A 127,321-nucleotide genomic window follows, 5' to 3' on the forward strand; every position below is an offset into this window, starting at 1 on the left:
TTGTATTTATTCACCACTTCACCCACTAGTGTGTAGGCCTGAACCAAGAACCCTTGATTTTTGTCCAATCATCAGGTCAAAGTAGGATTGTCGCTTCAGTTTTTCCCAAGCCCACAGGACTGGGAGGACTGGTTGATGCAAATGTTGACAAGCGGACAACTCTATTCCTGCAAGTTGGCTCGACTCACAGGCTCTCATATGGAGGTAGTTTATGATGTAGAAGCATAATAAAGGACACTAATGTCCCATATATATAAAAAAATCACACCCGTGTGAAGTGAGGGGCATCAAATACAACATAATGTTTGTTTAAGCAACGGGTGCTAATGTTTGTTTTAGTCCTCAACGCAAACATTACATTTCTCTTTATTGTCTATGGCGTTTTCTTAAACAAGCATCGATGAAAAACAAACATTAAAGCTGTATATAGGAGGGGCTAGCCGCTAGCACCCCTCAAAAATAGAGAACAGATGTTATTGACTATATGTTATAGGCATGTCCCGTATGGGTGTGTCACATATATTGTTATATTATCTGATTTACTGTATACCCTGAAATCTTGAATAAACAAAACTTTGGGGAAAAAAATGTATAGGCCTATTTCCTATACTACAGACTCGACTACAGCAATAACCTCCTTTACGGTGCCACCTCCAAAGTTCTCAAGAAACTTCAATATGTGCAAAACTCTGCTGCCTGCCTCCTCACCAGAACCCGATCCAGAGACCACATCATCACTCCAGTCCTCCGTGACCTTCACTGGCTCACAGTAAAAACACAGAATAGATTTCCAAGTACTGATCACCACGGTACAAGGCCTCCTCCTCCAACACCATACCTTCTCCCGCTCCCTCAGGTCTGGTGATGCCAACCTCCTAGACGCCCCCAAAACTAAAAGAAAGGGCACCTGTCCTGAGGTGACAGCTGGGCTTTCTCAGTTGCAGCCCCCTCCATCTGGAACTTACTCTCACTTTGTTTTGTAAAGGAACTTTGGGTACCATTAAAGCGCTATACATAAGTCTGTTGTATTATTATTATTCCAGAAATATATAAATATACTACTCCAATGCGAAGCTGTTGGTGATATTTAATTTTACCCCCTAGACTATAATGATGCATTTGGAAGGTCTTCATGCTACTGTAATTTAATTATGAGCTACCCAAATTACAATTCATACCCAATTGCCCACAGAAGGTGAACTGAAATACTATTTTTTTCCCCCCCTTTTTTTTCCTTTATTGCAATTTGTCATGTACCTGTGGAGATACAACATGGCCATGTCTATTTCTCATTACTATCCAGCTGGTGTACCCCCCCCCCCCCCCCCCCTCCCCTCTTTCTCTCTCTATGCTTCTTAAAATGCTGTAAATTTAAAGTTTAATCACTTGTCTTAAACCCTATAGTGTCCCTGGACATAATACAGTACGTGAACATTCCAACGTAAATTCCCCATTCATATTGTCAATGGAAATGTAATGTTTGTGTAAGACGAAGATCTATACACTAATAGCTGAATATAGGAGGGGCTAGCGTCCCTCAAAAATGAGGGTGCCAAGCTGCTAGGATGGATCCCTGGGGGACCCCGGTCAACAAAGTATATACTGTAGGGTTTAAGTGGTTAATAAAATGCACTGGATTTATAGCAGCAGGTGAAATACGAGGAGCAGCAGGCGAGGAGACACGCCAGTATTGTGTTTTATTAGGAAGTGGATCTAATAGTACTCATTCCTATAATCCCTATAAACCAGGGGTACCCAAAAGGTAGATCGCGATCTACCAGTAGATCACAAAGGCTGTGCAGATAGATCACATGACATGCCCCTAAAGAGTATTTCATTTAAATATATTGAAGAAAAAAAACGATTAAAAAAAAAAGAAAACATTTCTCCCCCTCTATTTCCCATTCCAAGTGCATTTGTCTATACTGTACAGAATGTACGAACTCTACTATTCCGAAGCCCCCTCAGGTACATATTTAAACTATTTTCAGCAATGATATAAAGTATAATAATTGATTTGGTGGGTTGATCTTGCCGAGCTGGTCATTTTGAAAGTAGCTCTCAAGTCAAAAAGTGTGGGCACCCCTGCTATAAACTAATGATAGATTTGGAAAGGAAGACTGTGCTTCATTTCTGGGCATCTGCTCTCATCTCTGTCCCGGCAGCTCATTAAAATAAATATCCCAAATCAACATTCATATTGGCTGCGGTCTCATGCACTATTAACTGGTGATGATCTCATCCCACCCTGTATAGCCTGTAGGTGAACTCAGAAATGAAAGTCTGCCTGGCTGCTTATGGAGTTACAGTTATTACGATTCTATGTCTATTTCCGTTTTATTTTTATGTCGTTTATGCAATATTATTCATAGTTCTATTTCTTATGTACCCAATATAATATACCCAAGAAGCAATGTACTCAAATGTGTAGCAGTGACGGTGGTTCAAATTTTTGGCTGGGATGGGGGAGGACAGAGAGAGAGAGAGAGAGAGAGAGAGAGAGAGAGAGAGAGAAAGAGAGAAAGAGAGGGAGGGAGAAGGCAAGAAGTGGAGGCAAAAAAAGAATGGAAACAGAGAAATATAATGAAATAAATAGAATACCAAATGTTCCTCAGGCTAGAAAGAAAGAAAGAAAGAAAGAAAGAAAGAAAGAAAGAAAGAAAGAAAGAAAGAAAGAAAGAAAGAAAGAAAGAAATAAGAGGTCTGATTGGAGCCCTGAGGATGATGTGAAAGTTATGATAGTGAGAAGAAAAAGCAAGAAGTGCTTTCATTTCTTCTGTCCTGTGTCCTCCAGTGAGACATTTTCCCGATGGGTTTTGGCTCTCCGCCAGTCCAGCAGCGCATGCATCCCCCCTCTCCTCCAGGACTCTTCTATTCTGTGGCATGGGGAGATGGAGGAAGAACCTTCTCTCTTAACAATCAATACCGTTTAGAGGGGAGCCGCTGTTCAGCCCCGTCAACCCAGCATCACCGGATGCAGCCCTCTGTGTCTCCATAGGCGCTCAACAAACATTCAGGTCCGATGGGGGTGTTGGTGAACTTTTGAACCAGATAGCCTGTTTTAATTCCAAAGCAGCTCATTCAGAATTGAACAGTCCCAAGGGATGGATGGGACAGATTCATTCCGCTGCATGGAGTGTGTGAGATGAAATCCTCAATGTAAATTAACACTATGAGTGTCTTTACTGTATAGCCTACAAGGCCTCCAGGAAGACAGACAGCGAGCAAATTAGAGAAAATGAGAATTGAGCCTGAAGTGATGTGTAGTGCTGAACAAGTGAGACTGTGTATTAAAGGAGGGTGACTGCGATATGAAAAAGAAAGAAAAAAAACCCCTGTCACAGCACTTTGGACTCTTGAGGTGTGGAGCTGACGGTGCTTTCTGTACGCTGTCTGGAATCTCACTACTAATATTTGTCAGTCTGAGACTCTGAGTCATAGGTCTACAGGTTATTGCTGCCTTGCAGGATGCTAGTTCTGCTTAACAGCATCATCAATCTTTAAGTGTTGACATATTTTGTCCTATAGTTAATGGGTTAGAACTGGTGCCCATAGCCATGGGCCTGTGGTGGTTCTTAGCAGTCTCTCGAATGTGTTCTTTATATATACACAGGCCACAATGTTTTAGAAAAAGCAAAATTGATGAATTGTTGTTTACTTGAAAAAAACACTTTAACAAGGGCAACTCAGGCAACTCATTTGTCTTGTAATTGTTAGTTGACAACTAAATACTACATGTACTCAGATTTGAACCAGTTTGATGTGAGATTAGAGCTGGGCCAACCTAAAAAGCAGAATCAGAGGGATTAGAGAACAAACCAGGAGGATAGGACTGTGTGAGATGTTTGGCAAAATGTTTAGGATTAATATAAACATGTTTTTGAGGCATTTTGTTCCAAAAATGTGTTTTGCAAAAATCAACCTGTTGGTGGCGCTATAACAGGCCAATGTGAAAAGGGTGGGATATATTCCTCAGCCTAGTAAGAAAATGTGTGAAAGATTTCACGTAAATTGCATGCTGCGTTCATGATTTGAGGCTTTTGTTCAAAACGGGGCAATCTTGCAAACTGTGAAAGCAAATTATAGCCAATTAGGATGGAATATGAAATATCGGACAGATCCGACTTGAGCACATGACCATAGAGATAGTGTGTAACGATTTGTGAGATTTTTGGACAGAATCTGGAGGAGTAATATCAAAAAATGTGTTTTACAAAAGGCGGCCTCCTGGTGGCGCTATAAAAGGCAGATGCGGAAAATGCAGGTCAACGGTTTGTCCTTGGCCTCTAGGGAGTATGCATGCAACGTTTCACGCAGATCGGTGCAGTTTCAGGTAAAAATGTGAAAAGCTGCCTCATGGTGGCGCTATAACAGGCGGTTCTGGAAAATGTGGGGCAGAGGTTCATCGTTGGCATCCAGGGAGTGTGTGTGCAAAGTTTGGCATCGACCGGGTTAACGGTGCCGGAGATTAGCTGGTAACAGACGGACGGAAGGAAGGACGGAAGGAAGGACGGACGCACACGCACACACACACACACACACACACGGACGGAGTGCAAAACATACTCTCTCCCCATGCCTTCGGCCTGGTGGAGACAAATATTCTTGATTGGCTATTTGGCTCAGAGGTGAGTGAGTAGCACTAGATTAGAACAGTGGAAGACACAGTGGACTTGTGTTCCTGTTTCTTACCACTAGATGGCAGCAGTGCCACACAAACGATGGGTCCCCTTCTCATCGGAAACAGAGGAGCACACGTTTGTTTGACCGGAAGTAAATAAAGCGCTTCACTGTATTCCCGCGCAGTTATTATAGAAGCAACTGTTCTCCTGCTGTCAATAAGGAAACGCAATGGACGAACTTTATTTAGATAATATCGACGAGTTTGTGAACGACCACAACAAGATAGTAAGTGGAATCTGACACACGCCCTAATTTTCTTCTAAAGCTATTGTTTACATGTTATAATTAATTTACTGATGCTGCTCTGCATGCTAAGTAATGTCAACATTTCAGCTTAATTATCGCCCTCGTTATTCAAGAAACTGAATAATTTCGTTTACATTGGATTGTACGATTTTTAAATACTGTGATACGTGTGATTTGGCTTGTGTTCTGTATTTATAAGCTAACTTGGTGTAAATAATCCAGCTAACTAAGAGTAGCTAATGCTGTATGGCTTGGACCTAACAGGTGACCTACAAATGGCTGAGTCTCACTCTTGGGGTCCATGTCAACACAGCTAAACAGTGAGTGACACCCCTGATATACATGATGTGTGAATACCAACAGTCAACAGATACAGATTAATACTAAAACAAATAACTATAGGTGTGTGTGTGTGTGTGTGTGTGTGTGTGTGTGTGTGTGTGTGTGTGTGTGTGTGTGTGTGTGTGTGTGTGTGTGTGTGTGTGTGCGCGCGTGCGTGTGCACGTGTGAATGTGTGCTGACTGGAATCTTTTAACTTCAAGGTATATAATATTCTCTAATAACCGACACCTATGTTACATAGCCTCAAAGGCACAGTAGCCCTGAAACATGACATGACAACATGTCATAATCTACAAGCGTCATGTGAACCATGGCTAAGTGCACAGATACTGAAGACATAAGCGAGTGTGATTGACTTTAATGATCCTACACCTCGTAGACAGACCAGACGACCCTCTCGTAGACCCCCATAACTCTGAGTGTATACATGGGTCTGGGGTCCATTTGTGCACTCTTAAGAGTTACAGACCTTTAAGGGTCCATTTGGAACAGCCTCAAGGAACCCTGAGGGTCCTTGGACCACACTTTACGGTCTTCATTGAGAGGTTCTCAGATAGTCTACTAGTACTACAACTACTTGTGGATCTGCTGTTTTTAGTTAGTGTTTACAAATGTATGACCATTTTTCAACATGGAAATGATTATGCAAAATGATTGCGATTATTATATAATTATTGTGACAGGCCTAACCACAGCACAGACATTTCAGTGGAATTGAGTTGCTAGGGAACAGCTTGGGTCCAAGTGTATTTACTGGCAGCTACTGATATTCACCAACACTACAACAGGAAATAAACTTAGACCATTTAAAAATGTGTTCAAGTTTTAAAGGGAATCAAGGGATGTACCGAATATTCGGCCAAATAGTGGCAAAAATGCGTATTCGGTTCTGTTTATTTTAGAGCCGAAACCGAATAGTCAAGAACTTGGGTTACCTTTCGTAGCCTACTGTTTTGTTGTGATGACGTGATCAAAATGTAATCATGTCTTTTGCCATTATCATGTAACTCTACAACAAAGGTACAGCCATACCAAAACTGGTATTCGATTTTCGGCCAACTGTTTCCTATATTCGGTTTCGGCCAAGAATTTCCCATTCGGTGCATCCCTAGAAAAGGTCCACATGATTATAATAAAATATAATATTTATACTGATACTGCAGAATGTATCTCACCACTTATGGAGTAAACAACATTAGCGTTAAACAAATTACCATTGTATTTTCCTCAGCTAGTTCTGACTCCGCATTGTGCTTGGCTGGTTTTGCGCCAATGTCTCATCAGCACTTCCTTGTCTGAACATACACACTTTCTTATAATTTACTAATTAAGAAATAAACTTGCTGATCTAGTAATGATTGCTTTCTAATCATAAATATTAATAATAAACTCTGTACTGTATATTATCAGTCATATTTCTATTGCTTTAATATTCCAGAATAAATGTTGAAAATCTTTGTATTTATTCCAGAATGCTTTACCATTACCTGGATCACAAGAGAAAAGAAAGCTCTGAACCACTTCATGCTACATATCTTGTGTCCGGGAAACTGGTTGAAAATGGCCTCACGGTAAGGAATGGCATAAAGGAACTCCTAATGATTCCTTCTGATCTAGTTTTCATCCTGCTTTGACATGTCAGTGATCCACCCTCAAATGTGGAGTGATCATATTGTGTCTCCTGGTCGCGGTTTGTCTTTGTTTTGTCAGTGTCACAAGGTGTCAGTGGTACGAGAAGACCAGCTGGAAGGTGAGTTGAGGATGCTCCTATAGGTGGCCGCCCGGCGCCCGTGCCACGTTTTGTTTCGTAGATTTGTTTTTCTATTGCGACAAATTCTTAGAATGAAATATGTATATAGCATTTTAGACTTACAAGTGTCATCTTTTGCAGATGTCAAGTCGAAGATGAGCATGACTGTTAGTGTCCATGTGTACAGTGTCCAGAAAGCTGTCCTGAAGGACAGTGGTCCTCTGTACAGTGTTGACTATGATGCTGTGAAAGACAATATGAAGAACTGCAGCAAGTATGCCTATATTCTGTCTGGCAGTATATCCCCATATTTAATTATTTAGTTTTTTTCCACAAATGATTAATGAATGCCATATTTTATCACTAAAGTAGAGAAAATAGTCGACCTGTGAGCTCACAATGTATTGCAATGTTGTGAGTTTGTAGATCTTATTTTCCTTTTTTTATATACAATTTTTATTTTTGCAATTTCTCCCCATTTATAACGCCCAAAATAGTGACACCGGTGGATAAGCTTGTGACTAAATAATAACTACATTGGAATACAGGTTATTTTTTAAATTTCTTGAAAAGTAAAAACAAATCAAAAAGTACATAAGCAGCGATATGCTTTTGTACATACAGTACACATAGATGAAAAATATTACTGATTACTTTTTTTAAGTGATTTTGTTTTCCCTTTGTAAAAAACCCTATTCCTATTTGGTGAATTCTGTGACACTGTATGTGCTTCCAGGTACAGTGCTATCCAGTGTGCCAGTGCGGTGCCCATGTCTAGAGCAGAGGTGCAGCAGACTCAGGATGTGATGCAAGCTTCTACTATAGAGCCTCAACGTGTCAAACCCACTGTGAATGGCCATGCTAGCTTGACCTCCAAACCTACCACAAAGCCACCTAAAGGCATCATGGGAATGTTTGCCACTAAGCCTGCCACCAAGAAGCAGGAAGCTAGCAAAGAGATCAAGCCAGAGCCCAAAGAAGAGGCACCTGTGGTATGTTTTCATTAGTGATGGGCATTCTGGGAGCTGAATCCTTTGACTCGGGTTACCTTGATTAATTTGATCCTTTGTTATGAAGAATTCGATGTAATGCTTTCACTTGTTTATTCTAGGATGAGGCCCCCAAAAGCAAACCAGCGGGAAAGACCAATTCTATAAGCAACTTCTTTGGGAACCAAGCAGCAAGTGAGTGTTCAAAACTGCAGTCCTTCACACTAACCTGACCTCACTGTCTTTAAGGGTCGTCCAAACCAAGAAAGATGACAATAAGTGTATATCATTCAAAAAAACATTGTCAAATGGATGGTGGAGTCCACACCACAACTATAACGGCAACGACCAATGTTATTTGGATCACTTTCAGAAAGATTTGATGAGTTTCATTGTTGGGCTGAATGGCCCTTTACTCTCAACCTGCACTAAACTGCTTTAGTCGTACAATATTAACTGTTAGTAATTGCCACTTGGTTTAACCTTTTCTTTATTTTCATAGATGTTTATTTGCTTTTCGTCATCAGTGAAATCTTACAGAATAAACCTTTGTCAGCAAATAAATCAATATCAAAACGAACTACTGCAGCAACAACAACAATAAAATAACTATCAGTTGTTTTAACTTGAATGTGTCCTGGCCCGGCAGAGAGACCTGAGAAGACTGAGAAGAAGGAAGAGAAAAAGGAAGACGAGGTCCAGGCAGCGTCTTCAGAGGAGCCGAGACCTTCCCCAGTACGGCCCGAGGACAAACAGATCGATGTGCCACAGGAACAAACCAAGGACACCAAGAAAGAGATTAGGAGGTGTGTGTGTGTGTGTGTGTGTGTGTGCGTGTGCGCGTGTGTGTGTCATGTGATTTTAATGCAAAGTGTCTGAGTATTAAGTTATGAAGCACTATACAGATACATCGTTTTAGAATTGTGTGTAATAACTCCAGTGAAATATTTTGCTCAAATTTGGGTAAATTAAAATTGTATTCCTTATTTTGATCCTCTGAAGTAAAACCAAACGCATACAGGAATCTGACAGCGAAGAAGACAAAATGGATAAGAAGAGACGACGCAGAATTAAAAGGCCTGTGTCAGACAGTAGTGATGAGGAGGAGGAAGGTGAGTCTTCTGGATCCTTTGTTCTTTATATCTTCTAGTCTAGACAGTCAACATGTTGGGTGAAAATGGACAAAGAATTTATTACAAATAGCAAAAAATAGCTAATCTGCTATTTTTGCTATTTGTCATACAACAAAGTGTACCTGTCCTGTATAGGGCCTAAGTGGTTACTGTTAAATAATGGTAACTGTTCGCTACCCCAGTGATTCCAGATTCTCCACAGCCACAGAAAAGGAGAGAGCCATCACCATGTCCTGAAAATGACGTGAAGGAGGAATCACTTTCACATGCAAATGTAAGCAGACTACTGTTTTGACCATGTTCTGGCGTAAACCATTTTGCTCTTGCGTCACGTTTGCAGTTCGCACTGGGTTTGTGTCGTTTTCGACTATGGTCAATGACAGCATGTAGATTTACTTAGTATCATGATATTTTACCAAAATGTCTCTCCTTCAGCATGTTTATATTTGCATTTCCACAGCAGCAGCATTCCGATGGGAAAAGGAGGAAGAGGAGGCGAGTCTTGAAATCTCGTAATTTTGTGGATGAAGATGGGTGCATGGGTAGGTGCATCAGCCTCCATAAAAGCAACATACGCAATTGTGATATTTAATTTTAATATACCAGTTCTCTCAAATTCAAAACCGTATAGGATCTATTCATCTCTACTAGTTCCTGTGACTGCAGCCATGAAATACAGTAAAGAACAAGCCTAACGGAATTCAATTCTTGTACTGTACATGGTCACATAAAAGATCTTTAACAGATGTTAATGAGGCAATAACAGGTTTCATAGGTCATACATGCTTATGTTTTTGTTGATAAAAGTAAAGAAACAAGTAAAAGTTTGGTGCTGAATATTGAATCCAGATGTGTTCTGCTGCCCATAGTAACAGAGAAAGGCTACGAGAGTGAGTCGTACTCTGAGACTGAAGAGGAGGCTCCTTCCAGCAAAGTGGCATCAAAGCATCCCATCCAGGCTAAACTACCAACGAGCAAGAAAGACGATGACAAGAAAAAGAAAGAAAAGAAAAGTGCTGCGACTGCAAGCAAAGCAACTAAGCAAGCTTCAATTATGGGATTCTTCCAAAAGAAATGATGGAATATGGAGTGTGGAGGATGGAGAAATAACAAATACTTAAGCCTGAAAATCCACAGTTCCATACATTTATTGGATGGCTTCAATACACTTGAAAGTTCTGCTGGTTTATTTGTTGTGTGACTTTAGTAATAACCTTTTCATCTTGGACTCCAGTTTGAATATCCACAGTTTCATTTTGGGGATACACCATTTTCATTTGACAACAGCACAGAGCAGACTTTTTGTCTCCTAATTACTAAAGGTATTGTTTCAGCCTAATGAATACCTTTGCTATTATTGACTGTTTGTCGTGTCAAGCCGACAGACAGATGTCTTGGCAATGCTTATTCAAAAGATGGTTGTAAACTCCTTAACAATTAGTTAATTTTAAAACTAATAGGATTAATCCTATAACTACTTTGAGGTATAAAGAATGTGAGGACATCAGATGTGCTACTTCAGGGAGTTTAGGTCTTGAGTCTTGTATCTGCCCACCTCTTGTCTTTTTGTGAAAACACTGCTCAGATTAAATACATTAAAGTTTATTTTTCTCACTAAAGGGCTTCTAACTTATTCTATGGTTTCCATAGAGCCTTACACAGCTAGACCTGTGAATAGAGCCTTACACAGCTAGACCTGTTCCATAGAGCCTTACACAGCTAGACCTGTTCCATAGAGCCTTACACAGCTAGACCTGTGAATTACTAGCAATGAATAGAATGTGTTTGTGATGTGGTAAAGGACCTAATTATGTGTGACCAGATAACTGAAACTACTGGCTTTTATAACCTAATTTTATATAATGTATCAGAAACTGCTAAATGTGAGGGCAGCTACAGTGGCATGCAAAAACCCTAAAGTTGTAGGGTATGCAGGTCAAGAAATCATCCGTAGATATTTTATTCAGGATAACCTACAGTATTTAAAAAATCACACCTGTGTGAACTGAGTGGTGCACGGTCTTGTATAGCCTGATCAGCTGTGGTCTGACGTAATGTCAGTGACCATAGTAACCATGCTCATTTTTTTGGGTCCCACGTACAGGTACACACACGTACAGGTACATACAGACAAAGCTGGTTGTTGGAGTGGTTTGCACCACTCAAAAAGGAGGCCCTATCTTGCCACCCCTTATCCCTAAATTTATATGCTGTTTTTTAATATTTAGAAAAAAACCTTTTAAAATACTTCAACTAGCCGATCTTGTAGATTGGCTATTTTAAAAGGTTTTTCAATATAGTCAAAATGGCAAATAAGTTTAGGGGTAAGGGGTGGTGCTTTTAGTCAAACAGCTGCAGCATTTAAATATTTATATTTAAGTACATTCTAGATGGGCCTAGACATACTGTAGTACTGGTACTACAGGCTTTCTCTCTTTGCTTCAGGCAGTTTGAATGTTTGTCAATGTGCAACAATTAAAAAGAAACTCGCACATATTCTGTAATCACAACCAACAGCTACGAGGGACACTATGAGTAGAGAAAGAAGACAAGAGATAAAGGAAACGATTATTGAAGGCAGAGGACAGTGGGCGAGTAAAACCGAGTATATTCTGGTTGTTGCAGGAAATGTGGTTGGACTGGGAAATGTGTGGAGATTCCCATACCTTTGTTACAAGAATGGTGGAGGTGAATATGATTAATTCATAATCTATATTTCATGTATATGAAATTCTGGGCTGAACTCATGACAAGAATTGCATTGTGAGTTGAGATCCATGGGATTTTTCTTTTGAATTATAAATACTATTATAGCTATATATTTTGATGGTTTTGGAAATGTATGTGTGGATTATGTGTGTGTCATTTACCATTTTCTACATAGGAGCCTTTCTGTTGCCATACGGTCTGTTAGCAGTGGTTTATGGGATCCCTCTCTTCCTGCTGGAGAATGTGATTGGTCAGTACACCCAAGAAGGAATGGTCACCTGCTGGACAAAGATTTGTCCATTGGCAAAGGGTAAGAATTTTAAGGCAAACCCCCCCCCCACACACTGTCAATTATCTAATTTAATCCTGGGCGCTACACTTCCTCTGCCAAACGGGGGGGGCAGCGGACTGACCTCATGCTACCATATATGCATGAGGAGTCTAAGCTGCTTCCTTTCACATGACAGGGGAGAGTTTCCCCGGCCGGACATAGCGCGTGGAAGGAACACGTTATTCTGACCAGTTCCTTTCCCCTCCATCAGGCGCCCCGGCTGACCAGGGGGAGGTAGTTTAGAGACCAGGGGAAATAATGTTTTATTACCGTATTACCACACGTCTAACACTCACTTCATGGCTTGAATAAATTCTGCTCATCATTTCATTTTGTGAAGCAATGTGTATTTGGAAATGATAACTTTTGAATCTGCACCCTGCACCAGGAATTGGATATGGACATCTGCTGATAAAACTTCATCTATATTGTAATCCAGGCCTGGGCTCTCCTCTATCTGATATTCTCCTTCAAATCCCAGCTCCCCTGGAACACAGGTAAAGGCTTAAAGGTTACATTGTGGACTTCATTTTAATGAGTGCCGCACCTGTAGCTCAACTGAGCTGTGTGTGCGCGTGCGTACGCGTGCTTGCGTCCGTGTGTGTGTGTGTGTGAGAGAGAGAGAGAGAGAGAGAGAGAGAGAGAGAGAGAGAGAGCGAGAGCGAGACTGGTGGTTTCCTGTAATTCTTCATCTAGACACTAGATGGTGTTAAATGACTCCCACCTTTTGCACATAAATCATATTTGAGTATTTTAATGGTTTACAGTTGTTCTTGTTTGTTTAAATTAAAATAATACATTACAGTTTTAGCATCAGACATTTTTTTGTCCTTTATCTGTCTTGTGTTATAAAGGACTAGAGCTGTACCCGTTGGGCACTGGCCTACTTGGACCGATGCAAGTTGGAAATGCATGCCCCACCCAGTTATTTAAAATGAAAACAATGAATATACACCATGAACCCCTGTTACCATACAAAATGAATACATATAACTGTCTATCAATATATAAACTAAGGACTCACCAAAGACACAAACTGCTACAGCTGATGCCAATGAACACAGATGTGGGTTCTCGAACAGCATGTTGCTCACTAGAAATAACCACATTTAAATGACCGTTTAGTTGCATTTGGAATTAATCATACACATCCCAAAATTGCAAATAATAATTTTATTTTATTTTCTCTAATAATCCACACAGCTAACTGTGTAGATGATCAGATTTGGCATTCCCAGTCTAAATCTGACAACAAACTCAACCTTGTTAACCAATGCCACCTCTGCTGCCAGTGAATTTTGGGAGTAAGTCTCCTGTATATTTGCTATCACAAAAATACAAAATTGCACAGGTACATTTTTGTTTAAAATGTTTAATAGAATAAGAGCGTTACAAAACCAAAACACATAATCCATTACAATTTGTATCATCCATAACTAAGCCGAGTAAGCTCACATTTGGTCTCCATATAAACTCGTTATTTGTCCTTACATCAGACATCGAGTGTTGTCCATCTCTGGAGGTATTGGGGAGCTGGGCAGCATCAGATGGGATCTGACCCTGTGTCTTCATGGCTTGCTGGGTGTTTTGCTACTTCAGTATCTGGAAAGGTGTCAAATCCTCAGGAAAGGTCCTGTGATAATAATTGATCAGCAAAAACCTGTGCACACTGCACAGATGAGATGTTAATACATGATAAAGGCATACCGGTATTATATAATTATTTTCCATCATAGGTTTCATCGGATACTTCATCTCATATATTCTCTCTATTTGTTCTGATTAGGTAGTGTATTTCACAGCTACTTTCCCCTATATAATGCTCCTAGTCCTGCTAGTCAGGGGTTTAACACTTCCTGGCGCTTGGGACGGGGTTAAGTTCTACCTGTATCCAGACCTGAGCCGCCTATGCACAGCTGTGTGTGTGTGTGTGTGTGTGTGTGTGTGTGTGTGTGTGTGTGTGTGTGTGTGTGTGTGTGTGTGTGTGTGTGTGTGTGTGAGAGCATTAGTTAGTTACAGAAATGTAACTTGTCAAATACTGTAATTCAAAGTATGCAATAATATGCAAATGTTAACTAAACATATTGCTTAGTTGCTGTTTTTCCACTGCAGGTCTGGGTCGAGGCTGGATCTCAAATACTCTTCTCTTGTAGTTTGGCTGCTGGAACTCTCATTGTTTTGGGCATTTATAATGACCCTAACAACAACTGTTACAAGTAAGCATGACTCACTCATCACTTATTTAAAATTCTCCCTACAAGGTTGTCTTGTTGAAAAGACATTTAAACAGTAAAATAACAATGTCTAAAAAAAAAAACAACCTCAATGTGGATGCTCACCTAAGAATAATTATAGTTATAGTAGTCGTGCTTGGTGTGAAAATGCCTTAAAAAGAAGGGAAGTGTAGTGAATTTTGATCACTCTGACAATTAATTCCAGGGACTGCTTTTGGCGGTGTCTGCTGAACAGCGGAACCAGTTTTGTTGCTGGATTTGTTGTCTTCTCTGTGCTTGGCTTCATGGCTCTGAAACAGGCGGTTCCTGTTGACATGGTGGCTGATTCAGGTATTGTATATCTAAAGACAACACCAACTTGAACTCATCACTGCCTAAAGAAGAGCATTGAGCTTAAAACACATTGCATGCTGTATGTCATGCTTTATATGTGGCTTTATATACAGGCAGTGATGTAAATAGGTTTTGAATGTAATGAGTCCCGAGATGCAGGGATGGTCTTTTAGATGAGTCCCTGGGACATTTTATGAGTCCCACTTCAACGACGTTAGGAGTCATATTTTGCCATTTTTACAAATTGCAGCATTTAACTCCCATTTCATTTTCTATGGTTATAATGTGGTTATATTCATGTAGAAAACAGAAAAGGAAATGATTATTATAACTAAAGCTAGCAAAAATAAACTAGAATAAAAAACAGTACAGTAGTACAGTAGTGCATCCTGTGGATGCAGAGGTTGTTGTTTTATTGCGTCCCTTAACTATAAACTGCATTTTGGGATGCAAAATGCACCCTATTTTAATCTCTGTACAGGCTTTATATAACTTCATTACCTGTTTATATGATGTTAAACCTAATAAACCTAATAATATTGGTTACTGAAACTTTTTCCCCAATCCTTCTCATCCTTCTCGTATACTTAACACAGGACCTGGTCTGGCGTTCATTGCTTACCCTCAGGCAGCAGCCATGATGCCGTTACCTCAGTTCTGGAACATCTGCTTTTTCCTAATGCTACTTTCATCAAGACAAAACAACAACACCAGTACTCAACATTCATGTATAAAATATAAAAGTCTGAAATACAAGACACACATGTAAGTATAACGGACTATGAAGTATAACGGACTATGAATCAGTCCATTACCAATCAGGCTGGCATACAGTATATTGTAATGCCTGATTTATACTTGGTTGTGCATGTGTCATGCTCCAAAAATAGCAGATCTACAAACTCACACATCCTAGCTTGAGCCTGTAGATCGGCTATACTTTAGGTGTGACACCATGCGCAACTAGGTATTAATGAGCCTTAAAAGCTGAACTATTCCTCTGTTTCATTTGGCCCACAGTTTGTGATCGTGGAGTGCTTGGTCACCTCAGTGAGTGACATGTTCCCTACACTGTTTTGCAAGCCAGGAAGACGGGAGAGCTTTGTCCTCATCATCTGTTCCTTCAGCTTCTTCATACAACTGACCTTGGTTACTGAGGTAAATAGTATACTGACTAGAGCCCGGCCAAGGACAGATTTTTGGTCAATCAGGAATCCTTTTTGGAGAGACCTAGACCACAGATGTTTTGACTGATATTGTCAAAATATCTAATTATTTTTGAAAAACTTAAAATTGTGATTATGATTGAGAACATTTAATTTAACATTTAACTAATAATCAAAGAAATAATTTAATTAAATGGGGAGGTTGAAAATGTATACAAAATGGTCTGTATAATTGCAGAAACTGATGGCATCAAAAATGTCAAATACATAGGCTATACAGAAAAATAAAACCATACCGATATACTGGCTCTAATAGTGACACTTAATAGCATTTGATTACTGTATCTGTTCTTGTGAAAGGATGAGTGGTATTCATTAGTGAAATGTTTTCTCCTTCACAGGGCGGGATGTATATATTTCTGCTCATTGATTATTATGGCTGCAATAGAGCTTGCCTGGATGTCATGGCTGCGTTTGAATGTCTGGTGGTTGGCTGGATTTTTGGTAATCAAATATTTTTGTTATTTCAACTAATGCCACTCAGTTGCACTCTTGATTTTGGTCTTCGTCAGACCAAATGGCCAATGGCCAGAGTTTGTGTTTTTTATGTTTTTCCGAGGGAAGATAAGAGGATAGAGGTGGGGTAGAGCAGATAGGGTCTGTGAGCAGCTTATCTCAGGCACCACTGGAGCGATTGGCGTGAAACTTTCCACACACGAGTCCCAGTGGGCCAAGATAGAACCTCCACCTCATAACAGCCTGCTTCATCTTGAATCATAGGTTGTACATTACAATAAAAAACACAATGTCCTTGGAATCCTTGGATTATGATGCAACTCCATAGCATAGTAGGCGATGCCTGTTTCCCTTTGTGTTTTCTTGACCATATATATTTGTTAGATGCTTCAATGACTCTAATGTGCTGGGTTGATTAGAGGGTGTTTATCACAGTGACAAATGTATGTGGTGTTTTACTCAGACATACGTATGATAATTACACACTTGAGTATTAGAACTGACAGACCATTTTATTTCTTCACAGGGGTTAATAATTGTAATGATATTATTCAAAAAAATGACCAGTCAACAAGCATGTACTTTTTTCAACGTGTGCTGAGGGTATTTAATTCCTCTGCTGTCTCTGGTGAGTTGATCAGGTTTATATCCTGTTCAGATTTAAACCAAAATTATTTGTTGTCCAACAACTCCTCTCCCCCAACAACATTTTCGATTGTCAGAAACTATCTCTTATCTATTATAACAAATGCCATGTATCATAAATTACTTTTACAGAATTTCTTCAATTAAATTAATGGTGCATTTAATTATAAATAAATACATTTATTTCCGTTATTTTAAAAATGTCAATACATTCACGACAAAATATAGTTTTGAATTATTATAATTATTTCCCTTATTTACCAACTGTTGGAATGGACAGTTGACTCGCATGTTTGACTGACAAATAATACTTTAGTTTACACATTATTTTAAAGAACCTTGTTTTTCCATACATTTCCAGTGTTCCTTTCTCCTGTATATGTTAGATGGCAACCAGCTCAAGATGAACCACTACATTTACCCTGACTGGGCTTATGGACTGGGCTGGGCCATGGTACTCTCATCTGTTATCATGGTGCCCCTGTGGGGAATTGGACAGATTTGTCTTGGGACAGGCTCTTTAAGACAGGTCAGATTCCTGTTTCCGAGGCCTAAAATACGACTTGTGTTGAATAATATGATTTCATAGCTAGATGATTGTGTATTCCATTTTAAGAATGTGCTGTATAGGAAAAAGGAATGCCATGGTCTTATGTCAGCTGGGATTTGAGCCTATGCAGACTAAGGTATATAGAAAGTCAGTACACTAAATGGTGCATTTATATAGCGCTTTACATAACATTCACACACACACACACACACACATATACACACACACAACCTGCAAATCAGAAGCAATTAGGGATTCAGCATCTTGCTCAAGGACACTTCGACACTAAGGAGCCCAGGATCGAACTGGGAACCTCACGATTCCCATCTGGCAGTTCTACCAGCCACTCTACCCCTGAGTCACTGACGCCCACCCACTGTACCATTCCACTAGCTAGCCACGCCAGAATTATTCTTTGTTGCCCTTCAAAATATTCAGCCTGGCAGAAAAAGAAAACAGAAGAACCTCAGACAAACCTGGAGTTGACATCATCTATATAAAAGTTTGTTACTGGCACCAGAATCAACTTAGCAACACAGTTAGAATAGCAGCATTACAGTCCACTATTCTTATGAGGCCTGGATTGTGGACAGGGACTTTTTCATATACATATTTTAAAATGCAAAATGAAGACTACTGTTAAAGCATGCAGGTGTATACAGAAATCTTGCTAATTAAAACAAAAAATAACAAGTTTTATGTCCATGGTCTCCCTCTCCCAACAGAGAGAGGTAACTGCAAGAATATCTGATCTACGATAAAGATTGTGGCGCATCTAATCGGTGCAACCGTGTCGTGTGCTTCAAATAAATAAGTAACTATTGATATTGTCAACCAGTGTGTGTCCTACCCGACATCAGGGACTACATTTCTCCACTGCCAAACACTGCGGATGTACTAGTTATACTCTACCATACAGACTAGTTAAATTCATGTTTTATTCATTCATTGCTATGCTAATTCCTAGCCAATTCCCAGATTGTATACTGGAAGGGGAAAAAAATCAACTCTGAAGTTAACACTGAATACAAAGAATACCTACTGTTCACATTTTCTGTTGAAATTCTTTGAATTGCAGGCATTTCTCTGAGCTCTAAGCTTGGACAGCAGTTCATCCACATATAGCCTTCCTTCAAAAGCACAGTTCTAGTCTTTGATCGATTTACTTTATTCGTTAATTGTATTAGTTAGTTCAAATGTAAACAGCACGGGAGTACAGTAAAGGAGTACAGTAAACTGGGGGCTATCCATTGTGGTCCTAACATTCGTCTAACATTTTAGATAATGTGGCAAAATACAAAAGTGGGAAAAGACTTTCACATCATTTTCCTCCCTTTTCATTATTGTGTTATGTACAGTAACTAAAAGTTACTGACTGAACTTTACAAGCTGTACTGTAAATATATTATTGCTATTATTCACAATGTTATTTGTCATCACTCATCACCATGTCCATTGACAATAAAATAGCAGCTACACACCACATTCCATGGAACAACAAATGAGATTAATTGATCAAAGTGACAGCTGGACCCCATGGTGCCTGAACCCCTCCTAAGAGAGGCTTAATTTGATAAATTGCTGTCATAGCCTGTTAACTCACATGTAAAAATAAAAACATTTGCTCATAATCCAAAGCAGAAAAAATACATTTTGGTTTACCCAACAGTAACTAAATATTTTTAATCTAACTTGCTTGTCATCCATGTATGCATGACACCAATGGTGGATGAAGTAATCACATTTTGTACTTAGTAAGAGTACCTATACTACAAAGTCAAAATACTAAAATAAATAAGTCCATAAGTCTATGTTTGCAGAATGTCCAAATGTATAAACATGCTTTGAAAATAGCAAATCTACAAGCTTTGTGAGTTTGTAGATCAGCTATTTTAACTAGCCTAAGTATGCATAGGGCTGACGTGGTTAATGCATGTTTTATAATAATAATCTAAATCTACAAAGTAACTAAAGTTGTCAAATAATTATAGTGGAGTAAAAAGTACAATATTTGCCTCTGAGATGTAGTGGAGTAGAAGTAAAAGTATTTAAATTTGGAAACGTAAAACAATCCTCAAAAGTGTACTTGAGTAGAGTACTTGGGTAAATGTACTCAGTTACTTTTACACCACTGCATACCACCAGCCCTGTATGCCCAGTGAACAAGTAAATAGACACAGTGTGGTGTCTTGTGGGACATGTATGTTGCTCATTGACAGGCTAGCCAGACAGCCTACACAGCAGTGCCACACCCATCCACTCCCAGAGAAAACACAAGTAGGCCAGTCAAACTGGTATTTGGATGAACTAAGTAAGAAGCAATGGAAAAAGGATATCCCTTGTTTCAGGGAGTGGCCAATCTGTTCTGCCACTTGTGTTTTAGTCTGGCATTACTTCATTTGTATTCAGTGAGGTCATGCACTATTAATTGTCCTCTAGGAATAAGTTGCATGGCTGAAAACAACAAGTATTCTTAAGATTGTAGGACTATACTGTTAAGTATAAGGGGATTATATTCTTCATGACAGCAGAACAATATATTATGATTATATAAACAAACAAGTCAATCAAGTGGATTAACACTGATGTATTATTCTATTATATCCACTTCTATGCCATTATTTTAATATAATGATTTTAATATAATAAAAAAGTAAAAACAACATTCAGTCATAATTACAATAAATTCTAGTCCATTCAAAATATTTTGATCTGGTGGATCTTAGAAAATAATGCAAAAATGTATTCTGATATTTCTAATAGAAATAAACCTTTATTGATTACAATGAATCAGTCCGTGGCAGTGCTGAGGGGGTGACGTCATTGTGATCCACATACACACAGCAGGAGGGGTGAGGTGGCCAGCAGCAGCACTGATCCACCGGCATCATGGCTCCCATACAGGAGAGGAAGTGATTTAGGGCGAAATAGGTTATTTTTTTGTTGTACAACAGACATATTATTGCACTTTCCAGACGTCGAGAGCGGGACAGAGGGGCTCGGCCTCCCTTCCCCCCCACAGGCCGCCCCTAGATCCAGGATCTAATTTTATTTTTTATTGTGTGAATTATTTCCATCCCGACAACCGTGGTGGAAGATGGCCGACGTCCCGGCGGAGTGCACCATCAAAGTGATGTGCCGTTTTCGGCCCATGAACAGTTCAGAGGTGACAAGAGGGGACAGATACACTCCCAAGTTTCAAGGGGAAGAGAGTGTGGTCATCGCGGTGAGTTATTTTGTCTCGGTCGTTGATATTTACCTGTTTGTCGGCGGGTGACCGTCATCGGGTAGACGGGTACGCCATTTGTGATTGTCTTGGGGCGGTTAGCATGTTAGCTCGTCGGCTAACGTTAAGATAGCCCTGACTGACTGACTGACCTGTCCGTCGCTGCGTTGTGGTCCCGCTGACCCTGCTCTCATCGGCTGCAAACCCAAATGAGCCCCTCTAAACGTACATGGGTGCGGGGGGTTCATTTAGACGTGGCATTATGTGTCACAAATGAAGGCAAGAGCGACATGACAGGTTGTGTGGTTGAGCTGTCATTCAACAAAGCCACAGCGGATCCCTGCCTGCCCTGGAGGAGCCGGTTGCTCGCCTGTATTGCGACCTTTTTTTTGGGGGGGGGGACCCTCTGATTTCATGGTGTTTAACGTTACTGTCATTACCAAGATATACATTCTGACAACGAATGGCCCCAATATAGGGTGCAGTGTGTGTGCAATGTGTGTGTGTGTGTGTGTGAATGTGTCTAGGTTGCAGCAAGCTTGGCTAGTCCCCACTGGGCTGGTCAGCTAGCTATAGCTTGCTCATGGCTAGCTGTAGCCAAGGCCAGCTAATCTGTCAGCTGGCCTAGCTATATAGCATGATAGCTGACAGTTTACTTAAGCAGCTGTTATTCAATCCAAGCCTAGTTTCAGAATTATACAGTGTTTTGTGCTGATGTACTCTATTCATAATTCATAGTTATTTTTTTTTTACAAGCGGGTATAATATCTAGGTTGACTAATATTCAATGCACAGCGCAATATATTATCTTTCGGCAGATAGAGCGACCTGAAGGCAAAAAAAAAATCAATGACGTATATTCAACTGAAAGCGTCGACAAAAATGACGTAGATAGGTGCTACTGCAAAGTGTCGACATTTTTGTCGAGTGTCATTGGTCCTCTTTGGTTGATTTTCATTACGGGTTGAAAGTGCCATTTAGCTATTTTAGTTCACCTTAACCAGGTCCTTCTAATCTAGGTAGAGCTCAATGGTGGAGATTTGATTTCAGTGCATTATTTTTTGTTTCCATCCAGCTGGACACTGGCCAGTTCAAGATCAATTTCCTGACAACATTGCACACCCGAGCCATTACTGATCCTATCCGTTTACTGTTTGTTTTCTTTTGGCCTAATTAGTCCTCTTGTGATTGTGAAACAGACCTCAACACTTGATCATGCTAATGCCTACACCGACTACACTATGACAAAAGAAGGAAATGCCTTTTAGTTGTGCATGTGTACAGCATCGGTTTAGGTCGTTGTCCAGATCATTCTGGGTTATCATCATTACACTTGCCTGGGTGTGTTTTTCAAGGATCCCTTGTATAGAAGTTAGTCTCATGACATTTCATGCCACTTGAGCATAGAGACAGACAGGTGACAAATTAAACGAACAACTATCAAGTGTTGGGCCACCACAAGCCAGCAGAACGGCTTCAATTTGCCTTGGCATAGATTGTACAAGTTTCTAGAACTGTACTAGAAGCATCATGGAACACCATTGACCATTCCAACTAAAATAGTCTAATCTAACATGACCAAATGATTCCATAGGTGTACTACAATTGTGGTGCGATCTGGTGTCTGCGGTGGCCACGCCATAGCATATGATTAGCATAATACTCCAAGTCTCCAACCATTCGGTGACCCCTCATGCCCTTTGGATGGGAGGCTTGATAATAGGATAAAAGGACAAGTGAACCCAAACCATGCCAGTCAGGAGCCCCCCCCCCCCCCCCCCCCCCCACACACACACACACAGTAAACCAGAGTAGGTGCTGGACCGCCTCACTGTGGGTGTCAAGCATTCAGGCCTGTGCCGTTATCTTGGTGTGTGTCACACCGACTATATGGTGTATCTAGTCTGACCATATATATATTTTTTTCTTCAAATGTGCAACACTACTATAAAATCCCTCACTATGTAGTAACCTGTTGTTCTCACTGACAGTCCGATCACGTCCTGCACCTGAGGAAGAGCTGCTCCTTATCTCATGTCTCACTAATGCACAAGCATCACTGTAAAGTGTAAACCAGTGGTTCCCAAACTGGGGTCCGGGGTCCTTGAGGGAGTTCCATGGGGTCCCCAGCTAAATGATAGTTAGTAACCAAATGGACCCTTATGGGTCTGTAACTCAGAGAGTGTACAAATGGGTCTATTTGGTTCCATTTGTACACTCTGAGTTAAATTAACAGTGATTTTACAATATTAATTGGGGTTTCCGAGATAGAAATGCCATTAAATGCATATGCGTAATGCATATCAAACTGGCGGTCCTTGGAATTAAACGGGTTGAGAATCACTGCTAGAGCCGTACAAAACTTCTCTTATGAGGGTCCCTGGCATATCTTTTCTAATGGGGGTCCGTGGGCCAAATAGTGTCAATTTGGGGGTCCTTGACATGAAAAAGTTTGGGAACCACTGCTGTAAAATGAATGTGCACCTTTTTTTTTGTACCTTAATTATAAAGTTTGAAATAGGCTGGGTTTTTTTTTTTTTTTTAGTTGAATCACTAGTGATTTTAGCAATGAAGCATACTGCAGCAGCTGTGCAAACACCTTTTGTCTGACTTTACATGAAAATATAGTTAAACATTGTTTCTGTAACAGTCCTGTCTTTCATGGACTGTCTACCTACACACAGTTGACACACCTCAGGAAGTGAGGAGAAGGAATGAAATGGTATAAACCGCTGTCTAGCTCCATTTGTGTTTGAAATTTCATTTTGATTCAGGTCTTTTCATAGTTGACCGTCTGGTGTATATGGCATCCAATAGACATATTCATTCTACACCATACAAAACGGATAAGCAAGGCCATTTTAAATATGGTGATTTGAGTAGTTTTGGTGATGCAGAGTTGCAGACATTAGACCTGTATGACTCCATCTCCATTAGAAAGCTCACTGTTTCCTACGTGCCAGCCAAGCACGATGCTCCCTGGCCCAAATCAAAGTGCCAGTCATGATGCCCAGCCCCTTTCGTCCAAGTGCCAGTCATGGTGCCCAGCCCGTTTTGACGTGCCAGTCATGGTGCCAGAATGCCAGCGCACATTGTGAAAGACGCAAGTGTTATGGGGCTTAGTAGATTCTAGCAGTGCAGCTGCTGTTCTATGAACTCCTACAACACTGACGGTACTCATATAAGCAGCAGAGGCAGCAGTACAAACCTCTTGGGTAATCCCCCTGTGTCCTCTCTCCTGGCAACCAGCTGTTCTACCAATCAGAGCAGGAAACGGGCCTGGTGACTGGGTGATTATGCGTGTTATTTTGCAGATGCTCTTATCCTGGATGCTTCATATTTATTTGTGTCTCATTTTGAAACAATCTAGGCCAGGGTGTGGGCCTTGTATTAAGGCTTAAGCCCAAGCAGTCGTGATTTTACGTCTAGGCCTGTGATGACGCCAACCAGCTTGCCTTTAAAAAAAGGCCCTGGCTTGCAGCTAGAGCAGCTTGGGCCTCTGTTAGCTACATGTACTATAATGTTTGGATGTTTTTTGTTGTGAAGGGATGCTGAGTCTTTGGTATTGTTGGCTTTTTCCTCACTCTGTTCCAACTTCCTGCAGTGCCTGTTCTCTTAGCTTTAAATGCCTGCTTGGCCAGGCCTGTGCCAGGGATGGAGATAGGGGAAGAAGTGAACAAGGGAATGAGATGAGGTTTCCAGATGAGGTGGTACAAGTGTGTTTTCCGGCTAGGTTTTGCCGGCAGAGCAAGTGTGTGTGTGTGTGTGTGTGTGTGCTGTGCTGTGGGTGAATTATTCATGCATCCATTTCTTGCCCTGTCAGTCATGTACAGAAAAAGACTCACGAGCACATCATCCTCCCAGGCTATACTTTCTCATCACATATTAGCATTCCGATGCCTTGCCAGGACACAGCTGTGCTACTTTTAGGTTGGTCTAACCACAGAGTAAGCTGAATAGAGTGATGACTTTAATGAGAGCGCTATCTGGTTAAAGACCCAAATCTAGTTCTGTACTACTTTTGCTCCTGTAGCTTCTAATATTAGCAAGGTAAACATCAATACCAGATTGGTTAAAGTTTGGAACAGTGGCCTAATTTTGCCTTGTAACACAAATTTAATTGGAAGTTAGTCAAGTCATGCACTGCTTTATTGGGATCATGTGGATGATGGGGTAGAACTATGTTGGACTTTGCTTTACACTAGTAATTGAATTGCCTTGTCTGAGCAATTTCATGACGTGGCCGTTGTGGGCCAGGAAACTGAGAATAATAATAAGCACATATTTTGTATACTACAACAATGCTTTTCACTGTGCAATATACAGTTAAATTTAGTAATCCCATGACATTGAATAGTAGGTATTAATGCGACCAATGGCACCAGCAGTGACAGTGAGTACTTTGAACTTTGGCTAGACAGGGGTGGATACTGGCTCAGCACTCAACACTCTGTTGGGTTGTGGCTTAGCAATATTGCAACTGTAATAGATTTGTGATGTTAATGGACACCAGTGGTCCCTAGTTGCTTTGGGCAGTGATAAGTGGACAAATTAAACCCCTCTCAGCTATTGTAGTTAACTACTACGATCCATCACAATCATGTGTTTTCACGATTAATGATTGAAGCTCCAGTTGATTGAAGCTCCTGTTCAGGATTTGTGCACAAACCAAGAAGTCATGACCAATATGTGGTGGTGTCCATGGTGACCTAAGAAGAGAGCGGTGTCAACATTCTGCGCCCTGGGCTTGGCTTTACTAATTCATATGGTGTTGTCAGCCAACCTGACAATTACCCCCCCTGTGCTACTAAGGCATGTATATTTTGAAACATTGAGGAGGGCCCCCGCTGGGAAGAGCTATCCCTTTGTACTTGATTACACACCACACACAACAGAAGACACGATGAGTCAGATAAGTCTCTAACTCTATGCAGACAGCACGCCATGTCAGTCAAATCGCTTCAATGTTCTGACCCTGCAGTTGGCTCCCTTTGAATATACCCATTGATAGCTTTCTCATTATAACTCATTATTTGATATTTCACTATAACATTATATGGCTGCCAAATAAGTGTGTGTGTGTGTGTGTGTGTGTGTGTGTGTGTGTGTGTGTGTGTGTGTGTGTGTGTGTGTGTGTGTGTGTGTGTGTGTGTGTGTGTGTGTGTGTGTGTGTGTGTGTGTGTGTGTGTGTGTGTGTGTGTGTGTGTGTGTGTGTGTGTGTGTGTGTGTGTGTGTGTGTGTGTTATACAGTATGCATATTTTTTCGTGTGTAATGTAACGTTTCAGTTCACTTGGCCTTATAGCATATTAGTGTAAATTATAGGTTATTATGAGCAGGTACTGTAGTACTCTCTTCTTTGTTTTGCATTAGCCTAACTCCTCGGCCAGGGGTGAAAATTCAGAGTCTGGTGGAACAGTTGATTTCATTATCAGACTATGCAGAGACTGTTTAAGAGACTGAGATAAACTGTATAGGACTACCTGGTTTCAGTGGTTCATTAAGTTGGGAGCATCAGTAGATTGTGGAAGATTGCTTATCAGTGGAACATGCTGTCATTTTGGTAATCAGGCTTTATTGGGGAAGATGTAGGGCAGATATTCTCCTAATACTGTGCAATACACCTACGACTATAGGCCATTTTAACAGGACTTTGAAAAGATGAGTATCATAATGGCATTATAAATAATTCTTTCATCTTTCTCACTATTTCAGGGGAAACCGTACGCGTTTGACAGAGTGTTCCAGTCTAATACAACACAAGAGCAGGTGTACAATGCCTGTGCCCAGAGAATTGTCAAAGGTGAGGTCTCTGTTGTGTTTTGTCCAACCATAAAAACATCTTAAGAGATATATGTACGTTCATGTGTGTCCGTCATTCAAGTCACAGCAATACACATTATAGTTGTGTGAATCTTAATTGCCCTTGTTATTGCAAATGGCAATACAAGCAGTCAACTACATATTAATTATACTATGTACATATTCATTATAATTATTACGCCTGAGAAGCGTGCACGCATCCGCCTGCCCTGGGTGACAGCAGACTGTTGGGCGAGCGCTGGTGCTTTGCCATGGGGGGTCAGATAAACATATGGAATGAATTCTGTATTGGCCATATATGGAGCGTGTGTTGAGTGTACAGTGATTGATGAGATCAGATGATGAAATGAAATGAAATGATTACTATATTTACCCAGGGTATCTGGGCTAAGCTCAAGAACTTGTTTCCAGCCAGGCCCTGCTCATAGAACACATTTCATCGTAGTGGTTCAATGCCTTGTTCAAGGGCACTTCAGCGGTGGTAATTTTAACGTGTCGGACCGCTGATTCGAACTGGCGACCTTCCGGTATCAAGACTGCTCCGCTATCCGTTCGGCCACCGCTGCCACTATCATAATATGGAATGTCAGAACAGGTCAGCTCCATATATGGAGATCTAAGGGTGGCAGCGGGGCAGTGTCTTACTATGGAGATCTAAGGGTGGCAGCGGGGCAGTGTCTTACTATGGAGATCTAAGGGTGGCAGCGGGGCAGTGTCTTACTATGGAGATCTAAGGGTGGCAGCGGGGCAGTGTCTTACTATGGAGATCTAAGGGTGGCAGCGGGGCAGTGTCTTACTATGGAGATCTAAGGGTGGCAGCGGGGCAGTGTCTTACTATGGAGATCTAAGGGTGGCAGCGGGGCAGTGTCTTACTATGGAGATCTAAGGGTGGCAGCGGGGCAGTGTCTTACTATGGAGATCTAAGGGTGGCAGCGGGGCAGTGTCTTACTATAGAGATCTAAGGGTGGCAGCGGGGCAGTGTCTTACGGCCGGGCCTTAGTTTTCGGGCTTGTTGATAACTCTAGTTTTCTCCAGCTGCCGGGTGCGGCTGCCTGCACTAATAACTTTGGGACAAGCCTGTCTAGAGTTTAACCCATTCAGGCCTGACGTCGAAATAAAAAAAACGTTCGCTCTGAAAGAATATATATTCAAAGATTTGTGCCGCATTTTTACGATTTTTCAAAAATAGCAGACCTACAAGTTCATAGCGCGCCACTCGGTGGCGCGCTATGAGCTTGTAGATCTGCTATTTTTCAATAGCTAAAGTATAACATAATGCTTAGTTAAAACACCAAAAGGGGTTCCCGCCCAAAATTGGTTTAAAGCTATAATATGACACACATGCGTCTAAATGGGTTAAATGGACAGGTATCAGTCAAAAGGGAGACATCGATGTAGAGTTGCTGGCCAATATTGATGACATCAGAGATCTCCATCCTGGGCTTAATATTTATGACATCAGGGATCTCCATACATGATGTCACGTGATGTCATCTGGGGTGACCAACCAACCAACAATGCACGATTAACTGCGACCTTCGTTCGCAATAATGACACTGCATTGCTCGATGCCGAATCCAAATATGGCAAATATGTAGGAAATTGGTTGAGCGGCTCTTGAGATATGCGAACGACAGACTTAATGTCAGAGAATTGTGGAATTTATACACTAGACCTAACCTAACCGGCCATGTTGTTGTGTGTTCGCCTACAGATGTCCTGGATGGATACAACGGAACAATTTTCGCATATGGACAGACATCATCTGGTAAAACACACACCATGGAGGTAAGGGCTTTCTGTATGCTGTTAACAATATTATATAATAAGTACAGTATCTTATATTAGACCCTAAGTGAGGGAAATGTTTTCAATCGTACTTAAGTCAATATCCAAAAAAATCAATATACAGAAAATGCCAGAAGAAAAACATTGTGTTCAGATTATTGGAAATATCACTTACTGTACGTTCTTTTCTTACAGCATGTTATCATTGACAACAGCCTCCACAGTTTTATTCCTGATTGTTTGTCCATCCTCCCTGTTCAGCCTCATGTTTCCAGAAGTTGGTGGACTTAACATGCTGACGTGTGTTCTCTGTCTATAGGGGAACCTCCATGATACAGATGGCATGGGGATCATCCCCAGGATTGTGCAGGATATCTTCAACTACATCTATTCCATGGATGAGAACCTGGAGTTCCATATCAAGGCACGTAGACAGGAAGCTGTCCTTCTCTCACTCTCCCTGTCCATCCCTTCATCTTTGTGTTTTTAGTATTGTTTGACAGATACCTTTATTGATGCCAGTTATAAATCATGTAAATAGATTTAAGGTGTAAGATGTGATCTTACACCTTAAAAGGAGAATGCACCTCAGAGTGTCAACAATGACAGTATGTGGATTATAACTACCCACTACAATGTAGGATTTTGGTAAAACAATTAATTGTCTGATTAAGGACGTATAGACAATACATGACCATGTCAAGATGAATCAAATATCGTTTTTCATGAATGTAGCAATTTCACTTTGAAATCATATTGCCAGAATTAACTTCATAAGTGGATGCTGAGATAATAAAACGTATCCTCCTTTCACAGGTTTCATATTTTGAAATTTACTTGGACAAAATCCGGGACCTTCTGGATGGTAAGTGGCAAGGATGATGTTTGCCGAGTCCCTCTCTATTCTCATCTCCTTGCTGTACCACATGTGGCTAATTGGTTTGTTTACATTACGAGCTGCAGAACAAATTAATGAAATCTAGGTGCTGATAGAATGCTTGTGTAATAGGCATGTTATTATTGTATAATTTGGTATTTTGAACTGTTGAATATATCACCAGACACTCCCTGATTTGAGCTTCATGTGTCCTATCCATACAATGCCATGTTTAGGGATAAAAGTTAAACTAATGACGCAGGCCACAAGTCACACATGTCTATTTGCACTTAGAGAGTTTAAGATAATTGATTCAGTGGAGTGGTATAGCTTAGTGTGGTTTAACAGAATTCCCTTGACTGAATTCACTGACGGGATATGCTTCTGTCTCATCTCCAGTGTCAAAGACCAACCTATCGGTGCATGAAGACAAAAACAGAGTACCCTACGTCAAGGTGAGAAAAGCACAGTAGTTGCTGTGCAGGAATGCGTAATCAAAGCCACTATGTGAGATACATCTGTGTACAATGTGCTAATGTTCTGTCATACATTTTACAGGGTTGCACTGAGAGATTTGTCTGCAGCCCAGAGGAGGTGATGGACACCATCGATGAAGGCAAATCTAACAGACATGTAGCCGTCACAAGTAAGTTATTTTTGTTATATATTCTCTCAAGGTAATTTTGGTGTGTGTGTGTGTGTGTGTGTGAGCATTTTGAGCGGATCTGTTGATCCACCAAACATGAAGTTAAATTAAATGATTGAAACATTGTTTTCTGTGGAGTGGAAGTTTCATTAAATATTCTGCATCACGTTACCAGCCCAAAGTGTAGTGGTCCTTTTACATAAGTATTAATCCTTCTTCTAGACATGAACGAGCACAGCTCCAGGAGTCACAGCATCTTCTTGATCAACGTGAAGCAGGAGAACACACAGACGGAGCAGAAACTCAGTGGAAAGCTCTACCTGGTGGACCTGGCTGGAAGTGAAAAGGTACACACATCAACTACTAAGATAGCTATAGGCAGATAATCAGCCATATTTAGAGTTTATTCTTCCAGGGTGTTTAACCACATGAATGCTACTGTAGAGATTTGGTGTTGAGGGACAAAGGAGGGACCAACTAGTGCAGAACCCTGTGGACCACTGGCAACAAAGTATGGGGTTTAAGTGGTTGTAGGATATTACTTGACAGTTGACACAATGACCTGTAACAAGCACAAATCCTGTGCAGAGGGAAGACCCACTACATGTTTGATGGAAATGGTGGATGATGAAGTTGTGAATACTCATCTCAGTATCTCGCTATATATAAATATTCGGTGAATTCTTTTAACATTGTGTTCATTCATAAACTCTAACTCCGCTGCACACTTACCCTGCAACACTGCTGCTTGGAACAGTTTGACCTCAACCGCCCATCATTTTACACTAGTAATTCGGCAGTCAAGATTAACCGTATCTGTGCCAAACGTTGTATATCTCATGAAAACGTATTAAGGTTCTCATTGTAGAAACGGCGTACATGGTAATCTGCGGTACACGTGCACAGGGTTTTAATTTATTAGTCTTATTTATGCTTAGTTAGAATGGCATAAGATACCATCTTTATAGCCTATTAATACGTTAATCCATGCCACGCTGATCACCATCGCTGATCACCATCGCTGATCGCGGAGCTTGTCTGTTCCCTTCCCTTCCCTATACACAACATAGTCACAATAAATGCAGTACACTTATCTTATTTTGGAAAAAGATAACTCTGTACCAGCGGTTATTCCTGTCATGCATTACTGGTGGTACAGTGAAGTTGTTGATGAAAAAATGTATAGCCGCACACTCGTAGCTTCCAATGCCAAACCTTTTATTGTGGACACAGATGAGACAAACATTTCGCACAGACAAACTGCCTTCTTCAGAGTTGGTTGTTTACCTGTCTATGGTATTCGGCACAAGGATTAGTGGCAGACTTAACCGCGGTAGTCTGCAGTGTCATGGAAAAAACAAGTTCCTTTTCTGGCGCAAACACTCAGTCTCATTTGGACTGAGGGTTCTACAGATTACCTTCATCCATTGGCCAAAAATGCAACCTGCAGTAAAACCATAACCGGGACAATAAAGTGTGAAAAGAAGCCAAAACTAAAAATACCATCAAACACCACCACTGAAATCTCACAGGAAACACTGGCTGTCATGTCAGGTTTTAAGTCCACCACATCTGTCAAAATATGCCATCCCAACCTCACAGAGTTTCGTAGGCGCCATCATCATTACATGCATAGTATCTCATTTTCCACAAACTGACTGTCCTATGGAGCCTTTGTAAAGAGACTTGATCAATAGGAACACATTATCGACTCGTCACAGAATAACTAACAACATATTGAATTAAATCGCTAAGCCTGGCTGTTCTTGCCATGGAGCTTCTCAGAACCACATGTACATGAGGTCTGTATGTCTTTCAGGTCAGTAAAACTGGAGCCGAGGGCGCTTTGTTGGATGAAGCCAAGAACATCAACAAATCTCTGTCCTCGCTGGGGAATGTCATCTCTGCCCTGGCTGAAGGAACGGTCAGTAACTACTCACACACTCTTGTATGAAATTAAACTCTAATTTAGTTTTGAAGTAGTAAATATGCGCATAACAGTGTATCCTCTTTCTCACTTTGGATTTAATATACAAAGTGAGCTTGAGGTCATGATGTCTGACTAGTGTTTTAATAAATCTTTCCAGTTAGCTTCCTGAGAGGCCTTACTGCGGCCGTACTTAATGTGAAGTGTGATGAAGTGTAATGCTAATATTTATTTTCTCAGTTTACTGTGAAAGTGCTATTCTCACTCTGTGGGAGCTATTAACAAATTCTGCTCCGAGCAATGCTTCACTCTAACTCGGATTCTTTCATAGCAATTTCATGCCTTTTGCTTTTGATCAACGATCGGTTTGCATTTGTCCGCTCTGTAAACAACACACTGCCGACAGCAGCTGATACATCAGTGATACGTTGGAGACTAGTTTACGTTAGAGACAAGTGAACTATTGTGTTCAAATGTCTCAGTCTGCCATGAGAAATATGGTGCTATTATGCTCTGTTTAGCCCCTGGCTTCAGTTCTATTAGTTAACTTTGTCATACGGAGTCATCACATTAAGTGGTTTCTGACTATTACATATTGTAAATTAAAAGCACCACATCCTGTAGTCGGTGTAGGCGAGACAACTCGGGCACTGTTCTCAGTGGTGTGTTGTTTCAAAATACTGTTTCTTCTGCAAAACCCTCTATTCTACCATTTAAACTGTATGGACTCTATTTTTGTCCATGCTAAACTCCTTATACCTAAACTACTTTGCCTTTTTTTTTTTTTACTATTTTGAAAAACATTTTTGAATAGTTAAATTACTAAAATAGCCAATCTACAAGCTCACGTGTCGATGTAGATCGGCTGGTTCAACTATTAAAACGTTATTTTCAAAATGGTAAAAAAGGCAAAGTAGTTTAGGATAAGGGGTTTAGCATGGGCGAAAATAGAGCCCTACATCTTTGTAACCCTGTATTGCTTTAACCCTAATGAAGCAGCTTTAGTTACACACATTCATTTACAGCTATGACCTCAATAATTAATGCTAATGCTGTTCTGATTGTGTGTGTGTGTGTGTGTGTGTGTGTGTGGGTTGGGGTTGTGTGCATGCGGTCGCTAGGCCTACATCCCCTATCGAGACAGCAAGATGACGCGTATCCTGCAGGACTCTCTGGGTGGAAACTGTCGGACCACTATCGTCATTTGCGCCTCTCCGTCCTCCTACAATGAGTCTGAGACCAAATCCACCCTTATGTTTGGACAAAGGTAAAGCAAAATCAAATGGTGCAGTGCTGGTGCCTTCATAGTGTTCATGTTTATTGGCTGATTTATTATTATTCTTATTCACCATCAAAGGGATGATAATGATGATCACCCCTGCAACTCATGTTTGGGCCAAAATTCATTTATATCAAAAATCACAATGTGTGTTACCACATATGGTAACAAACATTATGTATATCTAGTGTAATATAATTTAGAGAAATAACGAAATAAAATATATATTTGTTTTGTCACACCCGTGTGAAGTGAGGGGCGATCTTATCATCATACATCATCTCATTCCGGCCAGTCAGAATTTGCGTCCTCACCTTCGTCTTCAATGTTTGTGTTATGCAATGTTTGTGTTTATACAAACACAAAAAATAATAATTGTCCATTCATTGTCAATGCGATTGAATGATTTTGTAGGACAAAGTTTGTGCACATACATCAAAAGCTGGACATAGGAGTGGCTATCACCGCTCAAAAACAAGACGTAGGAACGTTCAAGTCAGCATCTCAATAACAAAAACCTTTGAAATTAGACAATGGTCATGCAAACTACTCTGTATTTTGGCAAAAAAGGGTGAATAAATCGTATAAGCCCATCCTAGTGAATTGAAAACAGCCTTGAACCTTCTTTTGCTAGCTGTAATTTAAAAATGTTCTGTTTGCATCCAGAGCTAAGACCATTAAGAACACAGTTTGTGTGAACGTGGAGCTGACTGCAGAGCAGTGGAAGAAGAAGTATGAAAGGGAGAAGGAGAAGAACAAGACGTTAAGGAACACCGTCACCTGGCTGGAGAATGAACTCAACCGCTGGAGGAATGGTGAGGCTAAATCTGGTTTCTCTTTGTGTGTTTCCAGGGGATGCACCAAGCCCAACTATGTCTGTTGCCTGTCATCTTCAAAAGGCTTGGGGGCTTGAGTTGTTCCATCTTGCCACATCTAGTTGAGTCGAGTTTATATTGATGTTATATTAAGTGACATTCATGTGAAATACCACTGGCTAGCTATGGTGGCCAAACCAGTTTGCCCCTGTTTAGTCGTGTACCGTTGCCACTTCCAGCGTCCAGCACTTATCCTAAAACTTCACCTCTTCAAACCTGTGTGTCCTTTACCCCAGGGGAGAACGTGCCGGTGGAGGAGCAGTTCGACAAGGAGAAGGCCAAAGCTGAGGTGCTGGCTCTGGACAATGTGCTCAACGACAAGCCAGCCTCCACGCCCAACATCCCTGGGGTTCGCCTCACCGACGTGGAGAAGGACAAGTGTGAGGCAGAACTGGTCAAACTTTACAAGCAGATGGACGACAAGGTGAGGATGTTGTCTTTGTGTGCGAGTCTTAGCCTATATTTGTATTTTTTCTGTTTTAAATACTGTATTTCATTTTTCTGAATTTGCATGCATATCTCCATAAGGCAGGTTCACCTGCAGCCTGTAGTCACAAAACGATCTGCATTGCTTGTGCTCGTATTCCATCTTGCGTTGATGACCCAATGTGAACACTAACGTGGCCGTCTCTGTCTCCAGGATGATGAGATTAACCAGCAGAGCCAGCTGGCCGAGAAACTGAAGCAACAGATGTTGGACCAGGAAGAGGTGAGCAGGTCCAACAAACCTTAAAATCATGACAGGCAAACAAAAGATATCTGCATATATACACAGAGCATATCCAGCTGGTACAGTATGTACATACATGAGGATAGACATAAGGTGATGATGCATACATGATGCATGATATTGGACATTAAGCTGCAAAAAGAGTATCAGTGCATTGTACTGACTCATCATTGATTCCCTGTTATTGTTAGTCATTCATGCTACTACTGTCGGATATCCCCTTGCATTTGATTCCTAATTGGTACCACTAGGGTACTTTGGACCCAGTGGCACTCCAGTCTGTGAACCCTATGACCCAGTGTGGTCATAATCATAGTCAGTCCAGGCTCGCTGGTTGAGGTGTAACGTGAGGGGACATAAATAGTATCCACTATTCTCCGATTCCTCACACCTCAGATGGCCTCAGATGTAGTTGTGATGGCTGGGATAACGTTGCTAACGGGGGGGATTGAGTAGCATAGGTTGACCTGGATCTGCTGGACATCTGTCATTACACCAGATTAATTGTTTTGTTGGTTTTGCTTAAATGTTGACGTCTATGCCCGATTTATGATGAGATGGTGTGTGTCACTGGTGCTCAAATTAGCTTTTAGAAAACATCTCTTTGATCTTTGAATACTTTATTAGACAGAAATGTAAACAACACAAGGTATACAAAAAAGCCCTGGGCACTTTACATTACTATTGTGGTCCCATATATATATGAGATTTTACATTATTTTGATTTGAAATAATGCAGTTGGTTTTTTAAGTTCCCAAAATGCACTTGATCGTATCGCATGACCACTGAACACATTTTTGTGTATGTAATGTAATAATTTATAAACGTATAAATATAAGGTGTGAGATATATGTACAGCATACATCAGATCTACTGACCAAGCTGCCCCCTCCTCGACTATTTCCTCTGCTAGCTCCTGGCCTCCTCGCGCCGCGACCACGACAACCTGCAGGCAGAGCTGAACCGCCTGCAGGCGGAGAACGAGGCCTCCAAGGAGGAGGTGAAGGAGGTGCTGCAGGCCCTGGAGGAGCTGGCCGTCAACTATGACCAAAAGAGCCAGGAGGTGGAGGACAAGACCAAGGAGTTTGAGACCATCAGCGAGGAGCTCAGCACGAAATCGGTGAGTCGTGAAAGCGAAAAGTCAAAAGTAAACTTGATTAATCTGACAGAGCCTACGTAGGACTGAGATTAACACTTATGAACTCATACACAGGGCTTGACGCTTAGCATTTTTCCAAGTAGCACGTGTGCTACTAAGTTGAAAAATCTAGTAGCACACAAATTATTTTAGGAGCACGATGAAAAGTTAGCAAATAATGTGTTTTTGAGGGGCGCTAGCCCCTCCTATACAGCTTTAGTCCCCACACGTCTCAAGATTTGCCATTGACAATGAGTGGAGAAATTAGGTCAAATCAGCTAAATATGACATAAATTAAACATCAAAACATTAAACGCCATTGACATTGAAAGGAATATTGTATTGTATTGTACGTCATATGTAAACGAGCAAATCAGCTAACCAATCACAGGCAACAGGCATTCTGATTGGCCAGTATGAGATGATTCATGATGATAAGAGTGCCCCTCACTTCACACAGGTGTGATTTGTCTTTAATAAAGTGATATGAGGCAGGGGCGGGCAATATGGCAACATATTATATCACAATATCTTTTCAGAAATGATCACAATATTGATATTCATCTGGATTTTTTGTTTTAATATAATCTATAGCCTAATCAATTTGATTTTATGCTGATAGACTATTAGTTTTTTATGCAGATGGATGGATGGATAGATAATCATCAATTCATTTCATGTTGCTCATGGACAGACAGACAATCCGTTTGTATCCTGCTGTTCTATCATGCGAGTGTGATTCATGCCAACATTCTCCTTGGCTTTGACTGCTTCAGTTCAGACAAAACATCGTACATATACACCTCGGCGTGGTGGAAGGAGGTGGTGGGGGGATCTTTGCCTTTTTTCCGTTGCTCGTTATGCAGGCCACTGACTAATAGTAATAAAATGATGTATCCAGCGGCAGCCAGGTGACAGGTCGGTCATTCGTATTGCGCTGCGCAGCCTGCGCACACACTTTTGTAAGCAAGGTGCTAAGCAAGGGTTGTTTTGGTTATCAATCAATCCGTCCACTCCATGTGCGTGCGCACGTGCACTCTTTGCGTGCATGACTGCACGCTGTTTCACCCATGTTTGGTAAAAGTTATATCGAGTGATGTTTGAACATTCAAAACATCCAAAGAAGTTTAGTATTCAACGTGTCGGGGTCCAAGCAACTCCTTCTATGCTATCATGCTATCCTGCTGCGTTCGCTCCGCTGCTGACAGGGAAGAGAACTGAGCAGCCAGCAACACAGGGAGGGGCGGGGCGGTGGGAGCAAAGGGGACAGATCTTCAAATGAATGCTGCATTGAGCCTCGACACGTTGTTAGCTTGTAGATCTGCTCTTTTTGGCGAACGACACCGCCGTACTAAGAAATATAAATTTAGGTATAGAACCGCGACTATAGAATGTGCACTTGCCTTGTCTTTATCACGATTGAATGGTCAAATTCTGTAGTCGCACCGGTGCTACAAATTGAATTTTACAACTCGCACGGTGCTATTTTTAGTAGCATATGCGAGTACCTAGTCGCACTGTCGAGCCCTGCTCATACATTGTATATCTTAGTTAACATAAATTATAGAAATCATCACCAGTGTCCGTTGATAATAAGTTGATAATAAATGTTATACTGTGGCTATTTTAGGTGTCTACTTGTCTGGCAGTTAACTACCATTCAATAGTAAATGTGGCTGAATCTTGGGAATTTAATTTACTTAATATATCATCCTGCCCTGAATTGGCCTCATTCTCTAAGCTGGTCGTAAATTAGCAATATTATTGTAGAGTAAAAGGTTGTGCAATGTGTATATTGCATAAAGCTAGATTTTGGGTCGGAAACGACCCTCCCTAGTACCGAGGGATATCCCAACCTAGATCAGTAGTGAATCTCTGCCATAATTATCCTCTAGTGTGAGTGGTTCAAAGATCTAATCTTTTACCCACCGAGTTGCTCAGATGACTGTCAGGGCCGTCCCGAGAATTGACAAACATGTTTGATATTTCACAAGCGAGAGAAAGACTAGAGACTAGAGTCTAGAAGTGAATGAGTGGACTGTTGCATGGAGACCGGTCCAAACAGCCTGTGGTGTGTTGGACAGCTGAGGTAGGTAGGTATGTGGGAAGCAGGCTTTCCACTAGGGATTTTGCGCTACACACCTGTGTAACGCAGCACTTCTTTCAACCAGTGACTCTTCGTAGTTGTCTATAGTTTCATAAACTAAAGCATAATTTATGCACAGTCGGTAGTGCTGTCGCCTCACAGCTAGAAGGTCCTGTGTTCGATTCCCGCTGGGGGCGTGTTCCCCCCTCCACGTCATCAGTGCCCATACCCGAGGCGGGGTTGGCGAAAGGGCCTTTCTGTGTGGAGTTTGCATGTTCTCCCCGTGTCCCCTAGGGTAGGTACCCTCACAAAAACATGCCGTGATCCTGGTCTCTAAACTACCTCCCCCAGGCCAGCCGGGGCGCCTGATGGAGGGGAAATGAACTGGCCGGAATAACGTGTTCCTTCCACGCGCTATGTCTGGCCGTGGAAACTCTCCCCTGTCAGGTGAAAAGAAGTAGCTTGGACTCCTCATGCATAGAAGGAAGCATGAGGTCAGTACGCTGCCCCCCCAGGTTGGCAGAGGAAGTGTAGCGCCCAGGATTACATTAGATAATTGACACTGGGTGAAAAAATGGGTTACAAAATTGTAGGATAAAACATTTTAAAGCATAATTTATCTACTCCATGCAGGGGTGTCGCTTGCCAAAAAGAACATTAACTAGTCAGGACGGACGATTGATGGCCTATGTCAAACATCAACAAGATGCACTGTTTTCTGGACTTTTACAGAGAATAGCCCAACTAGGCTAGCATGTTTCAGGCTACAGTATGCATCTCGACCTTGTTCAAAAAAAGGTTGAAAGAGATTGTTACTTTGAACGGCTGATTGTGTAGTTAGGCTAGTGATGTACTGTACGTACATAGTGAGCTTTAGGGAACATTTTATTTGAGGTTTAGCACTATTGTAATTGTAAGTCTGCTTCCGAGCAGACGTAAGTTTGGTTGTCAGACAAAAAAGGTGAATCAGACTGTATGTGGAAAGGGCGGATATGCACAAAGGGCGGATATGCACAAAGGGCGGATATGCACATTCCACACAAGTACAAATTGTGTGTGGACCCAAACTTAGGGAATGAGCCCCAACGTGTTTATCCACCAATCAGTTGCACGTGTAGTTCCATTATGTGCGTACTTGTTTATATACACAGTTACACACACATACATGTTACTGACGTTTGTCTTTTGTCACTGCAGTCCATCCTGTCGTCTCTGGACTCTGAGCTTCAGAAGCTGAAGGAGATGTCCAACCACCAGAAGAAGAGGGTGACAGAGATGATGTCATCGCTGCTCAAAGACCTGGCGGAGATTGGCATCGCTGTGGGCAGCAACGACATCAAGGTACAACGAGTTTGGCGACCACAGACATAGTGATGGGACAATCTGATTTCGGTGCACTGAATCTCTACTAGTTTGAAATCCACCTGGTCACACAGACTTCTCCCTCCCTTTTTTTTCTCTGCCAAGCCAAGGCGTGGCCGCAACTATGTTTTCACCACCGTCCGTCCATCACTATAACGATGCATTATAACAGATTTCTGTGAGCAGCTAATCATTGGCACTGTTGGACCGATCGGCGTGACATATTGAGGACCCCCTTGAAAACTAGTTGCTGCAACTCAAGGGGCTTATCCTTCACCACACCAGGAGGCAGATTTATTTATTATTATTATTATTATTATTACTACTAGTCCTTACCCGTTAGAACATAATGTATTATGTACAGGGATGGGCACAAAAGTAATGTTATTACTCACACACACACACGCACACTCATACACACATGCAAACGCACAGACACACACACACCTGTGTCCTGCACAAACACGCACCTGCGCGACCCGTCAGCGGACGTCAAACACGTCGCATCCACGAGTGAATTGTTTTAGGTATAATGCGTGTCCGTGATCAGAGTGAAATAATGAGACACATACACACTTTGTATGCACTGACACTTTACATTGCACTTTCTTGTCTGTTTGCACTACTGTTGTTGTGTTCTTGTGTATATTGTCTTAAGACTGATAATGCTTGGAGCAAAATTAATTTAATTGTATTTATACTAGGCCTGTCAGTCGATTAAAATATTTAATCGCGATTAATCGCATGATTGCCCATAGTTAATCGCCGATTAATCGCAAATTAATCGCATATTTTTTATCCATTCTAAAGATACCTTAAATCAGTGGTTTTCAAGATTGTCCATTATGGATTCTGCATTTGAGCCACAGACCACCATTTGATGACATTTAGCCTTCCAGACCCAAACTAAAGAACTGTATTGATGTTTTCTAAGTTCTCTAATTGTGTACACTTAAATTAACTTAAGTAATGCAGCTGTTTAACAATTATTCAACTCTTGAGTGTAAAATTGAACCAAATGGACACACTTGGTTTAATTTTACACTCTCAAGAGTTAAAGATTTATAAGGGTTCATTTGGTTACCAACTCTCCATCATTTAGCTGGGGACCACCTGGAACCCCCTCAGGGACCACTGGTGGTCCCCGGACCACTGGTTCAATCAGAACCACTGCTTTTCAAGTTTGAAATACTCTTATCAACATGGGAGAATGCTTGCTTTATTGCAAATGCCATGGAAGAGGGAAACAAAATCATAAACTCAACTCAACACAGTCTCACACACACACACACACACACACACCCAGGCGAGAGCTCTCTCTCCTGTAAGCACGCACGCACAGTCAGGCTGTCAACATTAGCTTTAGCATTAGCATGGTCTGTGTAGCATCAAGCTATATCACAACTGACTGCTATGTTTGTCAACCAAAACTGCCAGAGTTTTGCTTTTGCCCAATGCCCAATTCAAAGAGCTTCTGATCTAACACATTGTGGAGCAAATTAATTAATAACGAGCCCAACGAACGCAACGACTCGAGTGCTCACAGCTCAACTGCCCAGCCCACACTGGTAGGCTACACTCTGCGCACCGGTCCTGCACAGGCTGACGGACGAGTCACTGGGAGAGAGAGTGGGGAGAGAGGCGGGGCTCACTGACTGCCTGCATTCTCATGAATGCGTCTCTCAACCATTCTGTCAAACTTCACCGTGCGTTAATCGCGCGTTAATTAAATTAACGCCGTTAAAAGGACTTTGAGTTAACGCACGATTAACGCGTTAACTTTGACAGCCTTAATTTATACATATGACAAATGTGAAACACACACACACACACACACACACACATGAGTGTAGGCAGTGTTGTTATGAGGCTTGGAGTGTCCCAAGGGTATGCTGTGGCCGGAAGGGAACACAATCCGATAGGCATGATGGTGTAACACAACCGCTTCTTCCCAATATGCCTTGCACTGCGTGACTGGCGTCTCACGTGAGCTAAAAGGGAGGTATACGGAAGGGAGTAACTATTAGCTAATACATTAATATACAGCGTTAAATGTGTTAATTTGGAAAAATGCATAATGGAATGGTCAATGTCTGGGTTCAAATGCAGATCACCTGGGCAAGCTAGTGAGGAGCAGGGGGGGGGGGGGGGGGGGCTAGGAACAGACATTTGGTTAATTATCAGATTACAATTATTATTATTATTATTATTCGTTTTATTACTTAGACAGATATTGCTCAAAGAATTGTCCACACCAATCGGTACACATAACCCTAACCCTATCTCTATAGTCATGTGTAGAAGGTGGATCTGTCAGATTTTTCATATTCCATCCTGATTGGCTAAGATTGGCTTCCAAAGTTTGCAGAAGTGGCCCATTTGGAACAAAATGCCTCAAATCCGATTGCCGTAAAACATTGCTGGCCCGCAATATCCCTGTAATCACAAAATACTATAAACAGAAATATCTTGTCTAGAGAAATATATTAACAAAAGTACCAACAGTGCTTCATGTCTCACATGGATCACTGTTCCTGTATAAGAGATACCAGAGACATTTTAGACCATACACAGCAATCACTTTGTAGTTTTTACACTTAATGCTTTATGTTAAAGATGTCGATATGAGGCTTCTAATCTCCTTTATTCCCCCACACTTCAACTTAATGTTTTCATTTCTCTCTTATTGTCTTGTCCCTCAGCAACACGAAGGCAGTGGTCTGATAGACGAGGAGTTCACGGTGGCTCGCCTGTACATCAGCAAGATGAAGTCGGAGGTGAAGACCATGGTGAAACGCTGTAAGCAGCTGGAGGGCACACAGTCGGAGAGCAACAAGAAGATGGACGAGAACGAGAAGGAGCTGGCTGCCTGTCAGCTGCGTATCTCCCAGGTAGGAGGAGAAGGACTTCCACCGCACAGCATTGATCTGGATCTGAACAAATGTATCCACACGGACTCTTACGGGTGAAATTAAATTAAATGATTACTATATTTACCCAGGGTATCTGGGCTAAGCTCAAGAACTTGTTTCCAGCCAGGCCCTGCCTTGTTCAAGGGCACTTCAGCGGTGGTAATTTTAACGTGTCGGACCGCTGATTCGAACTGGCGACCTTCCGGTATCAAGACCGCTCCGCTATCCGTTCGGCCACCGCTGCCACTACCACTACCACTACCACTGGGTCCATGTGGTTACAATCCAACACTCTCAGACTTGTATTATCACTCGCTACCCTTTTTACAGTGTAGTCAAACAAAGTTGATGTTGTCAAATAGGCTACAATTGATTAATAATTATCTTGGAATATGAGTCTGAGTCGTCCGCCAATCACATGTAAGGTTTAAGAACATTGATATACTCCCAACATCTTTGAACGTATACAGCCTTTCATCTGTTTCACCTGTGGGTCTGTTATTTCTCTGTTTAAATGCACAAGCAACTTAACTATCCATAAAATAATCTATATGATCATCTTTATAATAAAACATTTTAACGCTTTGGATTTTCTCCTGCTTGCAGCACGAGGCTAAGATCAAGTCCCTGTCAGAGTACCTGCAGAACGTGGAGCAGAAGAAGAGACATTTGGAGGAGAACATAGACTCTCTGAATGAGGAGATGGTGAAGATCAGCGCCCAAGGTACGGACCATCACTCAGTGACGCCATGGAGGCAGATTACCCTGAAGAAAATGTGTCGTCGTAAAGTTTAAGAGGCATTTTATGTCTTTTCAATTGAAAATATATACGTTTTGTTGTGTGACACAGTGACGAAAGCGCAGTGCAGTAAATTAGCTTTAGGATTTACTGCTTTACCTTTTTAGTACTTAGACTCGCACTACTTATAGGCATTTACAGTAGGTAGTTACTACTTACTAATGTTCATAAGTTCATAGCAATTAGCAACTGAAAAAGAGTGAGCAGTGCTTGGCTCAAGGATGCATAGTTTAGTTATTACTAGGGCTGGGATTTGAACCTGTGACTTTACATTTACCCAATGGTTTCTCTTAATCAGTAGGCTGTGGCCCCACCCTGAACTACTATGAACAGTTACATCTTACAAAAAACAAAACAACACTGCATATGTACCATGTTGAACTTGTGACTTGTAGCCCCTTTGGGCAGAACTCAGACCCTTGGGACTTATCCTAAATGAGGTCATCCATGCTGAGTGAGGTCAATCAACCCATCTTATTTTTTAAGTGATGTTTCAGAGTGCCTTCTGGTTTTTATTTCCAATCCAACTTTATTTATAAAGCACATTTAAAAACAACAGAGTTGACCAAAGTGCTGTACAGTAGGCATAACGATAAATAAAAACACGATGCAACACAGGGAGAACATACAATACAAAATCAATGAGGGTTTAAAAGCCAAAGAATAAAAAAAGAGTTTTAAGATGGGTTTTAAAAACGGGTAATGTTGGAGTTTGGGAGCAATAACTTTTCAGACTTTGTTTAGTTACCAGCCTTGCGCCGCATTGTCAGAGACCTTCTATTAAATAGGCTTGCACTTATTGTACCATTTTTATTTATCAGAGGTCCTTTTTTTTTTGCAGAAAAAGTCCATGCCATGGAGAAGGAGAGCGAGATACAAACTGCCAATGAAGTCAAGGTACACCCCTCAGTCCATAAAACAGAGCTGAATGGATAATACATGTAGAATTCCGAATTCTTTCTGTTTCTTTTGATTCAGTATAAGCATAAGTTTTGAAGTCCTGTATTTATTTATAGATGTGAATGAGTTTATGTTCAGTATATGTGAGTGTGTGTGTTTTTTTTTCAGGAGGCTGTGGAGAAACAGATCCACTCCCACCGTGAGGCCCACCAGAAACAGCTTAGTAGCCTTCGGGACGAGCTGGACAACAAAGAGAAGCTCATCACTGAACTGCAGGAGTAAGACATGTTGACTACTAGTACTATTGTAGTGGTGTGCTACTGGGAGAACTAGTGGCTCTCACACACCTGTCGTGTCCATCAAATTATGGGTTCCAAGCCGTCCTATGACTTGTCTCATGACACCTTGTCTTTACCTATTCTTTTTTCCTGTTTCACTCTTTTCCTCTCACTCTTTATTTCTCCTGTCTCTTTTAGATCCCCATCCCTATTTTTCCCTGTCTCGCTTTCTTTTTGTCTGTCTCACACTTTTTCCCGTATGGCTTCTTTTGTAGCAGAGATGTTATGACACTTCAATAGATAAAAGCTTAAAAACAAAATCCAACAAATGAATACTCACCAGTGTAAATGGTTCCCAGTAGTGATTGTGTGATGGTGTGTTGCTCTCTATGGTTGCTCTCTATGGTTCCCAGTAGTGATTGTGTGATGCTCACCAGTGCACATGGTTCCCAGTAGTGATTGTGTGATGCTCACCAGTGCACATGGTTCCCAGTAGTGATTGTGTGATGGTGTGTTGCTCTCTCCAGTATTAACCAGCAGATTATGTTGGAGCAAGAGAGGCTGAGGGTGGAACATGAAAAACTCAAATCCACTGACCAAGATAAGACCCGGAAGCTGCACGAACTCACGTATGTTACCACACGCACTTCTACATATGGTAAAATATATTTAATGTTGCAGTCATTAAATAAAGTATCCGGAGCTCTGTTAATAACCTCAAATCAAATGTTGTTTGACCAGGGTGATGCAGGATAGGAGAGAGCAGGCACGGCAGGACTTGAAGGGACTGGAGGAAACAGTGGTGAGTTCACTGAGAAGACATCACAGCCTTTACTACCTGGAAACATGTTGAAAGGCTTTGATGGTCACTTTGTCCCTAAGGGTGTAGTCTCACAAGCCAGACTGTTGCCTCCTACTATTTTTAAATGCTTCCATCGTACAGTCTCCTCCCCGCTTCCGTTTCGTCTTTACAGTCATGCAAATTTGTGCTAATACAAATCAAAATAATCGAAGCACATATAGGTTGCTGCTTATCAGAAATGGAAATTCTAAAATTTAATTTAAAGATATTTTAAAAATATATTTTCAAACTGTACAAAAAAGTAATATTATTAAAAGAGAAAATAAGTGCAGGTGAGAAAGGAAACGCATAAAGGTCTTATACATGGTTCTCACCGGAATAATACAACAAATAGTAAGTTAAACAAAGTAATCAAACATAAGGTATGACAAACAACAAAAAACGCTTGTGTGCTGGTTATGCACCTTCATTTCCCTCTGGGAGACGATAAAGTACTATTTATCAGTATCTCTCTATATCCATCTCTCTTTCTCAATTCAATTCAAAGTGGCTTTATTGGCATGGGAAACATTTTACATTACCAAAGCAACTGTCAAATAAACAGACAATATCTCTCTCTGCCCACCCCCCTACCTCCTTCCCAGAAATCTGCTCACTGCCTAAATGTTTGTTTTTCTGTTTGTCTGTTCTGTGTCATATCCCAGGCCAAGGAGCTACAGACCCTGCATAACCTGAGGAAACTGTTTGTCCAGGACCTTGCCACCAGAGTCAAGAAGGTAACTGCACTTTCAACCTGGCGTCAATATTCTGAACAATATCTGGTAGGAAATAGATCAAAATTGAGCATTTGATCACCTGTTTATGTGTGTGTGCTTCATGCAGAGTGCTGAGATGGACTCTGATGATACGGGTGGCAGTGCGGCTCAGAAACAGAAGATCTCCTTTCTTGAGAATAACCTTGAGCAGCTTACCAAGGTTCACAAACAGGTGAGACTTCATCCACATCCTATATTAAAATTGGCTAATGGAGTGACTGGCTGGCCAGTCGGTGGACCAATTTATATTGTAGTTGTAAATTGACGTGTGTGCACAATAATTATATAAGGTATAAAGCTGTGAATGGCCTAATGGTGTCAACTGAACGTTGTTGTTCGCTGTGCTAGATGGCTGGCCCCTTCTGCACCATGTCGTAAAACCATATCTGCATGCTAGAATTCAAGCTCCCTTGTTTGGACTAATCTAACATCGCAATAGAGCTTGAATGTAATTTTCTTACCACCCATTTTATCCAGTACCTACTACCTGGCCTACTTGGGTTTAGGATGTGCACAGCACTAGTGTGATCGTCATTAAAACCACATCCAACCAAGTTCTCTTCCTCCTCTGTGCAGCTGGTTCGTGACAATGCAGACCTGCGCTGTGAGCTTCCTAAACTGGAGAAACGTCTTCGCGCTACAGCTGAGCGGGTCAAAGCCCTGGAGTCTGCTCTGAAGGAGGCCAAGGAGAATGCCGCCCGCGACCGCAAACGCTATCAGCAGGAGGTGGACCGCATCAAGGAGGCAGTCAGGGCCAAGAACATGGCCAGGAGGGGGCACTCTGCCCAGATCGGTGAGTAGAGGAGCTTCAGGATTCGGAAGTAACCTACCATATATATCAACAAACCAGTGCATGAAAGTCATTCCACTTCCATTCCACTGCGTTGTTTGACATAAATTTACTTTCTGTGAGAGCCAAATGTTTTGATAACATTTTTACTGCAGAACAATATAATATCTGCAAATGGCAATCACGTTAATAATTGTACTTAATGTACTTAAGTTGCTTTGAAAATCCTGCTATAATGGAGCGGAGTTGTAAAGGACTGTAGCTGGTGGTGACGGAGGCGTTGCATAGCAACGGGAACAACGCTACAAGGTAATCTGCCGGTCAGTGATTTCATATAGTATACGGGGGGATCCGTATATATATATATATATATATATATATATATACAGACCTGGCGAATCACGACCCCTAGCGGCGAGGTACGTATACTGTATATACGGACCTGGGAGAAAAATAATGAAACATAACCACTCATCTCCTATACCCTCCTACTCTCTTCCTCTCTTTTCCTCTCAGCCAAACCCATCCGGCCCGGGCAGCAACCGGTGGCCTCCCCCACCCACCCCAACTTCAACCGCACTGGAGGGGGCTTCTACCAGAACAGCCAGACAGTGGCCATCAGGGGAGGGGGTGGCAACAAGCCGGACAAGAAGTAAGTCTCTCGACGTGTCTGTCTCCACCAGGGTGACTCGCTTATATAAAAAAGGAAAATAACTCCTAGAGTAGAGTTCGGTGAAGTTTACCTGGTCTTAATCCAGTTTGATTTCATGTAGACTGACTGAATCAGTGAATGTCAGAGAGTTTAAAGTAATCTACAACAACAACCTGTTGTATTTACTTACAAATGGCACTGAATCCATCTTGTAATCCATTAGTAGAATCAATATGACAATGTGATTAACATATTATTTAAACTGAGCCATGCAATGGACTTGGGAATTGGTATCATGTAGCCCTAAACGTTGCCATTGTGGTGGTGCATGGTATTGTATGTTATTGCAATAATGTGTAATGTATTACAGCAGCTTGTGGCTGCTTAGCGTTCAGTTTAGACTAGTCATTAGTCCTACATCTACAACCGATCTCAAACCCTCACCCTAAACCTAACCTCCCACGGGGCAGCACACCTAAACCTAACCTTAACCCATGTCTAACCAATGACTAGTCTAAACTAAGTATGCACCCCTTCAGCATCAATATTTGGTTTGGGGATAGGTCCATTTGACACACTAGCATCGTCTCTGTCCAGGGTGTGTAGAAACATAGCTATAGTTTGGGAACATGTTCCTTTTATATGGAATTGGGCGTTGGAGTGCCACTCAGTAAAACACATTTTCGGACATTTGACAGCATTTTGTAAAGTGAAACTAATCACAGTGTCAGTTGGCTGTTTCACATTAGCCGTGTGTATGTTTTGATAAAAATGCAGCAGAATCTGTATGTTGAATCAGTGACATCCATCCACAGATAGCCTTCTCTCTTTCTTTAATTTCCCCGTTCTCTTCCTCTCTCCTCCTCATCCCTTTGCAGCTGAAAAGCAGAGGGACAGCTGATCAACATCACAGAAGAAGAAGCTGAAATCATCCCTGACAACCTGTCATTCCATTACAGCAAACAGCTCCTGGCCACAGCTTTAGAAGACGGCCAAGGAGCCTCATAAATATAAATATATATATAAATATTCCTGACCTGTACAGCTCCACCGCCCCCCACCCTATCCCCTCTCCTACCACCTCCTCATATCTCTTATCTCTGGATATAAAAAAAATAAAAATGAATTTAATTTACAACACGCTAAGATATCATTATCCACCGAAAACCAAACGTCTTGAGCGCTGTCTCGTCGAGCGAAATCGCTGTTGCTGAGTTTCGGTTTCGTTTGATTGCACGGCCTGTTGTCATCCGTGGTCGTTTTCTCCTGCACCGTGCCAGGCTGAATGTAACGGTAGCGAGGTTTTGGAAAAACAAGCGAAAACATATAAATATATATATGTGACCCTGCCACGAGAATAGCTCGGCCTAGTCTAACCTCTGTACAATTTCATCGTCATTATTATTGGTTGTTAACCACACTTTCTCTGGATAGATTTTACTGTACATGCTTCTTTAAGGACAAAAAAAAATCAAAGATGGAGAATGTTTTTTCCAGTTTTGAAACGACTCGATGGCATCAAGCACTACTGTTTTTGTCCGGTCTTGTTGTACAGATGTAAAATTGGCACTACTGCACACGCTTCTACAGGATTTGGGGAATGGAAGAGGGAAAAAATTGAGAGGAGGAAAACAAATAAATGCCAAGACGTGCGACAGTGTAGATGTATTTAACTAAATACCTGTGGAGGCCAATTGTTTTTATTATCATTAAATTAAAAAATAATTATGTATACTCGTCATTGGTGACTTCACACGAAGGGTGTATTGTAAAGAACAAGGAAGGAACGTAGGAGAATGATCCGGTATAAAGAACACATCCTATCCAAGTAGATACTGTATGTACTGTTTTAACTTCTCTAGGTGGTTTAATATGCATTGTTACTGGATCCTATTTATATCTGCACATTGGAGCACATAGACTGCAGGTTGTATAGGCTGAGATTGCACCCACACAAATGCTTGTCCTGTCTTAGCTAGGCTGGTGTAACTTGCTCTTTCACAAGCTGTGTCCCTTTAATTTGCTTGGATATTTGGTGGATGGCTGGAACCATTATTTAGTCTTTAATGTAAACGTGCCCACCTAGGAATAGTGCATTGATTCGCCGGCTCCTCATGGGACGTTCCCTGCCATGTCAAGTCAATTAAACGTAATATAATTGATCATTTTAAGGGTGCCTCACTTTGACCGAATCCTTTTTACCCTAAACGGTGCCCCTGTCATTTGTTATGGATGTTTGGCCTATTAACTGTACTTGCACAACTGTAAGGCAATGTGCTCAGCTGGATGTATGTACAGTACTGTATTTGTTGCATTGTTCCATAGCTTGGGTGTGTAGATTGGGATGTGACAGGGTGGGGCTGCATTTGTATTGCCAGACCCTTGCCACTGATCGTCCAATCAGAGGAGCAGGGTTTATGGCAAGGCAGAAGTTTGATATGTAAGAAATCCCATATCATGATTGAGAGGAGAGGGTAATTTAAGTAGTTGAGGGGTTTAGGATTCTCTTTTATTGTCTTTATTCCTTTTTTGTTTTTTTGTTTTTTTTATGTTTCCCATTTTAAAATATTTTCCCATGCTCTATCTCACCACACTGTTTTTAATCATTTGAAACTCCTTAAGCATTTGCAGAGAGCTTGCTGAGACTGTAACCCCCTTCCAGCATGTAAACACTAACAACTTGTGCAAGTGCAATACACTGTAAGAGTATATCAGTCATAAGTGTTAGGTTTGGCCAGGGTGACATGTTGTTTTTGTTGTTTTTTAGTTGTAGTCCTGCCACATTAAGTAAACCTGTTCTGAAAAGAAACATTATGGTCAATGGCACTTCAGAATCATCTCCTGTGGTAGAAAACACTCCATATGTGTGGCTACTTTGAATGAGGAACAAGATGTTTCTAAAGCTAAACAAATTGACTTATTAGTAAAGCTGTTATCAGTTGATTAATTGGGACTAGTATGGGCATTTTAGTTTCCCACTGTGGGATGAGTGGCTCCTCCATACCTATGACAGGACAATGTATTGTGTCTCTTAAGAGGTTTATTCCTGCTGTTGGATCTTTTAGATATGGTGATACATCACAGCATGGTCTACAAAAGGTATACCTTTTTTCCATAGCTCCTACCCAATACTGGATATGAAATGGGAAGAGCATAATGAAATAAACAAAAACACAAAAATACAAATAATGTTATGTTTATGGTGTTTATCCAAATTGAAAGTTGTTTGCTTTAACTAAATAAAAAATAAAATAGCCACTTTTTATTACTGTGTAATAGTTTCTAAAAAGGAAATCCCAAACAAAAGGACAATTTCAAGGATTCCATCTGTGGATGAAGGTACTGGATCATTCCTAGAGAACGGGGACACAATAGCAGGGCTCTGATTTGGAGGGAAATGGGAAAGGTTAATATCACCTTTTGGATTGACTGCATGATGTAAATGTATGTGTGATTAAATAATTATGAGAAAACGTCTTTCTTGTACTTTTTTCCCCTTTCATTTGAAAAGTGAGGCCATTATGACATTTTCAGATTAGTTATGAAATATAACTAATCTATATAGGCTTATATCAAGTGTTTTACTAGCACTTTTAGGTCATATACAAACACCATATGGAATTGTGAGCAAGAAGACACCAAGAGTAAACTTGGATTTTTATAAACGTTTGTCTTCAACTGTTTCCTACAATTTCTACTGTCATTCATTATCATGATTATGTGCCTCTAGTCATTTGCCTTCTTCAGTTCAACTCAAATGTAATGTAAACGCTGCCCACTAGGTGGGGTCCTGGCGGCGCTGGAAACACCTGGAAAGCAGGTGAAATCTTTAACCCATAGCCCGAAGGGATGGTCCGAATGGTCTTGTCAAGTAAACTGTTGCCCACTGTCCACACCTATACTCTAAGGTCCACACACAGCAGCTATGACAGAGGTAGCAGCACGTTTGTTTAGACGAGTCTTCTGGTTGCCTGACAACTAATTAACGAATCAACGCGCAATTGTTCCTCTGGGAAATATGATGATTAAAGGAAACTGCTGGGAGCGCGTACCGAGTCGAATAGAAGAGGAGGCTGTCCTGCACCACCAGTGACAGTGTTAAATTTGAATAATCTGAACTCGTCAAACTGTACCTACATAAGCATGCCACTTCCAGTTGGGGGACTTCAAAATAAGAGTAACGTTATTTGTTGGCCTTTTAACTTTTATAAATAAAGTACATCTATTTTTATCCACCCACTCCTCATTTTTAACCTTTTGAGTGTTCGGATCGCCGCCTTCTCTTTAGTATTCTAGTCCCATTGATCTTTGAAGCACCCGCCTACTTTACATTATACTTTTTTGCATCTCCATCGAGCACCTGGTTGATTTTCTTTTTGTAACGTTATTTGTATTTGGGACAGTGCAAAATGCCATAAAGGACTACCTTAATTTCACAAGCCTGCTGCTGTTTGACATATATATATAATACATAATAATATGGATTCTTATTGGGAAATTATAGGATATACAAAATGTGTATTTCCCTTAAAATAGATATGTAAATTACATCACATACTTCTACATTCATTAAAACTCTGAACTCTGACTGGGGTGGGAGTCTGCTCTGACTGAGTCTAATGATCATTATAACAATGTGAAAGAAAATATTTAAAAATAAGGGAAAAGGTTATATATTGACTTTGATGTAATTAAAATGTATGTTGACAGTTGACATGGTACACTACTGACTATCTTCTAGAAAATAAAAGCATGGCACTTGTTGCAGACCCCTGCAGTAAATAATAAAATATACAGTGCTTCTTCATTTTATAATGTTTTATTAATCAAAAAACTAACACATTACAAAAATATATATATCTTATTTTGAAGTCTGCCAACCGGATTTTAATACTTCGTAAGGCGCGTCTTGACGAACGTGTTAAGAGCTGACGGAACATCGGGTTGTCCTGTGTTACCTTTTTCTTTCGCAAAGAAGTAACCAGCCAGTGGATTTTCACATACAGGTCGAAGGAGGGAAGAAGAAGGAATAGAAGAACATTCATGGGATTTTTTAAACTTTAATCCAGGAAAACGTGCCGCGACGCGCGTGTTATTATTGTCTTCCCTCTGGATCCGATTCTCGCTACAAGAGAAGGTAAGACTTTTCCCTGACTTCCAGTGTTTGGATTTACACTTCCAGGAAAAGAGAAACAGCCAAAACCCTAATTAGCTAAAACGTTAGCAACAGTTTAGCTACTCCAGTGTCTACCTGCCCTGCCTCATGTTCATGTATAGAGTGTAAACGGTGTCGCAGGTAAAACAAGAAAAAATAAAGAAAAAAAGAACTGATCTACAAGCTACTGTAGATCAGTTCAATTTGACAAGTGACTTTAAAAAGCATCCCTATTTTTTCTGTTTTTACTGTTTTACTGTAGTACTAGTAATCTTGTCACTAAAGGTGCAAGCAGTGCTTACTTTGCTTCAAACGTAAACATTGTGTAGCAGTGGAGACACCTTGATTGTCATAGCTCTTGATAGATGGACAGCAGGTATAGTTTGTAAACTGCATGCTGTATTCTGGGGGTCTTGGTAGGATTGTTTACACAAATGGGAATAAAGATTTAAAATCTATATTTATAATGGGGTAAGATAGTTCCAATTCATATTGAACAGCTGTCAAACTCTTCAGTTCGTGGAATATAGATTTCTGTAGTAAAGTACAGTAATTGCTGTTATTGCTCCAACATTACCCAACACTTTCCCCCTGAAAATTCCATAAATGTCACACACTGGATGCAGTGATGCTGTGTGTGGTTTAGCATAGTCTGAGGGAGACATGGCCTATTTGCTCTGATTCAAGGAACGCTGTGGGGAGAGAGTTGTTTAACTAGGACATACTGTGCTGAACCAAGCTGTTATATTTGGTGTGCTTACACCCAGAGGTCACCATGGACCTCCTGAGGAGCGAGTACTTCTGCTTCAGACCTCTGTGATGTATGATGTTACATTATAAATCACATTGATTGGAGATGTGTGTTTAACAGCCAATTTACTTGTATCACCTGAACCCTGGAAGTCATATTTCTTGACAGTCGGGTCTCTCTCTCTCTCTCTCTCTCTCTCTCTCTCTCACTTTGCCACTCGATCTGCCATTCACTTTATGCATGTGCATACACTATATGATATACACACACATTCTGTATCTTCATTATATGTAGCTTATGTATCTACATGACTAATGACTATTAACTTGGGGGCAGTTGCTGGCTAACTATTACAATTTTACAGAGGCCAGTGAGTGATATTAAAGTAATTAAACTCATCTCTGTTTTGTAAAAAAACAACAACAAAAAACAGTGAATTCTACAAAGTGGAGCCATTTCAGAGCTGACACTGAAGAACGATGCATGCCATGGGCCTGACATGCCTGCACTTCGATGGAAAACACCTTACAGGCTCATATTGAAAATTGAAAATTCCTTCCTGCTGAGGAAGGGAAAAAAAACAACTGTAAGGGGGGGTGCATCAGTGAACGCGCTGACGATAGCAGATTCTTCACTACAGTTGCCTTATCAAATAGTCCTCGACTTCACAGACACAACTCCTCTCCTCTCCTGTCATGTCACTCTCGTGACCTTTCTTTCCTAGAAGCTCCACTCACTCCCATCTGTATTTCGTCATGTGAAACCACATGATGGCGTGTTCCTGAGATAAGCAATTTATGCCGACAACAACGACATGTTCCTTGTTTTTAGATAGCTGAGAAGTAGATGGTATTGTAAGAGCACATAAGAGTTAAGACTCAGTCGGCTCTGCTCCTTCAATAATATACACCACTGATCTGCCCTTGAGCAAGGCAGTAAACCTCTCCAACTTCTACACACTGCTAAATGTGGTACCCTATATTGGGAAGCACATAGGCCTGTGTGTGTTCAGGGCAACTCCTCAGCCCACGTTTCTCCAAATAAGAATATTTTTAGGTCAACTTCGAGGTTGAATTAGGGTTAAGTTACAGCGTAGTCTAACTATAATGTAAACTGGCTGAGTCAACAAGTTTCAGACTGACTGACACTCACTCTCTCTGGCCCAGGCCTGATTTACGGGAGGTTGTCGGTGATCTTGGGGGGGAGTGTGAAACGGGCAGGGCAGGGTGGAAAATAAACGTTCCCCCACAGGCTCAGTGGATGGGAAGTCCCCAAATCCACTTGATATTTGACTGTGTTTGACAAGCCAACGTATTTTTTTAGGAGTTAAAGGAACCCCTATGTAACGGTTATGACTGAATGAGTAAACACACACACACACACACACACACACACACACACACACACACACACACACACAGTATTAATATTTGAGTCGTTTTATTTTTCCAGGCTGAAAAGACAACCACAAAGCATTTAAAATGTATTTATTTTTTAATGTGGAATTGGATTTTTATTCTTGTCGTGAGTATCATTTCCAAGACGTAACATAATAATATGACATAAGAGATAATCTTCTACTGGAGTGATGGTGAATTCAGCTCCATAGACATGGGGTCTTAACCACAACGTCGTCTCTGGGCTTACAGTACAACAAAGCTCTTCAGTGAAGTGTGTATCATCATGACAGATTGTGTTCAACAGTGCATAGTACAGTTTACTTTAGAAGAGGTTACTTATAGATGGATAGATAGGTGATCTGTGTATCTGTGGAGGAAAGGCTATGGGCAGACAGGGTTTCACAGTTGCACGTTCAAATAATAAACAAAAGATCAGACAGCAATGGAAACGGTATCGATTTCTACCGGTGATACTTGCCAACTGAATTAGGACATTGCAGATGAAAGAGTTAACCATTGAAGTGATGCCAGTTTGCATCACCAGAATCTTATTAACCAGATTAATTATACAGTGGTGTATGGCTATGGCTTTCTCTACTGTGTTTACCCACACACCTTAACTGTTGTATGATTGGACAGTAGACCACACCCACTTCAAACTTCAAAGAATAAACATTGAAAATAATTTATTGTGTTGATGATGTTAAATACCCAAACTACTGCATGGGGAATGGAAATTGCCCACATTACAGCTCACTCAGCCTAGTGCAGTCTTTGTCAGTTTTGTCATAATATTTTATCTTTTACTGCAGTGTTTCACATAATTTATGATTTTAGCATGGTCTGCTTGTAAAGGATCATGAACAATTTAGGCTAAGCTATACTAAGAGAGGGGATGGATGGGTGAAAAAGGTGTGAGATCAACTTTGCTTAATCCATTGAGACCTGGAACACATCCATGTCACGTTAGCGTTTAACCACATTAACCATTAATTAAATGAAATCACAGACAGAGGTTTGATCAGCTTCTGTAATGACTGTTCAAGCTTGAATCTGTTTTAGTGAGGTGTCCCTCAGGGTGTGGTTTGGGCTACAGTGGATTATAATCCGCAATGTTATTAGTCATCTGGTCACTATATAGTAAGGGCATTTTATCAGGTATTTGACAAATCTGGGAACTAAATCGTTACCAAGAAATTTCTTCACCAATGTGTTTCTAAAGGTGTCTAATAACATGTACTAAAAGTTTGAAATTCAACTCCCGTGGGAAATTGAGTTATTAGCATAATATGCATAATATGCCCATAACATCCTATATAAGGCAAAAAAGTCCAAATTTCATCATTCTTTAAGTAGCATGTGACATATGAAACTAGGGTGATTGCATGATTCTGAATCCATTCCAAGCATTAGTTTTGCACAAAAAACACTCCTTGGGCTAAATTAGGCCATATCCACTTGACCAAATGTGCTGACCTCATCACGTTTGTGTGGCCGTTTTCCTCCCAAGGAGTGTTTTTTGTGCAAAACTAATGCTTGGAATGGATTCAGAATCATGCAAACACCCTAGTTTCATATGTCACATGTTACTTAAAGAATGATGAAATTTGGACTTTCTTGCCTTATATAGGATGTTATGGGCATATTATGCATATTATGCTAATAACTCAATTTCCCACGGGAGTTGAATTTCAAACTTTTAGTACATGTTATTAGACACCTTTAGAAACACATTGGTGAAGAAATTTCTTGGTAACGATTTAATTCCCAGATTTGCATAGATTTCTCTTACTAATATCAGGAGGACTCATTTCTGTGTTCCATGTAGCCCAAGCAAGCAGTCTTTTAAGATTCATGTTTTGGCTTTTTTTTCCCCAAATGGATCTGTATTATGGAGACAGCAAACCAAGGGCAGAGAGAGGAGATACATATGGCAAGACAGAGGGGTCAGAATCAAATGCTGATCCTTCCTCACGTTCAAAAGGAGCATGATGGTCTCTGTGTGCTAACTGGGCTGAGCCACCAGGAATAGTCTTTGATTAAGATAATTAACCATGGAAGATGAGTGAAGACAGCACAGCACTGGGTATTCCATAATGGCTGCCTAGTGCCTACTAGCCCAGAGTTTGCGGTTCAGCACGTCCAATTATGTTGATGGTGCTTGTAACGAGACTGTTGGTGAGCTGTAAGCATGTGGTTTTAAACAAGGCTATATCACAGTGATGCTGATTGCTATGTGGTCAGGCTATTCTCAAGAATGCTCCTACTTTGAAGAGGCTTCATTTTTTGAGGTATGGTGCAATTATAGACACACACACACACACACACACACACACACACACACACACACACACACACACACACACACACAGGGAATGAATAGGCCAGCCAAGAAAATCTGTATTATAGTTTGAATCACACCCACTGTAAATATAGCCTCCTCTCGTATGGGCACATTGGGCAGTGCTTATCTAAAGCAACGTCCATGATGATAAATTCAGTGGATCCAATAATAGACATGAAATATTAAAGATTACCACAACAAAGTGAAAAACACCATTATAGGGCAGTGCAGTACACACGCACCCACGCACGCACCCACGCACGCCTCAGATCTCGGCACCATAGACATACAAGGAATAGATGGGTTATAAGTGCCTTACTTCTGTGTTCAGAGGAATGGGACCTGGTGATGCTTGTTGCTATGGATAGCCTACCATTATGCTTCTTAATATTGAACAAAAGTGTCAGAGCCCCCCATGATTTGCTGACTTCCTGGTTGACGGGGAAGCACAGCATTGCTATGAAGGGAAATGTCCGTTATACGTTTCTATCATGCTTAACAGTCTGGGAGGCCATTCTAATTGGGGACACGTCGTGGAGGTCCCAGAGTGCCTATATTTAAGTTGGCCTTTGTGTTCTAAAAGTGAATGCGCTGGCAGCATTTTTGTACCAGATAATATCTAGACTGGGTTATGCCTGACGTTACTGGGTTATTGACGTGCAAGGCCAACAATACAAGCCAGTCACTGAAGAAACAACAAAACTTTAAGGCGCCATCTACCCTAGCACTAGTCCACAACTTCAGAATCTCAGGACAAGTGTGTTAAGGCTCAGAGGGTCAACAGCCTCACGAAAATAGCGTTTGGTTGGTTGACATCACCAATGTCACTGTTGTGCAGCCTAACACACACACACACACACACACACACACACATTAACTGTCATTTTAGATTGTTGCGTTGCTTTTTCCTTTTTCTTATTTTTTTTATTTTTTACATTTGACAGTGTGAGAACCACTGAGTTAGGTGGTCTTTAGACGAGAACGGTGTTCATAAGAAACGGTAAAATAAAGTATCGTTTGCTGGTGTCCCTTTACAAGAGAACGGTGTTTTCAGGAGGTGAAAACACAACAAACTGAAACCACCTCCCAGAGTGGAAATCTTTGAAAACGCCGTTTCCTCCGGTCTCCGTGTAAACAGGCAAAACTGTGAATCCGCAAAACTTATGACATCATGGCGCACGTTGGCTCACAACGCATATGTTTATTACATTGATGCAGAGCCATATATGATATCCTACAGACCTACAATGAACAAGCCTCCCTACAAAGCGCCGCTCATCAGCGATGGTGAATGTAAAACCATGAGGTAAATAAAATGCCTTGATAGGCGGCAGCAGCGTTTATGTAGCTAATGTATTATAAAATATATAACCATCCCGTGGCACACTCTGCCTGCATGCTCTGGGCTGCCTGTCAGCCTGTGTGTCACTCGATGCGTTATAGAAAGCAAGCAGCGAGCGACGGCCACAACCCCGTTGTGGTCTGAAGCGTCATTCAAAACCCCAATACAGTTGCGTGAAGGGGGAGCTACCTGATTCTTCTTCTTGTACGTGGGTGACTGGTCTATTTGGCGGCCCGTTACCGCCACCTAGCGTTTTCATAAAGTGTGCGTTCTCGTGTAAAGGGTCAATACAAAATGAGAACGCAACGGGACTTTGCCGTTTTATCTGGAGACCGTCCCCATCTAAAAGAGGCCTTAGAAGGCATCTGTAGAATGGGCCTCAGGTCTTACATGAAGTGGATTCTACTGTGCAGGAAGCATAATGAGAGAAGGCTCTGCAGGATGTGATCCCATACCAGGTGTGCTTCCAAATGGACAGGGTATACCCTTACATACTTGCTCTACTCTAGGTCTGGTCCATAGCTCTAGTCTAATGCATTGCATTTAGAGCTATGTTACTCTCGACTTCCGCCGCTCGCATGAATGCAGACCAGCCTCTCGTCTTTAGCGTAAATAAAAAGAACGTTTTTGCTACTCACCAAAACAAAGGCGGGTTGTGTCATTAGAAAGCCTACTTTCCTTAGTGGGAGCACTCTGAGCCCCCCACCACACGTATAAATAGTACTTTTTGGCCAGAAAGGGATTTCTTTTCACCGGAGGAAAAATATTCTCTATGAGGCAATTCTCTGGGCAATATCGGTAGAAGGCGCAGTGGAGTAACTAAAAGTATTTTTTTCCGGTGGAAACAAAATCCCCTTTAGGCCAAAAAGTACCGTTTATACGTGCGGTGGGGGGCTCAGAGTGCTCCCACTAAGGAAAGTAGGCTTTCTAATGACACAACCCGCCTTTGTTTTGGTGAGTAGCAAAAACGTTCTTTTTATTTACGCCAAAGACGAGAGGCTGGTCTGCATTCATGCGAGTGGCGGAAGTCGAGAGTAACATAGCTCTAAATGAAACGCATTAGAGCTATGGACCAGAGCTACTCTACTCTATACTACTTGGCCCCTCCTTTTTTCCCTCTACACTAAATCTCTTTTTTTTTAAACAATTCCGAGAAGAACAATTATTGATTTGTCCAATTAACTAATTAAAAGCACAGTTCCTCTTAGCAAGACTCTGGTCTGCCGTCTAAAGCGGAGATGTTATGACATTTTTCTAACTGGGGTGTGGTGTTTATGGAAATAAACCCTCTTGATTCTTGGATGAGTGCTAAGCGACATGATTGCAAAAAAATAATAATAGAATTGTGGACATCATGGGGTCATCATGAGCTAAACCCTATATTTATCACATAACCACGGCGGTGGTATAGCGGTGATGAGGTTATTGTCCCAGCACTACTCAAGTCTGCTTTCTAAACGAAGCACTAGGCTTAGTAGACTGGTTTTACAGTCGGTTTAATAATTGAGCGTATGCTCATTTCTTTACACATTCCATTGAACAAAGCCTTGTCAACTCTTAGGTTGCTAAAGGTGTGTGTGTGTGTGTGTGTGTGTGTGTGTGTGTGTGTGTGTGTGTGTGTGTGTGTGTGTGTGTGTGTGTGTGTGTGTGTGTGGTGTGTGGTGTGTGGTGTGTGGTGTGTGGTGTGTGGTGTGTGGTGTGTGGTGTGTGGTGTGTGGGGCTGACTCCTCCTATTAGCACTAGTTACTGTTTGAAATCAAAAGGGATGGAATGGAAGAGAGGAAGATGGAGAGAGACAGACAAGACATTTCTGTCTCCTTCTCTTTAATCTGTTCAGCCACCTATAAGCCTGGGAGCTCTACCTAGGATTACTGATCTTCATTTGTTCTGACTGGGTTGAGGGGTTAAGTCGAAGCGTGTGTGTGTCTGTCTGACTGTGTATCTGTGTGATTGTTTGGGTGTGTTCAGTGTTGTAAGAAAGAGTCTCATATAATGTGTATGGCAGCATGTGTCTCATTCACGTGAGTTTCTGTGTAATCATTAACACTCACCGACTGTGTTTTCAATGTCATTCTGTTTCATAGGCATACATGTTGCAATGTTGCCAAGAGTGGCAAGTGTAAGGGAATCAGATGAATATTAATAATGTTAATTGAGAAATAATTATCTCTCTCCAATGAACCCCTATGTCTATCTGTTGTCTCCAGCCTTCATCCGGCGAGCCATGCTGAATCTGCTGATATCTCCGTCTGTCCTGCGGTGAATGTCCTTCCAGAGGGGAGACTAGAGAGACGGTCAGTGGCGTCATGGCGGACCTGCCCATCGAGCCGGGCCAGATCTATATTGAGGCGGAGTATGACTATGAGTACAAGTCCAAAGAGCGCCTCATCACCATCCACCAGGGAGACTGCTACATGCTGGTTAAGAAGACTAATGAGGACTGGTGGCAGGTGAGGAAGGAGGAAGGCACCAAGGCCTTCTATGTGCCGGCTCAGTATGTCCGAGAGGTCCGCAAAGCTCTCATGCCCCCGCCCAAACCCATCCACCATCAAGCCGCGCCCCCAGAAGGCCCAGGCAACAACGCAGTCCCTGGCCAGCACGCTGGCGGGAAGACAGGCCGAGCTAGGCCGGACGCCCTGGATCTGCACCCCGACAGCTTCCAACAGCGGCAGGAGTCGTCCTTCTGCCGCTCGCCGTCCTCTCCTAACACGCCCTCGGCCACCTCCTCTTTCTCAAGCTACCGCCTCAGCCCGTCCAGCCCACACCGTGACTCCAACCACAACCCTGCCGCCAGCAGCCCCACCGAGCACGACCGAGTGCTGGCTGATATCCTGGTCCAAGGTGGTCAGAAGGGAAGTGGCGACGGCGGAAGATGCAACACCCTGCCCCGGATCCGCGCACGCTCCCCGGACCTGGTGAGGGACCCGCTGGACGTGGACAATGCCCAACAGCTCTGTGACTCGGCTGGGGAGAGCTCGGAGAGACGTACCAACGACTCGGAGTCTGGAGACGAGCTGAGCAGCAGCTCCACAGAACAGCTTGAGGTAAGGAGCCAAGGGCTGATGTCATGTTGATAGTTGAGCCGCAAAGTGATTCTGGATCTATGAGGTTGTGTCACTGTGCCCACAATGAGCCTGATTTGTGGATCTAATCTTGATTTCAGAGAGTCCGAGGCGAGCTCACCAGTTACTGATTATTTGACAGATTTTAGTAAATCAAATCAAGAAAAAAGCAAGACACATACAGTAATTATGTACCATGGCTGCATAATTGCTGATACCTAAAACAAATAAAAATAAAAGCTGATCTATTGGTCTGGCTGGCCAGGCTCTACAATACACTGTATCGTCATCAAATTAGAAACTTCATAACTCAATATCTGACAATGTGGAGGTCAAAGTTCTTTCAATTATTGATTAACACATTGTCGTACACATAAGACTGCCCTTTTTTGATTGTTGTGTTGTGTTGTGTTGTGTTGTGTTGCACTACCAAAGTCAAGTCTCTGGGTAACTGTTCTTCCCCCTAGTTAAAAAAAACAAACAAGAAATCATGTTAGTCATGTATATTCCTTCCATGGCTCTAACCTCCTATACAGACTTGCACATTCTCTCATACTGAAAGAGAAACCATTGACAAAATATTTCTGTGACTGGTAAAAAATGCTGTGAATATGACAGAACGTGCTGTTATATTCAACATTCAGGAGGACTTGCAGCTACTTTGAATTAGTCAGGCAGTGCTGTCCATTAGTCAATTAGGTGGACGATGGTTTGGGTGGGAGGATGGAGGCCTGGGTGGGCGACTGGTGGGGAGTACGGTATTTGTCCCTGACATTATTAGCTAAGCCTGTTGGCCAAAACAAAAGCCAGCGAGAACTGGGTTGTTGTGACACTTAAACCCAGTCTACTCTGTCTTTGTGTGGGAGACAAGATGAGAGGAGTGGAGATGTACTGGTGGATAATTATGCGAGTATGGCTCTAATAGGCCGGCTCAGTGTTCACTGTACACACATTCACACAACCTGCAGTACAACATTGTAACCTGCTGCTGTAGAACTCCTTAAACTTAGAAGATCGGGGTGTAACATTCTTTCAAGTTCAACTTGGTATGCACTCAGTTGTACTCTGTCACTTCCACAATCCACATACCGTAGTTCAGATGGCATTTTATGTTGCGTATTAAAAGAACAAAAATCTGCATAGATTAGATGGTACCATATTTTGCATTAGAATGTGTGCATACTTATATGTTGTTTCAACCTAGCTTCTTTTAACAATGTGCTTGTGACTACCGATATGAGTCCAAATTTGATGTAGTACCCCTAGAACATGTGCCTAAGCACTGTGCAGTGGTCTAAAACGGGAAGCTCGCAACCGCTGTTTGATGACGTGAATAAGAGTTTGGCTCCATAAAGGATGAACACATGCAATTTCAACATAGAACCATATTATCACAGTGCTCCAGAGTGGAGTTCCTGGCTTCCTTCCTTTACAGGTGGCCATTGAAATTGTGCCCTGGCGAAAGGTCAGTGTCGGGTGTATCAACAGGCAGCTGTTGTCCACCACAGCACAGTAAAACACTGCTGCTGGATCGCTCGTTTGAGCTCAAATCCAGCCTGTAGTCTAGTAGACAACCGTCCTCTTCTAGAAACATACTATGTGTGTGTGTGTGTGTGTGTGTGTGTGTGTGTGTGTGTGTGTGTGTGTGTGTGTGTGTGTGTGTGTGCGCATGCATGCGTGTGTGCATGCAGGTGAAACTTTCCCAGTTTCAATGGGCAGCCTGTTTTGTTTGTTTTTCCTCTGCTTTGACAGCATGCCGCTGGTGACTCCAGCTCAGGTGTCAATGAACACTCTGCTTTCTACGGCTACGCCCACCTCTGTTTTCTCTTCGCTGCTCTGCTCTTATCTTCTCAAAATACTGTAGCCTGTAGAACAATTGTGTCACAGCTGATGTAAATGTATTCTCAGTGGAGAATTATTATAGTATGTTGTGTACTATTTATTAGTGAATGTGAAGTTAATAGATAATCTATGTAATCCACACATTTAAAAAGCTATTTGTGAGTTTATGTCTTAGTTATACCAGCATTATTTTGAAGCAGGTTTTACTAATGGGAGAAGTGTTTAAACACTATTTCAGTGTTTTGGAAAGAAAAGGGCTATGATATATCGATACCAAATGACCATTATTAATATATAGGTGAACATAGACCTGTGGCACTCTAACTTAAGCATTTGTTCCATATAATACCATGATGTGATGACTTTGAGATCATACAGTATATGCAGTGCACCAGCACTAGCAGATGGAATGGCATGAATACATAACCAAAGCAGTGACGAGGGTCTTGAATGCATGACCACAGCAATGCCGAGGGTCCTAAATACATAACCAGAGAGGTGATGAGGGCCAGACTGCAGAATGCGCTGGTTCTGTTATATCCAGCTCTCAGGGAATTGTTACTCACTTAAGCTCCATACACTACCTCTGATAAGCCAGTGAGTCCTTGAAGAACTTGCAGCATTATAGTTGGGCTCATTTTCTTATCGGCAGTGCAAACCATGGCCTACTTTGTCACCATCCCCAGTTTCCCTCAAGTTCCAGCCCTTCTACTCATAGATATTAAGAAATAGATGCCTCATTTGCCGCTGCAGTTCATTGGAGCGACGTGTATCCCAATGAAGGCGGAAGTGCAGTGCTGAAGGCTTTTTTTTTTTTTTTAACAAATCTTTATAACAGTCATGACCGTATACATTACAATACAAAACAAGACAAACAAACAAACACAAACAACAAAGTTATTAACAATACAACATCAGAGCCAGGGGGATTAGATTACTAACAGAAAACATTAAAGAGTGAACACAAAGCAACAGTTCTCCGCAGCTTTATTATTTAGAAGTGCTGAAGGCATTTGCTGAAGGCGACTGCGTCGCTTCCCAAGTGACGTCACTCATGTGCCTCCTCCATGTCTCTCGTTGTCACTCAAGTGACTACTGGCCAATCACAGCGCGTCTTTTCCGGGACTTATGTTACGCACGCGGAAGCTTGACAAGCTTCCGCTTTGCTTCCGCTATTCTTCGCAAGGAATGTCGGGAAAATAGTGCCTTCAATTTTGACACACGCCTCAGAGCCGGAAGGGGCGTCTATGTATATATGTCTATGCTTCTACTGCCATCCTCATCCTGCCTTCCTCCTATCTCGGTCCTTAGATGGGGAGAGAGGCTAAGCCTCCCCCAGCTCTTCGGGACTTTGAATTGATGCAGTGCTGGAACAGTGGATCTCAACTGGATTCATGCTGAATCTGACCTGAATATTGTGCTTCAAATTAAGTCATGACCCCGTTAAGTAAAACAGCATGGCGTCTTATTAATATTTGTTATGTACTGGGGCTCGGACCAACAGGTTGAGGATGATTTAAAACTCCAATTGCATCTGTAGGATTGTGACCTCATCTCCATTCTCCGGGACCTGATATTGATTTTCATGAACTCTCCTTCAGATGAACGATCTGGCTCTGATATCGGTGGATCGTCCGTCTTTCCCTGGGCAATAGAGTGTCACACCGGTTATAGTTTCCTACTGAGAGACAGATGTTTATTCCCCTCCAGTCGCTTCATTTAATGACTCTGCTCACACTGTCCCTGTGTACTATAATTTTCTGCTCCAGTGCACCTCCTTATTGCCCCCCCCCCCCCCTCCTGTACTGTTTTCCAATGCTGCTGGCCAGAGGCGCTAAGATTACATCCAGTGAGAATTAAGAACCAGTCAGTAGTGGTGTTTCTCTAGATCACAGTTTCCCAACACTGGGTCGGGACTATGTGGGTCGCCCAAGGAGTGTTTCCCAGCCGCTTCGCACCGCATTGTGAGCTTGTAGATCTGCTATTTTCACTTGTTTGGGTCCCGGGCCAATGTCTTATTTCTTTTTTGGGTCTCGGGCTAAAAGGTTTGGGAAGCACTGCTCTAGATGAACCAACTCCTAGCAGGGTTTGTTGTGAGAGTCAGAGTCTTTGTCTTGTAAACCATGAAGCATAAGCTTGCGCTTTGATCGCCAAGAACATTATCGGTGGCTTGAGTTCTGCACACATCCAGTGTTGTGGGACAGTGAAAGACATAGGACACGCAGACAATGGACCTTCTGTGTGGGCACACACATTGACGGGGAGGAAGCATCAAGAAGAGATGTTGTTGACCTCCAACTCTGGTTGAAGAGTGTATTGATTGTCCCAGCTCAAGGCTATAGATTACATCTATAGGCTCCCGTCTCCTCTCCTCTCCTCCACTGCTCTCCTGTGTTGTCTTCCATTAACCTGGAACTGTTTCTCTGCTAACACAGTGTGTGAGTCAGCAGGAACACTACTCCATCTCTTGATGTTTCGCTTCCTCTCTCAGTATGTCTTATCTCATTCAATCACTTCACTTGTCATTCACAGCTCTTTTCCTTCTCTCACTTCAACTATCCTATCTCTCTCATTCTCAGGGTAAATATCAGCCAATCAATTGCCCCCCCCCCCCCATCCTCCTTCCTGTAATCAAATGTGAACATTGATTGGAGGAAGGAAGCACTTCCTTATTTGTTTGATTATATAATGTATAGTACACATTGCACTTGCATTGTGATTTATTGCACTCTTATCTCCTTTCCACTCTGCTCTTGTCACTCAGTATATTCTCTCTGTCACGCCTTGTTTGACATGTTCATGGCCTCTCAGCATCACCTCTCTCACTTGTTTTAAAGCAGCCTGTTATATCACATATTGGCAGGGTGCCATATGGAGGGTTGTCTGTTGCTAGAACTGGATTAAATATAACCTTAAGTACCTGTATACATCGGCTATTTTCCAAACAATCATGAAATGTGGAATAATAATAATTTGGAAACATTTTGTAATGTGGGTCCCTGGTACAAAATATTTTCAGATGGAGGTCAGCAGCCAGTAATTTGGGGGTTCTAATCTTTTTTTTTTATATCAAAGTTTCTTTATTAATTTTTCAAGTCACATGAGTCAAAAATAGCATACACATTTTTTTAACTTTTTTTTACCCCTCCCTCCCCCCAGAGTTCCCGCTCTGAAAGAGCCACAACCCCGGTATCTTGTACCATTAACAATGAAATAAAAGCCTAAGGCACATACAAATATACATATTCAAAAATAGGAGAAATTAATCAAATACACAATATGCAAACAAATAATAATAACAATTGGGGGTTCTAATCTTAACATGAAAACACCTGAGAAACACTCAACTCGTGTAAGTAATGGCACAGTATGTGCTACAGTAGCTTATGTGGTGTGGAGTTGTTGACACAGGCTTTGTGTCTCTGCAGCCAAAGTCGTATAGGAGCCCTAAGGGCTTCATAGTACCATTCTGTACTGCTCTGACACACATACATGCTGCATATATACACACATTTTGCATACACAGAGGCTACACGAGCACAAAAGCACACCCACTAGACCCCAATCACGCCATACAAGCGAGCCAGTGCATGCACGCGTGCATAGTCGGAGCAAACACCCTCTGACATGCACAGACTCGCACATGCATACACACAGCCTGAGGCAGTCTGGCATCGACTGTTCTCTCCTCTCTCTTCTCAAAATAATGGAGCCTGGAGAAAAGGTGACATCACATCTCTTCTCGATTCTTTCTCCATCTTCATTTTAAAATGTCTGTCCATTTTAGTCTTTATTTTCATCCTGCTGTTTCTCTCTCTGCACTTCCCTCTTTTCTTTTTAATTAGTGCATATTAGTGACTCAAGACATTAGACAATTCTCAGCAAGGTTCAAGACGAAACATTGCAAATTAACCGTACTGTTTATCTCTGTAATCTTGTGTGCAGAGTCCACTGACCACATCGCTACATAAAAAATGTTATGGCGAACATCTAGATATTATGGGATAAGATGATCTCCAAATTGTATTTCCACAAAAAGTGTCTTTTACACCAGAGTTTCAGAGTTAAACTAACCAGGTGTACTCAAATACCCCCCTCCTCCCTCCCCTTCTCTCCGAGGGCACATGAATGCACCATCCCTGCAGGGAAGGTTACTGTATAAAACACTGCATTAAAGTGACAACATTGTTTCCTTGCGCAATCCTCCCTTGCTGCTGGTCAGATAAGTCTCTGCTGTGTTCCAGACTAAAGGGAAGGGATTAAGGACATATAAGAAAGCTTTCTCTATGGCAGCCTGGCAAGACAATGCTCGTCTGTCAGTGTGTCTTTGTAGTTTCTCCATATCGACATTACACATCATGTCTTGTAAAAGGAGCGACCTGATGGATAGGGAGCATACATGGGCTCTAATGCCTGACAGTGAGTCTCCGGTTTGATTCCCAGCCACCCAGACCATTTTCATTATGTCACTCTCCTACTCTCTGTATTTCCTGTCTCTCTACACCATACCTGTCAATAAAGGCTAATAAAAAGTGTCAAAAAAGGGAATGAGGAAAACTAGGTTTGGAATTTCAGTGATTTTTGATTGAACTTCACTTCTACAGAAATGAGTGACCAAACAAAAAGATCTAGCATAAGGGATAACAGTAACAGTAACTCCTAGTCTGGAGTCTGGACAGTGGTGTATATGTATGAATGAATAGTGGTTGGTGTTTGAGGATCTATCTCTCAGAAGCCCCTCCTGAGAGTCTTTGATTAAAACGCAGAACAAGAACATTCTCTGCGGAGGGGGGAATACCACCCACTCTTATAGAGAGCTTTTGTTAATCCCTCTGGGACGAGGCGGCGAGCGCTCGCATCTGTGTGCGTGTGCATGCACGCGTGCACATCTGAGCATATTTTGTCTGTATGCGTACTTGCTCTGCCGCGTGCATGTGTGCACGGCACGGCACGGAGTGCACGCACGGGCATATGAATGTGCATGTGCCTGTGGTGAGCTTGTGTGTGATTTGGTGTTCCCATCCTTGCGTGTTGGTGGTCTGTTGTTCTACCAGCTGGGACGGCCTGTGTTGTGCAGAGCGGCATTCTGCGAGGGCTGGGCCATCAGTGGTGACTGACAGTGACTGTTGTGGGCAGTATCACACAGAGCACTGCACACACCCCCACACTCTTTATATGAGAGTCTCATGTCAGAGATGTGTGTGGTTTGAGAGGTCCTTCTTGGCATTGATTATCTGTAACAGTAATAGTCCAGTCAGTCAGTCAGAGTGTGTGTGTGCGATAAAGCGGGAGAGAAAGAGAGGGAGTTTGTGAATAGACGGGGTTGCCACTGCATGTCTGGGCTCCTCTGCTTTCCTCAGCATCATCTCCATTCTCATCAGCACCACAGGACAGGAGTCTGCTACAGTAACAGCAGCAGTACAGCAGCAGGACAACATGTACCCAGACGGCAATGAGACGGTAAGACAAATTCTCTGTTCACGCGCCCCCCCCCCCCATGTTGTGTTGTCATGTACACATGCCATCACAATACTCTTGTCTCATCGGCATGCATAGGCACTCGGAGCCGCGCACACTTTTTGACCTGAGCATCAGATATGTGATCAAATCCAGATGTGTGCGGCTGCGGCTTCTTTGGCACTACCTGCAGCGCAGCTTGTTTGCAGAGTCAGCACGAGAATCGATTCTGCTTAGCCTAATGTATGAGTAAGTTGCTTGCTGCAGAGTGACTCAGGCATATAATGCAAAATACTCAGGCATATAATGCCTCTCAGTGAATATTTGACATCAGATTCAGAATGGCTACTGGCTTTTTCTTTTGCTTTTGGGGGCTCTTTATCACTCTCAGATGCACTCATGCCAGCTGGCATTGTTACGTGCCGCTCTATTCTGTGCACTCTGCAAGCATTATCTTTTAATTGAGTGACACCGCTATTGTAGACTTTTTCTAGTGTGCTGTAATGCTCTGTTGTTTTAATTGCAAGCCTGTGTGAGCAGAAGCTCTGGAGCTTACAGTTCAGAACATGCATGCATCGGAAGCTTTGTCACACAGTACACATACACACCCATGCTTTTGTTGCAAGACTTAGCAGAGTCTTGTTCTCTTGTTCGGTTCATTCAGGTCTGTTCTCATCTCTCGCAGCTGATCCTTAAAGATTTACCGACAGAACACAGGCTATTTCTCTGAACGCATAATGTCAGGAGCCCCAGAGAAACAGACGGACTGCTGAGATTCATGCTAGTCGGTCATGATGAGGACATGCGACGGGTGAATCTAAGAGGGTGCGCTAAGCACTTGTCATGCTACATTACATAATCGCAGGCTATGTAACATTTGTTTGGACAGCTGGCTGGTGAGAAGAGCGGTACTGCGGTGGGAGTGAGGGAGGGAGAGGAGGTGTAGACTGGACCAAATATTCTGTAATGTTGCTTTGCGGATTTGGGATTTAGTTTTCTTTTTTTCTTTGCAAACCCAGAGGCAGATTCTGTGTATATTCCCATGCTTTGTTTTTCTTTTACAGTCCCGATTAGTCGGGATGGAATCTGAACTTGTCCTGTTGACTGTAGAGCTTCATAAAATATGAATTTCTCATCAGCATAAAGCCATTGGAGATGATACGTTTAACATAACAGATCTGCAGTTTTTTAAACGGCTGTCGTCTTGTGGTACGCTACCAATTCTCACCAGCAAACACTGCTGAAATCTTAGCAGTACCCACTGCCCAGTGAATTCGTACACTTGTTTAACCACATAAGCTACTGACCCGGCCTGGAACTTGGATGTTCTGTTTCCTTTCCTAGCATGTCTCTATTTCATGATTCCCTTGCACTCCTTTCATGCCATTGAGCAAGGCATTGAGCTGAGCACCAGGGATATTAAAGGGACTGTTCTCAAAGACTCTTGGACTAGGATGACTTTTTGGGATCAGACACACTGTATGGGGAACAAAGGTTATTTTCTTGTAACATCTGTCTCTTAAATTATGAAGTAAACCCTCATCAAGACCGCGTGTCTCTCTGACCTCGCACCAAATGACAGAGAACAGTTAGTTCTGTATAATCTCCCAGTCCAGTATAAATAAAGGTTTGTTTGGGGCCCTGCCCATGTGTACTTAGGGTTGTCTGGGCAATGACAGTGTGCACTATAACTTCTCACTCTCTGCTGGGAAGGATTGTCTCTTTCTGCACTTTGCCCCGAGTCAATTCTGAATCTGAGCCAGTGAATATTTTCTTTGGTTTAATGTGGTATCTGCTCTGAATCTAATATGGAATAAGAAATAATCGAGTCACTGGTTTGTTTAAAGAAGTGTGGCAAAGTATGCAAAGTGAATTTATAGAAATTCACCAAATTCACCGGAAAAGTCAAGGTCCGCACTACAATCTCCTTTGGTTTTCGTTATTTTGTGTTATGCTATTTATTGTGAAGTTAATAATCTTCACTTTGTATAGTGTGATGCACTCTAGTTACAATAGCCATTTATGAGCTACACTAGTACTTCCTATTAAATGTCAAACTAAGCCATCTCAACTTTATTTGTATAGCCCTTAATTATTGTTGCAGTCTCAAAGGGCCCACGTACATTTCTCAAAGGAAACAAACCACACACTCTTTCCTTAGCCCCTCCCAAACTCCCAAGAAAAACCCTTTTATGGAAAAAGTAAAGGAAAAAACCTCAGAAAGGAGCACAAAAGAGGAGACCCCCTTCCAGGGTCGACAAGTGTGCGATATGTGGCGAGTGGGCAATCTTCAAATGCAAAAACAAAAGAACAACTACTGGAAAAGTCTATTGGTTTTATACTTACTTCTCCAAAATGGAGAAGTGTTTAGGAACCCTGCTCAGATTATTGTGTCCTATACTGGTTTGTGGGGCTACTGTAACTAGAGCTCCATTGAGGACAATGAGCATTAGCACTATTACTGGTTTAGCCTTCAATTACAAAGACCTACTTTCTCCTCACAGCTTGTGGGTGGCTAGTGGGTTTCCCGTAGACGTCATCACTCCTAAGGTTTGATGTCAGTAGGTCAGACTCAGTGTAACATCTACGAATGAGGATTTTATCCCCCCAGCCCCCCCCCCCCCCCCCCCAGCTGCTCTGTTGAACGGTCACGTTTTGACGTGAAGCTTTCAGCGCTATTACCGTTACACAGGGCAGAGGGTCAAGGGTGCTGGAAACCAGTCAAGAGATGGAAAGGAATTGTATTAACTGCAGAGAATCAATTGTGATCTAGTACCTTTTTGATGTGGTACTGGGCTTGAATATACAGCATTTCTAGGATAGGCTTGCGTGAGTTCTCCTAGACCTAGGTGGAATGCTGTAGTCCAAATTATTTAATTTTATGAGTGGCTTTGGACCAGGCCCCTCTTGTGACACAGTCTTGATGTTAAACTTTACAAATCACATTTTAGAATAATTCTATAGTTGGACCATTGGATTAGAATTGGACAAAGAAACTCATAATACTTGATCTAGACTATAACCTTGCCTGTAGTCCGTCTATATACTTTTTTTTAATGTATATAGCATTGACTCTTTATTCTACTTGTGTGAATGTTTTAGGGTTTCCAATGAGTCAGTTTGCAACCAAACTGGTGTCCAGACAGCTGTGTGTCCAACCTTAAACACAACCTACACAGCTTAAAGTTGTATTTTGTGGGATTAGATCACAACCTAACCAAGGCATGCTGAGGCAGGCATTAGAAGTATTCATCCAGTTGTTCCAGCGGAACTGGGAGGGATATCGTGTTTGCCGGCACACGTTACGCCCTCCCGGGGAAACTCCTCACTGTCAGGTGAAATGAAGTGTCTGGTGACTCCATGTGTATCAGAGGAAATGTGGTTGGACTTGGTTGTCTACTCTGCGCACCCTCCCCAAGTCAAGAACAACAAGTATGTGTTTGCAGTGACTGGCACTATAGCCCACATGGGAGGAACTGGCAATGACTAGGGGGAGATTTTCTTTTATGGCATATGAATCTATCACAGATATTGTGGATCCCGGTATATTGTCCTCTTTGATGGGATTTGGCATGTGCTCATTGACTTCTGTCCCCTTAGCCGCAGGCTCGGGGAGCCTACCTTGCAGCTCAGTGTTGATATTACCGATGTTGCTCTTTAGAGACTCAAATTAATGTGAGAAGTCTGAGAACACATTGTCCCAGTCATTTAAGTTGTCAAACAAACCCTGGCCCATACTGTAGAAACCCATAATATTTCCCAGAAGCCACTTAGTTTTTGCAACATAATTAAAATAGATGGTTGTGGCATGACCGCATTGAGGAGCTGTTTATAATGTGTGTTGCAGTATAGCCTGTGAGGTTCCTCCTGGGTGATACTTTAAAGCCCAAAGTAGACCACACTGTCCTTTGGGTGATAACAGTGGGGCTCACAGCGACAAGGGTTGGCTGTGATACCGTAAAAGAAATATGATGATTATGTATACATTCTCTTGTAATAATTATCATTTTATTGTATCTTTAGAATCTTTTAAGCCCTCTCCTCTTGTTACTTCTATTCTACCTTTTGTCATCCCCTTCCTCGCAGCAATGATAGAGACAGTATCGGCCTGGCAGACTGTCTGATGATTACACAGCTGGTTTATCTTAACGGTGAACCCTTTCCCAAAAGGGACATGCACACATAAACGATGTGTCTCTGAAGCTGGACTGAAGTCTCTGTCGTTCGCTGAAACCGCTCTCCAGAGCCTCATAATCCACATCAGACCGCTCTGGTGTTTCAACAGACCGGGGTTGAACTGGGTCAAAGGACACTGGTTATGGCAGATGCTTCTGTTAAGAGCTCACTACAAAATGTGTTATGAGTGAGCGCGCACGTGTGCACACGCACACACACACACACACACACACACACACGCACACACGCGCACGTATCACCCGTCACTCATGATGTAGTGGCTGGTATGCATCAGTCTGTATTTACTGTATGTCTGTCCACGTGCATGTGTGGCTGTGTTTTTTTGTTTGTTGTTTTCTATGTGTCTATCATGATGTGATGTAACTTAAGTAACCCATGAAGCATTTCAGTAACATTGCATGGAATGCTTCCCAGCTGTAGCTTCCATCAGAGACAGCCAGGCCAGTTCCAAATGTCTTGCCAAACTGGTTTGATGCAAGAAGTTTTTGTTGCCTCGCTCAGGGCTACTGTCTCAGGAGCCAGTGAGCTATTGTTCATTTGCAACCTGAAATACAGGTTCAGGGCTGTGTGAATAGCAGGTCATTCTTTACTGTGTGTGGACCAACCGTTTTTTACCAAGGACACATTAGATTTCATTACACACGGTCCACGGATAAATATGACAACAAATTACACAATCATTGACTGGCTTGTCTTGCTTTGTTTTCAGACTTCAAATGACTTGATAAAATACGTTTCCCTCATCCCTCATCTGTGCATGTGAATAGTATGAATATATTAGTGAACGGCTGTGATTTGGCTGCTTAGTGTGCCCTATCTCTAAGTGTGCACATCTCTTTGTGTCATGCATTGGAGATAAGAACTGCGCGTGCGACACTGTGCGTGTAAGAGTGCGTTGGTGTGGTGGAGGCCGGCAAAGGATTCAAGAGACACAGTCTCTTCTCTCTTCACATTACATCAGTATACGTCACATCAACCTTAAGTTTAGATCAAAAGGAAGCTATGTGGTACGTTTTGTTTCCCAGCGTCTCCCAGCCCACTGTATGAAAACAGAGGGCTTCTCGCGTACCAGTGGGACATGTCCCGCGTACCAGCACAGGTCCACGTACCAGTGGGACATGTCCTGCGTACCAGCACAGGTCCACGTACCAGTGGGACATGTCCCGCGTACCAGCACAGGTCCACGTACCAGTGGTTGGGAACCTCTGATCTAAAGCGCATAGAGTATGTTTCTGACTGCGCAGTATGGGCTGTCATCAGGAGACTAGAAACCGTCAGTGAGCCTGTCAATTAGTCTCCCCTACTGGACACATACTGCCCACAGTGCCCAGTCAGAAAGTTACTCTGTGCTCTTCAGATAATTAGGACAGGACCCCCTATGGTTGCACGCACATAATGCATACACGCAGTCGCACACATACTAGACATTGTGACCCTACTTGGAGTTAAATTAACTTTGAAGATTTGACTGTTTACAAGGTAACTTGCATTACCAGCCGTGCCGACTGCGTTCAGACCAACAACTTTTGTCTTGATGCAGGTTATTGTTGTTGTCTGCTCTCAGTGCTTCACTGCTGCAGAGATCTGACGTCTTAGTTTGACCTTGTGGGAGGGCTTGCATGGCCATTGGAGTAATCACAGCCAACGGTAACCTCCTCTGCCTCATCGCTCTCTCGCCCTCGTTTTTCAATTTTAAGCCAAGCACTCCTCCATTTATATCCCCCCCCCATTCGCCATCCCATCCTCTGCTCGGCAAGATAGACAGCGGCTGGCCACAAACTCATTTGTAAAGCACTTATCAGCACTCTGTGACTGATTGTTTGCGAAAGTCCTTGTCTGTTATTGTTGATGTTGTTGTCGTCTTCTCTCGGTTCGCTCACTGGCTGATAAATGGCACGCGGTGAACAGCTTCGGCTGTATCGCTTTAAAGGTTGTCACTCTGCATATGCGCAGACGAGGAGACGACTTAACTTCTCTCCTCTCTCATAGCCTTTTCTTCTCTCCTCTCAGAATATGGGGGATACATTTACTCCCCCTCAGCGTCGGTGAGGATGCAAGCACTGACTTGGGAGCAGTAAATCATTGTGAGTTGTACGACTTTATGGTGGGAGTTGTGAAACAGATCATAGGTTAGTCTGATTCTGAACAATGTTACAGTTCATGAACGTCGTATTCAAAACAGGAGATCCTTTTGCATTTTTACACCCAAAGCTTTTCATTTATAGCTTTCAGCAATAAAGACTTTTCAAAATAACTTGGAGACTCATGGGCAGATATGGTATGCAGATGCCAGATATCTTTGTTTTAAAGTAGTGGCACTGAGCCAGAAGAACAAATTAGAAGTAGGCTGGAATATCAGGTGCACACTCACTCTTCATGCTTTAAATACCTCTACAGCCCCGTCATTTCAGACATAGCCTTCATCAAGGTATCTTTGTGGTATTTGTACAACACATTGTGTAATTCTTTATTTTTTGTTGTGTAAAATAACCATCCACTTTGGCAGCAGTAGTTGAAGTTGGCCTTTTATATGGTTCAACCTGTTGGAACAACAACATTGTGCCAGTAGCATATCTGGGATCTTCCCTGGCCCAGGGATCCATTTCTCCACCTCCCGTCGTCCTCATACCAATACTTAACCTCTTACTCCTTAAAAAGGTATGTCGTTTAGGACACGTGGCCTCTTCTCCATAGCTGGAGGAGGTGGAAAATGTTTGACACTATTATTTTCCCCCTCCCTCTCTATCTCTCTTGGTCTCTATCTTCTGCATTCTTGAGGTGAGCAGAGACAGGTTGATACAAGACGTTGTACAGTTGAAAAGAGAGAATCAAATTGGTTTTACAGCATGGCGCTAGTGAGAAGATGGAGAAAAGAGATGATCCAATGAGATTGAAATGGAACTAGGGAGGGATGGATGAAATAAAAAAAGTAAAGAGCAAGTGTAATTATTGTACACAAATAAAGAAAAATTATAAAACTATCTTATATATACTGCAGATGAGATTAAACGTTTAAAACACATTGATGGTTGAAAACGCCTTTAAAACTCATCTTTGGACGTTTGAGTGGCATATACTGTAGAGTAAAACACTAAGCCATCAGTGCAGAGACCAGGTTCACTAGTTGTAGGCTCGCTCCAGAGACCAGGTTCACTAGTTGTAGGCTCGCTCCAGAGACCAGGTTCACTAGTTGTAGGCTCGCTCCAGAGACCAGGTTCACTAGTTGTAGGCTCGCTCCAGAGACCAGGTTCACTAGTTGTAGGCTCGCTCCAGCGAGCACACACTAGTTGTAGGCTCGCTCCAGCGAGCACACACTAGTTGTCTACAGCCGCTTTATTTGGCATCTAACTACTTCCACATACTTTGTGCTAGAAATCTAGTTCAAACCTGAGCATGTTCAGCTTTATACAGTTTTATGGAGGACAGTACCCACCCGACTCATGGGCAGTTTGAGCTGCTGAAGTCCAGGAAAAGATACAGGATGCATAACGGCTGTCCTGAAAAAACACAGAAAAAGCTTTTATCCTCAGGCTATTCGGATCTTGAATGATGACATGGACCTTGAAAGTCGACGGGGATCGGGGCACCCCCCACGCGCTTGAGCGTGGAGAAGGGCAGTTGTGTGCACGTACGCACATACAACCCTCCCCCCCCCCCCCTCCCCTTGTTTTCTGCAGCTTTAATACATTTTCTACTGTACGTCATATACATTGCGGGTTTTCAGCGAGCCCACGCAGTTTCTGCAGGAACTGCTTTTCTAGTTTACGCTGTGTTTTCCCATTTTGTGAATGGAAAGTCAACCAGCGTTTTTGCCTTTCCGCTATCGTGTCAACATTACATGTTGCTGCACAGGGCGTAACTTCATTCATTCTTTATCCCTTACCTACCAACAGGACCTGTCTGATTAACATGTGCGGGTGGGTACAGATCTACATCTTATTGATTCGGGTGGATGGCGGGTGGATGATTTATTTGTACACACAGATTCAGATTACGTCGGAGCTCAGACGCGCATCTCTACCCCCATGTACAGTAGACCCTGTTGCTGCTGACATTGTTAGTCTTTTGGGAGCATACTAGTGTAGACATTGGACAACCATGTGTCTCCTGTGAAACACATGACATTGCTAGCTGCTGCTTTTCACATGACAGTGAAGAGTTTCACCGGGTGTGCGTAATGCATGCTGTGGAACACAACACTGTCCCTCCCAGTTCCACTCCCCCTGAACAGGCACCTGATCAATCAGTGGGAGTCATTAGTGCAGCGTCGGCAACATATTTTCATTGCTTCACATCCTGTTGGGAACACAATTGGCCAACTGTGTTGGCTGGAGCTCAAACAACATTTGTTGATTTGAACCATATACTGTAGGTTCCAGGTACAAAATCTACAAAGATGTCCTTTAAAGATGGAGTGCCGTGATTTTGTATGTTTTGTATGTGTCTATGGAGTTAACATTATTCTAATAAACCCCCAAGTGTGGTTATAATACCCAAATATGTCTTCCCTGTGTATTTTTGGTCAATCGAAATACACCACCTAACCCCTCCCCCATTATCATACAACAACAGCTGTGGGCCAGGCTTAAGTTCAGGTGGGTTTTGCTAAAGTGAAAACCATGTATACTTAATGAACTGGAGGGTGTGGCCAGATAAAAACATAATTGTAACACTTTCTGTACACTTACAGTACATCTTCCTCTTGTATAATCCGATGAACATGTTTTTAGGGGGAAAATTAAATCACGGCACTCCATCTTTAACATAATGACTTAACGAACTGTAGCTAGTTTAGTCTGAATTTCTGATGAATTGAAAATGAACAACTCAAATGGAATTAAGTTGTGCTTGAAATATACATATTCTGCATACTGTTAATACATACTTAAATCAATCAATCAATCAAGTCACTTAAGCCTTATATACTTTGTTGACCAGAGTCACCCTCACTTTGTTCCCCAGGGGTCTGTACTTGGCCCCCAGTCCCCCAGGGGTCTGTACTTGGCCCCCAGTCCCCCAGGGGTCTGTACTTTTTTTTTTTTTACCAAATCTTTGCTAAAAATAGCCAATCTACAAGTTCACAAACTAGCTTGTAGATCTGCTATTTTTAGCTAATCTTAGCTCTTTTTTGCTGACTGTTCACCTATTATGACATTCCCAGAATAGGGACACTAGGGTTCATGCGTTTTTCAAAAACTGCATTGATTGGAAAGAGAATTGCAAAAAAAAAGAAGAATGCAGCAAAATGGGAACTTGATCTGAGCTGTTTTTATGTTTACTGTAATGAATTAGAACAGCAGCCGAAAGCAGTGGCCTGTTTTGTGAATGCATCTCTCTATCTGCTGCCGTGTGTCCTGTCTTTTAAGTGGGATATCTGATGATGGATGAGCCTCTCACAGCAGGATAACCCAGTGTAGCACAACCGTTGGTTCTCTGCAGAACCACTGAACACAGCTACTAGGACACACCACTAAGGTCTAACATAAATCATGGTCTCTCATATTTAGCCTTGAGAAGATGGATGTCAATGGGTATGGGTTTAATAGTACAAAATACTGCTTCTACACAGAGTTCCCACGCTGGCTGATAACGGATCTTAACCGATGTGAGTCACAGTCTGTGACATGTTGGACGTTGGTGAAATCTATTTTCTAATTATGTTTTAGGCAGTTTCTGGTTTATTTAAATGGGATAATAGAGGGTAAACTGAGGGCAGAGAAGGGGAAGGACGTTGTGATTATGTGGTCAACTAGCATTAAGTCTATCCTTTATGATTTTAACAATTCCGGTTCTCTTAACAGTCCGATTCCTTAGCGGTTCCCTTTAACGATTCCTATGTGGGTTACAATGGACCCTTGCAGGTCTGTAACTTTGAGAGTGTACTAATGAACCAATTCCATTTCCATACAAATTTGGTTCCATTTGTACACTCTCAGAGCTATAGTGGTTTTTGCTTTTAAAATGTCTGAGAGCCACCGTCATTGTAATTTTATAGCAGATGTGAAGTTCACATACCAGCTCTGACAGTGTGATAAAACTTGTTCCAGAAAAAACATTGCCTCATCCTCTAATGCCCGTTTGTCAGGGTGGGTTTCTGTTGCAGTATTTCCTGCACCACGGAGGGGACGGGACAAAGTGAATCACATGGATAGTTACAGCACAGGAGAGAAAGACAATCGCACAATACTGGGTGCTTAATCAATCCTTTGGCCTCGAGAGAATGTATACTGGTTGATGGTTCCTGTGATTTGGAATATGGACGAATTTTCTTGCATGTTGTGGGTCAACACGCAGAGGAGCTGAGACATGAATGACCCCAGCTTTATCTTCATCCACCTCTTAGCTTTCTCTCAGCTCACCTGCTCTCTCTCTCTCTCTCTCTCTCTCTCTCTCTCTCTCTTATTTGCCTCCCTCTTCCATCTTGATGTACAGTGTATTGTTTTGTGATTGGTTTGGTTTCTGCAGTGGCTGACCTTGTGAAAAGACATCGGCGGTAGAACACTGTCACTTTGTCATGTCTGATTATACTCTGAAATCCTTTAATAGCTGGTGCCTGTCGTTCCGTGTTTTGTGTGCTCTGCTGCTACTGAGCTCTCTCCTGCACTGCAGTGTTTGGTCTCTGTGTCCGCAGTACTGTAAAGCGTTGTAATCCTGGTTGCCTGTTGAGTCATTTACTCCACATTTCCGCAGACCACGATTCCTACTAGTCTGTACCTTTTTATTGATCAGGTCATTAAATATATATATTTTTTTAAACCGTACATTTGTATCAGATTTGAGTGAATACTGAACAGTGAATCCAGGGGTTAGGGAAGACTTTGTAGAAGTGGTACATAAAATAGTAAATGGTGCATTTATATATCGCTTTTATCCAAAGCGCTTTAAATAGAGTGTGCATTACATTCACCCTTTCAAACACACATTCATACACAGATGGCGGAGAAAACCATGCAAGGCACCAACCTGCACATCGGGAGCAATTAGGGGTTCAGCGTCTTGCTCAAGGACACTTCGACACTAACTCTGGTGCAGCCCAGGATCGACTGGGAACTTTGCGGTTCCCTTCCGGCCGCTCTTCCGGCCACTCTACCCCTGAGCTACTGCCGCCCCCAAAGTGGTGTCCCCATCAGCTCGCTAGTTCACCATATTGCTTTGGCTTAGAGTAGGCCTACTTGGCGCCGTCATACTCACTTTCTTTTTACAGGGAAGGAGGAAGCATATTGGGTTTATATTCCATATCTTGGAAAAGAGAGCGAAGTGAGCACTCATCAGATGAGTGCTCACTTCGCTCTCTTTTCTCAGTACGTGTGTATCGGGTGCATGGTTCTGGCAGAAGTTGTTTCTTAGAAAGGAATACCATACCAGCACTCACTTTGTTCCATTTAGGATTTCTTGTTTATTACAAGATCACCCCCAGCAGCAGTTCATACAGATGTTTTGGCCCACAGGCCTTCCTCGGCGTGCATGATACATATGGACATACTGTAAGTGTCACTTATAAAGGGGTCTCGCACATAGAGGTCCGGGTGAAAAACATATATCGGTAAATTAATTCATACTGAAACCACTTTTTCATAATTTTCCAGGCATAATTTAAATACTAAAGTATGCACAGTATCAAAAATATAGAGGCGTAAAGATGTATTTGCGTCTTTAAAAAACACGCATTCCAAATGATCAACTCATTGCGCTGACAGGTGTCACATGATCAACACTGACGGATATGGTTTTTCACCCGGACCGCTTTGTGCGAGCTACCGAGGTCCCCTCAGTTTGTATCATGCATGCCGAGGAAGGCCTGTCTGTATGAACTGTTGCTGGGGGTGAACTTGGGGGGTGAACGCTGGTAATCCTTTCTAAGATTCCATATCTATCATACAAAGCCACATTTGTTTTGTTTTGGGACTTTTTGAAGACTGGTAATTTATGGGAATTAGTCTTTCTCCGCCAGGGAAAGTAGCTTATTGTGGGCCAGCATTGTTTCACGGCAATCAAACGTACATGATTTCATGATTTGAGGAATTTTCTAAATGGGCCACTAATACAAACTTTGTAAGCCAATCGTAGCTAATCAGGATGCAATATGAAACATCTGACAGATCCGTCCTGATCACATGACTATAGAGATGGTGTGTGTGGAAGTGTGTCTAGGAAGTGTGCATGCACAATTTCATGCTAATCAATCTGTACCAGAGATTACTTGCACACTGATAGACGTACACACACACACACACACACACACACACACACACACACACACACACACACAGTCACACACAGTCACACACAGTCACAAACACACACACACACACACACACACACACACACACACACACACATGGAGGGACAGGAGTGAAAACATACTCTCTGCCACGTCTTCGACCTGCAGGAAACGAGTTAATGTTGAACCCTGTACCGCCTAGGGCTTAATGCCTCATCTCATCTCATCCCAGTGCTGTGCTGTGATATAATACATTCATCTCCCTTGTGGCAGATTGGCAGATAATCCTTTTATTTCAGTGCGTTGGCTTGTCAATGAACAGGCTCCTTGTGTCACTTGACTCCTCAGGAGTGACTCACCCACTCACTCACTCTCTTTTCCATTCCCCATTCATTCATGACGTCATTTTTACATCTGTCCGAGGTCATTATTGCATATGTGACATGCATACATGTTATCCACTCTGTGTGCGACATCCCCAGTACTCGGGGAAAGCCATTCTAAATGAGTTAGGGATGCTATGGAGACTGACTGAACCAGCTCAGCACCAGTAACCATAACATCCTGGGTTCAATGTCTGCCTCAAAGACGGTGTTGCATGTACATGTATCTGAATAAAGCAGAGATGACTTCAAAATGTCTCTATTGTTCGTATGTTATCAACTTCACATGGTTTCATTTAGCATGTTTTATCTTGTGTGGTAAATACTGTTTGTTGAAAATTGTGTTTGTTTGTCATTTGTGTCATGTTTTAAATCAAGCTGCAAATCAAAATGTACAAAGTTTTGAACCTTGAACCAAACGCATTGTCATAATATTAGCTTAATTAAGCAGAAATCCTGCTAAAAAGCTGATTGAAAATCCCACAATGCTAACACTTCATCAACTTAAGTATTTTCCCTGGTTTTGAATTCACCAACAACAGTGCTCACTCATGCCGTGCTTAATGTCACTCTGTGTCTTCACTTCAATGACTTCACGTCACTCTGCTCCCACACAGTTCTTTGATAACTGCCATCCTCTGATCTCAGTTCAGTAAGAGAACTTAAATGGAGAGTGAGTCATGGTTTGTGGGATGTGTTTGAGGGTACCACTCCACTACCTACAGCCCCATTGTCGTCAGCCCAGGCGACATTTGACTCTATCTCCCAGTCCCACCCGTTGACTTCACAGCCATCATTCACACAGTGGGGACAAAAACGCGTATTTTCTTGACGTCCTATTGACGTCCATGGTTCCTGTAGTCGGAACAAACAACTGTCTCACATGGGAATGCTGTAAGACTAGTACTGTAATTCTCCATTCAGACTGCTAGTTGTCTATTCTAACAGTTAGTTCATCACATTGATTCATTGATTGAAGAATTTATTAACAATTTTGGAGAATTACAGTACATTTCAAGCACAACTCAATACAAGACTGTTAACTGTGGACGACACCATAAAGCATTACACTTGTTTACAATAGGGTCCACCATGTTCAATTCATCATAATTCATAATTCATCACCCCTGGTGAAAACTGACCCCTGAATAGATGGCTGTAAATAATGAAAATTAACTAACATGCTCTGGGTCCCCAGTGGACCCATGCTTTGGCTTTTAGCATTGGATTTAAGTGTATGTGTGTATTACTGAAAGCAATTAGCCCAAGAGGTTCTGCTTGTCCCCAGTGGTGCAGAGTTCAGACTATATCCAGGGAACGATTACAGCGGCACTACTAATTTGGAGTTTACAGTGTTATGGACTACATTACTACTAGTGAATGCCATAGTCAAATAAAATAAATTCAACTGCATCGATAGAGTCAATTATGGGGCTAATCATTCATTTATTTGGCCTAAATACATTTAAATTTAATATGGCACTTGAAAAGCAGTGCAGTGCTGAGAACCTGGTTTATCATTTGTCTCTATTGTCTATAATGTTCGAGTAATTCCACTAATATTGAACAAATTAGGTTAACCACAATATATATAATTCAATATATATAATTCAATGGATTTGGAAATGTTTTCTTTTTTTTTACCATTTGGTTTGATTATCGAATCAAATTGATTTGCATTGTGGTGGTGAGTGATGATCACCACGATGCAAATCACAGATGTGAGAGATCTCATGCTGGACTAAATAGTTTCCGAAAGAATCGTATTCGAATCAAATGAATTGTGATGTCTGGGATTTACTCCCCTACTACAGTAACTGAGACCAGCATGGATCTAATTTTACCGTACCTTTTTTCTCTGTGTAGGATATAAAGGAATAATGGGGAGAATATGAATGATTTCACCAGCCTATAGTAGTACTAGTATGCAGAGTTGTGGTAAGGTTCACCTGAATATAGTCTTATCTGCTTTTATAGCCCAGGGGAAAGGTCGCCACAACAGCATGTGAGTTGGCAGTTCCCTTCCCAACTCTGTATGTGGGAAAAGATACAGACTAACTGTATGTTTTCCCGTAGAGTTTTGTGGTAAGATGCGTTTCAGTAAGGCTGTCATTTATGGTTCAACTTCCTCAAGCCTCCAGTCTCTTTTCGGTGTGAAGTATTTCGTTTGCCATGAATTTGAATTTTTGGCCCTTGCTCTGCTATGCTGATATAAGGACATCTTGATATCGACCTACTGTGGGTGTCTGAATGAAAGAAGTCAAATGATATAGACAACCCTCCTCAAAAGGCCATGGTCTCAACTGTATCAGAGCTCCATGGATTTATAATGTCCCCGTTATCTGGCATATACAGCCTGTGGCTTCATTCAAGTTGGTGAATGGACAGGCAGCCTTGAACGCACTGTGCACATTTGACTGAATAAGACGCAGCCGTGTCCTTTCCCACAGGATATGGTTTCATTTTATTCAAAGGACTCAGCTGGGCCGCGCAACTTCAACACAGTGAGGCTGTGTCCTTGCAATGTGATCTGAACAGATGACATACACACTTCCTGTGTACATCATTCTCTTTCGTGGGTTTGTGCAGTCAGGCTGATATCTCTGACAGAGCTAATGTGTGATTGAATTGTAAACTATTGAAATGGAAACTACAAATACACAACGTTCCTCCTCTGGTGGGCTCACGAAACCTCATCTGTCTTTTGACAGCAACGCAGAAGGTATTCACTCAGTGTTCACCAGTTGAACCGGTCTGTTATATACCATGGATGCTAACAAAAGCATTGCTAAAAAAGACTTGTAAACTTAAGGAAAATTAGTTGTCTCATAAACCACTCTATTTAATAGAATAGATAGTGTGTATACTCTGCACAGTATTACACTTAAGAGATTAGTGTGGTGTAAAATCCTGTGGCTCCCCATGGCTGTTAATCCATAATACTAACACAGGGCAGACAGGTCAAAAGGTCACATAACTCTGTTTGATATCTACATCTTCCTCAACTACGTTGGCAAACCCTGAAGGTGCTGGATTTAGATAACTAGTTTCACGATGGAAATGGTGGTTCACTGTGGTCAGACACTGTCTTTTCAGAGACCAGTTGAACTGGGCTCTGTCCTGTCATGTAGCAGAAGACGCATTCTCAAGCATAGACATATAAAGGTAGACACCTCTTCCGGCTCTGGGGCATGTGTTGTTGAGAGGGGGCAAATTTTTCTTTGCGAAGCATAGCGGAAGCATGAGGCCAAGCTTGTCAAGCTTCCGGAAAAGACATGCTGTGATTGGCTGTTAGTCATTTGAGTGACAGCGAGAGACATGGAGGAGTCACATGAGTGACGTCACTTGGGCAGCGACGCAGCGTGCCTTCAGCACTTCCTGCGCACTTCCGCCCCCTTTTGCACACACATCGCTCCAACGAACTGCAGCGGCCTTATGAGGCATCTATTTTTTTAATATCTATTATCTCAAGGCAGTGGAGAAGCTAATCGTTTATTGACAGAATCTCTTCGCATGCTTACAGGGGATTGCAAGTAGACTCATGTGTAGCTGCATTTATAGCTTCTCCATGTAGGCTAATGCTTTGTTTGTTTGTGCATGCATATAGAGCATTTATCTTCACCAGACCCAACGTGGGAAAGTATGTGTAGCATGCATCATTCCCCAGGCCACGTCCACTTGCGTGAGATGGCCTTAACACTGACCATGTCCACCTGTTTCCATTGTTGCGTCATAAAAGCCCCCTCATACTCCTACCCTCACTTACTGTCCTCAGTGCACCGCCACACACACACACACACACATACACATACACACACACACACATACACATACACACATACACACATACACACTCACACACACACACATACATACACATACACACGCGCCCTGGGACTGTCAACCAACCGCTGTGCTGTAGAATTAGACTCATGATCAGGGACCAATCAGGTGGCAGGTATTAGCAGAGGATTAGTGGTTAGGTTGAGGCTGTCGGCAGTCTCACTGAATGCCTGTGTGGCTGCGTTTTAACATGGCGTCTAGTGAAAAGACCAGCTTTTAAAATAAGCTTTTTTCACCATGTTTAGCCCATTCTGGGCGGCAACCCCTTTTGGTGTTCTAACCATTCTGGACGGGAACCCCTCTTGGGGTTCTGTACAGTATATACAGTATTCAAAAATGTAAAATATTTGCTGCTATATGAATATTTTATGTTTTTCAGAAAACTTGGGTCAGGATTTAGAAGGCATTTTGAGAATCGGCCTCAGTCCAAAATGGGTTAGGGATACAAGGATATTGGGGAATATTGACACTGGTGTGCTGATCTACAGTATGGCAGTCTGCCATCTACCGCGTTTCTACTATTTCGGCACACCAGTGCCAATGTCTCACGGTATACCATATTATTTTTGTTGTACCACAGTTTCATTTGTATTTAAAATCAAATAATTAATAATAGGTTATTAATAATTAATAGGTTACAAGTAAGGTAAACAAGGCGGAGTGCTGTTGTCATGAGATATTGGCACTTGCAGTGTGAACTGTGGTATTATTAATTGATTATACCACAGTATTATTTATTTTTTTATTAATTAATTGTAATGTCGGTAATGTATATGTTTAGGACAATTGTACTATAAAAAAAATATGATTAATAATATTTGACAGCTAAACCTGATAAATTATACACAACCGGGACAAACAAAGATACAGCTATGGTGGATAACGGCAACTATGTTCCATAATACAGTACATAATGGCATGAACCAGTATAACCGCAATGGAGAGATTCATAAGTATGTTTCTGACCTGGACTGTGATTCAGTTTGTTGTAGCCTCGAATCAGTAGTTAGGAAACCTTCACCCAGGCTACTTTAAATGACTACAGAGAGAACAGGGCAGCCAGCTGTTAGGCTGGAACACGCAAGTGTGCACATACACAATTACACACGGACATCCACATTATGTCCACAGTAGACAAACTGTTTTGTGCGTGCACCCACATACTCACACTGGCATATCCACAGATGCACGCACACACACAATCATTTACACACACACACAGACACACACACAGACAGATAGATCAATGAACAGCAGCAGCTGTAGCAGCTGTGTGTCCCGTCTCTGACTCGCCTTATTGTGTGTGTGTATCCTAGTCATAGAGGGACATTGAGGGCCACAGTAAAAAGCCCGCCACAATGTTGTGACTCTGGACAACAGCGTCACAACAGTCCACAACTGTCTGCCAGTGCTATGGAGACACACACACACACACACACACACACACACCACACACACACACACACACACACACACACACACAGAGAGAGAGACAGAGACACAGCAGTAATAGAATTAATTGGTCTAGTACTGCACTGATGAATGGCTGTGTGCCGTCCAGTTAATGGGGCTTATCTTTTATCAGACTTGTATTTAATGGACAACCGAAAAGGAGAGACTGGGATGCCAGTGACACGTTCAGTGCACTGATGTCTTGTCCTGTGACTGGGATGCCAGTGACACGTTAGGTGCACTGATGTCTTGTCCTGTGACTGGGATGCCAGTGACATGTTAGGTGCACTGATGTCTTGTCCTGTGACTGGGATGCCAGTGACATGTTAGGTGCACTGATGTCTTGTCCTGTGACTGGGATGCCAGTGACATGTTAGGTGCACTGATGTCTTGTCCTGTGACTGGGATGCCAGTGACATGTTAGGTGCACTGATGTCTTGTCCTGTGACTGGGAGGCCAGTGACACGTTCAGTGCAGTGCGGGGCGGCGGTGGTTCAGGGGTAGTGCCTGGATGGCAACCGCAAGGTTGCCAGTTCAAACCCGGGCTCCCCCAGAGTTACTGTCGAAGTGTCCTTGAGCAAGACACTGAACCCCTAATTGCTCCCGATGTGCTAGTTGGTGCCTGGCATGGTTTCCGTTGCCATCGGTGTATGAATGTGTGTGTGAATGGGTGAATGTAATGCACAATCTCTGTAAAGCGCCTTGGATAAAGGCGCTATATAAATGCACCATTTACCATTTACCACTGATGTCTTGTCCTGTGATAAAATAGGGAGTAGATGGCCTACTATTCTAAGCACCGTAACTACTGTACGCAGGAAGTCTGGTGTTTGCGTCGTGCCTTGATGACAAGGATGTCCCTTGTACGGTAACGGTACCCCTCCAAGTAACTCCCTCCACCCATGTGGATGAGTTGAAAAGGCATCTAAGGAGTTCACCTGAGGTGATGGCAGCCTAGTCATCTGTAGACCACGAGGATGTAGGATCTGTCTTTTCACACTCACTGTATCACGCTAGAGACTTGGAGGGCGGCCTTGGAGTTGGTGTTGTTCATTAAGCCGTGGGTTTGACATCAAGTAAAAATGAGTGTTGAATTAAACAAACACTGCAGTAGTGTTCATGTTTGTTTTCATCTTTTTTCGGACATATTCTCAGAACGGCAACAAAAGGTTGGACCCAAGTGCCTGCCAAGTAGCACGTGGCATTTTGGGGTTGTTGTAACCTGCAGAGTGTTTCCTATATTGGGCTGAGCTTCATAAAGTCATTCTGAGCACAAAGCAGCCACCCCAGGCTGTTTTCCCTGCACCACATTGTATGCCGTTTTCTCCTATTCAGTGTAATTGTAGTTGTGTAATTGCCTGGGTGGTGGCAAGCGTTTCACGGCTGTTTTGTGTGGTTACTTGTGTTTGTCTGGGCTTCGGTCGGCCTTTATTCCGTGTCGTTATTCTGCTTGTTCACTTTGACTGGGATTACTAAACCAGACTGAATGTACACTGACTACACTCACGCATACATGCACAAACAAAACACACACACACACACACACCCACACCCTTTTTTCTTTCTTTATTTGTATTTCGTCAGTGACATCTGTGTTCTTTCTGGGGGGGGTTTTCTTCTTTTTTTCATATTTCCTCCAATACTTCCCTCCAACAATATGTACATGTGGCTGAATTGTAACAAATCAAAGGGATTAACGCAATGTAAACTAAGGAATGAATGATAAACATGTCAAAAATGGTGTGCACGCGTGCGCGTGACCCCAGTTCACCTCATCTCCTGAACCCCTGACTCTCCATCTGTCTGTTGTCTAATCTCATCAGAAATGACAGACTTGCCCTTTAAATCGTATAGAACTCACCCTCTTCCTGTTTACATGGCATTGTCCCTCCCTGGCGCCCCTTAACCCCTCCCCAGCTAATCTCAGTGGTCATCTGTCACCCAAAAGGCTGTCTGTCAATGCAGCTACTAAATGTCTATTGTCTCATATTACTGTACCAAAAGGAGCTGTACACGGGCAATAGCTTTGTTTGTCTGATTGTCTATGAATCCCATGAATCCAATAGATTTTAGGTTCTGAGATGTGACAGAAACGGTCCTGTAACTCAGTGGTTCCCAAACTTTTTCATGTCAAGGACCCCCAAATTGACACTTATCAGCCCGCGGACCCCCATTTGAAATGATGTGCCAGGGACCCCCATAAGAGAAGACTTTTACAGCTCCAGCAGTGATTCTCAACCCATTAAATTTCAAGGACCCCCAGTTTGACATGCATTAGTCTACTCTACTCTATACGGTCCCCCATTTAATGGCATTTCTATCTCTGGGACCCCCAATTTATATTGTAAAATCAATGTTAATTCAACTCTGAGAGTGTACACATTTAACTCCAAACTATCATTTAGCTGCCTCCCTCAAGGACCCCTGGGGGTCCCCGGACCCCACTTTGGGAACCACTGCTGTAAAATGGTCCTGTGAACTGAAAGTTCACAGGATCAAACCCCACAGTGTGTCCATGTCCATGTGTCATGTGCAAAAAACATGGGAAGAATTACAGCAGTCATTAACACTCATGGTAAGTGTGTGTGGGTGTGTGTGCCTGTGTGGGTTATGTGACATGTGTGTAATATGCACGTGTGTGTGTTTGGGTGTCCTGTCCTAGTAGGAAAAGCACTGCAATGATTATCTTTCCTATGTACCGGTAACTACATTTGTGTGCGCGTGTGTGCGTGTGCGCGTGTTACTGTGTCGACATGCCTTGTGTTTAGGAAAGTCCATAGGCTACTTTGAAGTGCCTGCATTGCAGCAATAGCAGAACTTGGGAGGAGTGTGTGTGCGCTGTGCACGCTTGCTCCCTGTGGTATGCAGTAGAGCAGGTTGATCTGTGCCACACAGGAAATGTCCTCCACTGGCCCCACCCTCCCTAATCTTCAGACAACTTAATGAAGTCAGACTGCCACCTAATGGACAGCACTGCCTGACTCTGGTCAACTACAAGCTTCTGTTTAAGACCTAGCTTGCCTGTACAGCGCTAGCCTACTGTTTAGAGTAGCATTTAACTCTTAAACCCTATATACTGCACCCCTGGGAGAGGGGTCTATACCAGGCCCCTCTTTTCCCCCTGACACCAAAAGTGGCTGATCTGTAAGCTCATAAAGCGGTTCATGTAGTTAAAGTATATGCCTCATAAAAACAAGAAACGTAAGAAACAAATCTAGTGTGTACGCAAGGGAGTGCAAACCGTCGACTCAGAATTTGGTAAAGCTGCGATTCATTTTAAAATATTAATTTATATATTTACCGTTTTTGTTTCGTTTTTTACAAAAAGGGAAACCGCCTTTACTTACTGTAAAGGAGTAACACATATATATCAACTCCCGTCGAGTGCAGACAGTATCAGCTGTTAATGTTGTCTTTCGACAGGACCAGAGCCACTACTTTATCACTGTCTGTGCTGTGTACTACAATCTCCACAACTAATGCATTTCCTGGCCTATAAAGTCAGAATACAGCCTCAAAAGGAATGGTGTGTTCTAGGCTTCATCTCAGAGTAGACAAACTGATGCCACAGCCTCATAAACCATGTCTGTCTAATATTAGACCTTATACATCTAAATGTATATTCACCGACCTAACACAGGAGGCCACATTTGTGGTCTATGTGTCGCTGTAAAGAGGGACATTTCCGTGGTCTGCTCTGTAGAGGTACTGGTGTACCAGCCTGACTTTACCACCAACAATATCACATTTCAAAAAAGGGCAGTCATCAAAATATAAGAGGTCAACCTGTGGCTGTGCTGCAGTGGTCAGAGCCCTTCTCAGGAGACCACCAGTCAAATACAGTAGTATTGATCTGATGATCACAATGTGCTTGACCAATGGAGGTACAAACACCCTGTGCCTGTTCATTGTTAATGGCACTACAGCCCTTTGATAACTACAGCTAACGGGTTGCCAGGTTTTGGCTAAAGACCGGCTCATTTCTGTCGACTCTTTTGAGCAATCTCAAGTTTTGAGTTATGAAGTGAGCACCTCGCAGACTGTTCACACACAGTTCTGTGTCAGCAGCCACACACACAGACACACACACACACACACACACACACACACACACACACACACACACTTAACTGTGTGTATGACTGTATTGTGGTTGGTGGTGGTTCATTGAAGTTGTGTTTAGAACACAGATACTCCAGAGGGGAAATTTGTGGTTTTGTGGTTGCATCGTAGTGGAGATCTGTCTCCGCAGCTTCCCAACGGTTGAACTTCCCCTTTGATACATAAACTCACATGTGCGCTTAACAGCACAGAGAGAGACTTCAGAACGGTTCAGCGTTGCACTGAAACCAAAGTATTTCCATGACATACTCTCCATGATGCGTCTGAGGAGAGTACTGCTCCATCCTCTCACAGAATATGGAGATGATAATCTGTTCACTTGTTGCTCACCACCAAAGGTAGACAAGTTTTCATTTATACATGTGTTGGGTTCTGTTATGTGAAGAGGAATTCTGGCCAAATGCAACCCAAAATGTTTTGTCTTTCTTTTGTTTGTTTTTTCCCTTAAAAAAATGTATGCCCCATAAAACGCAAGCATACGTTCTCTGTCTTGCTCTACAACACTTCAAGGATTAAACCAAGGATGGCATGGCTATTCTAATTCACCTTGACTCTGCTAACCAGATGCATTCAAACAAAGTTACAAGAGAATGCGAGCACGTTTCCAGCTTATTTGAATAGTTTCTGTATCTGCATGGACTTAAATACGTTTTTACATTGAGAGGGAATACCAGCACTTACAGAACTGTTCTTGGGGCACATGATGCCAAAACATACTGTCCATAGGTGAGGCATCTTGAACAGTTGTCGATGCCACAGCCGACATGTGTAAAGAATTTGATCAGATTTCTCTACCTTAAAAAATCCATTGACATAAAGTACAAATACAACATGTATGAATTATGTAACCTGAATCCTTGCACTTGTATATGTATAATTTATATAGAATAGAAACATGGAATTGAAGAAAAATAGAAAAAGGTATATCTCAACACTGACTCTACTGTGCCAATGAGAACAGATCATCATTGTGTTGATTGTGATTGATAAAGCAATTACATGTTACAGTGGTGTGCAGATCATGCACATGTAGGCAATATAGGCATACATCAGTGCTCCTACCTGGTGCCTTATCAAAAATGAAAATGGTTTCTCCACTGGGAACCAGAGAGCTGTATATACTGTATGACACATTTCTTTGGTAGTACAGTCAGCATGAGGTAGTATCTGACTATCTCCTCGGGACCAGTGAACAGTCCATCGATTGCCAGCAGCCCTCCAACTGTTTTCTCTGTTGACCCCTGCATATTTCATCCCTATTGATCTCCGAGTAATAAAACCATCACAGGCTCTACGAGGCTTCAGGGCACACTGGCATTATTTATGAGCCTCTCTCTGCCCTGTCACTCCCCAGACATTCAGCTCCTTTGTAATGCCAATTTAAAATGATCATGAAGAACAGTCGGTGTCAAGAATTTACTACGTTTCTCTGTAAAGAATATATATAATATATATTATAATAGGACTTGATTGATGTTGCTCAAGTGTTGTGACAGGAATATTGGCAGAAGATGTTTTCTGAGATGATGTTTTGTGTTTGTGGTTCTGTCAAGGGTGTGTTAGATTATGTTGGAATCACATTGGAGATTTATTGTTGCAGTACATTTCCCAAGAACTAAAGAATAACATGCTTTTATGGTGGCATTTCCTTTATTATTTTTCTACATTTTTTCTCATCTCTCATTTTTTTTCTTGATGATGTTCTGTTAGGTTGATGTACAGAATAATCAATTTCCACAACAAGTCAGTCTCACTTCTGCATTTCTCCCAGTTTAATCTCTTATGTAACAAGTACAGCCTGGCAGTTTACGGTTCCCTGTCTGTCCCGCTCTCACTTCCTGTTATGTGCTACACTTCCTTCCTCTTGTCCCATTCCTCTGTGTCCTCCAATGTGACGAGGTGTTCCATGTCTACATACATTAGACTGAAACTTAGCGCTCATCTTTCAGTAGCAAGATGAAATGGTAAAGTGGTACATGGACTGCTTTTATGTAGATCCTCTACTCTTTCGACCACTCAAAGCACTTTACAGTTCATTCCTCACATAAGTAAACCTTCTGATTCCTATAGTATAGATTACTGCTGAGCTCTGGATTGATTGATTGATTGAAATATTTATTAACAGTTTGCAGAATTACAGTACATTTCAAGCACAAACTCAATACAAAGACTGTTAACTGTGAGTGGACGACCCAATTAAGCATTACACATGTTCAATTCATCAAAAGAGATTAGGATTGTACTACATTTGGGAGTAGAATGTTACTTTATTGATCCTGCAGCGTAAAAGTCATTAATACAAGATACATAAAAGTAGATAAAAATATCAAATTGGTACTTATCTAATCAATACCCGACTATACTGTACCTAGTCGTGTATTAACCACTGTACCAGATAAGAATGTTACAGTTTGTAGTCTTAAAACTTGTGATTCACAATGGGTTACCTTGACCTGATTTTAAACTCTTTTTCTTTACCATAGGGTTTTTTAATTATGGACAAAATAACTAATACATTCTATAACATGAATTATACCCATATCTCTCAGCCATACATTTTTAAGCTATTATGCATTTCTTTTCTAAATTGATTGAGTGGTTAAAAAAGTCAGGGGGGCTTGCTTCATATCATCTGCGTTTGCTAGAGAGCTTATTTTCTCAATTTCTCCACTGAGGGAGACCATCTGATATTTCGGGAGATCAATTCCTGGTTGGCCTCCCAAAATACATCATGTCTGTAGTAGTACAATGTTATGTATGGTTAAGTGTGAGATAGTGCTGCTATGCTTATGAGATGAATTATCCAATTATGACTTAAGTTTTAAATGATTCAGTGTCTGTCTCTCTCACACACACACACACACACACACACACACACACACACACACACACACACACACAAACTGCTGCCTGCATTCATGGTTTTAATCAACTGCTACCCTGTCTCCCCCCCTCCCCTCTCTCTCTCTCTCTCTCTCTCTCGCCCCCCCCCCCCCCCCCCCATTCTCTCCATCAGTCGGTGTTTCCATCAGGCCAGGGGCGCTCCGACTCTCCGGTCTACTCTAACCTTCAGGAGCTGAAGATCTCCCAGTCCAACCAACCGCCGCAGCCCTCCTGCTCCCCGCTGTCCGTGCTGGGGGACTGGGAGACCCACAAGGATCACAGCGGTAGACACTTCTACTACAACCGCTCCACCCAGGAGAAGACCTGGAAGCCACCACGTGCCAAGGAGACCGGCACAGGCAGCGCTGGAGAGAGTACCGAGGTACGCACCTTCACATTATGCTTGTACATGGCATGTATTAGAAATCTTAGCATCATATTACATCACTAAACCGATTATTTCATTACTTACATTTAATTTGATACATTTTCTGTCGATCGATAATCGATTATTCAATTAAACAGGGCATTGCAGAACATAATTCTCAGACAATAGACTATAAATTAGATTGCAGACAATACTCCGACTTGGCGTTAGGTAGTCGACTCGATTGTGTATGATGCATGTTGTACACGTGTATACACACTGTCACACATACACACACACTCACACACTCACACACACGCTTCCAATTCCATGTGCATGCCTGTGCGGCAGCAATAAGGGTGACATCACTGCTATTTCACACATGGATGAGTAGTACTGTACCGAAACATTACACGTACGATAACATACTCTCATTCACATACTGGCCCGCCCACTAAAACGGCACACAGAGTCCTTCCTCATGTAGCAGATCAGGGTGACTCACACTGAAGGCATCAGTGATTTTGAGTCATCAATTCCATAAGTTAAAACTGCTTTCCCACACTGCCATCTACTGGCGAGAAGCAGTCAATGGTATTGCTGAACAAATGCAAACCGACAGTCAGGTCACCACAAGATCTCCTGCACTCACATACATTCAAGGTTTATAGGAGGTCACAGAGTTCATCATAGTAGTGGTTTATTGGTTTCTTCATTATGGTTGTCTGGTTCTCTATCCACTGCACTCTGTTTCATTGGTGGCGGGCATTTCCTTTCATTGGTGGCTCTGCACTAATCTGATTTACACTGATTGGTTATGGGTGCATTCCAATCATCTGTTATCCATGGTGAAAGATATCTCTCTCTCTCTCTTCTCTTTACATCATTCTCTTTTTTTACCCCCATCCCCGAATGGTAGACCACGCCTCCTCTCCCGCTCTCGCCGTCCTTCCTTCCTCTCCTCTCGTTGTCCATTGGCCGCCTCCAGCCTCTGTCATCGGAGGACACCTGCCTCAGTACCTACTCTAGCCAGTCAGACAGCCAGTACGGCTCGCCACCCCGCGGCTGGTCAGAGGAGATGGATGAGCACGGCCACACGCTGTACGTCAGCGGTTACACTAACGAGAAGGTACCTTCGGTCCAAGGGTTCCCTCTTTTGGAAGGACAGTGATGACTAGTTCCCTCTGCTGGCTGTTTTCATTCCAGGGAGACTCTCCTGTCATTTTACATTTTTGGTAATAGCCAACGAACATCCCCAGCTAAGCCGGATGCACCCGTGTTATTTTAATAACGTCATAATTTAATAAATCACAGTCAAGTCTTTGAATACAACCAGCAGAGGACAGTGTGATGGTGTTGTACGTCCTCTCTGGGGTGCTGCTTCTGTGCTTCTGGGGTCCTTCATGGTGGCGTTCCAGCATCACACACAGTCCACTTTATATGATGTTCCAAAGAGGATTTGTTTTCAATGTTATTCCGGCGTCAGTCAAATACACTCTTGCGTAAGGTCAGGGCACATACAGTCAGACCTACTTTTGACTTTTTGTGTGCCAACAGTGGATAAAGCATGTAGATGACCAGGGCAGGCCCTATTACTACAGCGCAGATGGCTCCAGGTCAGAATGGGAGCTGCCCAAGGTAATCTTTCCCACTCATTGCTAAATAATGCTATTTTTTACAAAAATGTACAACACTGTCCTGCGCCTCAAAGGGCAGCAATTATAAATCGGGCTCACCTCATCTTATAAAGATGTTGTGTTGTGTGATGGACTTAAAGTGATTTGATTCCAACCCTGCTCCTTTCTCTTTGTTGTCCCCTGCAGTACAACCATTCACCACCCCAGCCGGACAGAGATGCCCCCAAGACCCGCAGTCTGGACAGGAGACAGGAACCCATCGTCCTCACCAAGTGGAGACACAGCACCTACGTCCTGGAGCCCAACGACAAGGTCTGAATCACTTTATGCAGTACAGTCCATACATGTCATTAAATAGACAAAATCTTCTATCACTTTGTTATTACACTACAACCAGAGAACATTTCTCCTTTGTTTCATTTCATTTCATTTTCTCCCAATTATCTCATTGCATTCCATACCCAGTGATTACAAATAATTAGACCTTCCTTCCATGTTTTATTACATTCAATAAACCTTGGTCAACTGATACTATATTACTATTATTTTTAAAGACCCCAATTAAAATGAGTGGGGTAAAAAAACATTATACAGTTCGTGTACAAATGTTAGCTATTGTTCTGTCCTGTTGAGTGGTACGTGTAGGTTGTTTTGTTTGTGTGATAACAACACAAGGTTACAAACGGATGGTTTTGTTTCAGCGGCTCCTCAAAACCAGGCGTTTCCGCGCAGGCTCTGCCCGGCCACACCCATACAAACACCAAGTCAGTGTGACCTGTCACTCAACCTGCCAATCAAATCAATTGCCTTGACCCTCAATCCAAAAAGCCAATCACCTTGCATGACGATAATGAGACGAAACGAGGCACTATAGCATCACCGGATGTATCTGTTTCTCTATCCTGACTTCTGCGTTAACTTTAGACTGATCATCCTCCCCTGAATCGCCTGACAGTGGAAGTGAAGGACACTTTGAATTGTGGAAATGTGTTTGACAGATCTTGGTCACTTGAATGCCTCTTTGATTATATTTTTCCCCCACGGAAAGAATGTTTTGTGTTTTCAACCATTTTTCAACATACAGTAATTTATTATGTATATTGTCTCTTGATGTTTTGGCCTCTAATTTGAGGGCGTCGATTTGTGATTTGTGTGGTTTGTTGTTCATCGCCCTCAGGAAAACCCTCAACAAACCACACATCACATTCCGGCCAATCACAATTGGCGTCCTCACTTTTTATCCTCAATACGTACAGTACATTGCTCAGCCAATCAAATCATTGCTATGGGGTGCTCAGCCAATCAAATCATCGCTATGGGGTACTACACACAAACACACAAAGCTGGTTATAGGACAGATAGGTTAAAAGGGACATCCCACCACAATAACACTGGCTTTTTTCTTTTTTTCCCCCACCATTTTATTTTCAGTCCTATCCATTTTATGTGATTCTTTTTTTATAAAAGGCAATCAGAAATAGTTTTGCTAGTTATTGATCATTTGTCAAATTTGCACATTGTCAGCAGAATATTGCCGACTTCCACGGCAACGGATTCAATTCAATTCAATCTCAGTGCTGACAGGAAATTGCATTGGCGACAGCGTGGAACTATTGTGCTGGGTGCAGTTTACCACAAAACTAGAGGCCTTTCCCAACTATCACACTTCAGACTCCCACTGCTTAATTCAATCGAATTGCAAAAGGTCTTCCTAGTCAATGAATAACACTATCAAACATCTGCACTTACATTAATGTCTCATATTCTCGTGATGTGGTCCCTTCTGGTTGAAGTGCCTTTTTTTTGACTGATTTGCCTTGTGTCGTCCCTGTTTGTTTGTTAGGATGTTCCTCCTCCAGGCCCCAAGCCCTCCACTCCTGACTCTGACTCCTGCCCTTCATCTCCAAAGCACCCCCCCTCTGTTAGTATCTCCCCTCTCCTCCCCTCCTGCCCTTCATCTCCAAAGCATCCCCCCTCTGTTAGTATCTCCCCTCTCCTCCCCTCCTGCCCTTCATCTCCAAAGCATCCCCCCTCTGTTAGTATCTCCCCTCTCCTCCCCTCCTGCCCTTCATCTCCAAAGCACCCCCCCTCTGTTAGTATCTCCCCTCTCCTCCCCTCCTGCCCTTCATCTCCAAAGCACCCCCCCTCTGTTAGTATCTCCCCTCTCCTCCCCTCCTGCCCTTCATCTCCAAAGCATCCCCCCTCTGTTAGTATCTCCCCTCTCCTCCCCTCCTGCCCTTCATCTCCAAAGCACCCCCCCTCTGTTAGTATCTCCCCTCTCCTCCCCTCTTGCCTCTCTAAAGCCCTTTTAAAAATACCAACTGTATCACAGCCTTAAAGGCTTGCAATTATAGAATTCTATGATTGCAAGTCTAGGCAACTTTATCCCTGATTGAAGCTTCCCTTTCTGAAAGGTGTGGTGATGGAAAGCCTATTTGCAGTGTTTTTCTCCTGAAGTGGTGTTCTTTTAGGTGGTGGTGATCTTGGTGGTGGTGTCGTGTTCGGAGCTTTCTCTGCCAGAGCTCTTTGGGTTGTACGACCGGAGGTTTACTAGCATTGACAGATGTTTGATCTCATCTGTGAATGTAGTTTTGGGCATTTCTTTGCTCTGTTCTTTTCTCTCTCTCTCTCTCTGTGGTTCCTGTATGCCACCATTCCAATATGTTGATGTTTGTGTGTCTCTGCAGCCATCAGAAAAGTGTGGCGTTCTGAATGTGACTAAGATCACTGAACATGGCAAGAAAGTGCGGTGAGTAAGAGGCAGTTTAAATCTGATGCAGTACTTGTAGTTGCTGCTGACCTAGTACTAGGATATTTAGATTACAGATTAAACCACAGGTAAAATACATTGTTGTGCGTCTGTATCTAAGAGAAAATAATGAATGAATCTGTGTAGAATGTTAGAATTGAGGGGTAAATTATTTGCTTGATACCAATGTACTGCAATATACTTATCCCGGACTATCACTTTAAATGTGCAGTACCAGAAGTTGTGTTTTTGTCATTTTCGAAAATGATACAATAATAACATTTTAGATGAGAGAAAACTGAATATAAGATAATGTTGTTGAATCATCCCCCTGACAGGAAGAACTGGACCTCTTCCTGGACGGTACTCCAAGCATCCACACTGCTATTTGCTAAAGGCCAAGGAGGCGGAACCAGTTGGGTGAGTGACAGAAGTCTGTGGAAAGACGTTTCTACCAGCAAATACTAATACGGCTAGTCTGGTGCGTCACAGGAGCGGGGACAACATAAGGGATAGACACTGGAGCAGCTCGGACAGTTTAAGCCTTTTATTCAGGTGCTAGTATTACAAGAAATTACTGACGTTTCAATCTTTCAATCTTCCTCAGATCATGACTTTGAGCAAGATTGAAAGTCAGTAATTTCTTGTACTAGCACCTGAATGAAAGGCATAAACTGTTCGAGCCCAGTGTCTATCCCTTCTGGAAAATAGAAGTTGTTGAAGTGTGTGTGTGTTTCTCTCTCTCTCTGGTGTTGTGTTGTTGTTTGTCTCTTGGCTGTTTGGGTGGCATTCATTTATTTAATATTTTCTTCCTGCTGGACTGCAGGAAGAAAATATTAAATAAACTACCCTTCCAACCACTCGTCTAATATGTCAACCAGTCTAAGCACATTCTCAGAGCGTCTTTCCAAATGCACACTTTTGTTCATGTATTATTCTCCTGTCTCCTCATCCCCAGTTTGGAAGCAGCCAATCCAAGCCCGAGTTCACCGTGGACCTGAAGGGAGGTTCGGTGGAGTGGGCCTCAAAGGACAAGTCCAGCAAGAAGCATGTGTTAGAGGTGACTGAGGGGAACCCACCTCCATGATGACCACACCTGGTCAGATAGACTTAGTTTTTAATTAATTCAGTTTTTAGAATACCAGAGGGGTTGGGTTTGCTGCACCGGACAACTGCCTCAATACACTGACACCACGCTAGACAGGAACGCCCAAAAACGTCACATCCGGTTTTAGCCTGGGGTAAGAATTTTCTATGGCTGCCAATGCAACTTGGTCCAATCCTTAATCACATACGGACAAACATCTATGCCGATGCTATCTAACTTGCGGAGGTAGCGTGCCTTGTCCACGGGCAACAGATCTTTCAACGTATGGCATTGCAAATACGTTTGATAATCGCTACTCTGCTCAATGTTGTTTTGAAAATGCCGCAAATTGCATTGCAGTGAACGAGCGCAAATCACAACTTCCCCCGGTTGTGGGCGGAGTCACAGTTTGAGGCGCTGTTTATGCGCCGTGGTGTCAGTGTATGGCCTTTGTCCTGGAGTGGATGATATGCGGGTTGTAAACTGTGTGTGTGTGTGTGTGTGTGTGTGTGTGTGTGTGTGTGTGTGCGTGTGTGTGTGTGTGTGTGTGTGTGTGTGTGTGTGTGTGCGCAGCTGAAAACACGCCAAGGCACGGATCTCCTGATCCAGTCGGAGAACGACAGCGTGATCAACGACTGGTACAGAGCACTTCAGGACACCATCAGCACGCATGTAATAATGCACCCCCACCCCTCCACCTTCACAAGCACAATAAGAAACACTGTTTATGAGTGAAACGTACACAGAAGCAATTTACCTTTGTACCTAGTGCTTCACTGCTTTCACACCCCAACATTGACCATATTCACATGGCGTCCATTTTGCTCTTACCTGATAGTGAGACCAAAATGGTCGTTGTGTGTATGTGGGCAAAGCACTCACCCTTAGAGGAACACTGTAGGACACAATACCCCAATACAAGACAGGACCAATACCCACAGCTACAGTAATACTGATATCGACCTCTGTGTAGGATATATGTGTTAAAGTTGTTACTGTAGATTAGGTTTATACCAGCTAGGTCCAATAGCCCAGAAGTAATGGCGTAGTTGAGTAGCCAAGTGTAAGAAAGTAGCGTAAAACAGACATGCAAGTGTAATACAACATGAATAAATGGGTAAAATAAATGTTTGTATAAAATGGTGTTTGTTTGTTTCCAGGCATGGGAGTCTGATGAGGCCATAGAAGAGGACATGCCAGAGTCTCCTGGCGCTGAGAAACAGGACGAGGAGAAGGATCACAGAGACTCTAAGAAGGGCAGAGGTGAGTCAGTCACACCTCAGTGGTTCCTTCTAGGGGTCAAACAAACAGTTACTCGAACAAATCTATTTAGTCGATTTATACAAAAATAATCAATTTAATAAAATAACCGATCAATAGTCAATCCCTATTTTGCGTATGTCACTCAATATAGGCAAAATGTTTCAAACTAAATAGTGAAAATGTACTAGCTCACAATGCCTCATGACACGTTGTGAACTTGTAGATTTTTGCACAGCACTGTTGTGCAACATAATATAAAATAACACCTAAGTAGTTAATCAATTTGTTGATAATGGCAAAGTTTTACAAATATTTTAGATATGAAAAGTAATCGATAGAATAATTGCTAAGAAAATCATCAGTTGTAGCGCCCTAGTACACTGTATAACGTTGTCCCATCCCTCCCCCACAGCCATGAAGACCTCCACCAGCATGGATGATGCCTCGGAAAACAAGAAAACCAGACACAAGCTGAAGAGGTTCCTGACGCGCCGGCCTACACTGCAGTCTGTCAGAGACAAGGGATATATCAAAGGTAGGATGCAGGTTAATAACCCAGATAAATCCTGATAAGTTACATTTTGGTCAGCCTATTGTATGCAAATAGATATCCGCCAAATCTTTGCCTATTTTAGCTGACTGTCTGCCTATTACAGTATGACATGCCAACAATAGGGACGCTGGGGTTCATACATGTGTTTAACCTTTGTTTTCAGATCAGGTGTTTGGCTGCAGCCTGAGTGACCTGTGTTACAGGGAGAACGCCACTGTGCCGAGCTTCGTGATGATGTGCATCGACCACGTGGAGACTAACGGTGAGTGATACCGACATGGACTACACACACACAAATCATCATCTGCAGTTCTTAACTGGGACTCACTCAAGTCAATGGCCTGAACATGCTATTCCACCGATGTGGTCCCATAAGAACTGCAGATGGTGTGTGTACGTGCATGTGCAGATTATGATCAGTGTGTGTTAACTTCCTCGGTGCATGTCTAGGGTAATGAAGGAGTAGCAGCATGCCAAACTGTTGATTAAATATATACCAGTATATAAATATACTCTTTTTTTTTTTAATGTATTTTTTTGTGGCTTTCGCCTTTTATTTTATATATTTTATGGAGGGACAGACCGTAGGCTAATGGGGAGAGAGATGGGGGGAAGACATGCAGTAAAGGCCGTCGGGATTGGGGCACACTGCCAGACTGGATTACCAGCCAAGGTGCCTGGACCACTGAGCCATGGCCCAGGCCATAAATATACTCTTGTAGAGTATTTATTAGCTTGAATTGGTCCTGTTGACTGCACTGTAGAATGACTAGAAGATATACCCTGTGTTGGGCAACCAACACTACATGTTATTTTCATGTTATTTCTACCCTCCTGCAGGTCTTTCTGTGGATGGGCTGTACAGGGTGAGTGGGAACCTGGCCATCATACAGAAGCTGCGCTACACTGTCAATCACGGTAAGGTTCCACCCTCCAGGTTAACGCTTCACCTCTAACCTCCACCCAGCATGCATTGAGGCTTTGTAGGAATACACGTGCATATAAGGCATATTATTGTACTGTCTAAAGCTATTGTCTGGCAATTGATAGTACATAATTTACACGGTGGGATTCTATTTATTTTGTGTGCCTGACTGTGTAGATGAGAAGGTAAACCTAACAGATGGGAAGTGGGAGGACATCCATGTGACCACTGGAGCTCTGAAGATGTACCTCAGAGATCTGCCTGAGCCTCTTTTCACCTACGCCTTCTTCCACGACTTTGTCAACGCCATCAGTATGTACAACACACACACACACACACACCGCCAAGCCATTGGCTCAGCCATCATGGAAGTCACTTTTGCATCGCTTCAAAGTTGTGACAGGTTTGTCCATTCTGCAGAGATTCCTGACTACAAGCAGCGTGTCCATACCATAAAGGAGCTGGTGAAACAGCTGCCCAAACCAAACCATGACACCATGCAGGTCCTCTTCAAACACCTCAGGACGTAAGCACTACATTTGACCATCATTGTACACATAGTACAGTGGTTGGCCTAAGTAGACTTGTTGAGTGTCAATAAACACCAAATGCGGTGACATCTTTAGTGTAGTTCAGACATTGTTGCAATTCCCTCTTGCCATAAATTGTATGGATTGTAGTTTAACCCATTTTGGGCGGGAACCCCTTTTGGTGTTAGCATTATGTTATGCTTTAGCCATTGAAAAATAGCAGACCTACAAGTTCATAGCGCGCCAGTGGCGCGCTATGAACTTGTAGGTCTGCTATTTTTTAACATAGATTTTTCAGAAAACTGTCATTTTCAAACAAGACATTTTTAGAATCTGATCTCGGGCCTAAATGGGTCAAGTAGTAAAATTAATCGAAACGGAAGGAAGCCTGCTGTGTGCTCTACATTAGGAAGACACATTTAATGCTTAAAGGATGATGCGTGGAGCCATGGACCATTGAAGCAATTCCTTATTTAGCATTTCACTTACTTACATTATGTGTCTATGCTTGTACCTGCACTTCTCCCTCCCTAATACACTCTCAATCGCACTCTCTCCAGGGTGATCGACCATGGTGAGGAGAACCGTATGACGACCCAGAGTGTGGCCATCGTCTTCGGCCCAACCCTCTTGCGACCTGAGACGGAGACGTTGAACATGGCAATCCATATGGTGTATCAGAACCAGATTGTGGAGCTCATATTGCTGGAGTACGAGGGCATCTTCGGCAGGTAAGACGACGTCACAGGAGGAAGCGTGTTTCTCTGCACCCCCTGACCTGAAATACAGAGCTCCTCTTAACCCAGCATGGCCCTGTCCCCGGAATAAGCCTGGCCCAATACAGCATCTCTCCATCTCTCCAGTCAGCTGGCATGGCCCTGTCCCCGGAATAAGCCTGGCCCAATACAGCATCTCTCCATCTCTCCAGTCAGCTGGCATGGCCCTGTCCCCGGAATAAGCCTGGCCCAATACAGCATCTCTCCATCTCTCCAGTCAGCTGGCTTTCTCACATGCTCACGTTTTTCGAACCACATCTTGAGAACTTGAAGACCCACCTCCCTCCAAAAAAATGTTTTAGACTCTTTGCACTTAACCAATCCTCTGATGTATTCACTGCACTGCTGTTAGTGCCACTTTTTTCCTGTGAAGGTCATATCCACTCCTGTACCTTACACTGGATTGCTATGTATGTGGACCTCGCGGCACTGGATAAGTCAATCGCTACAAGGAGGTTTCTGTTGGAGACTATGGAGGGTTGAACTGGACTTGAACTAACTGAAGGTAGCTTCTAGCCTCGGTAGCTGCCTGCAGACGCAATAAGATGGCAGGGAGGTTAACAATGCTGGCTACAATACATAAATGTACAGTACTTGACCACCACTTGTACAGACAGAACACTGCAGTCCTCTATAGTCATACTATAGAGGCGTGACCAATATCTGCCAGGTGACTGTCCGTTTCAGAGGCCCCTCGTCTGCTGGATCGCAGTGCGAGTACTATACAGATGCTGTCGTTTTCTACTTTTTGTTGGACCACCGCAGTTGAATGGAATCTGACGTTCATCAGAAAGCTGGTGGAGCCAATAAAATAATTCTGAGCAATGCGGAAGTGTTGATGCTTCTGAGGAAAATCTCACTTCTCTTTGAATTTTTCACCTCTTTTCAGTTGCTAGCACTCTCTTTATTTTCTCTCACCTTCTCCCGTTTTCTCTTTTGGGTCGCAAAACACTGATTTAGAGACTGTCTCAGTTTTAAGGGGGGAAGATTATCTCATGCCAGTTAAAACAACTTGAAACACAAGGTACTCAGCTGTGTATTTTCTTGCCTAATGGATAATACATCTATAGGTAAACAGACTTTGGAAAATTATATATGTATGTTATATTGATCAATTTGTACAGCATTGTTTGTGGATGGGATGGGTTGATGGACAGATAATATATTGTACAAATAGTAAATAAAGATGTATGCCAAAATACGCGGGATGGATCAATAATGTATTATGATTCTACAACCAACAGATTGTGGAATAAAGTTGTGAAATGTTTCTCTCTTTTTTGAGGTTTCATCTGCGTAAATGGACAAAAAAAGAATGTAATTTTCCATTTTGGCTTTTTTTAAAACTGGAATAAAGGCCTCTGTTGAAAAGAACTCCAAAGAACACGCTACTTATCTATTTTGTGTACTTTATTTGATTTACCATAAGAGCATTTTCTTGTGTGTAGTTTATTATTCAATAACTGATGAATGAAATGCTTGTAATGTAATACCATTTAAAACAAAAGCATAACACGACATTGAGTCATTCAGCTATGATGCCGTCTTTAACAGCTCCATGGAGGTAGAGAGCCAGGAATTTGCTGAATGTTTCAGGATGGTATCCCGATAGGCCGGCTGGTACCTGGATGTAAGATACAGAAACAAGACTAATGTGTGTGCAGTACAGGGAGGAGTAAAAGTACTGTATGTTTTCCAAAACAAAGTATTCAAACCATCAAAGGAAATTAAAGGAGAATTCCATGCTAGAAGGCTTTCTTACCTTTATTTGTAGTTGTTACGTCCCCACCAAAGAGGTCCAGGTATTATTTTAAGTGCATTATTGGCTAATTTGCTTATTTCCATCAAAATAAGTAGTAAAGTGTGCCGCTTGGGATACTATTTACATTATGAAGAGAGGATATATACAAAGAAAATAGATTTTTGAGCGATGGAAATAAGCGAATTAGCACAACACCCCATAGCCCCATTCAATTCAATTAATTGAGGGCTTGTGGTAGGGGAAACAGCCAATAATTCGCTTTTGCACAAAATAACACCTGGACCTCTTTGGTGGGGACGTAACAACTACAAATAAAGGTAAGAAAGCCTTCTAGTATGGAATTCTCCTTTAACAAAGAAATAGCAGCCATTATTTAATCTGAATTATGCCATTATAATATACCATTGTCACTCTATTTGCACATACTGTATGTAAAAATTGTCCTCTGAATTTACCCATCCTATAACTACTAGAAGCAGTGAGTGCTCAGGAGTGACTAGGGGTTGAGTCTTGCTCAGGGAGACAGACACATTGCTGGCCTGGCCTCACCAATCACTAAGCTATGGCCACCCCATATATGGTTAAACACGGTATATATATATACACATTCAGACAAATATAGTAGGTAATGGTCTCACCTTCACTACTTTCTTCTTGATGAGCGGGCGCACCTTTGCAAAGTCATAGAGCAGATTGTCCTCATCCAACCACACCTTCCAGTCACAACATGTCATGGGTAGACAATACAGAAGACATGAAACATGGATTAAAGCCAAATTAAAATGTTAGGCCAAGTCCTAATCTGCGATTTGTGAAACAATATGTAGAATTAGGATGTTTTGGTAACTTTGGTATATTTGGTTTTGGTATACAGCCAACCAGTGATTGAGGCTTTAACCAGTTTGCATTATTAGCAAGCTAGTTTACTTTCTATGGCTGGTTTGACCTTCAATCGTAAAATAACAATTGATATTGCATAACACATATGCTTCCATAGAAGATATGCTGACTTCTATGGAATTTAAATGACTGAGAACTTTAATCTAACACCACAGGCTTTTAGTCCAGCTGAATGCCAGAGCAATACAGTAGTTTTCTAACACATCAGCAAATACAGCACAGACAAAGTATATAATACCACACCTGGTTCTTTATGCCCTGGTCGTCACGAAGATCAGTGGTGTTTAGCTGGAAGACGACAAATTCAAATTGTCTACCGTTGGTCCCGACAGCCTGTACTGTTATAGGATGGTCCAATATGCTCTGAGGCTGAGGCTGAATCACAGGCAGACAGATGTACACAAAATGAATGAGGGTTAAACTCGGACACATAACAGACAGTTCCCAAACATGGACAAGACAACCATTCAGCAGAGGCAGGCAGATAAAAGGGAAGTAGGGAGAGAGGTTTTAGAAACCGTATGCCATTTATAAGGCAAAAAATAATATGCTGCTGAGTGCACGTATGCAGTCGTATCCGTGTGTGCACGTGCTTACCCCATATAATCTGTGTGCACGTGCCAAAGCATTTCCATAGGCAAACATGATCATCTTGGCTCTGAGCTGTGGTGGATGCAACCGAGGTATAACCTCCCCCGACTCCAGGAAATAAAGTGTATGGGCATGAGGGTAAGGGTAATCATCTTTGAAACCTGATTGGACAAAAGGACCATCAATTAAACACTAATTTTAATTCAATTTCCATGAAATCTGATTGCACGAGGACTGTCAATTACAAACTAAAGGGCCGTCCACAGCACAACTATATATAATCAGATTGGCATACATCATAACCCAGCAGGGTAAAAAAAAAACTGGTCTGTCAATTATTCATAAATAAACATTGATGGATTAATCTAGGCCTGGGCAACATGTTACATTTCCAATTGTATACAGTACACTTATTTAATTTTGTTTGTATATCCTTTCATAATCAAAAGTGTTGACTTTCTGTTGCTTCCCCTTTAACCCAGGTCATTAAATAAGTCTGATTTCCGTAAATAACGACATGGAGGCACATTGTTGAGCTGTGAAAACTGAGAAGTTTAGAGGAAATGTAACAATAAGCATATCAGATATCAATGTTTGGGGGAGGGGTGAGCGAGAGATGTGACGTCACCTGTGTAATTGTCCCTCTTATACGCATGTATTTTCTGTAAATCGATAGCTGGAGAGATGGGGTAGAATGTTTCCAGTACGTTTTCTGTTGTGCTCTGAACTTCCTGTTTCCCAGCGAGTGGCGCTAGGGGAGCCATGCTGTTCAGCAGCAGACCATTCTTACCCCTCACCTGGAACAAATCTTCACCTGGGAAAGAGACAATACAATGTTTTGACAGTTTGTAACTTTTCTTTTGACACCTGAATTTCTCCCTGGGAATAATAATCTTTATAAAGATATCAGGGATATCAGGAATTAATTGTTGGGATCATAGATCTTCTAATCCAGAACCATGCACTGTTTATAACCTCAAACATGTGAGATTCGACAAGAGGTGTACTCAAAACATTGCGACTGAAGTTGTGAACTGGAACTTTAGTCATCGTATGTAAAATGACAGTGTCATGCCCTCTTAAACCTTTTCTTTTGGTTTTCTTCTTTACTTTACAATTTAGGCTGCACATCTTCTCTTTTTATTTTGCCCACAAAATGTGTTTTTCTTAATAGTTAATAACAGTACAAGTTGAGTAATGGTGACCGTGTTTTTACGAAAACACTTTTCAAAAGGTTCTTTACACTAGGTAAGTAAACCAGGAAGCATGATTAAAAGTAACACATTAGAACAGTGTTATTATACCTCTTTCCCATGTAACACAGAGTGTGTAATTCTCTGATAGCATCCTCTTGCCCAGGGCTGGGTGTGTGGATTGTAGTGAACCACATAGATGGAGCAGATTATTGAGCAGGGTGTGGCTGGATGGAGTAGATACGAACACACAATAGACAGTCAGGTAAAATTAGTTAAGCCTCTACCTTATTAAGGCTATGAGTAGAGAATATGTAATTTGATCAGCGCAGCCACGGTTTGAGTTTGATATTCTGAGTCCCCAAGGGGAGTTATCAGTTATTAATTAACCCATTTTGGGCGTGAACCCCTTTTGGTGTTTTAAACATGTTATAATTTAGCTATTGAAAAATAGCAGATCTACAAGCTCATAGTGCGCCACCGAGTGGCGCGCTACGAGCTTGTAAGTCTGCTATTTTTGAAAAATTGGAGGATTTAGAAGATTTTTTTTTAATTTTGAGGTCAGGCCTAAATGGGTTAACCTCTCAGTGCTTTTATTACTCCCCTCACACAGGGAAAACAAAGGCTGGGTATTTGATTAATAGAATAGAAATAGAGATACAAACATACATGTAGGTGTAAATAAGGATAACATTACAAAGGGAGTTCAACATGCTCATAGAAGGGCTTCGGTGCTCAACAGAAAAGGACAATTATAATGTGATGGAAAGGTTATCTGGGCGCTTCAAAATAGACTACCCAAATACATTACTGGAGCACGCAGATAGGTCTGAACAATTGACTGTATTGCAGCGGTGACATTTCAATCAGTATCTTCCTCAGAGTGAAAGTGGTTTTGACTCTTTGAGGATGACGCTGGTAATTGCCCAGGTAAGCTTCTTCTTTTTATGTAACTAAGTACATTATTTAAAGTTTTTTTTTTGTGGCTTTCGCCTTTATTTTAATTTTTTTATGGAGGGACAAACAGTAGGCTGACAGGAAATGGGGAGAGAGATGGGGGGAAGACATGCAGTAAAGGCCGTCGGGATCGGGAGTCGAACCCACGGCACACTGCCAGACTGGATTACCAGCCAAGGTGCCTGGACCAATGAGCCATGGCCCAGGCCACTAAGTACATTATTATACCGTAGATTGCATTTACAACAGATTTAAGGGGCGGTGTCAGGTTGTGCACGGTTTCATGGCAGACCTATTCGTATTGCTTAACTCAACTGTAACGGGCATGCCAGTCTTACTAGGCTAGCACACATACCAATATTGGGGTTTCCTCGGCCTTCTCACTGTCGTGTCCCAGAAGCGAGCGCGTTTGATGACATCCTGCACACGCTCATCCTGATCGGGGATCTGATTTGCTGGATCATGGGCCAATGACAGGATTTGAGGGGGAAGACCAGCGGTGAGATTGGCCTTGGTCAACCACAAAGCCTGACGCACTCCTGAGAAGGAGACCGAATAGAAGTGGAAAAGAGTCAAGTCACATCGAGTGGCAAAGCAACATTTGATGATGTCATGTGCATCACTGTTACAATCTCAAAAGGCTTTACAGGCTTGTATACAAAGGAAACAAACAATTCCCCCTGTCCTGCTCAGACCTTCAAATGGGTAAGAAAAAACCCCAAGGGAAGAAACATTGGAAAGGGAGGGAGTGGGCACACAATATCCAAATGCAACACATACAGAAAAGCAAAACTGTGAATATGAATAAATATATGACAAATAAATAAATAAAATAGGGAACAAGAAACAGGGAAGAAAAGTGTCAGTGTGAAGGGGTAAGATCACAGTAAAGGCTAGTAGGCTATAATTTACAAGATTGTATTACTATTATTAGAATATAAGGAATAATAAAGTAAGTTTTCAGCACTCCCTATTTCAGCCATTTTCACAGAATAAATCATTGGAATTGACCCCCCCCCCCACACACACACACACACACACACACTAGCTCTGGTCCATAGCTCTAATGCGATGCAACGCATTAGAGCTATGGACCAGACCTACACACACACACACATTACCTTCCAGTACGCTAGACCTCTGGCTGAAGACGTAGCATGTTTGTTCTTTATAAAGTGGCATCTCTTGAAGCGGGGGTGAATTGTAATGCCGTGGGTCCTTATAGTCTCTCTCCCATTTAGGGTAAACGGGCTTAGCGAGTCCCAGGGCATAGTGCATCTTTTCCCCCCATGTTATCTTCTCCAGTCCTGGAATCTCGACTCTCTCCCTGGGTTTTGGTGTTGGAGGAACCTTGGCTGACAGTTGGCCAGTGACATTGAAGTGTCGCCGACTTGTCCCACCATGTGAGAGGAGTCTCAAATCGTTGAGTGCTGTTGTTTGAGACAACAACGGAGCCGCTGATTTTAAACGGTTTGCTGTTTCCGTTATCATCTCGGCCCTGTATGTTTGAACTATTATGTAGATCGCGCAGAGCGTTACTGAAACCTAAATCATTTAACATGTATTGCCACTGGACGCCGCCATATTTAGTGGAGATTCTTCCTCTTCCTCCGGACTCGGTCACTTTTTGAAAGGATCTCAAAGTTACTAGAAGCCGTGATAGCGCCGCCAACAGGGCAGGAGTAATTTTACTGATACATTTTACTAGTATGTAACAAAGGCAATCCTTTGATCTGGAACAATTGTACATCACTCCCCAACTCCAGGCCATCACCAGTCATGGAAAGCATGTGTTGGATTTAGGGTTGCCACCTTTGAGATCTTGAAATAAGGGACACTCTTTACGCCTGCCACGGCCTTGCGGCACAGGCGTGTGCGGCAAGGCCGGCAATAGGTTGAAGCAATAAGTTGAAGCAATAGGTTGAAGCAATAAGTTGAAGCAATAAGTTGAAGCAATAGGTTGAAGCAATACGTTGAAGCAATAAGTTGAAGCAATAGGTTGAATGGTTTATTTCGATCTTATGCCGTTAGTACATTACAAGATGAATCATGTTTTAAACTCATTTGACATGATCGAAAAGGTATAGGCGGAAGCTGGGAGCTTATTAGTGCCTATCCTTAATACATTGTACAGTTGTAACTAAGAGGAATTTAAAATGAAAACAAAAACAAAACAAAAGACAAAGACAAACAAAAAACAAAAACAAAAAACAACAAAAAACAACTAACTAACAAACACGGGAAACGAAAGAACAGACAGGCAGAGAAGAAGAAGAAACACATTATCGAACACAGTAATCAAACAGTACGAAAATAAAACTCAAACAATTCAATCAATAATGAGATACACATACTTTTCAGTGTGGTACTAACACTAGGTTGTTTGAAGTTTAGTACCCCTCTCAGCTCGTACCTCCCATCCCTATTGAAGCAATAGGTTGAAGCAATAAGTTGAAGCAATAAGTTGAAGCAATAGGTTGAAGCAATAGGTTGAAGCAATAGGTTGAAGCAATAGGTTGAAGCAATAAGTTGAAGCAATAAGTTGAAGCAATAAGTTGAAGCAATAAGTCGAAGCAATACGTTGAAGTTTCCCTTCAACTTATTGTTAATGCTATCTACAACTTTTGAAGTAGAATTTTGTTTTCCAAATGAGCATAACATAAAGAGTTCTGATTGTGAATCCATCTTTAAATGGGCACAATATTTAATTATATTGATTTATATTTATATTAGACTTTAAAACTCAACATTATTAAACAATCAACTATAATAGTCTACTGAAATAGCAGGCTAACCTATCCCCACATCAGCAGCCAAGATGTGGGCTATTGGGCAGGTATTAGAAATACTACTGACATTACATCTTGTAAAAACACGGATAAATAAGATGATAAATAATAAGGTCCCATAACGAATCGATCTCAGGAGATGTTTGTCAAATGGATTTCGCCATTACTGGATGTTTGGGTCATGAAGAACTGAAAATGAACTGAACCTGAAGAACACGAAAAGATGAAATTACCTACCTAGGTTCCATCATGGAGTCAAATCTTTCCGGTGATAAAATGGCCACCAACGTAATCAAAAAAGTCAACCAAAGAACAAGATTCCTAGTATACAGGATCTCCTCACTGGTCAACAAAAACACCTTGAAGACCCTAACAGGAGCCCTCGTACAAGGTTTCCTCGACTATGCATGCACCTCCTGGACGGTACCACAGCACCTCAAAGGCCCTTAAAACAAGGCTCCAGACTTCCCAAAACAAACTGGTCAGGCTACTACTTGGCCTCACTCCCCGAACCCACCTGGCTGGAATGGCTACAGGACTCTATACTAGGAGCCCGCGGACCCCCATTAGAAAATATATGCCAGCGACCCCCATAAGAGAGGATTTTTACGCAGTGATTCTCAACCCATTTAATTTCAAGTACCAGTTTGACATGCATTAGTCTACGGACCCCCATTCAATGGCATTTCTATCTCTGGGCCCCCAATTCATATTGTAAAATCAATGTTAATTTAACTCTGAGGGTCCATTTGGTTCCATTTGTACACTCTCAGAGTTACAGACCCATAAGGGTCCATTTGGTTCCAAACTATCATTTAGCTGGGGACCCCCTGGAACTCCCTCAAAGACCCCTGGGGGTCCCCGGACCCCACTTTGGGAACCACTGGTTTAGGCTACTTTAGGTACTGTATGCCTCCTGCTAGAACAATTGTGCTGACTTTAATATTTCCTGTGTTTTGTTTTGTTCATTATTGTTAAATTCAGTGTTGACGTGTAGAGGCTATTTAGGAAAATAAGGAACAAACTGTGTTCCTTATTGGTTCAATAAGGGACGCATCATTTAATTCTCCAATAAGGGATGATTCTGTATTTTAAGGGACGGGTGGCAACCCTAGTTGGATTTCCAGAATGAAACATATGAATCAGCCTGGAAAGAACTGTCAATCAGATTATATATGAGGTGGATGCTGGCAAATACTGCGGCATGGTCATGCTGGACCTCCAAAAGGCTTTTGATACCGTGAACCACTCCATACTGGTTAACAAGCTAAAAGCAGTGAGCTGGATGCAATCCTACCTGGAGGGGAGAGAACAGATGGTGGAGGTGAATCGAACACTGCCCCCCCCCCCCTCCCAGTGAGCTGTGGTGTTTCATAAGGAAGCATACTAGGGCCTTTACTGTTCCTAATATATGTAAACGACATGACATCAGCTTGTGACTGCAACTTGTTCCTGTTCGCAGATGAATTGGCACTGCTAATCTCGGACAGGAACAAACTGCAGCTTGAAAAGGCCCTCAGCTCTGAACTCGGTAGAATCTGCACCTGGCTCGCTGATAACAAACTATCTTTACACCTGGGAAAAACTGAATCCATTCTCTTTGGATCTAATAGTAATCTCAGCAAGGCAAATGACTTCTTGGTTAGAGTGGGTGACAATGTTATCACACGTAAAGATGAAATTACCTACCTAGGTTCCATCCTGGAGGCTAATCTTTCCGGTGATAAAATGGCCACCATGTAACCAAAAAAGTCAACCAAAGAACAAGATGTGCTTGAAATGTACTGTAATTCTGCAAACTGTTAATAAATATTTCAATCAATCAATCGAACATATTTCGCTCATAGTCAACTATGGTTTGAGGATTTTCAAGGTTCAGGGTTTTTATTGTCAACATACACATATGCAGCTTCATTTCATATCTCATATATTATCAATATTGTGATTTAAAATAACATTTGAAACAATTTCATTATCTACAATCCATAACTGTAAAAGAAAATGAAAAGCTTGTGTGGGAGACGGGGGTATGAATCCTCACCTTGGTAAGATATTAAAGTTATGAATAGAAGCTTAACGATTAACAACAAATTGCTTATTATAATACCACATAACCGCATTACTTATTTCTACATGTTACTAAAACACTTAGCTGTTCTAAATCATTGTCAACCACGGCATTGTATGGCTTTGCTTTTATATAAATGTTAACTTAAATTAAATTAAATTATAGATGAATAGTTTTTAAAAGCTTTTTTTTACAAGAAAGAAGTCTCCGACTGTACAAACAAGGCGTAAATGAAATGACTCAATTTTGAGGAACTGCATGGCCAATCCTCGCCTAAAATTTGAACAGAAACTGGATTTGAAAATCAAAAATGTACAACAAAATCAGACATTTTGAAACAGAGTTTGGCGCGGCTCTGTCTGAGCTAGAGTTCCATGCACGTGTTGGATGTTGTATAGTACAAAAGATCAGAAAATATATGTTGTATGTTTGTTTAGTCCAAACTGAATATTTCTTGTTGTGCACACATACAGAAGTACTGTAACTGAGTGTGTGTGTGTGTGTGTGTGTGTGTGTGTGTGTGTGTGTGTGTGTGTGTGTGTGTGTGTGTGTGTGTGTGTGTGTGTGTGTGTGTGTGTGTGTGTGTGTGTGTGTGTGTGTGTGTGTGTGTGTGTGTGTGTGTGTGTGTGTGTGTGTGTGTGTGTGTGTGTGTAAAGACCTGTTGTCAATTTCAATGAATTTAATTGAATTGAAGACGCAATGGAAACAAGCCATATTGCTTTCTTGGGTTCAATCCTTTTAGCATTGCATTTGTATTAAACTCTACTCTTCTATAGGCTACTGTTAAAGTATTCAATCAATCACTTGATCTTCAAGTAGACACTTCATCCTCTGAAACTCACTGACAGTCTTTTTACATTGCTCAGCTGATTTTAATATTCTTAGCTTTATATCCTGCTCTGATGTTGGTGTTACTCTGATGATCCCAATTATGAACAATCCGACATTCCAAAATACACGTCTCAGTTTTGCAGGTAGGGTCAGAATTTCCATGCTCACTGCAGACAGTTCAGTCTCTCTCTCCAGCAGACGTTCAAATTCTGCTGTGTGACAGAGACTTGTCTCTGCTTGTGCCACCACCGTGGAGGAACTTTCATTTGACTCACTGTAAGTCTTTACTACTTCATCCAGGCAATGGGTTTGTCGTTTGACTATTGTCAGAAATTCTTCGCCCAATTCTTTCACGATATTTGTGGAACCTCTTTCTCTCATTGTCTTATAGAGGTTTGTTGTAAAAATAACCCCAAATGCTGCTGATAACCACAAGCTCCAACTGCCCGTCAATGGAGCTGCAATTATTCCCACTAATACAAGCACTAATAGTACTCTCCTGACCTTGTCCGTCTTGATGTACATGTTTTGAACGTCATCGGCTGTTTCCCAGAGTCTACTTGCAATAGATTCCATTCTTCCTTTATCGGTATCAAAATGTTTTATGAATGTTGCAGCACTCTCACAGACCAAATTGGATAAATCTGGCGGTAGTAATTCCATGCTGTGTCTTCTCCTTCCCCTTGGTGGTTCTTGGTCCATTTTCAAAAATAGAATCAGTCAACACACAACTCAGTTGTCTTCTGTGTGTTGTGGCCCCACTGGCCGAGTTGTAAAAAGTCAAAAAGCTGAAAGATGAAAACAGGTTATTAGTTTTCGTAGTTCACAGTTTCGTAGTTCACAGTAGTACAAGACCAACATTATTGTCCCATTGTGGGGACTTACATGGGCACAAAGTTCCCATGTAAGCACCACAAAGTGTGAAAGCACACAATTACCTGTCTCTATATGAGGGTGCTGACTGTGTAAAAATGTGACAAAACATACTATATTGAAGTTGTTTGTCTTTTCATCTGAGCACCGAAAGGAAAACTTTCAAAATTAAGACAAGCATCTTGAATCAGGCCTAGGCAGTTGGAGCAGCAGTCCGGGCACCTAGACTGACAGCGTGTCGCAGGTTCGAATCCCGAATCACTCCCCATCTCTCTCTCCCAATTTCCTGTCATTCTACTGTCCTATAAATAACGGCATAAAAGTCCAAAATCTAATCTTTAAAATAAATAAATAAAACATGTTGAATTTGTTGAATCATGTTGTAACTTAAGACTATGTGACAACCAGGTATAGTCTGGTGACCACTGGAGAGACGGGTGACAGCCGGAATGTAGACGGCACCCCGGGAGCAGTATGGGTTGGCGCCCCAGCCTGCATCCTTCGTGAGGAGGATGCCCCAAAAACCTTCGGTGAGGCCTTTAGGAGGGCCATTCGAGCTGCAAGCGGAGCCTACAGTACCACTGTTGCCCAGGTAGAGCCTGCGGAACCATTGCGGCTCAAGAATCCACCACACCTGAATGAAGTGTCTGGTGCTGGGAGTCTGGTGCAACGCACACGTCCTGGCTGCCCCTGGTGAGAGCAGGAGTGGACCTGGTGATACATAGGAGGGGCCCGGACAGGAGTCAACCCACAGAGCCTAGTCCCTCCACATGCTAGAATTGTGCCTCCCAGACAGTCCCGGCAAAGTAGTTCCGGAGTGGTTCCAACCGATTGGCCCTGGTCTTTCCCTAGTGGGTCTGATCGAGGGTAGCTACTGGGACGTAATTCGGGACTTGATCACCCCGGCTGGGTCACCCTAGTGAGGGGTATGATGTTCGCGAGACCCGAAACCCTGATGACCTTGGGATACATCACTGAGGATACGTCCCAGGTATATCCATGCGATGTATTTACGTTTTGTTCTAAAGGGACACTTTACTCTTTTTGCAAAAAAAAGATATGTTAATGACGTTTATTAGATTGTATGGTGAGGGTTTTAATGGTTCTCAGAATAGTGGGCATTGCATACCCAATACCCATATTGGCATTACAATTAGTTCAGTCAGACAACTCACGAATAGTTAAACCAATATTTATTGCAGAATGAGTAACAAGTGTGCATATGATATTAGATTTGGCGTTCGGCTCTGCTGGATTTCTCCCTGCTCGGCATGGTTAAGCAATAACACAGAATATAAAGAGCAGGGAGATAGATATACAATAACCCCCCATGGGGAACATAAATAGCAGAGCCGTGGTGGTGCTGGGGAGGAGGTGGGAAAAAACATCGCATACAACCGGGGACCATATGCAGAGGAAGGCAGGAAGAGCATGCAGACTGGTGAGCTTAAGTAGCCCGCCCAATTGGTCAGCTGACTGCCGCATCGGCGAATGACGTGAGGGACTGCACACACTGTACACCCACATAGTAATGCAGCATGTTAACCCCTTGAGTATAGTATGCGCCTTGAGCATGGCATGAACCCCCTTGAGGTTGTCTGAATGAACTAACTTCGCAAGCTACGTCTCATTTCAGTCAGACAACTCACGAATAGTTAAACCAATATTTATTGCAGAATGAGTAACAAGTGTGCATATGATATTAGATTTGGCGTTCGGCTCTGCTGGATTTCTCCCTGCTCGGCATGGTTATGCAATAACACAGAATATAAAGAGCAGGGAGATAGATATACAATAACCCCCCCAACACACATACTTTCGGTGAACTCTCACCGTTGATCCGGGCAGGTGACCCACTATGGATACACAGTGACGAAATGCAAATATGCATTTCTGGAACCTGCCGGATATGCTAACCCCCCCAACAAAGCAGAACCGGAACGCCCTACGGGAATACTCAACCGATACACATCCGTGCAGATGTCCCACTGAGAATAGTGACGAAATGCAAGCTATGCATTTCTGGATTTTGCACGGATATTTTAACTTTTACGTGAGCTATGTGTAGCCATGACTGCACGCCGAGCCGTGAGGCTTACCTCTTGAGAAAAAATAATGTGTGGGGCCCCGGCCGATACCCCCTTTTTTTTTTTTTTTTTTTTTTTTTTTTTTTCTTCTCCCAGCATGAGAGACAACCATCTGGGATCGGCTGGGGCATACTAACCTTAAGCTTAAGCTGAAAAAGGCCTGCTTGGCTGCGCTCGCCGATAGGCCATTCCTCTATTGCCACTATAGAGGAATATTCTACGCTGCTGCTGCTGCTGCTGCTGCTGCTGTTGCACTACACGCGTGTAGTGCAACCATTCACCGTTACGCCGACGTCCTCAGCAAGAGGAACGCCACCAGCCCTCTGTCAGCAAGAGGAACGCCACCAGCCCTCTGTCAGCAAGCGGAACGCCACCGGCCCTCTGTCAGCAAGAGGAACGCCACCGGCCCGCTGTTTCAGAGCCGCTATGAACATAAGCTTGAGATGAGAACCGGTATGCTACTATAGCCATTTAAGCTTGAGATAACGACCTGTAAGCATTCCACCCAGCGACCACCGTATATGCAAGGTAATAAGATTACCATTCCTGATCGGATACAGCACTTGCACACTTGCATTCATTACATCCTGAATAAACAACTGAAGCTCTTCTGATTAGATGCACATAATGCTTCATGGGCAGCTGAGGACCATGGCCTGAGTTTTGGCGCATCAGCGTGGCAGTAGAATCAGGAGTAGCGAGGCATGAGCTGAGAAGACCGATAGCCCTGGCTTAGGCAGGGCTCGCGCCACCTTACGGAGTCCAGAACGCAGCCAAAGCAGGTTGCCCAATGCAGAACTAAAAGACACAAGCAGAGACAGAGTTACTTATACTTCATCCTGGCTGAATGATTAAAAGTGTGAATAGGGGATCCTAAGCACGGATCGGAAACAGAGATCATGCTGAGGGTCAAGATCAGCAGAAGAGACTTCCCACACCACACGAGCCCGATAAGCCGTTTAAAGAGAGAGAAACCGATATTTAAAGAGAAAAGCCTTAGATCTTAATCCTAGTCTATTTAGACACCCACGTGATAGATGCCCCTAATGAATTAACTTACATGAGCGGCATATGCTCTTCATGAGGCCTTTGAGCAATTGAATATGAGCTTAAAGAAGTTAAAATAGCTTCATGTCATGCAGACCCGAGAACTGTTCAAGACCACCCTCGTCCAGAACTGGGATGAGATACACTACTATGTTCCATACGAGCAATCTATAATCATGCTGCATAATCAACAGCGCTGCAGGGTCAGGGTGATGGTGATGGACTTACTTCTTCGCAAGATACTAGAACCATCACTTTCGAAGAAACCCCAACCGACGAACGCCAGCTGAAGAAGCATTGGTGAATCTCCTGACTGAGCGACCTTAGGACGTCTGAGACTTGTGCTGAAAGAAAGCTTAGGACCAAGAGAATATCTGAGGGTCATGAACCTGTTGAACAAATGAGCCACAGATAATAGATAAAACATGATCTGCTTTGAGAGAAAGCAAGATATATGCCTGTCCTGTATAGCCACTTATTTTTGAGTGGTGCAAACCACTCCAACAACCAGCTTGTCTGTATTGTGTACCTGTATACCTACGTGTCCGTGCAAAGGTGAGCATGGTTACTATGGTTAGTGTGTGACGTCACTGACATAGCTGATCAGACTATATAAGACCTTGCACCACTCAGTTCACACGGGTGTGATTTTTATTATAATAATTAATATTGTTAATACATGTATTAATTTATTTAACATGACACTAAACAGCTTCTATGAGGAAGCGATGACAGATAATTGACGACATCGATGCCATTACCTATGAACTTATACTGCATTCATTTAGATTGCCATCCAATGCCATTTGAAGCAATAACTAAGAGGAGCAGAAAAACAAGCCTTGCAGAGTCATGAGGCCCGGGGCAGGAGCCCAACTCTTGATTCAGAAGTGTGAGGCGGATTGATGTACACGTACAGCCCCTGGACGTGACACTGGAATGACGCAGGGACTTACTCCAGTCCGACCATTGATGCAGAGTGCCGAGGATCGGAGGAAGCACTGGGTTCCCATTTTCCCGGAGTCTTTGGTATGACCCAGCCGGTGATCGAGCCACAACCTCCCAGACCCTGGGCGGACTCGACTAGCAGCGAGGCCCCTGAGCTGGTACCAGAAAATGAAGGCTTACAACAGATTTCACCTGATAGTAGCTACCAAGTAGCTACCAAGCGGCCACGAAGAAAATCGGTCCCATCCCTACTAACTGCAACGTTAAGTAGATTAACAACAAGATATGAGTGAGCGAGTGAGCGAGAGGCCAAGGGTGGCGGGGGACACCCGACAGTCAGCCAGCGCTCGGAGGCCCCCTGAGGGTGGAGGCCCGTTTCAATTGAAACTGGAGAAACAAGCAAAGGCCTCCTATGCAAGTTGCAACTAACCCAACTTATGATATATCCACTGCGGAATTAAATAGACATTAAACGTCATCACTGTGATATTTGCCTAATGCTGTTACTCAATACTATAGTGGTACTGAGCGACATCAAATCGATTACTGGTCTGAATACAAACTGGCAGACTACATTTCCCGGCTGCACCGGGGAAAACACAACCAATAGGGTGTACCAAAATCTCCTGGAGGGGGCATCAACACATGTGTCACATGGTAGCGGCCGCCATACTTGCTGGCTTGTTTGCATTGAGAAAAACAAAAACAAAACTGACCTCACAATGGTGCAGACTTGCTCAGTAAATAAGTGCCACAGCAGGTCACGTCGAGGAAATGAGCCAGAAAACGGAATTAGATGTTCAGCTTTCCAGCATGGAGACAGCATCAAGGAACCCAGATTGACGAGTTTACAAAAGACGTAGAATGGCTTGGATCGGCGCATGGGCGCAGAGACATAATGTTCAACAAAGTATCTAAGCACAGCCGTGTTAGTTCACAACATTTAACTTGTCCTTGTAATGTATTTGGGCCCGACGTGGTGTTGGTTCACTATGTTGTCGCCAAGAACGAGCTTAATATTTACAAATACATACCACCGTCACTCTATTCTGAGTGATGTGGGCTAGAATGTAATGCCCACGAGAGGGCCGTCCCAAGCTTTTCAGACGCCACCCCCTCTTGGTGACGTACACGTTTTCACACGCTATAGGTCGCACAAGCACTGCGACACGGAAGCCAAGCTTGCTGCGAACATAGACATACGTCTATGGCTGCCTTCCTTCATCCCAGGTCCCCTCACGGATAAGTGATGAATTAATGCTTAGGAGTTTCACTTTAGAGCTCCTGGCAGTGGATGTTAGTTGTGCAGAAATGAAGCAATACGCAAGCTGCTAGCCTACCACCTTTTGAAACATCTTCAGTCCCACAAAGCAACTGCCATTACCTAGTCCTACTCAAGGACTGATCAACAGAACATACAATATGAATCTGAAACATTAAAGGTGACAAATGGGCAATGGGACACACGGTGACAAGACGCTATATATATATATATATATATATATATATATATATATATATTGATCTGAACTTCTGACCTCAAAGAGAGTGAGGGGGGTATACACTGGAGTGACTAGACCGACAGCTAGATATGCTTGAAGAGGCGGACGGAGGCAGCAGTCTGTTAAGGCTTTTAACTCTTCTCCAAGACAGCTCAACCCGGATAGTGAAGCTGAGACATGATACAACGAAAAGAAAGCACTAATTAAATGATGCCCATTGAGAAATACGTCCGAAAATAAACAGCTAGAAACAAATCTACAGATCTACAGCAGTAGACAGTAGGCTATGTCACTTGACATGACATTACTGCAAATGCAATTTGCAATTTTAACCTACTTTAGAATGACGCTGCACATAACTGAAATGGATTGAGATGAATTAACCATAACATATGATACTGTCCTTATGAATTGGAAACATGGAATAACTTTAAGATTAATAACTATGCCACATATGACTTGACAGTCAGAAAGCTCTTCTAGAGCTGCATAAATGTATTAGTGTTAACCAGGCATAAAACTGAAGCATAATAAATCACAGGCAAAAGGGTGCTAGCTTTAGCATTAGTTTAGCATGAACAAACCCTCATGGCAATGAGGAAACCTCAACACCACATGGCTACAAAAGCACCAACCTATATCAAGATTGCAATTAAGGTAGTTACCTCACAGACAACACTTTCCAAAGCACATATAGAAAGTGTTTTAAGGAATACTTTGGTAAGCAGAGTGTGACTGAAGTCTTGCTCCAAAATGAATGAAACTGCTAGGAGACAAACAGGCAGCTGAGTTGCCAGATCTTGAGAAAGAAAGCAACCAGGTGTAGAACCATCCTGTACCCGACTAGGACTCGCCACGTGACAACTTAACTTACAATATATACCCTACTGACTACGACGACTTTGAAACAATACAGTTCATTGGACAAGGTCATTTGGATCCATGACAGAACACCAGAACCGTAGAGGAAATCTTGAAAAACAAGAAGGTGGCCGCACACGCCAATAGCCAGAGTGCCAATATTTTATTAGGACAGCAGGTAAGACAAAAATGACACCAGAACCGAACAATAGACTACAGAAAACAAGCCCAACATTGCTTATAAAAGCGGACGTGGCAACCACTGCACATGAGTTGAGGACCCATCACTGAATGGGAGAAACACTGCACCTGGGCTGACTTGGCAAAACATTAGCAAAATGAGAACTTGGCTATAGAACACATACCATGTTACAATAGAAGCTGCAGCACTGACTGCGCATCCGGCTTAATTACCAAAACGGGCTATTATGAAGCTTGTTGAAGCCACATAGTAGAACTCAGCAGCATTAGCAGAATCATATCAAACTCAATATTTGCATACAACCTGCAGGCCCTTATCACAGCAAGGACAGTAGCTGAGAAGCATAATTTAAGCAGAAGTAGCTGCACACACGGACAGCAATAGCAGCAGCAACAACCACGAGGAACAAAAACATCGCATACAACCGGGGACCATATGCAGAGGAAGGCAGGAAGAGCATGCAGACTGGTGAGCTTAAGTAGCCCGCCCAATTGGTCAGCTGACTGCCGCATCGGCGAATGACGTGAGGGACTGCACACACTGTACACCCACATAGTAATGCAGCATGTTAACCCCTTGAGTATAGTATGCGCCTTGAGCATGGCATGAACCCCCTTGAGGTTGTCTGAATGAACTAACTTCGCAAGCTACGTCTCATTAAGTGATTTTTTTTCTTTCTTTTTTCTTTTTTTTCATATAGGCCTATTGAGTGCACGTTGAAATATGTCTGGCAACAAAGGCTCCAAACTGGTTGTCATGGTTCAAGGTTCATGTTGTCAGTCACAAGGTATGTGTATTAAGGTGTGTGCACTGTGCAGTGCTGTTGTGGAATTCTTTGTCATACGCTCCCAGTCCCCATAAATCTATGCCCCTGAGCAGTGGTGTAACGAAGTACATTTACTTAAGTACTGTACTGTACCGTACAATTTTGAGTTATTTGTACGTTACTTGAGTATTTCCAATTTCCAGTACTTTAACTTCTTCTACTCCACTACATCTCTAGCCTGGCACAACCAGACTTCATCTGCCTGCACTGCATATTGTCCCCCAGTGCAGTGCAGTGGTAGGCCTATATTAGTATTGCAACGCGAGGCTACTACATCTCAGAGGCAAATAGCCTATTGTACTTTTACTCCACTATAGCCATGGTTCATGTACATGACACTTGTACTTCATGTTTCAGGGCTATCCACTACATTTAAAACTTTAGTTACTTTGTAGATTTATATGATTTACAAAACATACATTATTGATTGTGAGCTTGTAGATCTACTATTTTCAAATGATTATTATACAATTGAAAACTTGAAATGGGACATTCTGCATAATTAGTACTTTTACTTTTGGTACTTTGATGCCAATACTTTTGTACTCAAGTACATTTTAAATTCCGGACTTTTATAATTCTTACACTTCAGCTTCTGTACATAACAATAAAATAACAAGTTAAAATAGTTGTAATTAAAGGAAAATGAGCTGAGCTGCTGCATCGAACTAGCCCTGAAACATGACTGTCATGATGATTAGTACGAGCGTCATGTGAACCATGGCTAGCATCGAACATGATTCAGGTTTTGCTTTCTTTCCCAGAAAACAGTGAGAGCTAGCCTAAAATAAATAGATATTCTGAAGTCCAATTATTCAAAGCAGCAAAATCTATTGTATGAAATAAATGCTTACATGTATGTAGTCTATCTATACTCCGTATCCACCTGTTGCAGTCACTTCACTTATGACGACTATGAAAATGTTGAAAAAACACTTTCATTTTCAGACGTTCTTCACGCTGCACAAGGAAACAATACTGTATTATTGTTCCTAGAACGCCCCTAGTGGCACTTCAAGCGATACAGTGTGACTCAAGATTGATTGATTGAATACTTTATTAACAGTTTGCAGAACAAAAGGAAAAGCACAGGAAAGTACAGTTCAATACTTGTAAGGTCTGCTAAGATGATTTTAAAGCCAATAAGCCTATGACTTGTTCATGGGGTCATTAATATTAAATTCATGAACATGAAGGAATATTTAATGATATACAAACAAGGGACTAAACTAAATTAATTTCGCTCCTATATGCCACCAAAATGTGGATACGCCCTACCAACAGTCATTAAGACATGCGAATCCCTTGACTCCTTCAAAACCGCTCTCAAAGGGCATCTAGGGCGGCTGAAATACGAATCTGGCCCCCGTAAAATCTGAATCCCCCACCAACCGTCAAGTGTGTATATTTGTATGTCTCTATGTTATGATGAATTGAACATGGTGGACTACTGCCTACTGTAATTCTCCAATCTGTTAATAAATATTTCAATCAATCAATCAAAACAAATGCAATACTATGCAAAAACATAATAGAAACAAATAATAAATAATATGTACAGTAAAGGGGGGACTTAGATTTTTTTACTAGTCCAGTTTCTAATTGCAGCCACCCATAAGTGCTCTTTGAAAGCAGTTTTGAAGAAAAGTAGGGTTTCACATTCCTTTACAACTGTGGTCCACATTTTTGTGGCATAAGAGTTAAATTAATTGAACCCCTTGTTTGAGCCAAACCTGGGTTAGTGGAACACTGGGGCTCCCTCTGGTGCTGTGATTGTGGACGGCATTGACATTTAGGAAGTAGTTTGACAGGTAGCCTATCGGTGTCTACTGTCTTTGTGGTATTGTCTGGAGCAAGGGTGGGCAACTTTGACGATGGAGAGGGCCACTATATTTCCACACTCACTCCCTAGGGCCATATATTACTGTCGTAGCGAAAATAGCCGATTTGAGCTTGTAGATCGGCTATTTTTGCTATATTCAAATTGACATCTTGAATTCTTTTTTGCTATTTTTTAATTGGAATCCTGAGAATTAACATTTGTATGTAATTTCAAATGCCTTTAATTATACTTGTGTTGAAGCAATGAGCTACTAATTTAGACTGAAGTAATTAAAGCGGTGGAATTGTAACAGCTGAAACCAATATTATATCAGTATTGTGACATTAACCTGAGTGAAGGTGGGGGCCGCATGTGGCCCCCGGGCCGCCAGTTGCCCACCCCTGGTCTGGAGCCTTGTTTATAGGGCCTTTGTGGTGCTATGGTACCATGAGGTGCATGCATAGTCGAAGAAATTAGAGGGTTTATTTGTCACTACTCAATACTCATACAGGTAGTTTACAAGCAGCTAAATGGTAAGGTCCACATCACTGTGCTAATAACAACAGCTATATAGAAATTATAATAAAGCCACATGGAGGTAGTTTAGTGTCTGCCTGCAAGTACATCTGAATTTTGCATGTGCATGTACTGTAATATTCTGGTACTTGCACAATGTATAATACAAATCTGTACACATTCTTTGCATGTACAGATTTGTATTATACATTGTGCAAGTACAGGAATAATGAGGCTACAGTTACAGTGCCAGATCCCGGAAAATTGCCATTTCCATATCACTCATGGTAGCAGAGTAAAAGGACTTCAAGATCTTCTGTGACACCCTGAATTTCTAACTGCCCCATGTCTTCTTCAGATCGGGTCCTCTGTGATGTGCACACTGAGGTATTTGAAGCTGCAGTGGTCACTCTCTCCGCTGCCCATCAATCCAGAGGAGCACATAGGAACTCTGCCCTTCCTTGCAGAAGGCTTATTATCTCCTTAGTTTTTCCAACATTCAAGAAAAGGCTATATTTTCGTGGCACTACTGCAACACTTCTGACACCTCCTCCAAGTAGGCACCCTCATCATCAATTGAGATCAGGCTCACCATCACTCATCATCAGCCATCTTGACAGTGGTGTTGGAGCATGGAGCTATACATACAGCAGAGGACTCAGTATATCCTTGTGGGGCTCCAGTTTTGAGCATGTTACATGTGTGACTGTCGACCCTGACTAGGATATCAAATGGAACACACAACCACCCTAAAGATTAATCATTGTGTGTATTCCTCCACTATCTGTATCGAGTGATCTTGGTACATAGAAAATTATTTATTGGCGATTCTGACTTTCAATTTCATACATTTTGTTTTGATTGTATTGTTCCACTTTTTTTGCAATGTAAACGTATGTTTTGTCATTACAATAAAGCCCTTTGACTACAGTGGTCTGGGTTTGGCAGTTAGGAAGTCCAGGACCCATGCAGGGTTCAGAGTCAGACTCAGGTTAACCAGTTTGCTAGCCAGCCAGCCTGGCTAACCCCTGACAGGGTTCCTGTCTACAGTTTTAGCTATATGTCTTCTCTGTAAGACATACTCTAGTTTGAAACGCTGAGGAAGGCCTGCGTGCATGTGTTTTCATGAAATGAGTACCACAGACGAAAAACAGTCTAAGTCCAAATTTCATTCTGACCCCTCCACGAAAAGGCCTTGTTGTCCTGACCCCTTATCTATCATTTATACATTATGGATAAATAGTGTGGACTTAGACGTTTTTCGTCTGTGGCATTCATTAAAGAAACTCAAACTTTATACAAGAGAGTGCGGATATTCCCTTTTTCCATTAACCATGGTTTGCTAGCCAGCCAGCCTGGCTAACCCCTGACAGGGTTCCTGTCTACAGTTTTTACACAGGGACCTCTTTGTCCCTTTAACTCTTCATCTGTCTTTTGTAAACCTATTCCTACATTCTGACAGATGGACGGAAAGACAGACAGAGAGATATATATTTTAGGAAAGCCTGGTGACGTGGGATTAGGTCAAGACAGGCGTCACATGATTAAACATGGTTGCAGACAAACAACATGCAGGCTAAAACTATAACAAAGTATACATTAAAAGTTACAATTCACATAAGTGCAAACAGAGATAAAATATATAGGCCTATATATTTTACAAGAGAGCACATTAAACATGGTTGCAGACAAACAACATAGGCTAAATTAGACATTAAAAGTTACAATTCACATAAGAGTGCAGGTCCAGGATAATTAAAAGCTTGATTCCCATTCCTTGTTTTTAAAACATTGTTTTAAAACATTGTTTTAAAAACATCTACTGATACTAGTATCCCAAGATTTAAATCGATTTACTTTCATTTAATGATTAA

At 42.2% G+C, this 127,321-nt stretch overlaps 4 protein-coding genes and 1 pseudogene across 9 annotated transcripts; 4 read left to right on the forward strand and 1 right to left on the reverse strand.

Moving 5' to 3' along the window:
- The first annotated feature begins 4,763 nt into the window (after positions 1-4,763).
- pold3 (polymerase (DNA-directed), delta 3, accessory subunit) lies at positions 4,764-10,762 on the forward strand. The gene is made up of 12 exons (XM_079529687.1): positions 4,764-4,908; positions 5,194-5,249; positions 6,743-6,842; positions 6,982-7,021; positions 7,163-7,295; positions 7,758-8,013; positions 8,133-8,205; positions 8,660-8,816; positions 9,013-9,122; positions 9,326-9,417; positions 9,604-9,685; positions 10,013-10,762. The coding sequence occupies exons 1-12, from the start codon at positions 4,852-4,854 to the stop codon at positions 10,219-10,221; spliced, it is 1,365 nt and encodes a 454-aa protein (XP_079385813.1). The 5' UTR covers positions 4,764-4,851; the 3' UTR covers positions 10,222-10,762.
- Positions 10,763-11,674: 912 nt separating this feature from the next.
- On the forward strand, positions 11,675-19,933 carry LOC306942996 (sodium- and chloride-dependent GABA transporter 3-like; annotated as a pseudogene). Its single transcript has 10 exons — positions 11,675-11,831; positions 12,028-12,162; positions 12,623-12,680; positions 13,680-13,813; positions 13,970-14,101; positions 14,296-14,399; positions 14,623-14,747; positions 15,347-15,463; positions 17,464-17,531; positions 19,847-19,933. The product of its transcript is annotated as a sodium- and chloride-dependent GABA transporter 3-like (transcript).
- Positions 19,934-20,436: 503 nt separating this feature from the next.
- LOC306912589 (kinesin-1 heavy chain) lies at positions 20,437-50,808 on the forward strand. Of its 3 annotated transcripts, none has more exons than XM_079488922.1 (26): positions 20,437-20,853; positions 26,567-26,654; positions 28,389-28,462; positions 28,782-28,886; positions 29,279-29,327; positions 29,739-29,794; positions 29,898-29,985; positions 30,208-30,332; positions 31,805-31,909; positions 33,034-33,179; positions 33,858-34,013; positions 34,310-34,490; positions 34,707-34,775; positions 35,711-35,917; positions 39,219-39,362; positions 42,086-42,274; positions 42,902-43,019; positions 43,936-43,991; positions 44,163-44,272; positions 44,800-44,901; positions 45,014-45,074; positions 45,779-45,850; positions 45,957-46,061; positions 46,466-46,682; positions 47,196-47,331; positions 48,210-50,808. In XM_079488922.1, the coding sequence occupies exons 1-26, from the start codon at positions 20,725-20,727 to the stop codon at positions 48,211-48,213; spliced, it is 2,892 nt and encodes a 963-aa protein (XP_079345048.1). In that variant the 5' UTR covers positions 20,437-20,724; the 3' UTR covers positions 48,214-50,808. The 3 variants fall into 3 exon arrangements, with proteins under 3 accessions (XP_079345048.1, XP_079345047.1, XP_079345049.1); XM_079488921.1 differs by having other exon boundaries at positions 33,858-34,006; positions 34,303-34,490; XM_079488923.1 differs by having other exon boundaries at positions 33,858-34,006; positions 34,303-34,490; positions 44,166-44,272.
- A 1,426-nt stretch (positions 50,809-52,234) lies between these two features.
- On the forward strand, positions 52,235-105,046 carry LOC306943953 (rho GTPase-activating protein 12-like). Of its 3 annotated transcripts, XM_079530518.1 has the most exons (18): positions 52,235-52,468; positions 60,531-61,367; positions 93,919-94,167; positions 95,072-95,281; positions 95,710-95,790; positions 95,976-96,101; positions 97,633-97,710; positions 98,477-98,538; positions 98,877-98,958; positions 99,497-99,598; positions 100,199-100,297; positions 100,786-100,888; positions 101,301-101,423; positions 101,605-101,703; positions 102,282-102,359; positions 102,544-102,678; positions 102,787-102,892; positions 103,457-105,046. In XM_079530518.1, exons 2-18 carry the CDS (start codon positions 60,630-60,632, stop codon positions 103,629-103,631), a joined length of 2,646 nt encoding a protein of 881 aa, XP_079386644.1. In that variant the 5' UTR covers positions 52,235-52,468; positions 60,531-60,629; the 3' UTR covers positions 103,632-105,046. The 3 variants fall into 3 exon arrangements, with proteins under 3 accessions (XP_079386644.1, XP_079386645.1, XP_079386646.1); XM_079530519.1 differs by lacking the exon at positions 97,633-97,710; XM_079530520.1 differs by lacking the exon at positions 95,072-95,281.
- An 18-nt stretch (positions 105,047-105,064) lies between these two features.
- Positions 105,065-110,699, reverse strand: LOC306943954 (large ribosomal subunit protein mL37-like). The gene is made up of 8 exons (XM_079530521.1): positions 110,197-110,699; positions 109,431-109,614; positions 108,230-108,345; positions 107,554-107,739; positions 106,932-107,086; positions 106,578-106,709; positions 106,073-106,147; positions 105,065-105,296 (listed from the first exon to the last, which is right to left on the reverse strand). Exons 1-8 carry the CDS (start codon positions 110,564-110,566, stop codon positions 105,198-105,200), a joined length of 1,317 nt encoding a protein of 438 aa, XP_079386647.1. The 5' UTR covers positions 110,567-110,699; the 3' UTR covers positions 105,065-105,197.
- Between the last annotated feature and the right edge of the window lie 16,622 nt (positions 110,700-127,321).

This window comes from Electrona antarctica (genome assembly GCF_951216825.1).
Source record: "Electrona antarctica genome assembly, chromosome: 19".
Classification (NCBI taxonomy): domain Eukaryota; kingdom Metazoa; phylum Chordata; class Actinopteri; order Myctophiformes; family Myctophidae; genus Electrona; species Electrona antarctica.

Excerpts from the sequence above, each read along its gene's own strand:
- pold3 (XM_079529687.1), top strand. The coding sequence starts at position 4,852 with ATGGACGAACTTTATTTAGATAATATCGACGAGTTTGTGAACGACCAC. Across the intron at positions 8,206-8,659 it reads CTTTGGGAACCAAGCAGCAA|AGAGACCTGAGAAGACTGAG; the intron begins GTGAGTGTTCAA and ends CTGGCCCGGCAG. Across the intron at positions 9,123-9,325 it reads TAGTGATGAGGAGGAGGAAG|TGATTCCAGATTCTCCACAG; the intron begins GTGAGTCTTCTG and ends TCGCTACCCCAG.
- LOC306912589 (XM_079488922.1), top strand. The coding sequence starts at position 20,725 with ATGGCCGACGTCCCGGCGGAGTGCACCATCAAAGTGATGTGCCGTTTT. Across the intron at positions 29,328-29,738 it reads AATCCGGGACCTTCTGGATG|TGTCAAAGACCAACCTATCG; the intron begins GTAAGTGGCAAG and ends TCTCATCTCCAG. Across the intron at positions 30,333-31,804 it reads ACCTGGCTGGAAGTGAAAAG|GTCAGTAAAACTGGAGCCGA; the intron begins GTACACACATCA and ends TATGTCTTTCAG.
- LOC306943953 (XM_079530518.1), top strand. The coding sequence starts at position 60,630 with ATGGCGGACCTGCCCATCGAGCCGGGCCAGATCTATATTGAGGCGGAG. Across the intron at positions 96,102-97,632 it reads TCCTGGAGCCCAACGACAAG|GATGTTCCTCCTCCAGGCCC; the intron begins GTCTGAATCACT and ends TTTGTTTGTTAG. Across the intron at positions 100,298-100,785 it reads AGGACACCATCAGCACGCAT|GCATGGGAGTCTGATGAGGC; the intron begins GTAATAATGCAC and ends GTTTGTTTCCAG.
- LOC306943954 (XM_079530521.1), bottom strand. The coding sequence starts at position 110,566 with ATGATAACGGAAACAGCAAACCGTTTAAAATCAGCGGCTCCGTTGTTG. Across the intron at positions 109,615-110,196 it reads GAGGTCTAGCGTACTGGAAG|GAGTGCGTCAGGCTTTGTGG; the intron begins GTAATGTGTGTG and ends TCTCCTTCTCAG. Across the intron at positions 108,346-109,430 it reads CCGAGGAAACCCCAATATTG|CCACACCCTGCTCAATAATC; the intron begins GTATGTGTGCTA and ends TACTCCATCCAG.